The sequence below is a fragment of the Giraffa tippelskirchi genome, chromosome 5, assembly GCF_054371585.1.
Source record: "Giraffa tippelskirchi isolate mGirTip1 chromosome 5, T2T-mGirTip1v1.2.pri, whole genome shotgun sequence".
Classification (NCBI taxonomy): Eukaryota; Metazoa; Chordata; class Mammalia; order Artiodactyla; family Giraffidae; genus Giraffa; species Giraffa tippelskirchi.
In genome coordinates, this window is record NC_137279.1 from 92,956,616 (window position 1) to 93,074,497 (window position 117,882).

The following is a 117,882-nucleotide window of genomic DNA, read 5'->3' on the forward strand; positions in this document are numbered from 1 at the left end:
GGAGGAGTGACGTGACCCTTGTTCTAGAGCAGTGCTGCTCCAACTAGGTGCTATAATCTGTACCTGGTCGGCTACTAGCACACATGCAGAAATCTACAGCAAGCATTCAGAAACACACAGCTTGCAGTTTGACCCATGATTCTAATGATAAAAAACAGATTATAGGTCTCTTCATTTCATTTTTCTAGTAACTAGGTTTTTTCATATTTCAAGAAAATATCAGTTGATAACAGATTGAAAATTTTAAGGAGTTGCCCTTTACTACAAACTGTTTGAGAAGCACTGTTCTACAGGGCATACTTCTAGTCAAGTGACATAGAATGCAATAGCACTGTTGAATTAAACCAGAGAGACTGAATGGAGTAGCTGAGATCACACTATATATGCAATGTTGGATTCTGCTATATTCATTGAGCCATGAAAAACATGCTCCATTTCTTTAAAATTTCTTCAAAACATTATGTAGGCCATATAATTCATGTATTTAACATTCCTACAATATCAGACAGTTTTCCATTATCAATAACATATAATCCTGCAGTGAATATTTTTGAGTTCAGTTCAGTTCAGTCCCTCAGTCGTGTCTGACTCTTTGCGACCCCATGAACCACAGCATGCCAAACCTCGCTGTCCATCAACAACTGCCAGACTCTACCCAAACCCATGTCCACTGAGTCAGTGATGCCATCCAACCATCTCATCCTCTGTCGTCCCCTTCTCCTCCTGCCCTCAATCTTTCCCAGCATCAGGGTCTTTTCAAATGAGTCAGCTCTTTGCATCAGGTGGCCAAAGTATTAGAGTTTCAGCTTCAATATCAGGCCTTCCAATGAGCACCCAGGACTGATCTCCTTTAGGATGGACTGGTTGGATCTCCTTGCAGTCCAAGGGACTCTCAAGAGTCTTCTCCAACACCACAGTTCAAAAGCATCAATTCTTCAGTGCTCAGCTTTCTGTATAGTCTAACTCTCATATCCGTACATAACTACCGGAAAAACCATAGCCTTGACTAGACAGACGTTTGTGGACAAAGTAATGTCTCTGTTTTTAATATGCTGTCTAGGTTGGTCATAACTTTCCTTCCAAGGAGTAAGCGTCTTTTAAATTCATGGCTGCAGTCACCATCTGCAGTGATTTTGGAGCCCAAAAAAACAAAGCTAGCCACTGTTTCCACTGTTTCCCCATCTATCTGCCATGAAATGATGGGACCGGATGCCATGATCTTAGTTTTCTGAATGTTGAGCTTTAAGCCAACTTTTTCACTCACCTCTTTCACTTTCATTAAGAGGCTCTTCAGTTTCTCCTCACTTTCTGCCATAAGGGTGGTGTCATCTGCATATATAAGGTTATTGATATTTCTCCTGGAAATCTTGATTCCAGTTTGTGCTTCTTCCAGTGCAGCATTTCTCATGATGTACTCTGCATATCAGTTAAATAAGCAAGGTGACAATATACAGCTTTGACGTACTCCTTTTCCTATTTGGAACCAGTCTGTTGTTCCATGTCCAGTTCTAACTGTTGCTTCCTGACCTGCATACAGGTTTCTCAGGTGGCAGGTCAGGTGGTCTGGTATTCCCATCTTCAGAATTTTCCACAGTTTATTGTGATCCACACAGTCAAAGGCTTTGGCATAGTCAATAAAGCACAAATAGATGTTTTTCTGGAACTCTCTTGCTTTTTTGATGATCCATCAGATATTGGCAATTTGATTTCTGGTTCCTCTGCCTTTTCTAAAACCAGCTTGAAAATCTGGAAGTTCACGGTTCACGTATTGCTGAAGCCTGGCTTGGAGAATTTTGAGCATTACTTTACTAGCATGTGAGATGAGTGCAATTGTGTGTTAGTCTGAGCATTCTTTGACATTGCCTTTCTTTTGGATTGGAATGAAAACTGACCTTTTCCAGTTCTGTGGCCACTGCTGAGTTTCCCAAATTTGCTGACATATTGAGTGCAGCACTTTCACAGCATCATCTTTTAGGATTTGAAATAGCTCAACTGAAATTCCATGACCTCCACTAGCTTAGTATGTAGTGATGCTTCCTAAGGCCCACTTGACTTCACATTCCAGGATGTTTTTGAGTATAAGATCTTTATTTATATTTCTAAATATCTCCCTAGAATACTAGGACAGAAATTGCTAGATCAAAGAGTATGAACATTTTTAAAAATTAGGTTTTTTTCCATATTATAATACATACTCATTGTAGAAAATTTCAGTTCAGTTCAGCTGCTCAGTCGTGTTCGACTCTTTGCTACCTCGTGGACTGCAGCATGCCAGGTTTCCCTGTCCATCACCAACTCCTGGAGCTTACTCAAACTCATGTCCATCGAGTCCGGGATGCCACCCAACCATCTCATCCTCTGTCGTCCCCTTCTCCTCCTGCCCTCAATCTTTCCCAGCATCAGGGTCTTTTCCAATGAGTCAGTTCGAATCAGGAGGCCAAAGTATTGGAGCTTCAGCTTCAGCATCAGTCCTTTCAATGAATATTCAGGATTGATTTCCTTTAGAATTGACCGGTTTGATCTCCTTGCACTCCAGGGACTCTCAAGAGTCGTCTCCAACACCACAGTTCAAAAGCATCAATTCTTCGGCACTCAGCTTTCTTTACAGTCCAACTCTCACATCCATACATGACTACTGGAAAAAACATACCTTTGGCTAGATGGACCTTTGTTGGCAAAGTAATGTCTTTGCTTTTTAATATGCTGTCTAGGTTGGTCATAGCTTTAGTTCCAAGGAGCAAGTGTCTTTTAATTTCATGGCTGCACTCACCATCTGCAGTATTTTGGAGCCCAAGAAAATAGTCTCTCACTATTTCCACTGTTTCCCCATCTATTTCCCATGAAGTGATGGGACCAGATGACATGACCTTAGTTTTTTGAATGCTGAGTTTTAAGCCAGCTTTTTCACTCTCCTCTTACACTTTCATCGAGAGGTTCTTTAGTTCTTCTTTGATTTCTGCCATAAGGGTGGTGTCATCTGCGTATCTGAGGTTATTGATGTTTCTCCCAGCAAACTTGATTCCAGCTTGTGCTTCATCCAGCCCGGCATTTCGCATGATGTACTCTGCGTAGAAGTTAAATAAGCAGAGTGATAATATACAGCCTTGACGTACTCCGTTCTCAGTTTGGATCTAGTCTTTTGTTCCATGTCCGGTTCTAACTGTTGCTTCTTGACCTGCATACAGGTTTCTCAGGTGGCAGGTCAGGTGGTCTGGTATTCCCATCTCTTGAAGAATTTTTCAGTTTGTTGTAATCCACACAGTCAAAGGCTTTGGCATAGTCAATAAAGCAGAAGTAGATGTTTTTCTGGAACTCTCTTGCTTTTTCGATGATCCAGTGGGTGTTGGCAATTTGATCTCTGGTTCCTTTGCCTTTTCTTAAATCAGCTTGAACATCTGGAAGTTCATGGTTCACATACTGTTGAAGCCTGGCTTGGAGAACTTTGAGCATTATTTTGCTAGCGTGTGAGATGAGTGCAGTTGTGCAGTAGTTTGAACATTCTTTGGCACTGCCTTTCTTTGGGATTGGAATGAAAATTGACCTTTTCTAGTCCTGTGGCCACTGCTGAGTTTTCCAAATGTGTTGGTATGTTGAGTGCAGCACTTTCACAGCATCATGATTTGAAATAGCTCAACTGGAATTCCATCACCTCCACTAGCTTTGTTCGTAGTGATGCTTCCTAAGGCCCACTTGACTTCGCATTCCAGGCTGTCTGGCTCTAGGTGAGTGATCACACCATCGTGATTATCTGGGTTATGAAGATCTTTTTTTTAGATTTCTTCTGGAAAATTTAGAAAATATTTAAAAGGCAAAAAACAAAGGGAGGATTCCTTGGTGGTCCAGTGGTTAAGAGTCCTCCTTGCAAAGTAGAGGACACTAGTTCAATCCTTGGTCTGCGAGGATCCCACATGCCACAGAGAAACTGAGCCCATGCACTTCAACTACTGAACCCACTAAGCCCACGTGCCATGACTACTGAAGCCCGCCCCTAGAGCCTGTGCTCCCCAACAAGAGAAGCCATCACAGTAAGAAGCTGGCTCATTGCAACTGGAGAGTAGCCCCTGCTGGCTGCAACTATAGAAAGAGCAACAACAAAGACCCACCACAGACAAAAAATAAAATAAATAAATCTTTTTTAAAAAGAAAAAAAGGTTAAAATAATTCATGATACCATCACTAAATGATAGCTACTTATAACATTTTGATGCATTCTCTTCCAATCATATTTGTAATTAGAATCACACTATCCATCTTATTTCATTAACTGCTTGTTCCATTTAACACTGTAAACATATCACCATATTAAATGGGATATATACCCTAATTTACTTAATCCACCCACTATTAAATAACCATTTAGAGGGTTAAGTTTTGATATATAAAAGAATGCTATGTTGCAAATTCCTTGTAGGGGGCTCTGTTGACATTGTTTTCTCTAGGTCTTTTTTTTCCTTTTTTGAGTATCTTAGTTCCCTCACCAAGGATCAAACCTGTGTCCCCTGCAGTGGAAGCACAGAGTCTTAACTACTGGACTACCACGGAAGTCCTGGAACTTTTCCTTTAGTGAACTGAACCTCTCTTCCTCCAAATGACTGGTGGGGTTAATGATTTGCAGAATCTGCCTCCCACTGACCAGGACACTGGACTCAAGGTTCTAGAATAGACACAGACTCTCTTCCCCTCTGCCACGAGAATTTGAATTCTGAGGGCGGCACCCAGGAAGGGAAGCCAGTGGTAGCTGAGTCACCAGCTGGCAGCACTGTGGAGAGACAGCCACCAGTTTCTGGCACTGAGATCCGCAGAAGGGTCAGCGTGTCACCTTTCCCAGCGCAAGTCATCTAACCCCTTAAACCCTGAGTGCCCCTCGGCATCTCCCAGCCAATCCCTGCTTGCTCAAGTTCTTCAGTGCCATGTTTTATTATTTACAAAGATTCTTTCCCGATTCATCTTAGTACCTAATCTTTATGCCTGGATTTATTTTCTCAGACTATATTCCTAGAAAAAAAGATGCTGTGTTGAAGGGTAGGCACTTTTTGTATGTGACCTAACGTCCTCCAGAAAATCAGTATCAATTAACAAAGAAAGAGGGCACAGAAAGTGAGAGAAAACTGGTACACCTTACTGGGGCCAAGAGTCCTGGATCTAGAATGAAGCCCAGCATAACTCTTGCCAATCAACCTAAACCTGCCCTCATGGGATTGTGAAACCTTTCAGTTGCCTTTCTACCACCATCAGTGCAGCATAAGTGGCCCCTTCCTCTGCAAGGAACACACATTTAAAAGACACAGGTTGCCAAGATTTCTTGGTGGTCCAGGGGTTAAGAATCTGCCTTGCAATGCAGGAGATGCAGCTTCAAATCCTGGTGGGGGAACTAAGATCCCACATGCCTCCCAGCAACTAAGCCTGTGTGCCTCAACCTGAGGGAAACAAATAAATAAAAGACCTTAAAAAAAAAGTAAATGAAAATAAAAAATACAGATTTCCAAATGCAGTGTGGTACCCTGGACTGGATCCGGGAATAGAAAATAGGACATTAATGGGAAAACTTGTGAAACTGAATAAAGTCTAGAGTTCCGTTAATAATAATATGTTAATATTGGTTTCTTAGTTTTAACAAATGTACCATAGCAATGTAAACTGTTAACCGTAGGGATAGACAGAAACTCTCTGTACTGTTTCTGCAACTTTTCTGTACATTTAAACCTATTCCAAAATTAAAAGTTTATTTAAAACTGTATCACACCAATTTAGAGTCCCACTAAGAGGGCATAGAAATGTTAGTCTTACCACAATCTTGCCAACAGCAAGTATTTTTAAAAATTCAGTCTTTCAGCAAATATTTATTAAGTACTGTTTATGTGCCAGGCACTATCCTAGGTTCTCAGGATCCATCTTTAAACAAAGCAGACATAGACTGATGCCCTCATGGTGTTGACATTGTAGCAAAAAAGACAGATATTTTAGTCTGTTAGGAGCAAAAAGTGCTTTGAACAAGGCTTTACTGTATAGCACAGGGAACTATACTCAGTTGCTTGTGATAAACTATAATGGAAAATAATTGAAAAAAGAATATATATATATATATATATACACATATATATGTATATATATATGTATAACTGAGTAATTTGCTGTACATCTGAAACTAAAAAAATATGTAAATCAGCTATACTTCAGTTTAAAACAAAGAAGTAAGGACTTCCCTGGTGGTCCAGTGGCTAGAACTCCAAGTTCCCAATGTAGGGGGCCCAGGTTTGATGCCTGGTCAGGGAACTAGATCTCACATGTCATAACTAAGAGTTCGCAAGCTGCAACAAAGATTGAAGATCCCACACGCTGCAAGCAAGACCCAGCACACTTCAAATAAATAAATTAAATTAAATTAATATTTTTTAGAAAAGAGAGAAAAAGAACTAATTCTACTTTGGAAAAAGTAGAATAAGGAACAACACAGGTGAAGAGAGAATAAGGGGTGGGCTATGATTTTCAATAGGGTGATCTAGAGAGGCTTCATGAGGAGGCGACATCGCAGCAATGACCTGAAGGAGGTGAAGAGGTAAGCCATGTGGATGTCTGGAGGAAAGGTCTGAGAGATACAGTGGAAGGACGGATCGCATATGGTCTTGTTGGGGGCCGTACAAGATGTGACAGGGACCAAGCTCACCCCAAACCTCAATTCCTCTGCTACATTCCCCAGCCTCTTGCAGCTAGACAGGACTGTAAGAACAGTATGGACCAATGAAATGTGAGTGGAGGTGTAATGTGTGTCACTTCCAGGTTCAGGCAATAAAAATCCCACATGTGATTCTCTAGTCTTTCTTTCCCTCGTTGGTGTCTGCAGTCCAGATAGTGCAGCGACAACATGATAGAACCTTCATCAGTTTGGGTCACTCCTGAGTGACTGCATAGAGAAGAACCTCCCCCTACTAACTAGTTTGACAAGTGTCATGAGCTGAGTCACCAGTTGGTGGCACCCTGGAGAGACAGCCAGGCACAGGCACAGAGACTTATGATAAGCTGCTGAGATTTGGGGAGTAGTCATCACTGCACCACATCTTAGCCCATCTGGCCTGATATGGAAGGACTTGGCTTTGGGTTAACTGACTGCATTGTTTCTTTAAAAATTCAAGCACTATTGTTCAGTTTTCATTTCCTTGATAAGTACTGAATATGGCTTTTGAACTATGATGTTGGAGAAGACTCTTGAGAGTCCCTGGAGTGCAAGGAGATCCAACTAGTCAATTTTAAAGGAAATCAATCTCGAATATTCATTGAAAGGACTGATGCTGAAGCTGAAGCTCCAATCCTTTGGCCGCCTGATGTGAAGAACTGACACACTGGAAAAGACCCTGATGCTGGGGAAGATTGAAGGCAGGAGAAGAAGGGGACGACAAGGATGAGATGGTTGGATGGCATCACAAACTCGAGAGACATGAGTTTGAGCAAACTTCGGGAGATGGTGAAGGACAGGGAAGCCTGGCGTGCTGCAGTCCACGGGGTCACAAAGAGTCAGACACGACTGAGCAACTAAACTGAACTGAACTGATGGCAGATTGTCTCTTCTAACATGGGCATAACAAATTCTCCCATTCCCCATGCTCTTCTTACCATTGCATTGACACTCCACCCATTGAGAGGTGGCTTCTGTGTTCCCTTCCCTTGAATCTGGGCAGGCCTAGAACTACACTGAAGGCGAAGCTATGTGACTTCTAAATCTGGGTCATAACAAATGCTATGGCTTCCATCCTGTCTGGATGGAACATTTGCTCATGGAAGCCCACTGCCATGTTGTGAGGAAGCCGGGGTGACACAGAGGAGTCAGGTGAGGGTGTTCCAGTTCACATTTCCAGATGAGATCCTAGCTGATAACTACACACATGAGGAGGCCTTTGGGAGGACTCCTGCCCTCGTCTGTCTGCAACCGCATGAGAGACCCTGAGACAGAACTGCTGGGCTGAGCTCAGTCAAGCCCAGAACCATAATGATGGTAATAAGGAGGAGGAGAAGGAGGAAGTTTTAAGCCACTAAGGTTTGTTTTTGTTTTTCAGATTATTGAATGAACTTAATCCATGTAAAATACTTGAAAGAATGCCTGACACATAATATGCCTCCAATAAATGTTACAAAAATTACCTGAAATTTCACCTCTCAGAGAAAGTTACAATTAAGATTCTGGTAAGTGTCCTTTTCAGAAAACATAGCAGTTTACTTCTTCAATTGTATACAAATGAGACCAAACTCTACATGATGTTCTGAAACAAATGAAACTCAGTCTCTGTATATACACATCCCATCAGTTCTGCTTCTCTGGAGAATCCTGACTAATAGAGTTTAGATTGCTCAGCTCAAATGTTTATTGACTTTCTGTATTTATTTTCTTTTTATCTTTTCTCTCTTCTTTTTTTAAACAAAATTTATTGGAATATAGTTGCTTTACAATGTTGTATTAGTTTCCACTGTACAGCAAATTGAATCAGCTACACATATACACGTATTCCCTCTTTTTTGGATTTTCTTCTCATTTAAGTCACCACAGAGCATTGAATAGAGTTCCTTGTGCTAAACAGTAGGTTCTCATTAGTTACCTATTTTATACTTAGTAGTGGTGTATATTGGAGAAGGCAATGGCACCCCACTCCAGTACTCTTGCCTGGGAAACACTATGGACGGAGGAGCCTGGTGGGCTGCAGCCCATGGGATCGAGAAGAGTCGGACACGACTGAGCGACTTCACTTTCACTTTTCACTTTCATGCACTGGATGAGGAAATGGCAACCCACTCCAGTATTCTTGCCTGGAGAATCCCAGGGACGGAGGAGGCTGGTGGGCTGCCGTCTATGGGGTCGCACAGAGTCGGACACGACTGAAGTGACTTAGCAGCAGCAGCAGCAGCAGTGGTGTATATGTCAGTCTCAATCTCCCAATTCATCCCATCCCCCTTTCTCCCTTGGTGTCCATAATTTGTCCTACAGGCCACTAAGTTGTTTTGAAAATGTTTATTTATTTGGCTCTGCTGGGTCTTATTGTGGCATGTGAGATCTTCGATCCTTGTTGCAGCATGGAAGCAGCTGCAGCATGTGGGATCTAGTTCCCCAACTAGGGATTGAACTTGGGCCCTCTGCATTTGACACGCAGTCTCTTAGCCACTGGACCACCAGGGAAGTCCCTCAAAGCCACTAAGTTTTAAGGTGGTTTGTTATATAGCAATAGATAACTACAAGAGTGAGGCTGAACATTTTTATTATTCTTACCCAATATATTGAAGTCTTTTTACATGAAGATACCAAGCCTGCCTTTTCCCTTTCCAGATAACCATGTGAAAAAGGATGAGGCAACGGATGAAACTACCAGAACTGTCCCACAGAACGGACTCAGAACAAAAATGTTCTCAGAATAGCTGTTCAATTAACACACATAGGTGTTCAATAAATATTTGTTAAATTAATAAATAATCTTATCCATAGAAGGTGGGGAGATGGGGAGATATTGGTCAAAGGGTACAGACCTAGTAATAAGAGGAATAAATCTGGGATCTAATGTATAGCATGGTGACTATATTTAACAACACTGTATTCTTATACCTGAGAGTTGCTAGGAGACTTTTCTCCTAGCAAAGAAGGAGAAAAGTGTGTGTTTGTTCTCACAAAACACACACACACAAATGACAACTATATGAGGTTGTTGGTGGTGTTAACTAACCTTATTGGATAATCATTTTGCAATACATAATTATCAAATCATCGCATTGTATATCTTAAACATATACAATGTTATATGTCATTATAGCTCAATAAAGAGAATAATAATAATGCCCATGTTTCTGTACCTTGTTTAAATGTATTATAATCAATCTAATTCAATGTTTTCATGAAGTTCAGATGCATTATACAACATTCCCTAGAAATACCAATCTGTTAAATAATTTTATTTTAAAAGGCTTACAGCAAAGTTTTACGTTTTCCTTCTCTTTAGTTTCCTTTTCATTAAATGAATAAAATAATGTATATTGCGTGGATGCTCAGTCACTCAGTTTTGTCTGACTCTTTTTGACCCTATGGATTGTAGCCTACCAGACTCCTCTGTCCATGAGATTCTCCAGGCAAGAAGGCTGGAGTGGGCAGGAGACGCCAGAGCCTCAGGTTTGATCCTGGGTCGGGAAGATCCCCTGGAGAAGAAAATGGCAACCCACTTCAGTATTCTTGCCTGGGAAATCCCATGGACAGAGGAGCCTGGTCTACAGTCCATGGGGTCGCAGAGAGTTGGACAAGACTTAGCAACAAAACAACAAGCACAATACATGTGAAGGTAAGCTAAAATACGTTTGCATCCCATTTTCCCTAGAGATAAGGTTTACTGATAGTTTGGTATGGATTCTCCCAGATCTTCTTTCTATATATTTGCATTCATGGATATGAACTTTTTGTGGCAGAATGTATTTTCCAAAAATGGCCGTGACAACATTTCCCATCCCACGTGCTCTTTCAAAACCTTGTCACACCCCGTCAGGTGGTGGTTCTGTCCTCTGTCCTATAGCCTGAGCATGCCTCTCCGCCTGCCTCACTAAGGTGTGACCAAAGTGATGCAAGGTGACACCCGAGGCTTGTCATAAGAAACAATATTGATTCCCCTTGGCTGTCTGTGTTAGGACACATACTTCTAGAGCTGTAAGCCACACTGTAAGAAGTCTGGCTACCCTGAAGCCTCCATGCCAGAGAGATCACAAAGGTAGACTAGAGAAAGAAAAGATCATAGCTTTCCTGAACCCCACCTGCTTGAGTGTTCCCACTCCAGGTGCCAGACAGGTGAGGAAGCTTTCATCTTAACCCTTGTCAGAGTGGGACAGCATGAGACCCGAATGAAAAAGCCACTAACCATTAGGTAATTGATTAATATATATATACCTATACACGCTTATTTACATAAATGACCTGCTATTACATAGATGTCTCTGAGACTTGTTTTTTTTAATTTATTTATTTTTAATTGAAGGATAATTGCTTTACAGTATTGTGCTGGTTTCCGTCAATATCAACATGAATCCACCACAGGTACATGTATGACCCCTCCCTCTTGAACCTCTCTCCCACCTCCCTCCCCATCCCATCCCTCTAGGTTGTTACAGAGCCCGGGTTGAGTTTCCTAAGTCATACAGCAAATTCCCATTGGTTATCTATTTTACATATGGTAATGTATCTTTCTTTGTTACTCAGTACATCTCACCCTCTCCTTCCTCCCCTGCCACCGTGTCCATAAGTGAGACTTGTTTTTTGTGGGATCTTAGTTCTCCAACCAGGGATCCATTGAACCTATGCCCCCTGCAATGGAAGGGCAGAGTCTTAACCACTGGACCACCAGGGAAGTCCAAGGTTTGCTTTTTTCACTGAGCAATTTCTGAGACTGTTGTGTGTCAGTGGGCTCAGATCCACTCAATATTTTGTAAGGCTCTGCAGCATTCCATAGCATAGATGTTCCATAACAGAGCATAGAGAATTTTCAAACATCTTTAGCTGTGGCCTGCCTCTTCAAAGGAAAAGATTTCCTGGAAACTCATGGTTTAAAACAAGTCAAACAAGCTGCTGGTCCCAGCCAGTGCCTCTCCTCACTAACCTCCATACAGGGAGAGGCCCTGAAGAGACTCCAAGCTTTCGATGACATTTACAAATCAATCACCTTGCGGAGGGTCCAAGGATAGGTCAAGCAATGCTTCTCCATCTGTTTGTTTTGTTTTGCTTTAATTTATATTGGAGTATAGTTGATCCGGGCTTCCCTGGTAACTTAGCTGGTAAAGAATCTGCCTGCAATGCAGGAGAGCCCATTTTGACTCCTGGGTCGGGAAGATCCCCTGAAGAGAGAGGCTACTCACTCCAGTATTCTTGGGCTTCTCTGGTGGCTCAGATGGTAAAGAATCTGCTTGCAATGAGGGAGACCTGGGTTCGATCCCTGGGTTGGGAAGATCCCCTGGAGAAGGAAATGGCAACCCATTCCAGTATCCTTGCCTAGAGAATCCCATGCACAGAGGAGCTTGGCAGGCTACAGTCCATGGGGGCCCAAAGAGCTGGACATCACTAAGCACAGCATAGCATAGTTGATTTAAATGCTGTGTTAGTTTCAAGTGTACAACAAATGAATCAGTTACACACACACACATATCCACTTTTTTTTTTTAGATTCCTTTCCCATACAGGCATCTGTTGTTTTTTTGTTTGTTTTTTTAACTCTCTCTCTCTCTTTTTAAGGTACAATGGGCATATAACATTGTATTAGTTTCAGGTGTACAACATAATGTTGATTCAATATTTGTATATATTGTGAAATGACCAGCACAATAGTCAAGATCGCATGTAGTTTCAATTTTCTCTTGTGAAGAGAAGTTATTTTCAGTCTTGAATGTACATTCGAATCACCCCTGAAATCTTGTTAAAATGAACGTTGCGATGAGTAGTTCTGGAGTGGGCGGGCTTTCTCAGCAGTGCTGACTGTCTCCCAGGTGATGCCCATGCCCACTGAGTCAGGGGTTACCAAACCTTGGCTAGCTCCTGATGACCCTTGCTTTCCTTGCTCACCTTCCAAAATGGTGGGGGTGGGGGTGGGGTTCAGGTCTGGAGTTTTGAAAACTGATCTTTCCCTCCTCCTAAAGACTGGAAGCTCCTATTTTCACCTCCAGTCTTTGTTTCCCTTCTGTTCTCCAGGATTCCTCACAGACCGGGGGCAATGCTACCACAACCATCTGTGCAAGGTCCCTCGATCTTGAACTTCATGGGGTGGAGACTGGAAGTCATTGAATGAATGGGCTATAGATGTGATTCTCACTTTTCCAGAACTTCAGTGCTTTCATTTCCACTTTAAATATCTGCTTTAGGAGAGAAATGGGTAGAGAATGGGTGTTGGGAATTGTGTTCCCTCTGTCATCTGTCATCGTTATTTCGTCTGTTCCAGTAGAGGACTCTTTTTGGCCCTTTCTTGACACTTTTGCTCTAAACATGACCTTCTTCCACCCTGCCATGAGAGAGAGAGAGAAACCTCTAAGATGTTCCACAAACCTCTGCTATGCTTTGAGCATTCTGGTACTATACCAATAGATTTGCACCACTCTGGCATCTGGCCTCGGTTACACATGAGCCTCTCCTTCTGTAGGGGATGGAAGGAGAGGGGCTTTGTAGTAAGGCACATTTACATTATGTACTGTAATCTTTGCAGTAGTTTATGAGTATCACCCTCACGTTATCACTGAGGAAACTGAAGCTCAAAGAGGGTCAGTGACTCATCTAAGGTCACACTGCTAGAAATGACTAGCTGGGACTGGATCTCAGATCTGCCTGACTCAGCCTTCTCCCCAGAAATCTGAGCAATTCTGGGGTCCCTGTGTGACTGTGCTGGGTCTCTCAGTGCCCTTTTCTTCCTCATTAGCAGCTGCAGCACTGAATTCATGAGAGTATAGTTCTAATTACTCCCTGAGGTCTCCCCTCCATATGGAGTTCTGGGCCCCTCCAGTGTTCCTTCTTTTGGCAACAGTGAAACCATTTTCTCTCTGACCTGACTGGGCACAGACAGGCCTGGGTTGGAATCCCACAGCCACCTCTTGGATGAATATGCACAAATTCCTTAAACTCTCTGAGCTTCAGTTTCATCCTCTGTAAAATAAGGATGATAATTGTATGTCAGATGAGCTATTGTAGAATGATGAGAAGAGGGCATCTACTGCCTTTCAGAGTGCCTGGCATCAAGCAGGAATGAAAACAAAACAAAGAGTGTACTTTTTTATCCTTGATTTTTAAACTTTCTCATGGATCAGGACTAAGACAGCCTCTTATTGGCCCCTGAGTCTTCCCAGCAACACAGCCTTCCAGGGGCAAGTGGAGAGTGTGTGAGATGGAGCAATTTCCCAGCTCTTACTGAGAGCAGGGGTCGGGGGATGGGGGGAGTGGATGTTTGGAGGTGGGGGGTGTCTTCCCAGGGGGAGCAGTGGTAAAGAATCTGCCTGCCAGTGCAGGAGATGCAGGAGACGTGGGTTTGATCCCTAGGTTGGGAGGATCCCCTGGAGGAGCGCACGGCAACCCACTCCAGTATTCTTGCCTGGAGAATCCCATGGACAGAGGAGCCTGGCATGGGGTTGCAAAGAGTCAGACGCAGAATACGCACACAATAATAATAAATAATAACTGTGTGCAAGAGGGGACTGAAGCACACCCTGTTCCCTATGGAATTTGGGGACCATACCAGGGCAGACCTCAAGAAGTTATTAACCAGTGTGTGCAACATGTGTGAGTGGAGGGCAAGGGGGAGAATCAAGAGTTTGGCAAGACACCAGTGGGCAGGCTGACGTTCCAGAGCGGGTGCTGAGCGTGAACTGCCACGGTGCCCACCCCTCGTCACTTCCCCAGTGTCCTGTCACAGGTGCTCAATAAACAACTGTTAAAGGAAGGTGCTCTTTGGGGACAGGGGCTGGCTGAGCCAATGGAGGAAGGGACAGAAGAGTGGCGACGGCCCTGAGTCCACACTGCATGAAGGCCTGAGCTACTTCCTGACAGACTTGTTAGAGGTGCAGTTGAATGAGTGACTGGGCTCAAAGAAGAAAGAATATACTCCTTCCTATTGATGGCTGCTTCTGTCAAACTCCAGCCAACTTGAAAACAAATTTTAAGTAACAGAATGAAAATAATGAAATACAGAGGAGATCTTCAGTTTTGAGAACACAGATTTCCGGGACGAGTGAGTGACCCCACTACCACACTGCCTCTCCTTTATGGAGCCTCCATCAGACTTGGGAGGCCGACGCAGGTTCAACCAGACTCTCCGTTCCAACTCCCGCCAAGTTTCTACCCTCTGGCCTATGCATTTTCACAGAAACTCCTCTTATCGGATAGGGCAAGTATTTGACCCCCTCTGTCACCTGATAAAAAATGCTTAACCTGGTCTTTTGTCCCCTAGCTCGCATCCCCACTGCTGACTGCTCTCAAGAGATAGTCTGAGGAGTATATCACAGGCAAGTGCACACACAGTCACAGCACCCTGGAGAAGGATCACACACTCACACACTCATTAACACGTGGATTGACAAGTACCACTCTCTTCTGAAACTCATGAGGAGGATGGGAGAGGGAGCCTTGAGTTTTGTCCACCCTGTTCCCTTACTGTCTCCCTGCCTGCCTCCCTGCCTGCCCTGCCCCCTACAAACGGTGCCAGGGCCCCCTCCTATGCTGCCAGGTACACAGCCTTTGGTTGCTTAGCAACGGCGTGCCTCTTCTCCCTATCTCAGCAACCTCTCCACCTAGCTTTAGTATCAGCCACAGCAGGGAGAGCCAGGCTGGACCTGACAGGAGCTGCTGCTGCTGCTGCTAGGGAATGTGTGAAAACCAGCCTCCAAATAGGCCCAGGTTCTTTTCTAACATTCAGGTTCCACACTGACTCTCAGAAAGTCCTGCCACCACTCCGTTGTCCCCAACTTCTGCAAGGCTGCTGATTCCGCCTCCCAACTGGACATCTTGCTCCACTGCTGTGCTCTCTCTGCCCTGGGTCTCTGGATCTGCCCCATGTGATCTGTTCCTTTTTTGAGGTTCAAGGCCCCTTGTAATAGTGTAACTCCATGACCACGGGTGTCTATCTCTGGGGTCTCTGTGGTTGTCCCAGGCTCTCTTTCAGCCCCTCCTGCTTAGAATGAGTAACTGTCTGTCTCCCCTTCACTAACACTAATCGTCTCACTCCCCACCTCCAAAAACTGATCACTGTGATGACCCCATGTTGCCTTAGCAACCAAGACCACACCCCTTGTTTCCATCTTTCCAGGAAAAGTCTGTGGTGGGAGGCCTCACAGAAATGACCCCCAGGCTTTCTGCACTCAGTCAGCCCCCATTTCAGGTTCAATGGAAACTGACATTGGACTTCTGGCCAACCAGAAGAGGACTAGCTCCAGAAAAGCAAGTCCTCTCTGCTGCTCTCCCTCCGTCTCATCAGCTATAATGTCAGCATCCCAGAGAGAAGCTCCTGCAGAGGCTCAGCACCCGCAGTGGGCAGGAACCCGCCCACCCAGAACAGTGCTGCCTAGCACTGCCCCAGCTGACAGAATGCCTTTCCAGGGCATGGCGTCCATCCCCCTGTCTGTGTCACCTGGCCTGATCTCTTTACCTACCCCATCTCCCTCAGTCCCCGAGGCTAGGGTCTGACGATATCATCTGTGGGTTAAGAACCAGGACTAGGGAGCAGTCAGCGAAGAGATGGCTGAGGAAATACTACCAGAGTAAAGGAAGATGGGGTGGAGCCCAGCTCCTAGGCAGGGCTGGGTTGGAGGGATGCTGAAATGAGGGCATGAGAGAGATTTAGGGAGGGAGGCCTGGATTCTGCCTTCTAGCAGAGGAAGCCAGCAAACAGCAGATGGAACTTTCAGGCAGGAGGCCGGACCGAGTGACCTCACCCAAACCCTGTGGTCTGCTGCTATTGCAACCTGGCGAGTCTCCCAGCTCTCCTGGGTCCCCAAGTGGGAGAGCTTTTTATAGTTCACTCCCCAACTTGGGTTTGAATAATTAAACAAGATGGACAGAAATAGCAGCCGGACAGCTAAGGCGGGTTATTTTCGGGTTTTCTAGAACATAGAGTGCTTCTGGGCGGCACCCCACCCCTGTAGGGGGTGGAGCCAGCATAAAGGCCGATGGGAGATTCCTGTGGGGGAAACCCACCCGCATCCCCCAGGGTTCCTTGGGGTGACAGGTTTGCTCTCAGCCAGAGGAGGGTCTCACCGCTTCTTCCTGGTCTTCAAGGAAGGAGAGGGTTCTCTCAGCCTTCTGCTCATAGCTCCACCCCTGGCAGGAAGTCCCTTCTGTTGTCTGTCAGCCCTTCTACTTCAGAGATGGTGACAGATATTGAAAATCAGATCGATAAGCAGCTTCAAGACAGACTGAATCAGGAGGAGGTGGCTACAGCTCCTCTGGCCAAGGAGCTGGAATCAGGTGATAGGAGGTCTTGTGTCCCTCTCCACCCTCCACTCCCCATATAACTGTTGGGAAGCCGTGGGGGGGAATGAGGACTGGGTGGAGGATAGGAGGGAGAGAAGAATTGAGGGAGTAAGTTGGGGGAGGGGGTGGCGAACTAGGCTCCAGAGAAGAAAAGACCAAAGCTGGATAAGTGTCGGGGATGAGAAGCTCTGAAGCGGCAAGAAGCTCTCCTCTTCTAGCTCCCTGGTGTCCTGTGTTCCTGGCATATGCCCAGCCTGGGTTTGCTGGGACAGAGCTTTAGCAGCTGAGCTGGGGATGGGGAGCAGGGGGGAGGGCCCCCTCAGTTCTCCATTGCAGACCAATCATTTGTGGCTTGTTTGCATAATACTTTTGGTTCAACCGCAGAGATTAGGGCCTCACCCCAACTCTACCCTGAGGCTCTAAAAACCTAGGGCACAGAGGGGGCACTTATCATGTTTTCTCCCTTTAGATAACAATTTCAGGGGTGGGTTTGGAGGTCAGATTTCAGGAAATACTGAAATACTCATACTCATTCATTCGTGTTTGTTCATTCAACAAACATTTCAAAAGCACCAACTCTAAGTCTTGCCTTGTGTTGGTGCTGGGAATAAACTAGTATGGCAAGCTCCTTGCTCTCAAGAAGCCTGAAGTTTAGTAGGGAAGATGGCCATCTTAAAACCTACTCTCCACCATTTTTGAGCGCTTACTATGAATTAGATACCATATAGGAACTTCACAGAAATTGTCCCATTTAATCCTCATAACAAGTTTGTGGTCTAAGCAGCATTAGCCCCATTTGACAGTAGAACGAAGAAGAGATCTGTCCAAAGTCACTCAGCTTATAAATGGAATTGGAACCTGTCTGCACGTGATTCCAAGTTCTATGCTCTTAACCAGTGCCCTTGTGGTGGCTAATACATGGAAGAAAGATGTAAGTTCATTAAATGCCGTGGATATTCAAAAGAGAGCGAGATTGTCTTTAGCTTTGGGTATGTGCGCTATGCATGGGTGGGTGGGGCAATCAGGGAAAGATGTGTTTTTGCCCTGTATTTCATTCATTCTACAAATTCTTAAACGGAGTATCTAGATACTCTGTCCTTTGCTCTTGGTGCCGAGGATCCTGAAGTGACCGAAGTCCCTGCGCTGTGGACATGCTCTGCAGGGATAGAAGAAAGGCTGAAATTATAATTGGGTGAGTCGTAAAGCCAAGTTGCCTTTACCCTCAGAGTTGTTCTGTTCTCTCCCAGGGACAAATACCCAAACTTCTGAGTAATCTAGAGGAAAAGCCCGGCCGTCCTACTCTGGGAAGTCCTTCCTAACGTCTATCCTGCATTTCTTTCTGTTCCAATAGATTTCCCCACCTCGCATTTCATTTCTCTTTTTCAAGGCCAAACCTCACAGCAGTAACCCGGCAGGACGAAAGCGTCTGGCCCTTTAAGGCCACCTTCTTCCCCCACGTGCCGTCTGGTTGGGCTGGCGACGCTGACGCACGCGTGACGTCAATGGCAGCTGGCGGAGTCTGGGCAAGCGGAGCGAAGTTGGGATGGGGGTGGGGGGGCGAAAACCAGAGGGCGGTTTATTTGCATTTAAAGGGGCCATTCCAGGGTTAGCGCTCAAGGCTTTAAAGATTTGTGTATTTGGGAAACTTTCCGCCTTGCGCTAGGGGGCCAGAAAAAGGCGTGGTACAGCTAAAGTCTGTCGTGACTAGAGTTTGCGATGTCGATTATGTCCTTCCGCGGAAAGGGGGAAATAGTCCCTCGGTGCCGGGGCTGGAACCACGTGACCTGGAGGGGGCGGTGGGGGGGTGGGGAGAGGGAAAAAGGGAGGAGCTGGGGAGTCGACTGTCAGGCTTGGTTTCAGCTGCCCCCACCCCCACATCCTGCCCACCCTCCTGCAGCTGCCACCACATCCTGCCCAGCCGGGGGCAGGGAACTCGTGTTGGGGGGCACTGACCCAGGACCCGGCTTAGGCACCCCGTCCCTGCCCTCTTCAGTTCCAGGGTGGGGCGTCTGCCCTTTGCCCCGGGCCTGGCCGCAGGCACCCTGGCACTGAGCTTGGGGCACAGCTCTGCCAACAGTCTTGGACATCTCTCTGCCTGACTCCTCCCCGCGCCCTACCCCCAGCCCAGAATGGGACTTGTTCGGTCCCAGATCAGAGCCCCATCCCTGGCCTAGCACAGTTATCAATAGACAAATAGAGGTGTTCAATAAAGTCTTTTGTAATCTTAACTCAGTTACACAGCTACAAACACATACAGAGATTCATGCAACAGAATGCTGAGCGCATACCATGCCAGCCCCTGCAAAGCTCAAAGTTGAGTTAAACTGCGGCCCTCAAGGAGCTCAAAATTAGTAAAAGACAGTAAATTAGAAACCAAGAATGTCAGTACAATGCATTGTGTACTGATGAGGTAGATACAGAGAGTACACTATACAGACGTACAGGAAAACACAAGTTCACATGGAAAATGTGTACACAGAAGAATCACCAGTATATTACGTGTGCTGATGGCACAAGCAAGGTGGAAGATGTGGTGAGAGATTGGGGGCCTTTGCTGAGATTACTGGAAAACTGGGAGCAAGAATGATCGGCCCAATGGAAAGGATGACATGAAGGGAGGTGAGGATGGAGATTGTCCAGATGGCTGTGGAGAAGACAAGAGGGGTTAACCAAACAGCCAGACAGAGGCTGAAATGGTGGTAATGGTGTCCCAGAGTTCCATAGTCAGGACAACAGTCAGGACAGCAGCAGCCCTTGTGGATGAGGCAAACCTTTCCAAATTAAGTAGTACAGGGGTGTTTGGGGAAGCACGAATCAAGGGAGCTGCTGAGGTCCCTTTGCCATATAAGTAGATGAAGATGATACTGCACAGAGGAGTTTACACACTTTTTAGAAACTTGGTGGGCATCTGTCTACTCTTAAGGGAGTTTATGGCAACGTTAGGTGACTTTTCTCTAAGAAAGATGAGTTGGTAAAGGGAGAGAAAGATAAGGGAGACCTAGGCATCTGAGCCTGTCTAAGCATTTTTCACCTAGTGCATTCTGGGATGGGTAGTCCAGGGGCTAGAAGAAAAAGATATAGAGTCATTTTCCGGAAGTCTTTATTATAGTCTAACTTGCAGCAGTACTCCCTAGATCCTTTCTTAGTTCTCCATGGAAATCAAGACCTCATGTTTGTTACTTTTCCTTTCCTATGAAATTCTCTCTATAAATAGTGTATATGTAAATTATATTCCACTTGTAATGTCAGCCTGTCCTACTCTTTCCTACTCTGTTTTCTACTGGATTATTTCAGCATCTCAGGGTCCAGGATACTCCATCTCCTCTACTGAGCTTATCCCTCCCTTCCTCTCTCCTGCTCTTCCTGGCCCTTTATCACCCTCCCAGATGACTCACCTACCTTCCTTCCTCATTCCTTTGTTTAAGGACCCAACATTCCAAGGAGGGGAGGACCAGCTGGCCAATTACAGCCCTGACAAGCCTGCCTCAGGCTTGAGATTGGCTGAGCTGCGGCTGGTGGGGCTCAAAACGCAGGTATATAGGATATTGGGGGGGGGGGGTTCTGGGAATCAGCTCTGGGAAAGAATTTGTACCGGGACTGACAATGTTTTGGGAGAGAATCCTTCAACTAGAGCTGGGGCCAGAGGGGTCTTCAGCTGGGAGAGCTTCGAAACTGAAGGCAGGCTGATTGACCCAGCTCTCTTGGTGTCCTGGGACCTGGATGCCCCCTCCTCACTTTAATTTTTTCCTATGATCTGGGACCCAGTTGTCTGAAGGCTGAGTTCCCAAGCCTGTCCCTAAGAAGTCTTTTCCAGCAGCTCTAGATCTCTCCAGTCTCAACATTCTGCTTTCCCGACGTCGGAAACAGCCGGAAAATAAACACCCTGATGACTAAACGGTTTCTCCAGCTAGAGCCTGGGGAAGCACTAAAAATAGAGGCCACAAGTGAGGGGAGGTTCCCCAGTTGGGGGGGGCACTTTCCCATCGTGCTATTGCCACAGCCCCAGGCCTGGCACAAGGCTCTGTTCTTCTCAGAGAGAGTCCTTGGGGGCCAGGCAGATGGGCTCCCCCTGCCTACCCTGAGGTCCTTCAGGTAAGCCAGCTGTGCCTGGTAAGGAAGACAGACATCTTCTGGTGCTGGGGCCCCAACTCCTAAATCTAATGGGGAACTAAGAAGCTACTTTGGGAGACAAAGTGAGACAGTTTAAGTCAGGTTTCCAGAAGGAGTGGTCAGGTGGAAGAGATGGAAACTGAGGCCAAGGAAATAGCCTGCTGGCTTCCTGTCTTAAAATATAGAACACAAGCCTCCAGCCTATTTGCAAAGCAGTTCCACTGAACTTGCCTCCTCTGAGGGTCCTGTGGGATAAGGGGCCTAAAGGGGTCTTGACAGTCCAGCCCTTGAGTTTATTATAAAGCAGCATGGGCTACCGTTCAAAGCAATCTACTTGTATGAACTAATTTAATCTTCACACCAATTTATGAGTTAGGTACTATTATCATCATCTCTATTTTACCCATAGGGTACAGGGAAGTTAAGCAATGTGCCTGTGTTCCCAGTTAATAAATGGTGGAATAAGGATTTGAACCAAGGTAGCTTGACTCCCCCAAAGTTGATGCCTCTAATCACCATAACATGCGGCCCCTTTCAAGGATATATTTGTCTTTTTAACCCTTAACCTAGAATTGAGTCTTTGTCCAGTAAATCACACCCAGTAGAAATTAGAGTATGTGAAGAACTGAGTGCCCTTCTGTTCTGCAAGGTTCTTTGAGATCTAAGCCATATTCCATCATCTCGTCAAGCTCAAGGTAGGAAGCTGACGTTGGAGTAACGGGGAGTAAGTCTGACAGGGTCAGCTGTCCAGTAGACATGGCACCCACACTCCTGTTGCAAGGCAGGAGAGGATTCACCACACCCTGGAGCAAACAGGAATTACAAACTTTTTAAAACAGCTACTACTGCTTCTTTAATAAGATGTTTTTGGGCGTTTCCTGTGCTGGGGGAAATTAAGGTCACACCCCTTTAAATTGCCCCCCTCGGCTGTAAGTGCTCTGGGGCCGCAGGCACCCGGGATTAGGTCACCCAGGAACTATGAGCTGTCGCTTTAAATTGCTGGGCGTCAGCCGAGCCGGGTCCCGGGAAGGGAGGGGGCCTGTCACAGGTAGAGGGAGCAGACGAGCTCGCCAGGTAACCCCCTAGAAATGCACCTGTCTCTTTAAGTGGGGCTTCGGCACACCCTAGGTGAGAGAGATGGAATCTTCTCAACACCTAGCATCTACCCTTAATTTATCTACTAAGACTCCCACCTCCCAACTCTCTCGGGGCTTGGGGGTTGGGGGAGTTGTCGATACAGCATGAGTGCATGGGAGAGTTTGCGCGCAGTCCGCTGAACCTCCCCGGAAAGGACCTCCTCGAGCGTATGGTGGCAGCAGTGTAGGCGGCCGTCCCGCCGGCTAAAGCCGGCACCACGGACACGGGCTGATCCCTTTAGAGGCCTCTGGATCTTGCCTCTCCACTTTGCCTCGCTCTGTCGCTTCCTCCCTTCCTCCCTCCCTCCCGGCAGGCGGAGGGATCTGCCGCTGCCGGCGCCGCAGCCTAGCTTGGAAGGGCGGTGGGGTGGGGGCCGACCCTGCCCGGCCCGGCCGGCCCGAGGGAAGCGGGGGGCGGGGCCGTGTCTCCGGGACCGCCCCTGCTCCGGCCCCGCCCCTCCGCCCCCACTGGTTCCTCCCATTGGCCCCCCCGCCTGTCCATCACCCCCGTTCCCCCCACCCCTCAAGCTAGGCTGAGCTGTGCCTACGTCGGCCTCGACTCCCGGGGGCTGGAGGAGTTACCTTTGGAGCCCGAAAGGAGGAAGGAAGCAAAATATCAACAACAGCCGAGGCGGCTCGGGCGGTCGGCCCCGGTCCCCCGTCTGCCTGCCCGCCCGCGCGCCCACGACGGGGGCCCAGGCCCCCCGGCGCCGCCCAGGGCCCGCGCGGACGCCGGCCTCACTAATTATTCCCCCCGCCCGGAGCTGCGGCTTCCAGGTGCTGAAGAGCCCCCGGACTAGGGGCGAGAGCTACCCCCTCCCAGCCGTGACACCCTCCCTTCCCCCAGCGGGGCCGGTGAGTAAAGAAAAATAATGCGCCTGCCGCTTTAAGAGGCCCCCTCCCCCACCCCGGCCTGAGGTTGGGGTGGAGGGTGGTCTAGACCGTCCCCCTGAGGGGTGGGATGGGGTGGCCTCCTGGGCTGGGAGGAACTCGCGGAGCGAGCTCTTTTCGTGTGGCGTTGGTGGGAGATTACATGGGGGACTGTTTGGGTGAGGGAGTCGGCTGACGGGGACAAGTGGAGTGGGCTGTAATTCCCTTGGGTGTTGGGATCGGGGGTGGGGACGGACGGCTTGGGGGCGCGCCGGTCTGTTGGTGTCCCGGGGTTACGGCGGACCCCCCAGTGGTCTGGGAAGGGGCGCCATCCTCAGAAGGGGTCTCCGGTGACAGCCGGGAGCGATTGACATTTTAACAGCCGGCCCTCCCTCCCTCTCCCTCCTCGCACCGCCTGTTCCCTCCTCCTTGGCCCGAAATGCTGCAGAAGGGGGCCTGGGAGGGCGGCGGGAGGGTGGGGGCGGGGGGAGCCGCAGCTGTTTGGGAAGCGGGGGAGGGAAGGGGGATGTTGTTCAGATGACACCGGGGTGGTGGGTTGTGGTGTGTGTGTGTGTGTGTGTGTGTGTGTGTCCCCGTGTGTCCGGGGCCCGGGCTTGCCCTGTGCCTGTGGAGTTGGGACGCGTAGTCACCGCCGAAGTGGGCACGCCAGGGCCTTTAGTTGGGACCTCCTCGCCCTCTCCTCCCAAGACCCCTGATCTGGTTTGTCAGTAGACCCAACTGGAGAACCCCCGGCCAGAAGTTTGCAGCTGTTCAACATCTGGGCGAGAGTTCTCTAGTCGCTTTCTTCACCTATGGCAGGTTGAGCTGGGCTGGGAGTGGGGGTCTAGTGAGTGTTGGGGGGCTTTGGGGGACGGGGGGCCAAGGAGACTGTGATGCATCTAGTCTTTCACTCCAGTGCCAGCACCTTTCCTGTCTGGTTTGGTCTTATAGGCAGGGTCTCCTTTCCCCTAGTGATTGAAGCTAATCTCTCAAAGGCCTCCTGAAGTCTCTCCCTAATGAAGGAGGGCTCCTGAGTGTGGGCACCCTTGGAACCACTGACTAGGTTATCCCAGGTTTGTCCTTTGAGTGGGAGGCTTTCTCTGCCTCCTTTTAAGCAGCTCATTGTTGATGGGTTGGGGGAGGGTACAGTGGGTGGATCCTGTGTCCCCCTTTTCAGTGCCCAGCCCCCTTTTGAGGTCTCTGTAGCCCTGGTTTCTTTGGTTTGGGGGAGTGGTCCTCCCCACTCCTTCCCCCCCATTCCCTCTGTGGGTCTTCTAGGCAATTCAGGGCCCAGCCTGGACTATGGGAAGTTTAACGTCTGGGGCGGTGACCTTGGGCTGCTCTGGCCTCGAGATAGCAGGAGAGTCCAGGCCAGCAGGAGATTGGGTGTTTTGAAGTTAGGGAGCTGTCCACCTCCCACTCCCCTCCAAACCCCCAACAGGGAAGTCTTAGTAGTCAAGGAGAGTGTCGAAAAAAGCACATGTCAGTGTTCACAGATGTCCACCCGCCTGTGGCCGCTGGGTCACACCCGCCCCAGGACTTAGCCTGGCTGTCCCAGCTCCCACGGCATGCCTGGGAATGAATTTCCTTCCTGTGGTTTCCCAGTGTGTTGGGCAGAAGATGGGGGTGGGGTGGGATCAATGTGAAGGTGGCTGAGTACCCGTTTATATAGAGTGATTGGGGAATCACTGGAGTTCATGTGTACGTCTTACCCCACTTTCCCCAGCAGACATACGGACCCTTGGGTCTCAGTGGTCATATTCTCTCTTTTGTAACTTCCATGCCACCCCTCTCCCAACACTACCGGTATGTGTTTGTATATTTGTGCGTGTGTACATTTGTAAAGGGAAGGGTTTCTGGTTTCTCTGTGGAAAGGGGGAACTTTTACTTAACACTCTTTTAGAGACCAGAGAGGTTATTTTTTAAATCTGAGGTCACACAGCAAATCTGTGTCAGTGCTTTAGTCCAGCCACCACTCTTTCAGGCATGGCTTCATAGCAGGGAGAGACCGCAGGAAGGAGGACACAGTCCTTCCCCTTGGGGGCCCTGGTCCAAGGGAAGAAGCAGGACCCTTGTAATGGGGGATGGGCATGGGAGGTTCTGTCTGCTGTACCCAGTGCCTGGACCAGAGTAGTGGAGGACTTGGGAGTGTGACGGGGGCTGCCCGTTGTCCCCCCTACTCTGTACCTGCTGTCCCTGGACTGGAGGAGCCTGGGCTTCCCAACTCTGCCCCTCTTGGCTCCTGGCTCTTCTCATAGGCTGGGAGATATAATAGTCTTTCTGGCTGCTTGTTACATAATCTCTCTAGAAGTTTTTTTTTTTTTTTTAATCTTTTCCTGGGTTTTTCCTGGGAGGTGTGATGAGGGGAGAAGGCAGAGGGTAGACTCTTCAGGTTGGGGCTGGAGAACCAATAGTCAGGAGGCTGGAGGAGGCCTCCTGGCCTCCGAGAAGGACAGGAAAGAAGAGGCCTTGGGGTTAGGCCCTCGCTGATTGTGGCCTAGCCCCTCCTCCTTCCCGACTCTGCCCGGGAATATCTCTTTGCTGTGGATTTTCCTGGCCGTTGTGCCCCCAGAGAGGCCTGCCTCTCTACTCCTCCTGTCAACCATCTTCTGGCCTGCCAGGCCCCCTGCCCTCCCCATTTGGCTTTGGTCCAGAATCTCAGTGCTTACCCAGGCTTGGTGTGGATGGGACCTTGTATTGGACACTTTGCCACCCACCTGTGTACCTCTGTGGGGGCAAGAGGAGCCAGAAACAAATAGGTGGGTCCAGCATTTCTTCCCTAATTGTGTTGAGAGCCAGGCCTCCTGCTTCCTTGTCTCTCTAGTCCGGAGAACGGTGGCCTTACTGGAGAAGGGGAGTTGGGGAGGATGGGTAATAGAGACCTCAGCTCTCGGGAACAAGTCGTAGCTGGTGTTCACCCGTGTTCTGGAAGTGGGTCTGAGAATCAGACATGGCCCTAGAACCTCAGCTCAGGTTCTGGGTCTTGCAGCACTGTGCTGACAGGTGCTCCCCACTCCTTGGGATCAGGGCTGGGACTCTCTAGGCTCTCAAGCCAACTGGTTTGAGGCAATTATCTCCCTTGTAGAGGGAAGGAAGAGATGGTGGCGGGGCCAGTGTAGCCTTAGCATCACTGTAATTGCTAGTGGCTTTTATGAGCCAGTCATGGGGCCGGAGTCCGGCCAACCGTCTGTCCTTCTGTCCCAGTTTGGTGACTTACTCATGGGGTGAGGGGGAGGTGTCAGGTGCTAGTAGTTCTCTTCTGGGAGCTGTACCCCTTTCTGTGTAGTGGTTGATGTCCCCGTCTGTCTACAACTTCAGCAGGCAGAGTGGAGCTTAGACTTCAGGAAGGACTTAACAGTGGAGGTAGACGAGGGGGAAAGAGAGAGAGAGAGCTCCAACTTGGCCGGAGAAAGACGGATCTCGAAGTACTTTCTTCTCCAGTGGCTCTTGGTGGCTCTGCTGAAAGGCCTTGAACTTTGGCTTAGTGGATGGTGCTATTTGGCTCCTGGAATATTTATCTTCTCTTGTCCTGCGCTGCCTGGGACTGCAAGTATCCTAAGGAGAGTTTGTCCTGGACCTGTGGGATGGCTAGCCTTTGGGCCCCTTTCCCCTGGCAGGGGGGGTGAGTAGGGGTCCTATGGAAACCAGCATGCCCGGATACATCTGGCAGGTCCATAGCGTTCAGTGGCACACGTGCATGGAGGTGTGCAGCACATACGCATGGGTGTGTCCATACCCCTGGAGCCACTGTGTCCTGTAGCGGGTGGGGGTACTCAAAGGCAAAGATAATTAGTAGATCAGAGACTGGGAACAGGGTGAGGGGACTGGAGGCAAGAAGGCAGAGGCATGGAGAACCCTAAAGAGAAGAGTGTTGAAGGGAGCTCAAGGAATTGAGTTTAGATCTAGAGCATGGCGTGTGAGTTGGGGAGTCCTGGCTGACTTCCATCACTGCCCTTTGCCCACCACTCCATTCCCGCCACCATTTGTCCCTCTGTGGCCCTGGCTCAGCCTGCCTTGGCCCCTCATGCTACCCGCATGTCCTTGGGTGAGTCCAGTTTGCAGATGTACAGGAGTTTCACCTAGCTTTGTGGTGAGCAGAGCACCTGGGTGTTTTGGTGGTTTGTCACTGGTCTCTGTCGCACTCCCCACTCACCCAGATAAGCAAGGCAAGTCCAAGGTATCAAGGTTACATCTGAGCCCTCAGGCATTTCAGGGCTGACCCCTAGCCTGGGCGATCCCCAGGGCCCTTTGCATCTGATTTTCCCTTTTTTTGAGGCTGTGGCTACAACCTCCCCTTCCTGGGAGCCCAGCTGTACTTCTGGCTGATCCTCTCTAGTGTGGAGATGGGCAATGGGTTCACTGACTCTGCACGAGACCCTGGGAGCTTGGGATTGGGGGGGTGACAGTTGCACCTCCTGTCTAGTCTCTCTCTCCTCTGTTGTGGGCTGGAAGGAGAGGGAATTGTCTGGAGCTCTGGCCTGTTGCTGGCCTCACCCAGGCGGGACCGTATTTACTCACTTAAACTCACCCTCCCAGCCTCCCAGGAGGCTCCAGGCTCTAGGCCTGGTCACTGACCTTGGCATGGTGCTCTGGCCACTCCCCGAGGAGTTAGAAAGGCCTGGGAAGCATATAGAGAGGGAGCTTGTTTTGCTCCATGGTCATGAGCACTTTACCCTCAGGGAGTACCCCACTCACCCTGTTTTCCAATATGCTTTGAAGACCAAAACCTAAAACTTTTGAGATCCCTGGGGACTGGAGAAAGGAAACTTCCATTTGTTGTGTCCCTGTGTGCCAAGCTCTGTGCTGGGCATGGAAACATAGGAAGATTCATTTATTTCTCATACAATATTTCATTTGTTTTTTCCTTTGTAATTAGGGAGACTGAGTAAGAGTTTTAAGTGACTTGCTCGAATTTTCCCAGTTAGGAGGTGCTAAGGGCTTTTGTCTAAGATTAAGGGAAGGATTCTGCCCAGAGGAAGGGCAGTGGAAAGGAAGGCCCAGGGAGACCTGGGGGTAGGAGGAAGATACACTGAAGGGAAGGACCAATGCAGTAGGATTCCCTGACAGGAAGGCAGAGGATTAGGATCTGGTGGCAGATTGGGGGGCGGGGGGGACATGCTTTGGTTCCCTAAGAAGGTATTGTCTTCTGATTGACTGTCATGGGGTAAGCTTCCCAAAGCAGGGATATGTAAGCAGGAACAGGTGACAGACCCCTCAGACTCCTCCTGGGTACTTGTTAGTACCCTCTAAAGCTGCCGTATGAGATGACTGAGGAGAGAAACTAGATCAGGAAAGATTTGAGCCACAAGAGTCCTGGGCTTGTGCGAAAGGTGAGAGGCATGGCTGACTTGAGCCTGATGGTAGGGAATCTGCCCCGGAAGGAATGTGCTGTTGCTCCCGGGAAGGGAGACCCTGCCTGCTCTCAGTCCAAGCTGTGCAGGGAACCGCTGTGCTCAGCAGTCAGCCCACCTCTGCCACTTACTCCTGGTGACCTTGGGCAAGTCCCTGCCCACCTCTGAGTTGGTTTCCATTTCTATGAAACAGAGATGCCTCTCCTGGAAAAAAAAAAGTCAAAAGGTTCCATGGGAAAACGTGTGGTACTCAACACAGCCTGGGAAAGTGGCTGTATCCTTTCTTCCAGACATCAGCTCCAACCTGGCCCTGGACTTGCGTGCTAAGGCCGTGGTCCAGAAGGTGGGGCAGGGGCACACTGTGTCCCAGGCAGGAACTTGATGTGAGGAGGGCCCCGAGAAGACCCAGGGGTGGGCTTGGGAAGCTGAGCCCAGCTCTGCCCTCCCCATCCAGCCACCTTCTTGTCTCAGAACTGTCCCCTCCTCACTTCACCCCAGAGTCTTAGCAGATCCCTCTGGCTGCGTGCTTACTTCTCTCTCATGATTTCCCTGCCCCCACCCCTGCCAGCAAATACTTGGGATTGAGGGTTGGGAGAACGAGGAGGAGTAAGAGGGAGCTGATGCTCAGACCTCAAGGGAAGACCCACTGCAGGAGTGGGTGTGGGTGGGGAGAGGAGGGTTGTTGGTCTCTTTGTGGAGTCTCCCTGCTCCAGTTGGATCAAGTAACACGGAAGCAAGGGGATGGGGGCAGATGACCTCAAACCTTTAGAGCCTGTGTGTATTGATGGTTGGGGGTAGACCTGGAGGATGGGCTGGTTTTGAAAGTGTTGCTTCAGGCCTTTCCAGTCACATCTCTGGACCTCTGAGCCCCTTCCCTCCACCCCCCACAGCTGCCTGCCCCTCTCTGCTGACTCCCCTATGCATACCCCATGGCAGGCCCGTGGGGCCCAGGCTGACTGGGTGGGGACAGGTGTCCTGGCCCAGCTGTTCCCTCTTGTCTCCCCCACCTGTCAGCCCAGAGGGTGGGGAAGCTGACAGGGATCAGAGAGGAGGAACCTCTTGGCCTCCTCACCTGCTCGCTGGGGTGGGGCCCTGGTTGTAAAGTGTAGCAGAAGGATTGAGAGTAGACAATAGACTGGACTTCCTCCTTAGACAAAGGGTAGCTCTTGATGATAGAAATGGCAGAGAAAGCTGGGTACACAGGGATCCTCACTGTTAGTAATCAGAGGGGTCTTTGTACAGTATCTTCAAGAAAGGGTGAGAAACTGTGTATTGGTGAAGGGCGTGGATCAAATCTGGGGGCAAGTGTTTGCATAGATCTGTGCAGGTACTTTCCCCCCTCCCCCCGCCACTGTCTGCCCATGGGGTGGGGGGTGCTCCATCTGGCTGGGCATCTTAGCCTCACCTGGCACCTTTCCTGAAAGCAGCAAGCTAATCCTGTAAGAGCTGCCTGGCTGGCCGCCTCAGCAGGCCCACGCAGCCGCACTGCCTGCCCTCCCTTGCCAGGGGCTTAGAGGACTGTCCTTCGAGTCAGAAGGAGATCCAGCTGCCACCCCGAGCGGCCCCTTTAAATCCTCATGGCTTCCCGAGGTTATGATGTCTCTAGGAGGATTTGCTCTCCCTGATTGGATTGGCCTCTTTGGGGTGGGGGTGCTGGCGGTAATAGTAGGTGAACACTTTGCTTTCTCCTCCTCTACCTTCCCTTCCATTGGAATTGGTGCTGTCCAGTGTGAGGGCCCAGCCTCAGGCCCCTCCCTTCTCTCCTTGCTCTCATGTCCCAGCAGTCCGGACATGCAATCCCTTCATCTGCTTCAGCCTGAGCAGCCTTGCCCCTGTTCTGTGGATGGGAAAAAAGGATCCTGCTGCTCTAAACAAGGGAACAAACCACTGCCCTGGAGGCGAGTGCCCTTCTGAGACTGTACTGCCTGCTTTTCTCAACTTTTTCCTCTTCAGCTTGCTCTTCCTTTGGCCAGGGGCCCACACATCATAGTTCTCCCAAGCCCTCATTTCCATGGGCAGTCCCTCTCCTGATCTAACCATCAGCCCACCTGCTGCAATGGCAGGCAGCCCAGACCCAGCACTGGTGGCATTATGCTCACCCCAACGGCTCTCAAGCTGACCCGCCCCCAAGGCCCCAGCTGCCACTTTCACTTCTGTCTCCTGAGACCCCAGAGGGAAGTTGGGTGGGGAGGTGGAAGGTGACACACTAACCGTCCCAACCGCCCCACCTCTCCTCAGCCGAGGCTTCGATGGCCAGGGGCCCCTGTCCACCACTCTGATCGAGATGAGTGGAATGAGGTTAGGTTGCAAGGGAAGGGTTGGCTGCAGTGGGAGGGATGGTGGTTAGATAGCGGGAAGAACTTCCTGGGATAGGAGACCACTGCTTGACTTCATTGTTTCAGGGGGTATGGCTCGAAGCGTAGGTATTATAACTGGACAAACAGAGGTCAGTTTGACCTCTTCAAGGTAGACAAGGGATCAGTTGTCTTCGAGCTCCCATGGTTGGACTATAATGCTGTGGCCATCATCCCCTCCCAAGTGTTACCAGCTGCCTACGCTTGGTCGAGTAACGTCTAACAAAGCAAATTTTAGCCCCAGAGATGACTGTGAGTTCAAAGACAGCCCTGAAGAGTCCTCTCTGTAGTCTTAATATCTGTCTTGCACACTGTACTAGACTGTTTCCTCTCACTTTGCACCCTTGAGAGTGGAATTTAGACATGGAGACAGAAATAGAAGTAAAGGACAGTCCACCCCTATCCTACCGCTGCCCCAACCTTGTCACTAAAGAGGGGACTAGGGCTTTTCTCCGGAGGAACCCCAGGCTGTTGTGGAAAGATCACACTTTACCTCATGAATCTTATAAAATTCCTCTAGCTGCAGTGCTCAGTTGTTCCTCGTAATTACACTTTCTCCCCTCACATCCCTTCCTGGACAGGGGACCTAGACAAGAGTGGAGGACCCTGTTGGATTCAGAGCTCTAGACAGTACCACTGGAAAAAGTGAGGGATGTTTTCTGGAGAAGGATGAGATGGGAGATCTGAGGTGCCAAGAACTCCACTTGGGGTCCCTAAGTTCCAGGGATGCTGGGTGGGGGTGTCCCAAGTCCTGGAATGGGAAGTAGAAGTTGATGGAATAAGATCAGATACACTATGCAAATACCCATGCAGATGAGCAGTAGTGAGTCATTACTGACCAGCCTGCTAGCTAGAGCATGAAGTAAGCCTCCAGCTGGGCTTCCAGAGCTGGCCCCCCTAATGACCATGACAGTGACCTTGGGTCAGTCACTGCTCTAATCGGAAGCAGGTCCCCAAGCTCTGGGTCTGATAGGCATTCTATGTGTGTGAGGGGATTTGTTTGGCAGAACCTCTGCTGCCGGGGCCTGTGTGCCCCACCTGGCACCTGCCCTGACCTACCATGAGCTTCTGTCAAACCTTGGCCATCTGTTGTGGAGGTTATCGTTCCGAAAGCACCCCTTCTTCGTCAGGCCTGTGCCTTCTCTCTTCTGGCCTCCACGTTACCCTCCCCTCCTAAGCTGGAGGACAGGGCACATAAACGGGCCATCTCCTCTGTTAGCTCTCCATGGTGTCACAAGAGTCCTGACCTCCCTTCCTTTGGGGGCTCTATAAAGAGCATAGGAACAGAATGTCTAGGCTGGAAGGGCACTAGGGTACCTGGTCCATGCCACCTACCCATTGTACTGGCTGGGGGAGGAGGGGTGAACCCTGGAGGGGGCAGTGACTTATTCAGGTTCACACAGTGAGTTAGGGCCAGGGCAGGGACTTGAACCCAAGCACCCAGAATCCTTACCCACAGTGCCGGTATTTCCCTATGTTGTTCGTTGCCCTTCCTCACCTCTCTCTCCCTTTTCTACTAGGACTCAATCTCCTGTTACCCCCCCCTCCCCCAGTTATTTCTAAGGTCAGCAGCGTGGCTCCGGAACCTGTGGGGACTAGGGTGGGTCCTGGGAGCCAGCCCAGAGGCCACTAATGGAAGGCCAGAACTGGGTGGGAAGTGCTAGAGGTTGGGGGTGGGGGTCGGCAGCTGCCTCTGTAGGGAGCCATTGGGCCTCTGAGCTGCTACAGGAAGGATGAGAGCTAGACTACAGGAAGGACAAGCTGGGGTGGGGAAGCAGTGGAGGAGGCTCAGGAGACAGACCCTCACGAGAGAGGCATCTCCTGGGCAGAGAACAGGATGACCCATCCCAGGAGACTTGCCAAGAAGAAGAGGGCGGGAAGCCTAGGGTGGGGCTCGGGAGAGTTGTCCAGTGGAAGCTGGAGGGAGGGCCCCTAGCCCTGCTCCCCACACTGGGTGCTCCTCTTGGCAGGTCGATTCTTGTGCCTTCAACTGAGGCTGCAGTGCCTGCCTCCACTCAGGGCGCCTGGGACCTAAGACACCCCCCCCCCCATGTCCAGCTTTCTTGGACTGGTCCTTCTCTCCCTCCCCCCACCCCGACAGCCCGCCCCCAGGTCCCCTGTCGGTGAGTTAAAATTAGCTCAGTGCCCAGACTAAAAATAGCCCCTGCCCAGCCCTGAGGCTGCTGGGCTGGGGGAGGGGAGTCCCCGAGGGAGGGGACGATGGTGGGAACCAGGGGTTTGGGGAGTGATCCTGCCAAACAGTACTTTGAAGGGAGGAGGAGGAGGATGGGGATGGGTCCAGGTCCGGCCTGTGCCTTTGAGAGCAGACCCTAGAACTCCATGGTGAGGGCGTGGGAGTGGGAGCAGAGAAGGGGTAGAGAGAATGGAGAGCAGAGAGGAGCCAGGGAGCAGTGGGTGGGAAGCTGGGCGAGTGAGAATTGGACTGTGCAGGGTCAGGGAGAGGGGCCCTGCCTTGGCCCAGACTTTGAGGGGAGGGGAATGCCCCCAACTCCAGGACTAGTGCAGCGTTTGTGAAGAAAGGGCTCTGCATACCCCTGAGGCTGCAAACCCCAGGACTCCTGCCTAGACCCCACCTCTCAGTGGTCCCTGAGTTCACCTTCCCACTCATCTTCCAGATCCCCCACCCAGCCTGTGTCTGTGCTTAGAGAGAGTGGCTTGGAAGGTTGTGAGCCCTGGAGTGGGGCAGGAATGGAGGCAGCGCCCAGGGTGTTGAGAGGGCTCCTGGGCCTTATGCTTACCTCCATCCACCCACTCTCATGGCCTGCCTGCCCTCAAGTCTAGACCTAGCCAGAGCCCCAAGAGCTGAGATGCTCTGTCCCAGGCCAGGCCTGGGCCCAGTCCTGGCCCCTGAAGGTCTCCCTGGCTCTCCCTGCCCTCCCCTTGTCTGTCTCTTGGTGGGACTGCAGGTTTTCAGGGTGGGGATGGAGTCCTGTCGAGTTATGCCCCCATGCCCAGCCTAGCATCAGGGTGCTGCAAACAGTTGTTGAACCTGCCTCTTGTTCTCTACCCACCTCTCTCTGAATCTTTGTCTCTGGTCTCCTGCCTCTCCCTCTCTCCTCTGGCTTGCTCTCTCTCCCTGTCCACCTCTGCCACTCACTCTGCCTTCCTCTTGGACTCTACTTCTTTTTCTGTGTCTCTTTTCCTGCGTCTGTGCGTCTGTTCCCCCTTTGCCACCCCCCTCTGTGTCTGCCTCACCCACGCCTCCTCCCTTGTTAGTGAGCAGGCTGCTTGAGGCCGCCTGACTGTGGGGGTGACAGGTGGATTGGATTGTCACCCCCTCCCCCAGCGCCTGCTGCTTATTTCATGCCCTGCAGCCCAGCCACAGGGAAGGGGCGGGAGGAGGGATGACAGCTGTCTCCAGCGCCTCTTGCCTTCCCCTCCAGTCCACAGCCTGCAGCCCTGAGCAGCCTGGGAGGAAGGGATGAAGGGCCTGCTTAATGAGAGTTGCCTTTCTCACTAGGGAAGAGCAGGGGTTTGAAGCCCATTGCTCTGTGACGGGGGCTGCTCACTCAGCCTCTCTGGGCAGCTGCTCCATTTTGACTTGCGCTGGTGTGGCAGCTATGAAAGCAGATGCTCTGCAGTGCCTCCAAGCCTCTGGGCCACTGGGACGGAGGATGGATCTGGGTGGAAGGGGAGCGTGGAGGTAGGTGGTCCCCTGACAGCAACAGGAGAGAGGAGGTGGGGGTTACCTTTGGAAGGCGCCTGTCCTGCACCTCCCCCAGGAAGGGCAGCCCTGCTGCAATGGCAGCTCTGAGAGGCTGCCCTGACCGCTCCCCCCACTCCTCCAGCTGGCCCCAGGCCACCCTCACACAGGAACTGAGATAGCATCATTCTGAAACCCGAGAATGGTTTGAATATTGCTCAGGTACCAAGAGGTGTTACATTGGGGGAGGCAGGGGCCTGTTATTTCTCCCATGCCCCCTCCAAACCAAGACCCCCTTTAGGGTACACTTTATATATTATTTGCACCTCATTTGCCTGTCAGTACAACCTGCATGTTCCTGTTGGGTCTGTGGCCCAGCAGAGAAAACTGGTTGTCCATGGGGTCCTCCTGGAACCCCATTCATGTCTGGTCCCCTCACTCAGCCTCTCCTCCTTGTCAAGAGTGTTGTGAGAGAAGCCTCCTGCCCTCTTTGCACTCCACTAGCAAAGGTTTCTCTGCAGCCACCCTTCTCCACAGTGGGTCCTCGCCTGCCTCCCTGGGGCTCAGCTTGGCTGCCATCCCCCTCGTCCTTCGCTCCTTCTGTCTCTGTGGGGTGAGGCTCTCTCTCTGTCTGCTCCCACTTACTCCCCAGGAGGTCCACTCTGCCCAGTCCTGTCCTCCCAGCACTACCCAGAGTAGGTGAATCAGAGTCAGCTGGAGCCTTTGAGGGGGGACTTTCAGTGACAGCGATGCTGCCAGCCCGAGTCATAGCTGTGGCCTGAGGTCAGGACTGAGTGGGCCCTGGGGCCATCGGAACAGAAGGGCCATCCTGGACAACTCCCTGTCTCCATAGCAGCTCTCCACCCTCCCAAGCCTTTGGCCTCCAGGAGAAGCAGCCAAAAGCCAGGTCATCTGGGAGGGCTTCCTAGAGGAGGAGTGACTAGAGAGGGGAAGAGAAATGGGGCTGGGCTGGGCGAGGAAGAAAAGGCTCACATCTGGATAACAGATGCTCAGGCCTCTGGCTCCTGGCAGTTGGTTAGGTAATTAGGCAGAGGGCTAATTAAGGCGGTCCAGGTGTTCATTAAAATTTCCCTAATTGGCTAGGAGGGAAGCTTGGACAAGGTAGGCCTCCATACCTTGGATAGGGTCAGTTTAGGGTTCATCGTGCCCACCCAGGCCCCAGCCAGCCCTTTTACCAAAGTAAAGGCTGAGTTAATGTTTTTGCCCCCAAGCTTTCCAAGACTCTGCAGCAATGTGGAATGGATGGATAGCAGAAGGGGAAAGAGAAGAGTACAAACTGAGCCTGCATTATGGGAGGGCTCCTGGTTAGATAGGAAGAAGGACTGCCCGAGGTAGGGGCATCTTCTCCTTGGGCAGCGTTAGCACAGAGGTAGGAGTGGCAATGGGGAAGGGGCCACGGGCACCTGGAGTTATAACAAGTGCTTTGGGCTACCTTGGCAGGGACTGGGGGTAGATGAGGCCTGGCCTTTTTAACCCTGACTTTCCTCTGTCAGCGGAGGCTCAGTGGGTCTCTGTGCCTTCCCTGTCTTCTCAGTCCTGATCCCTCTTGTATCCCAGCTCCCCCAGCATGAGGCGGGGGTGGGGGGGGCGGTGTAGGAGATCAGCCAGGGAGCTGGTTGCCAGGCGACAGTTGCCTAAGCAACCCCATCCTCTCCATCTCCATGTGCTCAGGGCTGCTCCTTAGAAGACTTCAGAGTCTCACCCTCTGTACCAACCAACCTGAGAGTAGGGAGGGTTGAGGACTGAAGTGGCACGGGTGGTTGGGGGGTAGATGGTGTCCAAACAGGCAGGCTATAGGTGCAGGTGGGAGAGGAAGAGTTGTGTTTCCACAGAGCACAGAGTGAGGGGAGCTGGTCCTACAGCAGGACTAACGGAAATTAGGCCCCGGGAAGAACTTCTCACAGGGTCACAGCAATAAAACAGCGCTTCCTTCCTTTCAACAGACATTTCTCGAGCTCCTCGTCACAGGGGATAGAGTGGTGAAGAATACAGACGTGGTTCCTGCCCTCATAAAGCTTCAGTCCTATAGGGCAGCCAGGCATTAAACAGAAGCACAGAATTATGATTATTTACATTCATGATAGGGTTCCCTGGTGGCTCAGCTGATGAAGACTCCGCTCGCAATGCGGGAGACCCCAGTTTGATCCCTGGGTCGAGATCCGCTGGAGAAGGGATAGGCTACCCACTGCAGTATTCTTGGGCTTCCCTGGTGGCTCAGCTGGTAAAGAATCCACCTGCAATGGGGGAGACCTGGGTTCCATCCCTGGGTTGGGAAGATCCCCTGGAGAAGGGAACGGCTCCCCACTCCAGTATAATTCCATGGACTGTATAGTCCATGGGGTTGCAAAGAGTCGTACATGACTGAGCGACTTGCACACACACACACATTCATGATAAGTGCTAGAAAGAAGACATTAGAATACTATGAGAGTCGGTAATTTTGGGAGGACCTAAGGAAAGAAGTTAGATTGTAGGAATGACTTTTCTGAGGATCATGAGAGCAAAGAGAGCATGGACCATAAGCTGAGAGTGGTTATATCTCAGCAAAAATTTGCTGGTGAACAAAAGGTGGAAAGAATGAGGTAGTAAAAATAGGAGAGGGACAGAGGTGGATGCTATAAGCCAGAGGAGGGTTATGGTGACTGCATTTACCAGTCTAGATTGAGGCTTTCAAGGCTAGGCCAGAGAATCCTGTTTTAAAAGCCCTCTTCTCGAAAAATTAAATTTTTAAGAAAGCCCTCTTCTTAGCCCTCCCTTGCCCTCAGTATTTCCTCCCCACTTTCCCTGCCAAGCCCATACCACTGCAACTCGGGAAAATGCAGCCTTTGGGTTGCACTGGAAGGCAGAGGAGTCGAAATCCTTGGAGTAGAGCCTTTTCAGTGTTTGGCAGAGATTGGGGTCACAGGCAAGGGATGGGATGGCTGGAGCTGGTTCTGGGTCCAGATGTCGACTCACTCAGCTCAGGGTTGATTGGTGATGTCCTAGGGCATGCGTGAAGGTGGACAGTAGGAGGCCCAGGGCCCATGGAGCACCCTGAGGGTAGGAAAGAGGGGAAGAGTGTTTGGGGATTTCTCCCTGGGGAGAGAGAGGGAGGGGTGGAGGGTCCTTCCTGGAGTGGAGAGGGAGCTACATTGTTTTCCAGAGATACCTGGACTCAGTAGAAGTGCTCTTTCCAGCTAGCTGAGCTAGGGAAGGCCTGAGGGAAAGTCCTGGTAATGGGAGAGAGTGGGGAGGGATATTCCTGGCTCCTTCCAAGTCCACAGAGTCCCTGCTGGCCCTCTCTGCTCCCCTCTATGGCCGAGGCTGAACTTCGGCATCTGCTGTGGAACCCAGGGGGCCACAGTTGAGTGGATATGTAAAGGCTCCAGAGAAACTCAGCAACCACTGAAATGGGGGCTGGGGAGGGGGTTCCATTGACACCTCTGTCCGGGTTGGGTTGGGGAGGTGATAGCCCACCCCCCTGGACACTGGTGGGCTCTCCTGCAGGGACTCTGCAGAAGGGGAACTCTGGAGGAGGGCTGGCATGTGGCCGGGACTCCTCCCAGGACCCTTTCAGAGTGACCTTAGGGGGCATGGGCCCCCTGCCACCGTCCCCCACTATTCCATCTCTGGACTCACAGAGCCAGAAGGGCCCAGGGGTCATCTTGTGCCTCCATCCTGTGCCCTTCCTGTCCCCGCCCCCTCCCCCACCGGCCTGTTAGTGCTGCCCAGCCTTGATGTGTTCCTTTTCTGGCTCGAGCACGGCTGCCATCTCTGTGCCTCCTTTCATCCCGTTACCTCTTGTTGTTCCGTGTGGGGCTCCATTTCCCTTCCTGGCTCTGGAATTGGAGCTCTTCAAGCAGTGGGCCGTGATGGGTTTATAGGTGTACTGAGACGGGGATCCCTCTTCCTGGTGCCTGTGTCCCCCTGGCTGCCAGCAGCTTCTTTCCTATATGGCACTGATTTTACATTTTCTCTGCTGCTCCAAGTTGAGCAAGGTTGGGGGGCACTGCTCTTAGTCTGAACTTGGGTTCTAGACATGACCCATTCCTCTAGAGCAGGAGTGTGCAAACTATGACCCATGGGCCAAGTCTGGCCATGCCGCCTGTTCTTAAAAATCTAGTTTGATTGGGGGCACAGCCACACTCATTCCTTTAATTGTGTTGTCCGCAACTGCATTCACGCTGCAGTGGCAGAGTTGAGTAGTTACAATGGAGACTGTATGGCTTGCGAAGCCTGAAATACTTACGATTTAGCTTTTTAAAAGAAAAAACTCACAGACCTCTGGTCTAGAGGGTTCGTTTGTTTCTTTGTTTAAAGCAGCAGAATCCTTTCTTCAAGCCTGAAATTTAGGCCAAGGCCCACTGAGTAGAACAGATTGGTGTCCAGGAGCCCTGGTTGAGGGGAGATAGGGCTTCTCAGCCTGAGCCCTACTCTGGGAATCCAGGCTCCAGGGCTCCAAGTCAGGTGTGAGGATCACTGCTCTGGACCTGCACTGGTATGTTCTTGAGCCAGGGGCGCAGACACACTGGCATTCTGGTAGCAGGTACCCCGTGCGAGCTGTTCACACCTTTGGCTGTTCTCTGCACCAGGCTCCATATGGGAACCACCATCCTTGGCCAGTGGGGCAGCCGGGGAGCCCAGGTGTCTCTGCTCTGGGTGAGCTCCGGGAAGAAAGGAGGGCCTGAGGCATTCTCGAAGACCCAGACCCTTAGAAGTCAGGGAGCTTCCTGATGGTATTCTGTCTGACCTAAAACCTGAGGGCAGCAGTGATGGTGTGGGGAAAGCCTTTAGCAGAGTCCTGGGCCTGAGTGAATTCTAGCTTGTGCTTGGCTGTGGCATGCCATCGCCTCAGGTCGCCACCATTTCCTCAGTTTGTGGATGGGGCTCAGATGCTGCCAGCCTCTCACAGGGGTGCCATGAGCCTGGCTGGTGTGCCTGAGGAGCTGGGCTGTGAGCCTGGCCAGTGTGCCCAAGGAGCTGGGCTGTGGGTTGCCACGGCTGACAGTCCTCTTGTAACCCTCCCCACCCAGGAGGCTGTGCAGAAAGTGTCCTGCAGACCATGAACTGAGCGCTGGTCCAAGACCGTTCATGAGCACAGTGTAAGGTGTGCCGAGACCCGCCACCCAGCAATCCCCTCCCTTTCCTGGCACTGAGGATCCCCAGAAAAGATGGGGAGGAAAAAGATTCAGATCCAGCGAATCACCGATGAGCGGAACCGACAGGTGAGGGGATCCTGGAGCCCCACAGAGTGGTTGTGGGCAGGGAGCTGGCCTCTGCCTCCACTCCTTCTAGCCACTCCAAGAAGGCTTCCTGGAATAAGGGGGCTCTGGAGTCGATTATGGAAGGGCAAAGGCTGAGTTGGGAGAAGGGGAACCCCCATCTCCCTGCATCTCTTAGAGTCTTGTGTCCTAGAACTCACCTGCTGCTGCGGCCAGGCAGACCTGTGTCCCTCCCATATTCAACATGCAGGCCTCAGAACATGCCCAGGCACTTCTCCTTTCACAGGATGAATCCCTCCCCTCCTCCTATCCCAAGGGAAGAGCGTGGAAGCTCTTGTCGTCTGCTTCCCTAACCTCTTCATAGCCTCCAGCCCAGAGGTGTGGAGTTCTGTCCATCTGAATTCTCTGCCTTCAGTGAATTAGCTCCGGGCTGTGTCTTGGCCATGTGTTGGCAGAGAGGTGCTGACCTGTTCCTTCCCCAGACCGGGGCCCCTAAGAAAGGGCTGTGTTACCCTGAGGCAGGGGCTATGTCCAGCTGCCTGTGGGTAAGACTTCTGGGCAGCCCTTGACTGAGCCATACCTGGCCGCCCACCCATCCATCTACAGGTGACATTCACCAAGCGGAAGTTCGGGCTGATGAAGAAGGCGTACGAGCTAAGCGTGCTCTGTGACTGCGAGATCGCGCTCATCATCTTCAACCACTCCAACAAGCTGTTCCAGTACGCCAGCACGGACATGGACAAGGTGCTGCTCAAGTACACGGAGTACAATGAGCCCCATGAGAGCCGCACCAACGCCGACATCATCGAGGTGGGCCCACGCGCGCAGACCCCCCCTCCCCTGCCTGCAACTGCACACCCCACACCCATGCACACACATGTGTACACCTGCCCCTTGAAGCCCCCTCACCTGTGTGCACACACATATAAACCCACATCCTCTCACACAAACCCCGGGCCCGAGAAGGAAGGAGGGCAGCAAGGTAGCTGTCAGCTGGGGCTGCCCACTCAGCCCACGCCCACCCAGCACTCTCTGAGCCATTTTCTTCACATCTGTCAGGTATAACATGACATCTCTGCTCTGTCTTCTCTCAGATTCTCTCTCTTTTTTCTTCCTTCTCCATCTTTTGATATGCTGCTGCATCTGATTCTTCTTTCTCTGTCTCGTTCTTTGTTTCCATCTCTCCTGCTCTGTCTTTGTCCCTTTGTGGGTCCCTGTGGCTCTGTTTTCTGTTTCAGAGAGAGCCGACGTGATGAACCATTAAAGGACATGGGCTTTGGAATCCAGCTCTGGCCTTTACTGGTTGTGTGGCCTTGGGCAGGTGGTTTAGCTTCCCCAAGCCTTGGTGCCCACCCCCACGAAATGGGGCCAGTACTTGCTTTGAAGAGTGTTGTGAATTGATTGAGACAGCCCAGTTTCTGCTTCTCACACTGGGGGTTCAGGACCTGTGCCGATGAAGAGGGTGCCTGGGAAGCCACAGGCCTTCCTTCCTGGAGCAAGACTTTATTTCAACAGATATGGAGGAAATCCCTTTATTTTTATATTAGAGAAAACAGATTTACACTAGACTAGAAAGTAAAATTTACATTTATTTCCAAGACAAAACAAGTATCTGTGAAGATGTTTTGAGAATGGAGAGGGCAGCCTGGGGGTCTCCTCTAGACGTACCAGGTGTACATGCCCTGCTTTGTATGAATGCATGGGAGAAGCATGCGCCTTTGGTCAAGGACAGCGCACAAGGTGGGGCATGGTAGGAACTCAGTAAATGCAAAGAAAGATTTTGCCTTTCTCCCTCTTATTCTTCTCCCTCTCTGTCTCAGTCTCTACTTCTCTCTTCCTTTCTTTTTTTAGACAGAGCCCAGGAATTGAGTCAGGCCGTCAGCCCTGGAGCTGTCTTCTCCTGGGGAACCCTCTGTGCCTTCTGGCCGGGGCTCACCTAAGGGTGCACAGGCGCCGGCTGGCTCAGAGCACTGGTCCCTCAACCCATCCCCCAGAAATCCCCCGCTCCACCTGTCACCTGGGAAGCAAGTCTCCACCACCAACCACATAGTCACACAGTGCCCTAGGAGGGGTGGGTCACCTTGAGGGGAGGGGGCTGAGAACCCTGAGGTGGGGAGACAGTAGGGGAGTCTTAGGGAAGGGCTGGAAGGAGCGCCAGAGGGCAGGCAGGGGAGGACCCTCAGCCCTGCTGATGGTAGTGGTGCGGTTACAGACCCTGAGGAAGAAGGGCTTCAACGGCTGCGACAGCCCGGAGCCCGACGGGGAGGATTCGCTGGAACAGAGCCCCCTGCTGGAGGACAAGTACCGGCGCGCCAGCGAGGAGCTGGACGGGCTCTTCCGGCGCTATGGGGTGAGCCCCACTCACTCTCTCTCTGTCGGCCCCCCTCCCGGCCCGTTCCCCCCCCAGGCGCTGCACAAGAAGCACAGGGAATGTGAGAGCCCTGAGGTGGACGAGGTGTTTGCCCTGACCCCCCAGACGGAGGAGAAATATAAAAAGATAGACGAGGAATTTGATAAAATGATGCAGAGTTATAGACTGGCCGTGAGTAGTCGCATGGAGGAGAGCCTCCCTGTGGTGCATGGTGTGGCTTTGCGCCCCGCCCCGGCCCTCCGCTGCCTCTGGTGGATGTTCTGCTCTGAGCCGTGTGGGGCTGTTGGTGACCACTGAGGAACCTCTGACCTCGGTTGTGATAAACCCGTGACCCTTGTCATGGACCATAAGCTGGGAGAAGCCTGGAGTGTCCCCCTAAGCAGCAAGAAGTGTGTAGATGGCCTGAGATCCTTAGATGACTAGAAAGTAGAGAATGTGCTCTTTGTCCAGATCTGTTTTGGGGAGAGGCCCCTCTCGGCCTGCTCTGACACCCCAGCCCAAGATACTCAGTCACACTGTTGAGGGGAGGCAGAGATTGCTGAAGGGGAAGAAAGTGAGGTGGGTGAACACCCTCTATAGCAGGTGGACGGATGGGAGACGACTAGTGAGGTGACGTCCTGACCCACGCGCTCGTCCTTAACAGCTCTGTGTGTGAGTTGGGGTCTATACTCAGGGCCTCTAACCTGCTCTCTGTGTGTCCTGCCTGGCTGAGGACTAACCCACCTCCACTAGGAGGGTTCTAGGTGTCCCGGGTCCATCTGCAGTGAGCAGAGTCTTCTTCTCATTCTCTGGGCTGGAACTGGATCCCAAAGCACTCCAGCCTGCGTACTTCCTTGGTGGGAGGGGCAGGCATGATTCCAGGGGGGCCCAGGGCAGAGAGATCAAGCTGCTGCTGGCCGTAGGACACACAGCCCAGAGACTAGAGGAACCCCGGCCTGCCCTCCCAGGCTAAGGGGTCACCCTGGCCTGACCCTGCCTCTCCATCTTCTGTCTAGTCAGCTGTCCCGGCCCCCAACTTTGCCATGCCCGTCACGGTGCCCGTGTCCAATCAGAGCTCCCTGCAGTTCAGCAACCCCAGCGGCTCCCTGGTCACCCCTTCCCTGGTGACATCATCCCTCACGGACCCACGGCTCCTGTCCCCCCAGCAGCCAGCACTACAGAGGAACAGTGTGTCTCCCGGCCTGCCCCAGCGGCCAGCCAGTGCAGGTGAGTGATCTGATAGGCGGGTAGGTGAGGTGGCAGTGAGGTGTGGTGAGGACTTGGGGATTCCATTTTCCACCATGACTGTTTCACGTCCCCCACTGCAGCACTCTCCCATGTATGTGGCTCCTGAGGGAAGGGACTGCGATTCCTCTCCCTGCTCAATTCCCAGGACTCACCCTGGAAGGGGGCATCCTGTCAGCTCATGGTTCTTTTTCCTCCAGGGGCCATGCTGGGGGGAGACCTCAGCAGTGCTAACGGAGCCTGCCCCAGCCCTGTCGGTGAGTAAAGCTGCTCTTCTGTCTGGGAGTGGGCCAGAGTCTGCCTACTCAGTGGCTTCAGGTGTCCAGGGACCAGGAGGGACCTAGGTCAGAGAAGAGAAAGATCCCAGGACCTGAGCTGGTTGTATACAGAGTCTCAGGATTTTTAAGCCTCTGGATTTTTTTTGTCTGTAGCAGTGATTGGTGCGGATGATCAACAAAGATTTAGGCTTAGGGAATTCTGGGCAAACTGAGAACTCACCAACATTTCCAGTTGGAGGAAAGGTTAAAGGGTTTTCCATTTGAGTTAGGGGTGTCTGGTTGGGGTCTGGAAGATATGAATATCTGACATTGCCGACAATAGAGGCATGGACTCACATACACTCTCACACACAGACATTCTCACTCTTACGGGAATATCCAGACAATAGATGTGCACTTGTGAGAACACATCTATGTGCCACGGAAGAAAGGCTGCTCCCTCCATGTCCCCCCACCCCCAGCAGCTGACAGCCCCTCCTGCCCTGTGCCGTTGTCCGCTGGTGACTGTGACTTCGAATGTCACCATTGACGTCACCCTGACATTCCTGCCATTCCCGAAGTGATCCGGGAATTGGGATGGAGGCGGCCACACACTTCAGGGAAGCAGTGTGCTCTCAGGAGACAGAGCAAGGTGACACTTCTGATTGTGGTCCTCCCACATCTCTGGGATTTAGAATTCCCCACCTAGAATTCCCCAGGCACCATGTACTACCTCCTTGGCAGTAGTTGTGTATGGGGCAGGAAATGGGTGAATACCCCTCCCCCCGCAAAGAAAGGGCCAGAGAAACGTCTGCAGACCTTAAGGGGACAGTGATCCTTGTAGACCCTCAAGCACAGCAGTAGAAAATGGTTGTGTGGCTCTGGACACATCACACCTCTGCCAAGCGGGCTTTGTTTCTGCTTCTGTAAATATGGCTAATGATACATGTCCTGTCCGTCTTGCAGGGTTAGTGTGAGGATTAAATACACTGAGATGTATGTGAAGGCCCTGTGTTGGTTATGGAGTGTGGAACAAGTGTAAAAGATGGTTATTCTGCTTGTTATTACCAGTCTAATTATGCGGGCAGCTATGTCACCAGCCCACTAGTTCCAGTAACACCACCATGACAAGTTCATGGTGCATCTTTCCCAGCATTCCCAGCTCAAGGCAAGGGGAGCAGTCTGAGTATTGATTTGATCTTGTGACCAGGATCCTCACTGAGTCTTAGCTTTCAGGCTGCTACCCTTGTACAACCTGTGTCTTTATGGGCCCGGTTGGGGGCAAGTGCTGGACTTCCTGTCATCAGTGACCAGCTCCTACCACCCAGCCCCATCACATGTAGCTTGGAGGCATGGGGATGAACCTGATGATTGAGGAGTAAGGGGGTGTTCTCCCCCTATTGCCAAGACAAGGTGGTTTTAGGGGAAAATTAGAGGACTCAGCCCTTACTCAAAACCTGAGCATGATTCTGAGAAGTTCTGGGTAACAGGCCTTCTGGCACAGCTAATAAGGATAAGTGGTAGGTCCATGTTTTTCCTTTTACCCCTTTCTCTTCACCTCTCCAGGGAATGGCTATGTCAGTGCTCGGGCTTCCCCTGGCCTCCTCCCTGTGGCTAACGGCAACAGCCTAAACAAGGTCATCCCTGCCAAGTCTCCACCCCCACCCGCCCACAGCGCCCAGCTTGGAGCCCCCAGCCGCAAGCCTGACCTGAGGGTCATCACTTCCCAGGGAGGAAAGGGGTTAATGCATCACTTGGTGAGTGGGGTGTTTGGACCAAGGGGCAGGGGCTGAGGAATGAGAGAGTGGGGAGGGAGGACAAAGCTGATCTCCAGTGGAAGAGGTGAAAGTTAACTAGCAGCTAGGACTTCCCGAGAGAATGTGGAATCGTGGCTTTTTATGAGCTCTTCCTCCCAAAGGGCCTTACGAGAGGTTGGAACACAGAATTACTAGCCTCATGGGTGGTGAAATGGGACACAAGGTGGGAGAGAAGGTTCCCTGATGATAACAGGAGGATGAGAGGAGGACTTGCCGTCACAGCAGAGGGATGTGGGTTAGCCTGTAAGGATTTCCTCACTGATGGGCTCTGAGATATAGCATCTTCAGAGATCAGTCAGGATGGTGAAGAGCTCTGTCATTATGGGCCAGAGAGCTGCCCTGCTCTGATGCAGAGAGGTAGATGGGATAGCCATGGGGGCAGGGGTGTGAGGGAAGGGCAGAGGCCAGAGACTGAACCATCCCCTTGGTTTTATTTCTGCTCCCAGACTGAGGACCATTTAGATCTGGTAAGTGAGGCTGTGAGATGTTTGCTGTGGCTTTGAATCCTGGGCCAACCTATTGCTCTGTGGTCCCCCAGCATGGAATATGTGTGTGCCTTTGTCCTTTCGCCTGTGTGTGTGTGCGTGTTGTTTGGTTATCTGCCAGGAGTTGTGCTCAGTGCCAGATGGGATACAGAAGTGAGTGGGGAGGGGGCAAGGGGTTACACATGCATGTGTGTGTACCTGAGTGTCTGTGGACATCTTCATGTGATGTTGCGTTCGTGCAGACTCACCTCTCTGCGTGTGTGTGCACATGTGCACGAGAGTGGAGCGGGTCTGCCCCAGGCCTCAGAGGTCCCATCTCGTTGTGTCCCAGAATGCCTGCGTTAGGCCCCTGCCCTCTGACTCTCCTCAGGCCCACCCAGGACAGGGCCCTCCAGTGAGTGCCAGCCAGACAGGAAAATCGGCTTTCTAGGGGAAGCCGAGGCCAGGCAAGGCCAGAGTTGTCCTTGGTTGTGGGCTTCCCTGCCTCCCCCGTCTCCATGTGCTCCTTCCTGCATACAGGCACTCAGAGGCGCACACAGCCACTCTTTCTCTCTCACACGTGTACACACTTACATATTCACCCTCAGCCAGAGTGGGGCGGGGGCTCCTCCCTCCCCAACTCTCTGATGGGAGGCCAGAGAGGCTGGAAAAGGCAGGCAGGCTTTGGCGGCCAACACGGCGGCAGTTTCGGCCCCAGTGTGGAGTTGGAATAAACAAGTGACTCAGCGGCAGATGGAGCTGACAGCCCCACACACGTGTGTGCGTACACGCAGGCACACGCCACGCCAGGCCCCGCATTTCCTTCGCACATGCCAGCGTGTTTCTAGCAGGTTGTGTGCTGCAGTGTGACTGATGGAGGGACTTGCCAGGAGAAGAATGGAGATGGGGCCCTAGCTGGCGTTGGGGCCACAGGGCCAGCATGTGTACCTTCCCCTTTGCACATGTGTCGGTGGGAGTACATCTGTGTGTGCACTTTTCTCTCTGTGGATTTCAGCGTCTCTGTATGCACCCTTGTGTGTGTTTATCTCTCGGGCCTCCATGTTGAGGCATCCCACCTGGGCCTTGGAATGGAGCCTGGATAAAGCAGCCCACCCATCTTCCACCTCTGACAGTCTGTTTTCTCCTGCAGAACAATGCCCAGCGCCTTGGGGTCTCCCAGTCTACCCACTCGCTCACCACCCCAGTGGTTTCCGTGGCAACACCAAGTTTACTCAGCCAGGGCCTCCCCTTCTCCTCCATGCCCACTGCCTACAATACAGGTGAGTGTTCATGTTACATGTAGCCAGGTGCAGTTGGCCTCTGGGCAGGGGTGGGACCACAGAGGGAACACAACGTATTCTCTGGGGGCTGCCCCAGTTTGAGGAAGGCCGTTGATTTGGGGGAGCCCCCAAGAAGTCGCACCCCGTTCCAGTATTCGTGGCTGGAGAATCCCATGAACAGGGGAGCCTGGTGGGCTATATAGTCCATGGGGTTGCAGAGTCAGACATAAACGAACACACACACACACACACACACACACACACACACACATACATAAACAAACACACACACACACACACACACACACACCACCTAATTAAGGGTGCCAGATTTAGCAAATAGCAATATCAGATGCCATTCACGTGGTGATGGTGTTCCTGGAACTGTCTCTAAGACATACTTACGTAAAAATTATTATTTCGTCTGAAAAATCAAATTTAAGTGAGTGTGAGTGTCCCTTATTTTTAAATAGGACCTGATGGAGAAGGAGAGCCCTGTCCTTCAGCAGCTCCCATCTGAGGTGGGCTGACCAGTTGGGTGACTCAGGCTGACCAGGTCAGGGAGCAGGGAGGCAAGCACGGCCAGGTCCAGGAGGAGGAGGGTGAAGAAACGAGAGAGAGGGAGGGGGTGGAGGCCCGAGAGGAGGCATGGTTAGGAAGATACATCCAGCTTCCTGGGAAAGCCAAGTAGGGACTCCAGGGCAAGGTGGAGGAGGAAGAAGCGGGCTGTCACCCTGATGCTGGCTTGGTGGAATGATGACGGGGGAAGGGAGGAGGAAGTCTGATGAAGGTGGGGAAGGGGATCTGAAGGTGACGTGTCACTTGGTGACATGAGAGAGGTCTCTGGGTAGAAGAATTCAGAAAGGACGCCCAGTGCTTGGACTGTCTTGGGTCCCCAGGGCTGTCCTGGCCTCTGTCATCCACTCACACCCTCCCAGGAACAGTCTGTGACAGAACATCCTCGCCTGCATTCCAAGCTGCTGCGTCAGGAAGGACTTCCCAGTGCAGAAATGCCTTGTCACCTTGCTTCAGAGCATCTGTGTGGCTGGGACCCTGGTCTGTTTTTCTCACTGAGGCGAGCCTCTCATGTTCCCCAGCTTCTCTGAGCTGTGAGTGACTTGCATCAGGGCTGTTCTGCAGTGAAATCAGACTAGACCAAAGACAGCTAAACTTCTCCCCACTCTCCAAGCCTCCATTCCAGAGTTGAATCATGCTAGGTAGGTCCCAGATATCAGTACAGAGAGCCACAGAATCCCACCTCTTCCCTGTGTGTAAAACTCCAGAACCCAGCCCTGTGTGTAGGAAAGGCCCTTAGGGCAGGTGAAAAAGCTGGAGGGACTGTCTCATGTTGAGGGGCATGTGTGTTGGGGTCCAGAGTTTATCACCTAGGTGTCTGTGAAGTCTGTTGTCCCTTGCTTATGCTCCTGTGTGTGTACACACTCCTAAGTTATCATGTCCTTGGGCAGCTTTAGAGAGGACTGCTTCAGATGGCTGCACCCTTGGAGGCCAGTAGGAGTTCTCACCAGTGAGTTGTGGGTGGACAGGGGTCTCTGAGGCCCTTTTAGCCCTGGCAGCCAGGGTGGTTGGTAGAGGGCAGCGCTCAGGAACTGCTGTTTACTTGAGAATCCCATGGTGGTGGTTTCCTGCCATCTTCTCAGGTCCTTCACCAGTCTCTGTGGAGCAGGACGGAGGTTAGTCGGTGTCCGTGAACCTGAGACAGACACTTAGCAAAGCCAGACTTTAGACTCTATTTGTCAGTCTGGTAAGAAAGCAGATTCTGACCCTGGGCTGCCCTCGGAGCTCTGCTGGGAAGTATTTGGGCTTTCTCACATCCTCTAGAAAACCGGGGGCTCCAGTTCCTCCTGCTGCAGGAGCAGTTAAGTAGATTTCAGTTTAAACAGCAAGTGTTTTCAGATGACCCTCTGTATATAAACAGAACCCCAGTGAACACATTGCTATTTAGTTGTTCACTGTTTACAGTCCCTGGCCCCAGTCCAACTCAAACTGGGGGTGATCTGCCTCTGGTAATAATCACAGGTAAGGGACAGGCCTGGCCCCTTGTTGACACTGGTTGCAGAGGTCTGATTGTGGTCCTTCTAGGAGCAGACCAAGGGGCCGGGTGGGGAGTCAAGTCTATAGGTAGACAGGGCGGGAGTGTGGTGGGAAAGTGCAGGACTGGGGGTTGAGTCCCTACCATTCACTGGCTGGGGGCGTTGGGTAAGGCACCACGCTCCTCAGAGTTGGTTTCCTTATTTCTGAAATGAGTGTTGTAAAGAGTTGGTCCTCTGGGCTCCTGTCTGCCCTTGGTCTGCCTTTTAAATTTAAGTGTCTCAACACTCCTGGCTAACATTGTTGTAAGACCAGAGGCAAGCATGGATCATCTACCGAGTGAGAAATAAAGATAATAAAGAAGCCTGGGGTCTTGTCTGAGCTCCACCATTGGTTTTCACTGTGACCTGGGGAGAGTTCCTCAAACTTGAGGCTGCAGTTGCCTCATTGGTGAATTAATAATAACAGCAGGTAAATCTTGGGGATATTTACTATGTGCCAGACACTGTTCTCTAAGCTTCATGTGCATTAACTCGCTCAGTCCTCAAAGCAGCTGTGTGAGGCAGGCAGGTTTATTGCCTCCAGTTTACAGAGTGAGTTCACCAAAGTCACATGGCCTGTAAGTGGAGGTGGCCAGGAAGTTTGACCCCATGGCTCGCATCCTGCTCCTCGCTGTTCTGTTGCACAGATAATCCTGTCTTCCCTGCTCCAGAGGGCTGGAGCAGACAGCCCTTCAAGTGGTGTGGCAGGGGGCCGGCTGGCTGGTATGTCCTCCTCATCACACCACAGTGCTGTCGGCCCTGTTCCTCAGGGAAGACATTTTCTAAACAGTCCCAAGCAGGCTGTGGGATGAAATGCAACAGGGCTGTGTAAATTGTGAAACATTTCATGGTTCTGTTTGTTCTGTGACAGTGCAAACATCACAGTTTCTTCACTGAGACAGGCATTTTGGAAAACAAGAAGCGCCACCTCATGGGGAAATCCACCAGACCCCGGGCGGTTGTCCCGCAGGCCTGTTTCCCTCACCGGCCCTCCTGGGCAGCAGAGGTGTGTCCTCTTGAGTTTGTGGGTGCAGCAGCTGGAACCCTTGCTGCCACCTGTTCTGTGTGTTGGGAGTGAGGAATGGTGGTTCCAGTCGTCCGTTTCAGATGCGCCATTCACCTAGCCTTTCCCTCGACTCTCCTCTGTCTCAGAAAGGCACTTGGAACTTGGCAGTTGAAGAGATGACAGTTAGACATATATTAGACTTTCCCTACCTACTTTTTCCCCCTTTTTTTTTTTAAATTGGCATTCTAAAAGAGATACCTACACATGGCTGGGGAAAAAAAAGTTCAACACTTGTTTTAAAAAACCACCTCTCTTTTACATCCTGTTAAAAAGCAGCACCTCGTGGTTAAGATTTGGGCTTCTTTGAGTGCTGTCTTCACTGAGTTCATATGGGCTGATTTAATTATTCACAGCCATCATTAACAATTTCCCCTATCTTGACAGAACTGGAGGCGGCTCCCCAGGGCATGGGAGCCTCTCTCCTCTTTCGCACAGTGGGAAGCTTCCCCTCACTTTCCTCCCTTACCCTGTACAGATTACCAGTTGACCAGTGCAGAGCTCTCCTCCTTACCAGCCTTTAGTTCACCTGGGGGGCTGTCGCTCAGCAACGTCACTGCCTGGCAGCAGCCGCAGCAGCCACCCCAGCCACAGCCTCCGCAGCAGCCGCAGCCGCAGCCGCCCCAGCCACCCCAGCAGCCACAACAGCCACCTCAGCAGCAGCCCCACCTGGTCCCCGTGTCTCTCAGCAACCTAATGTGAGTCCTGGGGGCCGCCCTGCTGGAGTCTGTGGCGGGAGAGGGACCGGCGGGAAGAGGAGAGGCCTTCAGAGATCTGAGATCCCTTCAGGCTGTTGTCAGTGGACAGTATGGGAGCCACTAAGTGGCAGCCCTGGCATCCCTGGTGTAGGCCTGGGAGACCCACCTGAGCTTTTCCCCTAGCCAGCCCAGGGGTGGGGGGACCCCAGGCTGCAGAAGATGACATGTATTAGAAAGAAAACTAACATGATTTATCTTCCTTCTTTTCCCTTCTTGGCAACCCCCCCCCCTTTCTGGTCTCTGTCTCCATCCACCTGTCCCCAACCCATCCCCACCTCCCATCTTCTCATTCTCTGTCCTTTTTCTGTCTTGTGACCTCCCCTCACTTTTTCTGTCACTCATGTCCTCTATTCTATCCCCTGTACTCCATGCCCATTGCCTGTCTCCAGCCCGGGCAGCCCCTTGCCCCATGTGGGTGCCGCCCTCACAGTCACCACCCACCCCCACATCAGCATCAAGTCGGAACCAGTGTCCCCAAGCCGTGAGCGCAGCCCTGCGCCTCCCCCTCCAGCTGTGTTTCCGGCTACCCGCCCTGAGCCTGGCGACGGTCTCAGCAGCCCAGCTGGGGGCTCCTACGAGACGGGGGACCGGGATGATGGACGGGGGGACTTCGGGCCCACACTGGGCCTGCTGCGCCCAGCCCCAGAGCCTGAGGCTGAGGGCTCAGCTGTGAAGAGGATGCGACTCGACACCTGGGTACTGTAGCGTCACCCCTTCTGTCTGCCGTTGTCTGCTCCACCCAGGGACTGCCCCATAAGCACCCCCAGCCTGTCTCAACTCCCACCTACAAGGCCTTGTGGCCAGCTAGCCCTTCCGTCAGCCCTTACGGGGCAGGACCAGCACCCTTTTTCCCCACGCCAGAGGCCCATCTCCCCTCCCTCTGGCATCAGTCCTGCTTGATGACTTCCCCCTCAGAGCTGGCCCTGCCACCAGAGTCCTGGCCCTACTGGGAGAGGGGCGTGGGGGGCACAGAGCCCGTAGCCTGGGCCACGCCCTCACACCCCCTTCTCCATCTCCTCTCTTCACAGACATTAAAGTGACGATCCCCACTCCCCTCCTCTCCGCCTCCCTGATGAAGAGTTGACAATCTCACCGCCCACCCCTCCCTGTCCTGGGCTCCTCCTGCTCGTCCCCCCACTTCCTTTCTTGTGCTCCGTGTCCTGTTGACGGTTACATTTGTGTATAATTATTATATTATTATTATTATTATTATATTTTTTTTAATTTGGATTCTCGCTTTGGAGAGGGGGATGCGCCCATCCCCTCTTTCTGCACCCCCTGCCATTTTCACTGGCTGGGAGGGGCTCTTTTTTGCGGGAAGGGGGGGACACTTTGCACGTTGTACACATATGCTGCAGGAGGGGGTGGGGGGCCCGATAGGCCTTGGGAAAGGACAGGCACCAAGCCCTGCATGCGGAGCCCTCCCACCCCATCCCCCAGATAGAGGGAAATAACCAAAAAAACTACCAAACAACAGAAACCCCTTACAATAGACTGAGACCCCAAAGTCGGCTCAATGAGTGGTTTTGTGTTTTAGGGGGAAAGTGAGGCAGAGGTTCTGAAAAGGGTCTCTGCTTCCGAGCTGTTCTTGCGGCCACAGGCACATGGGGCAGAATACCCAGGCCTGGGCCCCAAGCACCCCTGTGCACGCGTACACACTCCCCCATTCTTGTGTGAGCTGCGCCTCCAAGGTGTGGAGGTGCTGGCCTAGCGAGCACTGGGGCTGGAAGGCTGCCTGGGAATTGGGGGCTGTCGGGGAGGGGTTTGAGGTGGGGCCCCCTGTGAAGCACAGTAGAAGAGAGACAGAGCCATGAGGAGAGGGCTGAGGAGGGGCCGAGGGGCTGGGGCAGGGGATGAGTTGGGCCCCCTCCCTTCCCCAGCGTTTTCTCTTAAGATATACAGTGCAATAGCTCCCCGTCCCTCAGCTGACACCAGCCCAGCAAAGCTGGCCACGAAGTGCAGGGAGAACCGGGAGAGTGAGGTGGCTCAGCAGGAGACACCCCAGGCACCCTGGGGTGTCTGAGGACCGAAACCCCTTGCATCCAGGGACTAGTGTGAGTGAGGGGACTTGCTCTTCCTTGCACGTACACATCCCCAGGGGAGTGGACATGGGGGTGGTGTGTGAGGGTGGAAGAGGGAACAGAGGAGGTCTGAAGAAGGCCTGCCTCCCTTCTTTCCTCCTTGCCCCCTCTCCTGCCCTCCTCCCAGCTCCTTCCGCTCCTGACCCCCCCTTCCCTGCTCTTGGCGCCCTCATTGTCTCGCTACCTCCTGACCCACCACCCCCAGGCCGCATCCCACCTTCCCTCTTGGCTACTGTAATTGTAAATAGCAACCTTTGGAAAACGTTAGCAGTGTAACAGTCCAGGAAACTGTTTTTTTGTTGTTGTTGTATTGATATGAAATGAGATTCTATTTTTGTCAAAGTATATTGTAATAATAATGACTCAAATGGCCCGTACTGTACAGACAAGATTCTTCTGCTGTTGTTCTTGCTCCCCTCCCCTCCCCCCAAGTTCACCCTCTCTGCTGCCTCCCCAGTGAGGGCAGCCAAAGTGTGGGGTCCAGGGACCTCAGGCTGGATCACAGATCAAACTGGAGGGGGCAGGCCCCCAGCCCGCAATCCACCACCACCCCCTGCCCTCCAGGGCCTGGCCTGGGGTGCCGCAGGCAGGCAGACTGGGGCCTGTCCCACTCCTTCACAGAAGCCCAGCTCCTCTGCCCAAGGGGTGCAGTGCTCCCTTGGGGTTTCATCCCGGTGAGAAAGTAGAGTTAGACAAGGCCTGGTTGGTTTTGTGGTAGGTGAGTCTCTGCCTGCCTCTGCGATCCAGCTGCTTGCAGTATTCCGACACTTGATGCAGGGAAGGAAACAGAAGCAGAGGGGTTCGTGTGACCTCACAGGTACCTGAGTGTGTTTATGAGGGCACCTGGTATTTATGTGTCTGAGTGTACCTTTGTATTTATGTGTGTGTGTATGATTGCATGGGTGTACCTTTGTGTCTCTGAGCCCGTCTGGGCATGTATGTGAATCTCCGTGTGAATTGAGCTCTGAGGGTGCACGTGTGTGCCTGAGTGTGTGTTTACAGAGGGACAGATGGTTCTTGCAGCCATACAGCCCTGGCTTCCTGCTCTTTGACCCTCCTTCCTGAGCCCCACTCTCTTTTCTCTGCTCCATCACCTGTTCCCACCTTCAGCCCTAATGTTTATACTTCAGTTCAGGGGGATCTGGCATTGGCCCTCTTCGCTTCTCCCTGTAGCCCTACCTCTCCTGCAGCTCCACGCACAATTGTCCACCCAGTGCCCACACCTTTATGCACAGGTCCCTCTCCTGGAGTCCCCGGTTCCCCCCACCCCCATCCTGCTTTTAGGATGACACTCAAGTTCTTCCTTTCTGAAGCTTTTTCCTTGCTGGGGCAGTCATTCTTCCTTATAGCTTACCTGCCCCCTCAACACCTGCCAATTGGGCACATACACAGCATGCCCAGTCTTCTGCAGGTTCCTAGAGGGAGTGTCAAGAATAGATGAGACTTGATCAGGACCTTGAAAGAAGCCAGGGTGTAGTTTTGCACATGCATGTGTGAGTCCCCAGAGCCTTGCCCAGCGCCTGGCACACAGCCAGCGCTCAGTAAATGCTGAGTGGGTGAAAGGTGAATGATAGGTGCTCAATAAACGTTGAATGACTGGCCTTCCCTTCTCAGGCTATTCCCGCCATCAGTCCACCCACCTCTCTAGGCTGGGCTTGGCTACCATTAAACCCGGGATGGGGGTGAGGGCCCCTGCAGTTCACGGTGCAATATTCACCAGTTTTGCCCTCTGCCTTGTAATGGCAAACCTGGCTTTTGATTACCATGTGTGGATGTGTATGTGTCCTTTTCTTTCCATCCCTGGGGGCGGGAGCTGATCTGTGACTGAATATGTGACATTTCTGCAAGTCAGTATCCCAAAGTTTCTCTTGGGGGTAGCGGGCGCCTGGCTGGCCCAATGAGCTGGTCCCTGAGAACCCAGATCTCAAGTAGAGACTTCATTTCTTCCTCTCACAAGCCAAATTTGCCTCCACCCACTCCTTTCTCCAAAGAACTGGGCATTTGCCAAAGTAATCACTGGAGTCATCCAATGCCCCTCCCCTCCCCAGGTTTCCCACAGCTTTCAGGGATAGTGGGCAAAAGGACCCGCCCCCACACACACACACCCCACAATGGAACACACCATTTCTCCTCCCCCCCAGCAGTGCACTCAATGCAGCGAGACTGACCCCTGACCTTTATCTAGCCCTTCCCACCTTGAACAGGAAGGAAGTAATGCACCTTCTCTTGCTGATTATTTATTTGTTTGGAGAGACAGAAATGATGTAAAAGTGTATCTAGAAATATCTATATCTATATATTTTTAACTGACTCTTTGGAATCCCCTGGGGTGGGGTGGGGGGTGCAATTAGGCTTTCATGGAGGAGAGGCGACATGGAGCCTGGGAACGCCTCATCTCCCCTCTTAACCACCTCTCTCCATCCCCTAAGCAGTTAGTAGAAGGATTTGTATGGGGGGAGGAGGGGCTGGAATGTTATATGGAGAATCTGGATTCTCTCTGTCTTCCCCAGCTCAAGTTCCAGAGGGAAGGCAGGGAGGCAGAGGGAGGGGGACACAGGCCATGGAGGTGCCCCACCCCCAAACCCGACAATCACCCACACTCCTGGGGCTCCTCCTGGGTCCTGGGCAGGGCGAGTCCAAGTGTGTGGCTGTTGATTTGTTTTCAATATTTCTTTTCGTGCTGTATGGTGATGCTTTCTTAGTATTCTACACAATAAGAAAAGACAAAGTCCTCGAGATTCTTATGAGTTTTGTTTGAAAACTCTCACTATATTTGTTGTAAAGAGGTTTACTATTAAAAGAAAAAGAATACACGTTTCTGATACTTCGGCCTGGGTTCTGGTTTCTTTGGTGCGGTCGGCTGAGGAGGGGAAGGAAAGGCTGAGTGGCCCTGTCATGGTGACAGAACATAGATTCACCTTGGCAGGAAAGAAGGGTGGTTAGCCTACCAGGTGCTCAGCATATCTGAGATGGGGGTTTCAGGTGAGAATTTCTTCCAGGCGCTCTGTCAGAAGCAGAGGCAGCCCAAGGACTAAGGAGGGTTGTCTGGTTAGAAGCAGGGAACCGAAGAACAAATACGGCTAAGGCCAAGCCAGGAATGATTGGAGTGTGTGTGGTGGAGGAGTAGTGCGGTAGAGGACCTTCACCTACTGAAAATTTTTCCACAGGAGCAACTTGCCCAGGCACTACGTTAGGCACAGATAGATTCCACGTTCACAGCACCCACAGAGTTCTCTCCAGCAGGGGCCGCTGCCCCCCGCCTTCCTTTTGAAGTGCTTTTAACAGTGCCGTGGAGCCTCTCTCTGCCCTCCTCACTACTCCAAAGGGCTTCCCCACCTGCCTTTCTGCAGAGGCTGGCAGAGGCTGGTGGCTCTTACTCTGGCAGCCCCATCCCCTGCACAGCCAAGCGGTGGGGCAGATGCAGGAGCTGTGGAGGACAGTGCATATGCAGGGCTTGTTGTTAAGTTACTAAGTCGTTTGCCACCCCATGGACTGTGGCCCACCAGACTCGTCTGTCCATAGCATTTCCCAGGCAAGAATACTGGAGTGGGTTGCCATTTCCTTCACTAGGGGATCTTTCCCACCCAGGGATCGAACCCACATCTACTGTGTCAGCAGGCAGATTCTTTACTATCGAGCCACCAGGAAAGCCATAGGGAGGGCTTGGCTCACTACTAACAGGGTTTGGCCACTCCTCTGTACCAGGCTCACACTAGGTGCTGCAGAGGCAAAGATGGAGTATGAAGGGCTCATATACTATGGTGGAGACAGGCCTGCAAATGCCTAAGATCCACAAACCGTGGTTTTCGTGCTTTGGTTGCTGCATATGCAGGCACTACAGAATGTTTTCATTCCTTGGGTTCCTCATCTGAAAACTACGGTCATCTGTACCAGTCCAACCTCCCTCTCAGGGTCATTACAGATTTTGCCTCTCTTCCTCAGCCGGGGCAGAGGTGAACAAGGCTGAGCAGGAAAGGGATAAGAAGGTACTGTCTTTCAGATGAGGCTCCCCTGCTGGCTGGCTTTGACAAGAACAGCCTTGAGCTAACACAAATCCTGAGCAAAACTTGGTATATCCCATGTCTGTTCCTCAGGCTGTTTGGCCTGCCCCATCTACAGTCACAGGCCCCTGATGTCCTGGGTGGGCATTACTGTTGCTCACGAATATCTCCTGTCCTCTTCCCTTCCTAGGCACTAGAAGACTGTTTCCCAGTCCCTGTGTAGTCAAGTGAGGTCATCAGACTAGTTCTGGCCAATGGATTACACTGGAAGTAATGTGTGTCACTTCCAAAATCAAGCTGGTAGGTGATTCTCTGAGTGCTCTTTGCCTATTGTGGGAACTGTGGAAACACATCAAAGCAGCCTGGATGGCTCAGCTGCCTTAAGGTATTGTCCAGCACCACAGTGGACTTTTGCGTTAATGAAGAATAAGTGTGTTGTATTAAGCCACAGAGATTTTATTGTGTCTGCCATATAACCTACCCTGTCCTGATTAATGGAGTATCCATTCACACTGGGACAACCTTGAAGCCCCATCTACTGCATACCTGCTATGGTGTGGTGGTACAAAGATCTCTGGATGTGGCACAGTCCAGAACTAGTTCAGCTCCTAGTTCTGCTGCTTACCAGCTGTGTGGCCTTGAGTAATCATCTTCTGCCCAAGTGACAGTGTCATAAACTGAAATATAGAGCTAACAACTGCCTGTCTTCTCTAACCCCAGCCTTCATCTTCTCCAACCCATCCTACCAACTTTGGCACAACACCAATCATCCAACATCTCACGGTTCTCCACTGCCCACCATATAAGTACAAACTCCTGGGCAGGGCTCCCAGGGCCTTCAAAGAACTGACACAACCTCTTTTCCAGGGTCAGTCATGCGTCTCCACTGCACATACATCCCTTGGACTCTAGCCAGCCAGGCAGCGCAGTCCATTCCTTGACAGACCCTTTTTGCGTCTTCCCTTTGCTATCCTTCGTCTGAAATGCAGCAAACATTTATTAAGCACCTGCTCGGTGTGAAACTCTTTGTTAGGTGCTCCTGCTTCTCAACTCACAGTTAAGTGGGGACAAGAGATAAGTGAACCAACAGTTAACGCTTGAGTCAGCAGGCTGCATTAAATGGCATATAGGAAGGATATAAGTGGGCTGTGGCATCAGAGGAGGCTTCCTACAGGAGGTGTTTGAACTGGATTTTGAAAACAGGTACAAATGAGGGCAGGGAAGGCATTCCCAGCTGCAGGAATAGCATGTAAGTTATGGAGGGAGAATGGTGCATTCAGGAAATCAGATACTGTGGTATGGGTCAAAGGTATAGCAGATAAAGCTGAAGAGGGAGGCGGAAACCTTATTTTGAAGGGCCTTGATTGCCATAATTTGGATTTTATTCTGGAGATATTTGGTCATCAAAGGATTTTAAGTAGAGGAGGGACTTAATCAGATTTGCATTTTAGAAAGCTTCCTGGCAGTACCAGCTCCCTCTGACAGTAATGAAGAGGGAAGCTATTCATAGTGTTGGTCACCCATGAAGCTGTCCTTGGGACATGGGAACTCCAAGGAGCATGGAATAAGACTGGAGGGCGGGGCAAGGAGAGATTCATACAAGGCCTCAAGCAGCATCAGGGTTTGCATTGTATAGATCAGATGAACCAGAAATGTATTGCCTATCTGTGATCTCCTAACTTCACTAAAGGCTTGCTTGACTCACTAATCTTTTTTTTGTTGTTGTTCATATCACATCAGGATCTTAGTTCCCTGACCAGGGATTGAACCCATGCCCCCTGCAGTGGAAGCAGTGGAAGTGTTGAGTCTTAACCACTGGACCATCAGGGAAGTCCCTTGACTCACTTCTGCTACCCTTGAACAAGGGAAAGCTCACTGGTGTATTCTTTGGGGCATCAAAGTTAGGTAGGAGTGTTTTACTGCCCAGGGGTAATTGCAGGGTCATGTGCAGCAGACCCAGTACAACCCTAGGGGTCATTGGTTTTCTTTTGATAAGGGAAGATGACACTTCTTTACTAGATATCTAGTGGATATTCAGAAGGAACTACCTGGATGGATGAAGCCAGGGCTCAGGACAAGGGCTAGCCCAGAGGCAAGAGAAGCCTTGTGAAACATGAGCCTAAAGAGTACCTTAACTTCTTCATGACTCAGTCACTTCATGTGAAAATGGATTGCTGTGCGATTTAAATAAATATTACATATTAATCACTTAAGACCCATTCCTGATCCATAATAAGTACTCTGTCAGTGTTGGTTATGTTTATTACGGCCACCTGTAAAGACATGAAAATAGATGAGCTTACTTGGGTAAGAAGAGTTTCTATGGAGGAAAAAGAAATCCTGCTCTACATCCTTATTTCTTTGAAAACTTTCCTATCATTCAAGCTTTTACTCCTACAATTTTCCCTCCATTAACCTTTTGCTGATTTCCCCCATCCTACTCAGCTGGCTAAGATATCCTTGTCTTATGAAGTGTCTTAGGAATCTGCCCCTTCTTTATGGCTTCTACCACATTCTACCTGAAACTGTAGGTAGTAGTTTCTATTTTCTCTCTACAACTGGACTGAAAGCTCCTCTTAAAAATGCACTGCCTCACCCATTTTTGTGTCTGGCTCAGTGCCTGGCACAGAGTATGTGTTCAGTCAGACTAAAATGAGATAATGCATGTGAAAGTGCACTTCATAAACTGTAGTGTAGTGCTACCAACTACAAAGGATTTTTTTTTTCCCTAAAGGGCGTGGTGACTTTCTGCAGCTTCTCTACTTTGCAGCACCAGACCCAATGGGGCCGAGGAATGTAGATTCGTTTCTTTTAGTTATCACTCCACATTAGAATGAGAACCCAGTGGGCTCCTACCCCCAGAGGTGACTCTTGGGAGGTGGGAAGCAAAGGGTGGTATCTGTTCCAGCCAAGTAAGCCAAGCAGTTCCCTGTAGCTCATGTTCTTGTGACTCACCCCGCAGTCCCATGGGCTGAGTAACTTTTCCAGCCTTGTGATTGTGGAAACTTGTTTCAGGAACAGCAAGCGGATGTGAAAGGGAGGTAAAGTGACCCCACCCCAGGCTCTGAAGCGGTTCCTACCGAGCTCATAGAGACTGCTTGTTTCTGATTCCAAATTTAAAATCATTCGGTGTCACTGCCCGTCTAAGGGGCACGTCCAGTCCCCTGCTCTATTTCACAGCTGGTAAACCCTAGGCCCAAAAGTAAAAAAAAAAAAAAAAAAAACCCACAAATAAAACCCGGCTCTCAAGTTCTTTCCACAGCGCCTCACGCAGTTCCCAGGTATAATTCGCTGGAGCCCAGGCTTTACACGGCTTCCAGTTGGATTGATTTGCACTTACCCCCGCCCCCTTTGCTTTGTGCTCGTTTCCACGTGTTTACAGCTCCTAGGCCTCACTCGGGCAGCTTGGCCTCTTGTAAAGTCAGGTCCCCGCCTTCGCAGCGTGGCTGCGCAGAGTCACTCCCATTTACTGGGCATCAGCCGCCACGTGCCCAATAAAAGCGGTGACGACGCCGAGGACCCAAAAGGGAAGAGGAAGGGGAAGGACTCCGCCTACAGGGAGGTCACGCGCCTGCCAAACCCCCGCCATCACGTGACCGCGGCGCCAGTCCTCACTGCTCTCAGCTGGGAGCGGAGGCTGGCCCCGGTGCCTAGGTGCCCAATCCCTGCGCTGCCAGCCATTGCTGGGTGGGACCATGAAGTGATTCAGGATTCGGGAAGAGGAGAATCTCCATCTAAGGCGAAGGTGAAGAAGGGAGGAGCGAAGTAATTAATGAAGGCACTTGTTTAACCTGTCCCACTGGGCTGTAAGTTCCCGTGGAGGCAGCGATCGCCGTTCCAAAGCGCCTCTGGCAGCGTCTGGCATACAGTGGGTGCTCAACAAATGAGTGACTAGCAACTACCCCTCGGATGCTGCCGGAAGCTGCGCTGTTCCTGTCTCCCTTTACACCGACTCCCTCATTCACCCACGCCAAGACAGTCGTTTGGCAGCGGGTGCCTCAAGCTTGCTGCCGGGCCCAGACACTCCTCAAACAGTTTGTACACACTGGCATGGGTGCGGACAAAGACCCAAATCCCCTTCTAGGCCCCGCCTCCACCGAAGGGCGGGAAGTGGGTTTTGAGGCTCACTCCACTGGCTCGTCCAATGACCGATGGGGCCGTTAGCCAACCGCAGCCTAGACAAGACGCATGCGTAGACAAAAGATTCAACCCCTGTAAGGAAAAAACCCGAGCGGAGCGAACCAATTTTGGCTGGGTCGCATTAGAGCCTCGAGGAAGAAATGCGCAGGCGTGAAGTTAACTGACTGTCGTCTTGCCCAGTTCGAGGGGAAGGGAGCGCCCTCTGGCCGTTTTCCCGGATGTTTAGCCTCCGTCTGCAGTTCGGCCAGATCTGGCAGTGCTTGGACGATTCTCGAAGAAAGGAAGAATCCTGGTCCCTACCCTCGGGGGTGACACGGCCTTCCCCAAACACAGCCAGAGAACCCTGTTTGCAGAGGCCCTTCTGAAAACTGGGGGCCAACAGTGACATCAATATTAACTTGACCAAGAGCGAAGTTTACCAAGAGCATTGTTTCCACTGTCTCAGGAGTTCCTCACAAAACAAACACAAACAAAACTCCCTCTACTTAGGTTAAAGAAAGAAGTGGAGGCTCAGGAAGGCGAAGGGATGAGGCCGAGGACACTGCCTTATGAGGGTGACACCGGGACTGAAACCCAGACCCACCCATACAGTACTCTCCTACCATGATAAGCCACCTCCCTGCTCTCCAAGGAATTTATGTCTAGTTGAGGTGATGCCACTTAAGATATAGGAAAAGTGATGGTACAATTTCAATCCATTTTAAAAACAGACAGTGACTACTAGAGACATTCAGAGTGGGAAAGATCAGGCTGCGTCAAGGAGATGAAACTTCAAAGTATGTATAATTAGAAGTATGTATAATTGGCTAAATCTTAAGAACCTACTATTGAATAATAAATCCCAGATTTATTATTATCAAATACTGCAAATATTTGAGACCATTTTCATAAATTTCAAAACCAAGGAAAATTAGGCAATATATTGTTTGGGTATACACCCATGTTTTAAAAAGCAGAGGTATGATCACAAAATTCATTAGTAGTTACCTTGGAAAGAGTTTATGGATGGGCTGGGGAAAAAAACGTAGCTGGTAATGTTCTTATTATTGAGTTAAATGGTAGATTTGTGGGTATTCATTATATTTTATGTTACAACACACTTGCAACAACTGTTCTTTTGTATGTATAAAGTATAATTTAATAGATAATAGATCACCACCACTACCCACCACCGTAAAATACAATGCACAATTGGAGACTGGGGAACAGGGTGCCTTACCTATATTACACTTGGTTTCCAGAGCATGTCTACACAGTTGATGTTCACAGAAACGCTCTGAGATAGGTCCATGTTAGAGGCGAAGAAACTCAGCTGAAAGTTCTTGAGGCCAGTGACCAAAGGAAGGAAAACAAACACAAGTGGGAATGCAGAAGTCCCATGGGGAGCCTTGTGCAGCTAAATATTCAATGTCAAAAGGAAACATTTTGAAGGACAAATTAATAGGACCCTTTGCCAGAAGAAGTGTGAGGTGTGTTGTAGTTGTTATTAAGTGTATTGTTGTATGTAGCTACAGATGTTGACCCATAGCAACTGGATAAATACTTGTTCTACTAAGAAAAGCAAGGAAGTAGACCTTCATTTAGAAATGCTTAGCAGACAGTTGATAATACAGCTCAGGAGAAATAAGGATTGAAAACACACTGAGATGTAAGAGAGAGAAAGAGCACTAGAGTTTGAGTTAAGAGACCTCAATTCTAAACCTGGCCTGCCTTTAATTACCAGAGTCACCTTGGACAAGTTACTTAATCCATCTGAGTTTATATTCTCAGATATTAAGGAACATATACACACATCAAGAACTAATAAGAAGAATGTGCCCTATCCCCTTCTCAAAGTTTAATCTATGCCTATAATTAAATATGGAGAAGGCAATGGCACCCTACTCCAGTGTTCTTGCCTGGAAACTCCCATGGACGGAGGAGCCTGGTGGGCTGCAGTCCATGGGGTCGCTAAGAGTCGGACATGACCGAGCGACTTCACTTTCCCTTTTCATTTTCATGCATCGGAGAAGGAAATGGCAACCCACTCCAGTGTTCTTGCCTGGAGAATCCCAGGGACGGCGGAGCCTGGTGGGCTGCCGTCTATGGAGTCGCACAGAGTCGGACACGACTGAGGTGACTTAGCAGCAGCAGCATAGTTAAATATACAGATAGCCATCATTGAAGCTTTGCTGTCCTCTGTTGCCCATTAATGTGTTCTTTCTCCATTATAGGACTTGCCACATTTTATTTCATATATGTGTGTGCTAGAAGTCGGTTCCCTGAGAGAAGGAACCCTATCTCATTCAAGTTTATGTTCCCCACTAGTGTCTTGCACAAAGTAGTAGATGTGTCTTGAACTGCACAGAATTATATGGTAAGTAGAAAGAGCAATGTTTAATCTCTGTGAGACCTCAATGTCCTAATTTGTAAATTAAGCTAATTCATCTCTTTTTTGGCTGAGTCGTGTCTTAGTTGCTGCATCCAGGACCTTCGTTGAGGTGCTTAGGCTTAGTAGTGGTCTTCCTTGAGGTTCAAGGGCTTAGTTGCTCTGTGGCTTGTGGGATCTTATTTCCCCAACCAGGGATCGTTCCTTGCATTGCACAGTGGATTCTTTAAAAAAAAAACTTTTTTTTTTTTTTTTGGGGGTCTGTCTGTTTTATTGACAGTTGGATGCTCAGGCCTTGACTGCCTACTTCTGGAGGGGGTACAGCCGCTCCTTCCGTTGCTGCTTCTTGGTCTTCAGGTTCTCCTCATGCTTGTTGAGCTGGTGGCGCATGACACATGTTTTCTTGGGCCGCAGATCCAGGGGCTTATACTTCTTGCCCTTATAGAATTTCCTGAGGTTCTCTTTCTGAGTCTGGTTAATGACGGTCAGTACACGGGCAATGGATTTACGAACCACTCAGATCTTGGAGAGTTTGGAAGCCGCGCTGCCTGTCACTTTAGCCACGCGCAGCTGGGACAGCTCCACCTTCAGGTCCTCCAGTTGTTTCAGCAGCTCCTCCTTCTTGCCATGAAGGTCTCGAGCCTTAATCTTGACCATGGCTGTATAGTCTGCCTCCGCTGCCTTCTCGGAGGGAAAGAGAAAAAAAAAAAAAAACTTGTAATTTGTATTGGGGTTTAGCCAATTAACAATGCTGTGATAGTTTCAGATGAACAGCAAAGGGACTCAACCGTACATACACATGTGTCTATTCTCCCCCCAACTCCTCTCCCATCCAGGCTGCAAGACACATTCTTAACCACTGGACCACCAAGGCAGTCCCTAAGCTAGTTAATCTTTAAAGTTCTTTTAAATTATAGAAGTCTGTTAACCAACTATGTTCTGTGGATTGAGAAGATTGAGCTACCCAATTTCTAAATTCCTTTCCAACTCCAAAATTCAAAGATTTTTTAATATTGATTTACAAGTAATCCACACAGAAGTGATAGTTAAACACGTTCTCAAAGGAAAAATGTGTGGAAGAAGAAGGTTGAGAACAGAAGCAACACCCAGTTATCCGATGCAAGAAAGAGAAACCATTGAAAGTGACATAGAAAGATCAGTCTCAGGGACTCCCCTGGTGGTCCAGTGGTTAAGACTTTGCCTTCCAATGCAGGGAGTGCCTGGTTCAATCCCTGGTCGGGGAGCTAAGATCCTGCATGCCTTGTGGCCAAAAAACCAAAAATATAAAACAGAAACAATATCATAACAAATTCAATAAAGATTTAAAAAAAAAAAAAGAAAGATCAGTCTCAGAAGTAGGAGAGATAATCATAGCAGGGATGACAAATTCAGATGCCTGGAGGAGCCCAGGCAGATACCATAAATAAGTGAAGTGGTCCCGTGGTAAGTCTAAGGAAGTGGTGGAGACTGGAGAGGCCACAGCCCATCTAAAGAAGTCAGCAGTCTCTGGTTACCAATGCTTGCATTGCCACATCTTCCAGTTTTTTAGATGAAGCTTTCAAATTTTTGTTTGAAATCTCTTGATTTAAAAAAAATATATTTAGTTTTATTTATTTAGCTGTGCTGGGTTGCTGCACACAGGAACTTTGATCTTCGTTGTGGCATGTGAGATCTTTAGTTGCAGCATGTGGGATCTAGTTCCCTGACCAGGGATGGAATGCAGCCCCCTACACTGGAAGTGTGGAGTCTTAGCCGCTGGACCACCAGGGAAGTCTCTGAAATTTCATGATTTTTAAATGTGGACAACCAATTCAGATTATTTTAAAGCTCTATGCAGGTACACACACACACAAGCATCTGTAGGCCAGATTTCTTGCGCCATCGGTCATTAGCCACTGTAGTATAATACCAAGGAAGGACTCTTTTCCCACCCTCAAATCATACATAGTTCAGTTCAGTCGCTCAGTCGTGTCCAACTCTTTGGGACCCCATGGACTGCAGCACGCCAGGCCTCCCTGTCCATCACCAACTCCCAGAGCCTACTCAAACTCATGTCCATCGAGTCTGTGATGCCATCTAACCATCTCATCCTCTGTTGTCCCCTTCTCCTCCCTCCTTCAATCTTTCCTACATCAGGGTCTTTTCCAATGAGTCCGTTCTTTGCATCAAGTGGCCAAAGTATTGGAGTTTCAGCTTCAGCATCGGTCCTGCCAATGAATATTCAGGACTGATTTCCTTTAGGATTGACTGGTTGGATCTTCTTGCTGTCCAAGGGACTCTCAAGAGTCTTCTCCAACACCTCAGTTCAAAAGCATCAATTCTTCAGTGCTCAGGTTTCTTTATAGTCCAACTCTCAAATCCATACATGACTACTGGAAAAACCATAGCTTTGACTACACGGACCTTTGTTGGCAAAGTAATGTCTCTGTTCTTTAATACACCATCTAGGTTTGTCATAACTTTTCTTCCAAGGAGCAAGCGTCTTTTAATTTCATTGGCTGCAATCACCATCTGCAGTGATTTTGGAGCCCAAGAAAATAAAGTCTCTCACTGTTTCCATTGCTTCCCCATATATTTGCCATGAAGTGATGGGACAGGATGCCATGATCTTTGTTTTCTGAATGCTGAATTTTAAGCCAACTTTTTCACTCTCCTCTTTCACTTTCATCTAGAGGCTCTTTAGTTCTTCACTTTCTGCCATAAGGGTGGTGTCATCTGCATATCTGAGGTTATTGTTATTTCTCCCGGCAATCTTGATTCCAACTTGTGCTTCATCCAGCCTTGTATTTCTCATGATGTACTCTGTATATACGTTAAATAAGCAGGGTGACAATATACAACCTTGACATACTTCTTTCCCAATTTGGAACCAGTCTGTTGTTCCATGTCTGGTTGTAACTATTTCTTCTTGATCTGCATACAGATTTCTCAAGAGACAGGTCAGGTGGTCTGGTATTCCCATCTCTTTCAGAATTTTTCACAGTTTGTTGTAATCCACCCAGTCAAAGGGTTTGCCATAGTCAATAAAGCAGAAGTAGATGTTTTTCTGGAACTCTCTTGCTTTTTCAGTGATCCAATGGATGTTGGCAGTTTGATCTCTGGTTCCTTTGCCTTTTCTAAATCCAGCTTGAACATATGGAAGTTCATGGTTCATGTACTGTTGAAGCCTGGCTTGGAGAATTTTGAGCATTACTTTGCTAGCATGTGAGATGAGTGCAATTGTGCAGTAGTTTGAACATTCTTTGGCATAGCTTTTCTTTGGGATTGGAATGAAAACTGACCATTTCCAGTCCTGTGGCCACTGCTGAGCTTTCCAAACTTGCTGGCATATTGAGTGCAGCACTTTCACAGCATCATCTTTTGGGATTTGAAATAGCTCAACTGGAATTCCATCACCTCCACTAGCTCTGTTCGTAGTGATGCTTCCTAAGGCCCACTTGACTTCACATTCCAGGATGTCTGGTTCTAGGTGAGTGATCACACCATCGTGGTTATCTGGGTCATGAAGATCTTTTTTGTATAGTTCTCCTGTGTATTGTTGCCACCTCTTCTTAATATCTTCTGCTTCTGTTAGGTCCATACAATTTCTGTCCTTTATTGTGCCCATCTTTGTGTTCCCTTGGTATCACTAATTTTCTTGAAGAGATCTCTAGTCTTTCCTATTCTATTATTTTCTTGTATTTCTTTGCATTGACCACTGAGGAAGGCTTTCTTATCTCTCCTTGCTATTCCTTGGAACTCTGCACTCAAATGGGTATATCTTTCCTTTTCTCCTTTGCCTTTTGCTTCTCTTCTTTTTACAGCTATTTGTAAGGCCTCCTCAGACAGACATTTTGCTTTTTTGCATTTCTTTTTCTTGGAGATGGTCTTGATCACTGCCTCTTGTGCAATGTCACGAACCTCCGTCCATAGTTCTTCAGGCACTCTGTCTATCAGATCTAATCCCTTGACTCTATTTGTCACTTCCACCGTATAATTATAAGGGATTTGATTTAGGTCATACCTGAATGGTCTAGTGGTTTTCCCTGCTTTCTTCCATTTAAGTCTGAATTTGGCAATAAGGAGTTCATGATCTGAGCCACAGTCAGCTCCCAGTCTTATTTTTGCTGACTGTATAGAGCTTCTCCATCTTTGGCTGCAAAGAATATAATCAATCTGATTATGGTGCTGACCATCTGGTGATGTCCATGTGTAGAGTCTTCTCTTGTGTTGTTGGAAGAGGGTGTTTGCTATATGACCAGTGTGTTCTATTGGCAAAACTCTATTAGCCTTTGCCCTGCTTCATTCTGTATTCCAAGGCCAAATTTGGTGTTACTCCAGGTATTTCTTGACTTCCTACTTTTGCATTCCAGTCCCCTATAATGAAAAGGACATCATTTTTGGATGTTAGTTCTAGAAGGTCTTGTAGGTCTTTGTAGAACCGTTCAACTTCAGCTTCTTCAGCATTACTGATCGGGGCATAGACGTGGGTTACTGCAATATTGAATGGTTTGCCTTGGAATCGAATAGAGATCATTCTGTCATTTTTGAGATTGCATCCAACTACTGCATTTTGGACTCTTTTGTTGACTATGATGGCTACTCCATTACATGCTTAAGTATAATTTTAGTGGAAGAGGCTCCTGTTCATACTAGTTCTATACCAATCCCAACTTTCTTGGTACTTCCAGGGTGTTGCCCCATCAGTTATTCCCTTGTCTTCTTCTGATTTCAACTTCTCCCTTTCTACCTGTATCTTTCCTTCAGTCTAAGAACATGCTTAAGTCTCTCCACTGCTCTGTTGTCCTACAATTCCATCTAGGTACTTTTTCCTTTTCCAACAAATGTCATAACAGAATTAATTGCATTTCTTATTTTTGTTCTCTCTTTCTCATTATAAGTTGGCTTCACTCTTCAATTTACTGTAGTCTGAGGTCAGCCTCCACACTCCACTGAAGCCTTTCTGACCAGGGCAAAAGTCTCTGTTGTGAAATTCATTGAAATGCTCCATCTGGGCTAAACTCCTCAGAGATCAGGTATTATCCCTAGCACTTAACTACCAGGTGTTCATCAATGCTTACTGAACCAAACTAGGAACTGTTTTCAACAAAGAACAATGGTCACTTTTCAGGAAGCTCCTGAAGGATGACCTTCTCTAAAGACAGAAGATTGTCCAAGAGAGAAGTAGGCAAGGTGTCCTGGAAACAAGGTTTATAACATAGGAGTAGAGTGAAGGCATTTCTGAGGGTGACCTAGAAGAAGTCTTAGGACAATTGATGTGTGGCAGACTTCTGAAGTCCAGAGCAGGACAGAGCACTCCAGCAGTGATGTTTGCAAGGAATAACAACAAGGACTTCCCTGGTGGTCCAGAGGTTAAGACTGCATGCTCCCAATGCAGGGAGCCTGGGTTCGATCCCTGGGCAGGGAACTAGACCTCACATGCCACAGCTAAGACTTGGTGCAGCCAAAGAAACAAATGTTTAAAAATAAATAAAACTATGGAAGTAGACGCCAGAATAAACAGTCAAAAAGAGAAAAAAGGACAAAGAAGGATGGTCAGCATCATCAAACTCACAAAAAGTTGAAAAACTATGTGGGCCAAATGAAACCCATTATATTTTAAGATAAGGAGATTATTGGTAACTTTTGAGAGGATAGTTTCAACAGAGGGAATTGGTAGATATATTGCTATGGTTTATGAATAAAAGGGCTTGTGAAGCAATGACAGCATAAATCTTACAGAGAAGTATGGCACTACAGGGAAGAAAAATCAAGCAGGAAATATTGGAGAAATAGTGCCAGTTGGAGTTCCTAAGAGTGAGAAAATTCTGTTGTGGCATATTTGTAAGTAAAGGGGACAAAACCAGCAACTTGGAAGATGTTGAAAATGCTTGAGAAACGGAACACTTGAGCGTGTATCATCGGAGGGGATGGGAGAGAGTTGAGAAATCAGCTAATTGAAGAGACTGATTGGCCTTTGCAAGGAAGTGGGAAGTCTCCTCCTCTGAAGTAGCCAGAGGGTTAAAGGGACAGGTCATAATTATATACAGACACTTGAGGTGGGAATGGTGATGTCGAAGCACTCCTGTGGATTTTATCAGTAGGATGGAAGCAAGGTTCCATGTCTTCACTAACGGGGTGGGGTAGCAGAGCTACAGATGGTTGGCGATCCTACAGACATTATTCTTTACTGGCTATACTCCTTTTGCTCACTGTGTATTGTTTCTTGGGGGTTGGGGGATTAGTCGTTGGCTGCTCCTTCTTTACTCCTTCACAGGAAAGTATCATCTACTCCTGAGGTTTAAGCCACCACCTAAATCTGATGACTTCCAATCTAGGTCAGTAGCTTAAATCTCTCTCTTGAGCTTCCGATCTATGCATCCAGCTACCTATATAACATATTGCTGAGGAATTTCACTGATTAAACTGAACAGGAACTCAGTATCTCCAGGACTGAAACTTAATTTCTCCTGAGTTGCTTATCATAGCTAATAATCACAGTACTTTCTCTGTTGCCCAAGCCAGATACATGTCTTCATCTCTCTCTTTCTCTCCCTTTCTCCCTCTCCTTCTCTGTCTTTCTCCAGACGTGTGTGTACGTAGATAAACATTTAAAAGACTAGGAATACACATATTTTGTGTATTGTTTTTTTTCACTTACTAATGTCATGATTATTTTATCATGTCAGTAAACGCTTTCTAAATTTTTAGGGTCTGCATAGTATTATCTCCTACACATGTACTGTATTCTACTACCCCATTGAAAATTCTGTTTGTTTCCTTTATTCTATTATTATTCTCCAGGCAAGAATACTGGAATGGGTTGCTATTCCCTTCTCCAGGGGGTCTTCTCCACTCAGGGACTGAACCCAGGTCTCCTGAATTGCACCATCTGAGCCACCAGAGACCACCCCCATTTGATTATAAATAGCGCTGGATACATATATGCATATTTTATTTCCTTAGATTTAATACTTAGAACTGAAGATGGAAGGCCAAAGAGTATGTGTGCTTGAAAAGCTTTTAATGCATATTGCCACATTGGCCTTCAGGAAAAGTTGTGCTAGAAGTATATGGTAACATTCATTTGCCTGTACCTCTGCTAACATTGGATGTTAACACTTTTAAGTTTTGCTGATTTAGTAGATTATATTTGGCCCTCCAATTCTCAGCCCTTGTCTTTCCCCCAGATCATTTATCTTTTCCTTCTCACAACTCCCCTGAGATACACAACTCACTTGAAAAACCATGGGGAAAGTTACACCAAATCTTGCATAGAGATAATTCTCAACTGTCCGCCCTTTCTTTGAGCCTCTAGTCTGACTTCTGCTGCTCTTGTGCACAGTGGTTTCTAGGCTATTCTATATGATTTCCCAAAATATGTTTTTGGTAACTCTTTAGTGTTTTCCTTTATCTCCTTCTTTTCCTAAATTGTTGTCTCTAAGAAGTTCTTTTTTGTCCTTCTTGAAGGCTGACCCTTCCAAAGCACTCCTGCCTTTCCCTCTTCCCCTGGAACTTTTGCTTTATTTTAGCAATATCGCCCATCAATAGAGTATTAATGTCTTTCCTCTGCCAGCAAGTATACTTAAATCTCTCCTACACAAGAAGTGAGTTAAAAAAAAAAAAAAAAGGAAAGAAAGAAAAGAGGTCCATTTACCTTTTTACTTTCTCAAACTTCTACTTCTTTTCTCCTCTTTTCATCATCAAAACTTTTCCAAAGAGAAATCAAGAAATGTCTTTTGACTCTTTTTTAAAAAATGTATTTATTTATTTTGGTTGCACTGGGTCTTAGTTGCTGCGCATAGGCTCTCTCTCGTTGTGGAGAGTGGGAGCTACTCTTCACTGTGGAGCTTGGGCTTCTCATTGTGGCGGCTTCTCTTGTTGCAGAGCATAGTCTCTAGGTACACAGGCTTCAGTAGTTATAGCATGCAAGTTCAGTAGTTGTGACTCGTGGGCCCTAGAACACAGGCTTAGTAGTTGTGGCACACAGGCTTATTGTTCTGCCACATGTGGAATCTTCCTGGACCAGGGATCGAACCCGTGTCCCCTGCATTGACAGGCAGATTTCTTATCCACTGTGCCACTAGGGAAGTCTGTCTTTTGACTCTTATTTACCTCTCACTCCTTGAATTATGTGTTCCAGCCCCTTTTTTCTCCTGAAATGGCAGCAGTCTTCGAGGTCCCAAACAATCTCAAGGCTATATTGAAAGTCTTGGTCTCTGTTCTCTTCCTTCACTTCTTGGTAGCTTGTGATGCAGAACCATGGCGTCCATCCTGAGGCCGTCTTCTGGCTGTGGTTCTGTCCTCTCCTAGTTCTCCTCTCCAAAAGAACATCTGTGATTCTTCATTCCCTTCAAATGTTTGTGTGCCTCAACTCTTTTCTATCTCTTCCCTCTCTCTTTGGGTTTTTTCACCTACTTCTGTGGCTCTGGTAATCTTTTTACATTGATGATTCAGTCTTTCTGTTGAATTCCAGACCCAAATGGCTGCTAGACAGCTCTACTTGGATGTGACTGCTCAGATTCCCACAAGTCCTGAAATAAATCTGTGAGACAACAGCCCTCTCCCCTCCCCACGTAGAAAAACCTGCTCTCCCACTATGTTTCTCATTTCAGTCAACGCTGTCACTGGACTTTTAGTCATCATGTTCAAAATCATAATCTAATAGCTACCATGTATTTAATACCTACTATATGCCAGATTCTTTACATACACAGTCAAGTCCAGTCCTCTTACAATATTTATGTATTACTGATGTACTATTCCCATTGTTACAGACGAGGAAACTACTAGAAAGAGGTGGTGCTCAGTGAGTCTAGTTAGTGCTAAAGCCTCTGTGTGATATTTCACCACATAATCTCTTCCTGCTCGTCCATTACATTCACCCAGTTTCCGAGTCGCCTGAATTTCTGCATGTTCACTGTGCATCTCTCCCTTCTTTGTCTCTGCACCAACTTCTTCAGTCAACCTTCATTGCTTTTGCCTGGAAATCAGCAAACCCTCTTCAACTATGGCTGACAGATTTCAATCTAAAGCATAGCTTTAAACATATCACTCCTGGACTTCCCTGGTGGTCCAGTGGTTAAGAATCTGCCTGCCAATGCAGGGGACACAGGTTTGATCCCTGGTCCAGGAAGATTCCACATACTGAGGGACAACTAAGCCCATGCACCACAACTACTGAGCCAGCATGCCTAGAACCCATGCTCTGCAACAAGAGAAGCCACTGCAATGAGAAGCCTGTGCACCACAACTAGAGAAAGCTAGCACATAGCAATAAAGACACAGCGCAGCCATAAATAAAATTTAAAAATGAACATATCACTCCTTGTAAGTAAAAATGGCTCTTGGTGCTGAATAAGGTTCTAACTCTTTAGTTTGGAATCCATGGCTCTCCACCCTCTAATGCCAGCCTTTTATCCCCCCAGTGCTCTTTGTGAACTTCTGTTCCATCTAACCAAGAACATGAGCTTTCAATGTGCCATGCACTACCCCCAGCCCAGTCTTTGTTCATGTTATTGCTTCCCTCTTCAATTCCTTTTCTTCCTTATCTAAACTCCCCTCTCATATGTGTCTGTTAAAATCCTACCACACTTAAAGCCCATTTCAGGTGCCATCTCCTACCTAAATTGTTGTAAAGTTGAAAGTGTTAGTTGCTCAGTTGTGCCTGACTCTGCAGCCCCACGGACTGTACCCTGCCAGGTTCCTCTGTCCATAGAATTCTCCAGCCAAGAATACTGGAGTGGGTAGCCATTCTCTTCTCCAGGGGATCTTCCTGACCCAGGAATTGAACCCAGGTCTCCCGCGTTGCAAGTGGATTCTTCACCACCTGAGTCACCAGGGAAGCCCATCTCCTACCTAAAACCCTTTCAGATCCCCTCAGGAGACATTTAACTCTACCTCTTACAATCCCCACTCAGTAATTTTTGCTTTTCTTCATCATATTTTTCCTTGTCTCAGAAACATCTTTGTAAATGTTTCTCTTCCCAACTAGTCTTTTACATTCTCAAAGGCTATGGACTATTTCTTAGCTGTATCTCCCACCTTTTCCTCTGCCCCTCACACTAGATAGTATCCTAAGTAGTCATGTGCTGTATGTAAATTTTAGTTTGGTCGATTTGAACCAATTGAATAAACATTTGATCCATTCTCTTTTTTAAAAGAACATTTATTTTCTATTTATTTATTTATTTGGCTGCTGCGGGTCTTAATCGTGACATGTGAGATTTAGTTCCCTGGCTAGGGATTCCTTATTGTCCAACATGGTGGAGTAGAATGATGTGCACTCATCTTTTCCTGTGAGAACTCCAAAATTACAACTTGCTGCTGAACAACCATCGACAGGAGTATGTTGGATCCCACCAAGAAAAGATACCCCACGTCCAAAGGCAAAGGAGAAGCCCCAGCAAGATGATAGGAGGGGCAAAAATCGCATTTAGAATCAAACCCCATACCCACCAGAGATGCTCAGAGGGCTCAAACAAAACCTTGTGCACACCAGGAGACCCCACAGAGACTGAGCCAGACCTGCCTTGGAGTGTTTGAGTGTCTCCTGCGGAGGTAAGGGTCAGCAGTGGCCTGCTGCAGGGGCAGGGGCTCTGGGTGCAGCAGTCCTGGGTGTGGCATAAGCCCTCTCGGAGGAGGTCACCATTAACCCCACCATAGAGCCACTGAACAGACGACCCACAAATCGCAGAACAATTATACCGAAGAAATTCTTGCACTGTTAAGAAAGATCTGGGACCCACAACAGATTTCCCAACCTGGGGATCCTGCAAACGGACTGAGAACCCCCAGGGAATTTGACTTGGGAGGCCGTGGGATTTGATTACAGAACTTATACAGGACTGGGGAAACAGGCTCTTGGAGGGCACAAACAAAACCTTGTGTGCACCGGGACCCAGGAGAAAGGAGCAGAGTGACCCCATAAGAGACTGACCCAGACTTGCCTGTGAATGTCCAGGAATCTCCGACCGAGACATGGGTTGGCGGTGGCCTGCTGCAGGGTTGGGGGCACTGAGTGCAGTAGTGAGTGCACGGGACCTTTTGAAGGAGGTCACCGTTATCTTCATTACCTCCACCATAGTTTGGTCTCAGGTCAAACAATAAGGAGGGAACATAGCCCTGCCCATCAACAGAAAATTGGATTAAAGATTTACTGAGCATGGCCCTGCCCATGAGAACAAGACCCAGTTTTCCCCACAGTCAGTCTCTCCCTTCAGGAAGCTTCCATAAGCCTCTTATCCTTATTCCTGAGAGGGCAGACAGAATGAAAACCACAATCACAGAAAACTAATCAAATTGATCACATGGACCACGGCCTTGTCTAACTCAGTGAAACTATAAGACATGCCATGTGGGGCCACCCAAGATGGGCAGGCCATGGTTGGAGAGTTCTCACAAAATATGGTCCACTGGCGAAGGCAATGGCAAACCACTTCAGTATTCTTGCCTTGAGAACCCCATGAACAGTATGAAAAGACAAAAAGATATGACACTGAAAGATGAACTCCCCAGGTCGGTAGGAACCCAGTATGCTACTGGAGAAGAGTGGAGAAATAACACCAGAAAGAATGAAGAGACGGAGCCAAAGCGTAAACAATGCCCAATGGTGGATGTGACTGGTGATAAAAGTAAAGTCCAATGCTGTAAAGAGCAATATTGTATAGGAACCTGAAATGTTAGGTCCATGAATCAAGGCAAGTTGGAAGTGGTCAAACAGGAGATGGCAAGAGTGAACATCAACAGTTTAGGAGTCAGTGAACTAAAATGGACTGGAATGGGTGAATTTAACTCAGATGATCATTATATCGACTACTGTGGGCAAGAATCCGTTAGAAGAAATGGAGTAGCCATCATAGTCAACAAAAGAGTCCAAAATGCAGTAGTTGGATGCAATCTCAAAAACAACAGAATGATCTCTCTTCGTTTCCAAGGCAAGCCATTCAATATCACAGTAATCCAATTCTATGCCCTGATCAGTAACGCTGAAGAAGCTGAAGTTGAATGGTTCTGTGAAGACCTACAAGACCTGCTTATTTAACTTATATGCAGAGTACATCATGTGAAATGCTGGGCTGGATGAAGCACAAGCTGAAATCAAGACTGCTGGAATAAATATCAATAACCTCAGATACGCAGATGACACCACCCTTGTGGCAGAAAGTGAAGAACTAAAGAGCCTATCTATGAAAGTGAAAGAGGAGAGTGAAAAAGTTGGCTTAAAACCCAACATTCAGAAAACTAAGATCATGGCATCTGGTCCCATCACTTCATAGGAAATAGATGGGGAAACAGTGGAAACAGTGTCAGACTTTATTTTGGGGGGCTCCAAAATCACTGCAGATGGTGATTGCAGCCATGAAATTAAAAGACGCTTACTCCTTGGAAGGAAGGTTATGACCAACCTAGACAGCATATTAAAAAGCAGAGACATTACTTTGCCAACAAAGGTCCGTGTAGTCAAAGCTATGGTTTTTCCAGTAGTCATGTATAGATGTGAGAGTTGGACTGTAAAGAAAGCTCAGTGCCAAAGAACTGATGCTTTTGAACTGAGGTGTTGGAGAAGACTCTTGAGAGTCCCTTGAACTGTAAGGAGATCAAACCAGTCAATTATAAATGAAATCAGTCCTGAATATTCATTGGAAGGACAGATGCTGAAGCTGAAACTCCAATATTTTGGCCACCTTATGTGAAGAACTGACTCATTGGAAAAGACCCTGATGCTGGGAAAGATTGAAGGCAGGAGGAGAAGGGGATGACAAAGGATGAGATGGTAGGATGGCATCACAGACTTGATGGACATGAGTTTGAGCAAGCTCTGGGAGATGGTGAAGGACAGGGAAGCCTGGCGTGCTGCAGTCCATGGGGTCACAGAGCCAGACACGACTGAGTGATTGAACTGAACTGAACTGAAATGACCAGGGATTGAACCCCAGGCCTCCTGCACTGGGAGCATGGAGTCTTAGCCACTGGACCACCAGAGAAGTCTGTGGTCCATTCTTGATAATCCTTCAACTTCCACAGTCCAGGCTCTGTCAGGTGAGCTGCTATGCTGAGTTTCTGGACTGAGTGGCCTTGCAAGAGGGAGTCATTCCTGGAAATTGGAATAGATCAGAAATACCCCTAATAAGGTTATTTTCTCCAATTGGATTCTGATATAAATAAACCTTGCCTACTATTACACAGTCAGTTTCTATTCCTAATATTGGGTAGAGGGAAGTGATGTTCCAGGCTTTAGAGTCAGCCCTGGTCCCACCACATATTAGTATGGCTCAGCACGCGTTGCTTAACCTCTTGGAGTCTCTGTAATTACTTCACAGAGTTGTGAGAAGCCAATATAATGCAACTAAAACACTTAGAACAGTGCCTAGCAAAGATTAAGAGCTTAATAAATGTTAGGCATTGTAGTTATAATTGTTATTGTTCAGTTACTCAGTTGTGTCTGATTCTTTGTGACCCCATGGACTGAAAAACACCAGGCTTCTCTGTCCTTCACTATCTCCCAGAGTTCACTCAAACTCATGTCTGTTGAGTCAGTGATGCCATCCAACCATCTCATCCCCTTCTCCTCCTGCCCTCAATCTTTCTCAGCATCTGGGTCTCTTCCAATGAGTTGGCTGTTTGCATCAGGTGACCAAAGTATTGGAGCTTCAGCATCAGTCCTTCCAAGGAATATTCAGGGTTTATTTCCTTTAGGATTGACTGATTTGATCTCCTTGCTGTCCAAGAGATTCTCAAAAGTCTTCTCTAGCACCACAGTTTGAAAGCATCAGTTCTTTGGTGTTCAGTCTTTTTTGTGGTCCAACTCTCACATCCGTACATGACGGCTAAAAGAATCATAGCTTTGACCATGCAGACCTTTGTTGGCAAAGGGATGTCTCTGCTTTTAAATATGCTGTCTAGGTTTGACATAGCTATTCTTCCAAGGAGCAAGCATCTTTTAATTTCATGGCTACAGTCACTGTGATAGTGATAGTAAGAATATATAAAATACACTTAAGATAGGTTTAATCTATTTATACTTTAGTATGAATGTGCCTGTCTTTCTGGAAATCCACATTAGTGTAGATTAAATGACACTACTTTCTAGCTTCTCTTCCCAGCCCAGGTCCGCCCCTCCAGCCCTGCTCTCCTTTCTCCCCTTACTCTTCTTTGTGGAGGAGGACAGTGCCATAGCTCAGCATGGCTAACAGGAGGAGTATTTGTGCCAAAGAAGAAGTTCCAACTCTCGCAGGAAAAAGTTGGCTTGAGTCTCCTGGCCACACACACTCCCTTCTAGAGCTTGTCGCTGGGTAGTGTGCTATTTTGCGATGCCACCACTGCCATCTCTCTCTTCCCACCTCCTCCAGGCATACATGGGGCTCTCTAGTGTTACATTTCCCTTCTCTTCTTTCAGACAGCCTGCTCTAAAAGAAGGAACCCTGGATGAGAGCCAGGAGACCTGCAACTTACCGAGCTTTGCCACTGACTGGCTAACCGCTTGACTTTCTTTAGCATCAGTTTTCTCACCTGTGATATGGGGATACTAACACCTGCCCTGTGAGCCTCACTAGGTTGTTATAAAAATTAAATATCCTGACATATGTTGCCACTATTTATTAACTATAACATGCCACAAAGTTTACATCTTTGTCTACTCTCATACTGTATCATTGCTCCCTTCCGCTGTCCTTGTGGTCTGTGTTCTTCACTCCCATCAATTCTGGCTGGAAACTCATGATCAGGAAGGGAATCCAGAGCACTGTTAATCTGCCTCTGCTAACAAAAAAAGAATGAGTTTCAACCATAGCAAGAGGGATTGGAAATGAAGTTATCTGGAGTGTTTAGAGAAAGGCTGGAGCCTCTTTTCAACGGGGAAAAAAGAGCAGAGAGGGTACTGTCTAGAGCAGCATGAAAGCAAGGGTATATAGAAACTAGTGAAGGGATAGGGTGACTAGCTCCAAATTGGCCAGAGAGAAGGCTTAGCATATTTTTGCTAAAAGGTTAGGGGAACCTGGGGCTGCCCTCATAACTCAGTCGGTAAAGAAACTGCCTGCAATGCAGGAGACCTGGGTTTGATTCCTGGGTCAGGGAGATCCCCTGGAGAAGAAAATGGCAACCCACTTCAGTATTCTTGCCTGGAAAGTCCATTGAAGAGAGGAGCCTGGCAGGCTACAGTCCATGGGGTCGCAAGAGTCAGGGAATCCATGAATAAAAGAATGACTATATCAGGAATTCCCTGGTGGGCCAGTGGTTAGGGCTCCATGATTCTACTGCTGGGGGCCCAGCAGGGCAGTTAATTTTCTTTAATGTATTAAAGAATCTGAATGAGTGAATGAATGAATGTGGTCCCTCCCTGGGGTAAGGTATTTAAAGTTTTAGGACACTAGGTGGCAGCACAAGGCAAGAAACCAAGAGATGAGCAGGGGCACCTCATTTGTATTCCCCTGACTTTAAGCCCCTTTTCCCTTTCCCTACCAAGATATTTCAAATGACACTTTCTAATGGTAAAGACACTAAAGCAGACAAGGAAGAAAAAAATTTGAGGGGAATAAAATACATATTTCCTAGGGGTGTTTCCAATAGCCCTAGGCTGGAGTTTTTCAGCTTTCAAAAGGTTATAAAAAAAGAAAATTCAGAACACTGCATGAAAAATCTGGATTAGGATAAGGAGGAATTCAGACAGGACTCCCAATCTAGACTGATTGGAGAAAGAACATGTCAGGGATCTTTTTTTTTAATCAAATAATAGTACCCTGAGGAAGTTAGTGCCTCATCCATTCCTGCCTAATGACACCTCAGACATCTCTCCTTCAATTTCTCCAAAGATAGAGAACCCATAGCATTTCTCTGTGCTGTGCTGTGCTTAGTCGCTCAGTCATGTCTGACTCTTTGCGACCCCATGGACTGTAGTCTGCCAGGCTGCTCTATCCATGGGGATTCTCCAGGCAAGAATACTGGAGTGAGTTGCAGAACTCATAGCATTTCTCAGCAAAGCAGAAATCAGGAATGTTAGTTGACTTTTCGTTTTATCCTCCCATTAAGAATCAGTTCTTTGCTGCAGGAAAGAAGGCTCTGCTAAAATTGGGGGGGGGGTGGCATTGGTTAAACCCCGATCTCAAAAGCTACTGTGGTACAAAGCAGGAACCTTTGCCACCATAATGCGAGTCTTCTGTATCATGAACATCATCCCGGTGGAAAGATGCTGCCTTCTCCTTACTTCACTCTTCTTGGTTTTGTAATTCTAAGACAAAATTCCCTTTTCTAATAATTTCTGTTCCTCCTATTGCTCTGTTCAGCCTCCTATTTTAGTAGCCATCCATGGATGTACAGCCCAGGGATGCCCCTCCAGATTTCCTTTAGCACAGTAGAACAAAGACCACCATCTTATCCTGTTTTCTCTGTCTATGGGCTGTGACTCCTTGACTCCTCCTCTTTCCTCCAGACCTCACTTCTTCCCATGCTTTTCCTTTGAACTGTAACACTTACTGTCTTTGTAATAATGCATACAAAGCATTTGAAACAGAGCACTCTTTTATTCATTCATTCAACAAATATTTATCAGATGCTTATTATATACTCTTCTGGGCACTTGATAGAGAAATGAATCAAATGGCCATGATTCCTGCCTTCATGGAACTTTCAAGGAAGCTTATAGTTTTCAATTTAAGCTGACACAGTGACTGCTTTTTGTTAGAATCCTGGCATTGGAAGGAATGTTTGAAACAGCCAGTTCAATCTCTTACTCAGATCAGAAATTCTTTCTTCTCTGTCTTTGCTGGGTAGCCATTTTCGACCAAAAATTCTCTGTGTTTGGTCTTTTCTGGCCCTTTATTCTTCTTCGTCCCAATCTTAATCTGTTTCCCTATTTCCATTCACCATGTCGTCTTCTCCACTATTAGTCTGCCCCTCTTCTACATGATGGCCCATTAAATAAAGGCATATCAAGTCTTATATTTTCCATGTGTCAGGAACATTAGTAGGTGTTTTCATATAATCTCATCTAACCCTCACTTTCTGTGCAGTAAATGTCATTCTCACCTTACTTAATAAGAAGGAAACTGAAGATGAGACGGGTGAAGGAAACTGCCCATAGTCACACCCCTTACATATTACAAAGCCCCCTCACTGTTTTTGGCTTATCCTCTTTTCAGTGCTATCTTATACGTGAGTATCTCGCTTCAGATGAAGCCAGTTCAAAGAATAGTAGCATTCTTCATCTTTCTTGATCTGGATGTGATTCTTCCCCTCATAAAGCCAAAGACCATAATGTGCTTATGATTACCTAAATGTTCAAATCTTACTGATACGTATTATCTATTGATATGCATTATCATCAAGCATGGTCTCTCCATTCTCTCCTTTTCCCTACATTCTGCATGTTCAGGTCCTATTAATCCTTCAAGGCCTGCCCAGCTCATGCCATCCCCTTAAGGAAACCTTCCTGACTCCACATTACTCCGACTGAATTTTCTCTCTCACTCTCCCCTTCAAATTGCTGTTTTGTTTTCTGAGTACATATCATGTCCTGCTATGATTGCCAGTAATATGTGTCCTTCTCACTCTTTAACCAAGGCATGTGCCTCATTCCCTTTTGTATCTCTTAGCGCTTTGTGTATAGAAATATCCAGCCACATTTGCCAAATGAGCAAGTCTTATAACTGATAAACTAGCATTGTGTCCCTAACTATGCAAATAATTTACACACTGCTGTTAAAATTCTTGAGCCAGCACTTCCTAACTTCTCTGTGGGGTGGGGCACAGTCCCTGCTCTGTCCTGCACAGTGTTTTGTACAGAGCGCCCACCAGGAGCTGTGTATTAGCCACTGATTTTCCACAGCAGTCCTGTGAGGTAGGCATTATCTCTGTTTTACAAATGAGGAAAACGGAGAGTCCGAGTTGAGGAGCCAGACCCAAGATCACCTGGCTGGGAAGCTGCAGAGCTGGAATGATTCAAGCTGAGATCGTCCTGACTCCAATGCCTGTGTTGTTCCTGTCACTATGCTGCCTTTCTAAAATAAAACGTGTGCCCCTTCTGGAGACCAAGTACCTTTGGGCAGTTGCCCCAGACAGGTGCTGAGTTATCTGGCAGAGTTGGGGAGACCTGCCTCTGCAGATTGTCCTGTGAATGACAAGACAGGCTGCTGGGAGGTCCTTTAGGTTCTTGAGCAGGTTAGAAAACAGCTAAAAATAATGATTGAGGGACAGAATGGGTTAGAAGTGGCCAAGACACAGAAAACTGTGGGAAGAGACCAGTGATTCTCTGCATGCAGGACTCTCCTGATTTCTTCTTGAACAGTTCTCTCACCACCTGTAAATCTTTATTCAAATACCACCTTCTCAGTGAAGCCCCACCCCCTCACTCCCTCACCATTTTATATTTCATTTATTTTCTATGGCAGTTATCACCTTTTAATATATAACTTGCCTGATCTAATTCCTAGAGCTGATTTGCACATACATATTCTTTCTGGTTCAGCCATAAACTTCCCATGTGGCTCCTCCGAAGCCTCTCCCTCTGCCATTTATGAAGCCTTTTGGCCACAGGGGAATAACAAATAAGAGAATAAATGTGAAAAGCCTATAGAAGAAATGACTTTTAGGTGGAATCAAATTAGTGTCTACGTGGATTTTCACGTCCACTTCCCCAGCCACAGTTCTGCCAAGGGCGGGAGCAAGTTCGATTCAATCATTATTTCCCAACAGTCACAGGTGGGAGAAACTTGAAGAGACTAGAGAGAAAGAGAGACCAAAAGTGGGCTGGGGGAAGGCGGCCTCAGAGCTGAGACAGCCGGCCAGTGGGGCACCGAACAGGCCGTCCCACACCTCTGCAGGGGGCTGATCCCCAGAGACCCCCAGAGCCCCGGGCCCGCCCCTCTCCCCGATTCCCATCGTCGCAGGCTCCCGAGAAGAATGCAGGTCAGGGGCATAAGTGACCTTTCACACCTCAGACAAGCTAAGTTTGTTTTCTCCCTTTCTGTCCGGCCCACAGCGGGAGGGAGGGGGAAATGGGATGGGCCTTGTCGAACTTTCTCCCGCTACAATACCCCAGAGGAGCTGAAGTGGAGAGAGTAAAGGGTCTATTTATTTTAGCTCAGGAGGGACAATGTAAGCAGATGGTCTTTGATGGGATTAGCGGCGTAATCTCTAAGACCCTGGTAAATTGGAAAATGATCCATTATATTCCAGGAACCTTTGGCGGCTTCAGCTCCTGGGGAGGGAGGGGCAGGGCCCGGGGGCACCTTGTTAGAAAGGACCCCCCTCTGGGAGCAGCCAAATCTCGCACAGAGAATTTGGGAAGAAGTTCGTTAGCTGAGCGATGGAAGCCCCTCTTCTCCTGAGAAAGCGCAGAAATACGAAGACTCCCAGTGCCCTCTCAGAGCCTCTTTTTTCCTTCTTTCCCCTCCTCCCTCTCCTGGGTGTGCTGGGGTGTCTTCACTAACGTCCTCTGCCTCCAACCCTTTCCATTCCCAAGAACTCTTCTTTGGGGAGAGACTGATAACGGGTGTCCAGCCTTGGGAGAAAATTCTTCTTAGAATCCAAATGCTATCCCTCCCAGCGTAATCTCAGTCCACTTCCCACTCCAACGCTAACAGCCTGGGAAGACTCCCTCCACTCTCCATAGACTTGAAAGCCAGGCAAAGGAAGAGCCAAGAGGAGGGGGAATGGGCAAACTGCAACTAGGGGCAGGGATTGGGGAGGAGGGAGAGATGTGAATGGGGAGGTAAGGTGATAATGAGCCACTCTGCCCAATGAACCATCCTTTTAACTCACCTCAATCCCCCTAGAGCCCAAGTGCCTCCAGGCTTAGGGTCCCCTCCATCTGGAGAATCTGGGTTGCTGAGTTGGAGGCATATGGGAGACCCATTCAGTACCAGGTGTGGTGCAGTAGGTCGGGTCATATACATTATTTGCAGTATGTGTGATATCTTGCATTCATATAACACTTTGCAGTTTATAATGAAACTTTGATGTACAGAATGTCAGTTGGATTTCATAACAACTAAGTGAGGGAACTTGAAATAGAAAAATTGGAAAGCAGGTTTAGAGGGGGTCAGTGACTAGTCTAAGGTCACCCACTTCAGTTACATGACAGAGCTAAGATTGATACTTGATTTCATCACACTATGACATCTACTCATGTTTATAAATATATGTAAATTTGTATTTTAACAGTACAACATGTTGTTTATTTATTTTAGCATTTTATCACTTCTCGGCCTTTCTGCTAAGATCAAGTGTAGTATTAATTTCAATGTTTAAGTAATTTCCAAAGCTTTATTGTTACAACCATTCTTGAACAGATATCTGCCTGAAATTGTAACAAAATTTATAGATTAAACTTGGGGGATTAAAGAACAAAATACAAATAGTCACATATGTATTTTTCCATACATAGAATCTCCACAATTCTTTGAAAATAAATATGTAAATAAGAAAACGGGGGGGGGCAGGGCATATAGAAAGGCAGCACAAATTATTCAGTCACAAAGAGAAATTCCAACACTTTTGAGTATATTAAACTGTAAGGGATGTAGCACTTAACTGGTGGAGGTTCCAGGATGAACTCCACTTGTACAGCATTTTATTTCAGGCTACTTCAGTGCATTGAGGTATGTTTTATTTTATTTTAGTATCATTTTTAAAAAAACTGACACTTTGTTATGTGTGTATTTGTTTGAGATAATTTGAGGCTGACACAAGGATTTGTAGACTGAGTAAAAACAAGAAGGCAGAGTAAGAAGCAGCAAGCTACAGCCTTTCCCCACTTTCCAAGACCCACCCTTCCCTCAGCAAATATGAAAGTCAAAAAATTGACATAACAATCCTGGATTGGAAAAAAGTTACTATTTCTTGAGTGTCTATGAAGGACCAAACAGATACACAATGCGTGCATTAATTCACTGAGTTCGCAACCCAAGGAAGTATGTTTCCTCTCCTCCATGTGACCTGTTCAGGACAGAGGCTCAGAGAGTTCAGGTAATTGGCTTAGAGTCACACAGCCAGTTAAGTGGCTGGGCTGCCATTGCAGACTGTGCTCTTCCCAACACCTTGCACCCTCCATCAAGCTGTCCTTCCTTTATGTCATCCTCTGCTCAGAGCACCCAGCCTTGTTATTCACCCTCCTGGGAGGTCCTCTTGCTCTCTGTTCTCCTGGGTTTCTTCCATATAAGTAGCCTACTCCTCACCTCCCACCCCCACAGCTGGAGGATTTCTCTCAAGTTGCCCCATGCACTACTGAAAATTAATACACAGTATGTCTACTGATGAAGTCCAAAATGTTCTGGGGTGAGATTGTTTGACCCCCAAACCTGGGTTGGTCAGATTCCTTCCTGGCTCTGATCATCTTTTCATCGGAAGGACTGGTGACTCCCAGCCCCAGACTTTCCTTTTATAAAGGAGGAAATGACTTGGTCAAGGCCACAGAGTTGGTCCTAGCAGCAGGTTCCCCACCAGTCTACAGATGTGGGGCCTGGGGGAGAGACTAGTGTACCTATGTATTCAGGTGTTCTAACAGTGAAATGGCCCCTGAGTCTGATGACACTGAAGTCAGCTGGCGCTTTTGGGTGAGCTGTGAACTCTGCCAGCCTCTTGGTGGCTGAAATTCCATAAATGGCTCTACACCTTGATCTGGAGGACTTCAGCTTGCCGGCTGCATCTCTCAGGCACTCTCTCTATCACCTTCCTCTGCTTCTGAGAGCCACAGACATCTCGAACATAGTCTACACGTTCCTAATTCTCTGGAGCCTGTTTCAGGCTACTATGTTATGGCCTCCCCATCAGCTACGCAAGCCCAGGGTCTAAGGGTAGAATTCGGCAGCTTTGAAAGATAAGAGAAACAGCCCCCAGCCATTGGGGAAAAGAGGCTATCAGAGTCTCCGGTCAAACTCCTTGAGCGGCTCGGCTGCCCTTCCACCACCGTTCTCCGTCTTCCTTTTTCTCTTTATCTCTGTGTTTCCTTCTCTCCTGCATTGCTTGTTTCCTTTTTTACCCGCCCAATTTTTGGCCCCCTTTTTTCTATCTTCCCTCTCCTTGCCTTGCCAGGCTCCCCTTACACCCTAGCTTCTCCTGGTTATTCATTACTCAGCCCCTCTCCCTGCACCACAGTCCAGGACTTCCCGCCTGGGACTGGGCCCCGAAGTTGCGGGCAGGGAGTGGGGGCGGGCAAGGATCCCCAAGCCCTCAAGCCCCCACGCTCTCAACAGACTTGTTTTCCCCAGGCTCCGCTTGGCGCCACGAACCCACAGGGACATCTACAAGGGCCTCGCGGCCAAGAATATGAACCTTAGGGAGAACTGACCCTGCCAGTTGGGGGATGGGGGGATCGGAGGATCTTTCTTGGTTTTATTTCTCGCGGGGGTGGGTTCAGTAGCGGAGATGGGGGGCAGAGGCGGTTCTCCGTGCCACCGCTGCTGGCGGCGGGCAGCGGTGACTAACAGACCTTCGAGCGGGGCTTTTCGCCGGACCCGGGTCCGGGGAGCGGGCAGGAGAGCCCAGGAAGCCCTGCAGGTTCGGCTCCGGCGGGCGCAGCCGTCTAGATCCCCGAAACTCTCAAACGCCGCGTCGCCCCGTCTAGGCCCCCATTCCCCTCGGGGGCCTTGGAGTCTCTTCTTTTCCATTTTATTTCCCTGCCGTTCTATTGTCTAGTTTAATATTTTAAATGCCTTGGGTATGTTTCCCTTTTAAAAAAAATCATTTAGTGTTATTTTATCTCTTTTAACGTTCTGTTTCTTTTCAGAGAGATTTTGTTTTTCCCTTCTCTCTGTTTCCGATGCTCTGTTTTCTCGTGCTCACTTCTGGCCTCGGCTCTTCCCGGGCTTTCGTCTCCTCTCCCGGGCGCCCGCGGCCGCCGTGCCGCTCTCGCGTCTAGAGGCGTCCGCGGTCCCGCCCGGGGGAAGAAGCGAGGGTCCCGCACGTCTCGCCCTTCCCACCCGGAGCCCCCTCCACACCGCCCGGCGAGTCCGCGTCCCGCGCCGCTGCGGAGCTCGGACTTTGTCGGAAGCGGGAGCCGGAACCGCAGCTGCCGGCGAAAGCGCGGAGGAGAGGCAGGGGCGCCGGTTGGGGCCGCACCCGCATGCTCCCGCCTGGCTTCTGCCCAGCCCAGGGACCCGCAACTCACAAACAGAAGCCACAGGTTCACACACACTGGGATTCAAGGGCTCGCGGACCATGATCCGCAAGCCACACACACGCCGAACCACAGCCAACTCAAAGGCGTGCGCTGCACACACCAACAAATCCCCAGATCAACAAATGTCACACATACAGCCCCGAACTACACACAGCACTCAGAACGTGGTCATATGGACGTATGTGTGATCCTAGTATACACACACCAACCAGTACCCTGCGAATAGACACACAAACCTACTTGTGCACACAAAGCGGCTCAGGAGGATTTCATTGCTGACTCAACCCATGCAGTGGTGACCCTGAGGAGAACACCAGGCAGTGGGAGGGAGCCTGCCTGGTCTCACCAGCGGGCACAGCCATAGCCATATACACAGCCACCCAGAGTTAGTAGCTCTGCCAGGACTAACGTTATTGGGGCTCCTAAGGTGGGGAATAGTGGCTGCTTGTTTGGTTGAGGGAAACCAACCAAACCCCAGAGCCTGAGCCCCAGAAATGAGCATCAGACCTAAAGAACCCTCTGTGAAGCAGACAGAAACGGGCACTGCACCAAGAGAATGGCACCGTCTTAGAGTATAAAGCAGGCATGCAATATGTGTGCCAGGATGTATTCCGTGCCACACATATCCCACACAGTGCGGGTGTTTGGCCAGGTGCCCACATGGAGACCATTATTTTTTGTGAAAATGAGCAGAGGAGATGTATACCATTCTAAGAATAAAAGTAACATATGTATACAGATATAGGTACCAATAGACAACTAGGGAGATATCAAGGAGAAAATCTCTCTCCAGTTCCTGGGTATTGTTATCAAGCTGCCATGCTAGACCAAGTCTCTGTGGCAAGGTCTGTCTCCTTTCCAGGGCAGCTGTGATTTTTTGGTGCCATGGGAGTACTGTGGTGAAAGACTGGTTTGTGAGACACCCAGATGTACCTGACATATTATCAGCCCATCAAAAGGGGAGATTTTGGCAGCTTTAGCGGGGATCTTTGGGGGTAGAAAACCATCTGATTTTTACCTCAGAAGTTCTGGGTTTGGAGGATGCCCTGGGCTGTAGCAGTGGTGGCCAGACACACATGGCCAATGGATGGTGGAGCCTTACGGCTGGCAGGTGATGGTACACATAGACTGTGCTGGATAAAAATATAAACCTTTTCGTGCCATACACAAATCCACTCCACACACAGCTCCTAACAACCACACTGGGTAATGTGCAATCATGGATGTCCAATCGGGTTGCCAGAGAGATAAATTTGTAAAAGAGAAGATAAGAGATATTTAGGTGCACACACAGAGCTCCATAGGTTTGGATCTGAGTTATTGTACAGGAGAACCACAGAAGCAGGAAAAGCGCCTCTCGTTCAAAAGAGAAACACTGGCAGGCGAGTCCCCATGGCAGGCAAGTCCCCATCCAAGTCCCCATCGTAGAATGCCAGGCTGCCGGGAGATGGGTGTCTAAGCGGGCAGCCCCGGGAAGGATTTGATCCGTTGTCCAAACGACTCCAGGAGCAAGCCGAAGGATGTGCCTGAAGAAGCTGCAAATCTACTCACCAGTTTTGGGCTGAGCCTGGGGAAGAAGCAGGCAGAACTGAGGACCACATCCCCAGTCTCTAACGGGGGATAGAGAATGGAAAGTGCAGCCCCTGGGGCTGGCCGACTGTCACCCTCTGGTCTTCCCTGTTCTTGGCTGGCTTTCTGGTGCCTCTTAGCACCTATCTCTTTCACTCGCAAAGGCTTCTGTCTCTGAGGCGGTCTCTGCCTCTCAGCGCTCTCTCAGTTCCTCTCTCTGCTCCATTTGTCTCTCTTTCTCTCACTGCCTCTTTAGTTCTTTTACTGTTCTGAATCATATGGCCACAGAGAAACACAGCCAGATCCAGGAGCAGATACAAAAATAAATGCATAGTGTAAATGCAGAGGTCACTGGAGATAAAGCCTATCCATCTTGCTGGTCTAGATATATCTCTGTGACAACACATTTTCATTTGGGGGTAAAAATCTAAGTACAACATTGAGATTTTGTTTCCTTGCAGTCTTTTGACAGCTGTCTCTTTGGGTGTCTGTCTCTGTTTCTCTCAGGAACCCTTCCTCTTCTTCGTTGTACCACCGGAGAGCAGGTGTTTTGGCTAGTGGACTCTGCCACAGGTTTGGTAATACCCCCTCCCCCACATTGCCTCCTTTGAAGTTTTCCTCACATGGGCAAAGGTTGTGTTTTTTTTATTTTTTAAACAAGGACAGCTAGATTGCCACATTACAAGTGGTACCTGGAGAAAGGCATTTAAAACACGATGGAGATACAGGAATATCTAGGGACATAAAAGGGCTTTGGGACCAAACAAAGATACTCCCTTAATGCACCTGGGGGCTGGAGGCTCCTTCTGAGTGGAGTGGAGGGAAGGATATAGGTGAGGCTCTGAAATCCCAGTCGCTGATCCATTGGCAGCCATGCGCTAGCAGAATCCCATTCAGCAAGGCAGAGGAAGAGGTACCCAGCTCAGCAGGGCAAGCCATGGGAACAATATGAAGGAAAAGCAATGACAACTGTGAAGGTCCCACTTTCCAAGTGTGTATCTGGTATAAATAGTGTCTTAGTAAAAGAGGTATAGAATGTGAAAAGGGAGGCAGTGGTGTGACTGACTCCCTAGAGACCTAGGCAGCCTGTGGAGATCTAGCAGGGAGGGGAGGCGGGGAGGGGGAAGCCAGAGACTGAATGGGCTGGAGATGGAGGGCTCCTGGCTCAGCCCTGGTGTGAGAAAGGAAGGTGGAGAAGGAAGGAAGAAGGATATAAGTGAGGCTCTGAAATCCCAGCCGCTGGTGCATGGCAGCCATGCGCCAGCAGAATCCCACCCAGCAAGGCAAAGGAAGAGGTACCCAACTCAGCAGGGCAAGCCATGGGAACAATATGAAGGAAAAGCAATGACCAAGTTAAGATTGTCATTGCTTTCTTCATGCCATTTATGCTTACCCTGTGGTGGTTGGTTCTGCTCAGGTCCTTTGACCATTTACTAAGTGATGGAAAGAGAGCAGAGGACTTGGTACTGTCCTTGGGTTGGGCTCTGGAGCCAGCAGACCACTGGGGAAGGCCTGAGCCCTCAGGCTGCCCCAAGCCCAAGCCTGAGTGAACCTAGAGAACGCATCCCTCTGGCTTCCAGATCCTTGTTTTCTCTGAGATCTAGATTCTTGGTGACTCTGTGTGAGTTCACCACTCTGTTCCTGGCTTCTTCACTCTCTTGAACTGTGGATCTGCCTCTCTCCATCTCTGTCATTGCTTCATAGCTTTTCTGACTTCATCTGTCTCTGTTCTCAGGTCTCTGTCTCTCTGCATCCCCTCCCTTTGTTAATTCAAAGTATTCTCACTGAGCCCCTCCCTAGGCTTCACAGAATAACATTGAGTAAAATGAGATAAAACCGGCCTGCAGGTTTGTTTTTTTTTTTCTTGTCCTATTCCCCTCAGCCCCCTCCTCTGGGGCTACAACCCCCTCTTATAATGTCAGATAATTGCTGGTGTGCAGCTCTGAGAAGCCAGAGCTGATACCAGAGAAGGAGAGAGGGGGAGAGAAATAAATAATAATCTGCTTCCATTCAGCGTATATAGGTTACCTGATTTGCATATATGCTAATATTGCTATAATTACCCTGCTGTTCTGGCCTATGATCAAGTTCTATAAATACATAGGATAGCAGAGCTAGGCCTAGCAACACCACCCTGAAAATTATCCAGTATACATACATATGCATCTGTGTGCCTTTCTGTGTACTTTAAATCTATGAGCCTCTCTTAGACACAACACAGTCCCTGACAGATCCTCCTAGCTCTTCCAGCTTTTCATTACCCCTCTCATGTTTAAAGGCCCCTCCAAGGAAGGAGGAAAGAGAAGCCTGAATGAGAAAATATTCTAGGTTATATTTAAATTCTTAGAATCAGTATAATTATGAAAAAGTTATAACTATTTTATTAGGAAAATCAAAGATTTCCCCAAATTATTGAATTAGTTATTATTACCTGAATGCCCCCACCTCCTACAGGCCCATGCTTTGGGGTACAGGTTGGGGGATAGGAAGAGGATATCTGCATATTCCTAGGCCTCTCACAATATCTGAGAAAGTGTTGTCTATGGGATAGGAAGTGGAGCCCCCTTCCCCAAATCTGCCCCCCAGCCTCACTCTCTTAGCGAACTCCCCACTCTCAGGAAACCAGAGGGAAGATGCTCACGAAATTGTGCAGATTTTTGGGTGCTAATGGCAGAAGTGGGGAGGAAGCTTGGAAGAACATAAAAGACGCAATCCACAGCTGTCTGCTTTTAATTATAATTATCCCCTTTCGCTTCCTTTCTGGCTAATGAGGGGGGGATTAAATTTTTTTTCTCCCTCTCTCCCCCTCCCTCTTTTCTCTGGAATTGAGGGGTGGAGTGAGTTCAGGGTCCTCCTCCCCTTCCTCCCCAATCCCCTGGTTACTGGGAGAAAGGCAGACTCCAGAGGGTGGTGACAGTATGAAGAGATTTGTAGGAACAAAGGAAGGACAGGTTTGGATTGCTGGACACGTCCCAGAGTTGGAGAGACCCCCCCCCATTCCACTAGCACCCCCTCCCTTCAACCCCCAGCTCCCTAGACAAGGAACTCAATGTCTTCCAGGCGGTGAGAAAGGAGCTAAAGGGAGCCCTGGTCTAGAGGGAAGGGGTGGGGAGCTGGGGGTGGGGGGTGCAAAATTAGTCTCAAAGGATCTTTATTTCTGAGCTAGTGAAGCAGATGTAATCAAGGGGAGAGCAAAATAATCATAATGGGAGGAATGAGGGGCGGGGGAAGCTGAGGCTGGAATGGGGGGACTGGGCCAGGACAGGGCTGAGAACCGGGGGCAGGGAGCCTTGAGTGGGGGCTGTCAGTTATCTGCTCCCACCTCCCCAAAGTCTCCCTACCTTGGGGTGGGGAAAGGAGGACCAGGTCTACAGACTCTGACCTTTGCCCTCAGAATCCCTCTTTCAGAGCTTAGGGATGGCCGGCCAGAAGGTGGCTGGGAAGGCACCAGGGAGAAGAGAGCCCCCCGCCCCAGCTGAGGGAGGTGGTGAGGAGAGGGGGGACTGAAAGCAGTAGGGGAGGGTGAGAGAGGGGAGCCAGCGGAGACTCAAGTGGCCTCCAGGTCTGTGGGACAAAAGTTGGAGGGAGATTTGTGTATGAGAGAAGAGGGGAGGGGGCCTTGGGGAAGGGGGGGCTTTGACAATGAACTTGAGACAAACTTCATTAGCATGCAGGCCTGCTGTCTGTCACGTCGAGCTCAGACTGAGTTCCCATGCAGGCCAGGAAGAGTGGGAGGGAGGAAAAGGGAGGGGCTGAAGGTGGGGGTGAGAGAGAGAAAAGAGACCCGACCATTGTACCATTCTGGGCCCCAGCTTCCACCAAGTATCAGGACCCCAGCCCTGGAAACCAACCCCCAAGTTGCTCTCCTCTTCTAAGAACAAGATAATTTATCTCCCACTTTGAATCTGTGGTCCCACCCCTCCTCTTCTCTTGTCTAGACTTCCAAGTGCTGGCTTTCACCACCCTGCCCCACCTTGTTCCCCCCTCAAGCTCTCAGCCTTCAGCTTCGGATTGCCACTTTCCCCTTCACAGCTAAGGTCTGGATTTGTGATTCGTTGAGCTGACAAGGACAGGGAGCTGGGGGAGGTTTGGGAAAGGGAGACTGGAATACTTTGACCCTCCAAATGACAAACTGTGTCCTCTTTCTATCACTTTTTATCAACTCCACTCCCCACCCTAGACACACATCATTTAATCAGGCTCTCAAGTTCGAAGGTGAATTAGAACTGGAAGGAGACTGGGAATAGGGTATCCCGTCACACCCTTTCTCTTGCTTCCTTTGGGAATGAGGGGTCCTGGAGGAACAATAGCTTTCCTTAGTCCCTTCTTCCTGCCTCAGGTTAGAAAAGACAGTAGGAGGAGAAGGGAAAGAGTGGAGATGACAAAGACCCCTTCCCTGACAGGCATGAGATGGGAGAAGGAGGGGCTTCATCAGAGTGGGCTGTTATCCTGGGCGGGGGGTGTCTCCAGACAGGGGCAGCACCCCCTGTTTGCTGCCTTTCCAGGGAGAGCAGCACGAGAAAGAAAGAGGGAGGCAAGCGAAATTCCTGAATGGATAGACAGATGCTACGTCATCGGAGCTGCATCCTCCACTCCACAAGAGGCTAGGAGCCGGGAGAAAGAGGCAGGCCAGCGGCAGGGGCCACCGAGCCAGCGCTTCTCCTCCCAGAAGCCGGTAAGTGGCCATTCATTCGGAAGGGTCCTAGCCCCTCAGACATCTAGGCTGGGGGTGGGAAGGGATCCTCTAAAATCAGTTTGGGCGTCCAACCCTCCTACTTTGCCCACTGGCTAATGGAGGCGGGTGCAGGAATCACAGAAAGGCTGAGAAAAGATTGAGAGGGTGACCAAAAGGGAAGAGGCGTGTGTGTGTGTGTGTGTGCGTGCGTGTGTGTGTGTAGGAGTAGCTAGCAGAGTGGGATTTCATCTCCCGTTTCCCCATCTATCTATCGAGGTGAGCTGAGGCAGGGCCCTGCCCAGCTGCCCCAGAGCGCCTCTTGGTCTCCCTCCTCCCCGCTAGCCCCGGCCAACCCGGAGACAGCTCACTAAGTTTGTCAATGGGATTCAGGGGGGCTTTAGGGTCACGGTGCTACTGATCCTATTAATCCGCCCCTCCCTTCTCTCCACCAGACAGGGCCAACATCTTAATGCTTGCACAAGAGGAGAGGCAGGAAGATTGTAGTGGAGATGTGAGGGAAGAGAAAAAACGGTTCTGTATTCAGACTCCTGACCTTCTTTCCTTGCTCTGGCTCTTACTCCTCTCTGCCCCAGAGACTTCAGATTTTAGGGGCGGACAAAGTCTGAGGGACTGGGGTCACTGGGGGTTGGGGAAGGAACCATATCTCTAAAAGGGAGGAGACCAGAATTAGGGGGGAAAAAAAAACACTTGTCGAATTTAGATTAATTTTATTTCCCCCTCTCCTTGCTTTTCGCATGAGCTGGGAGGTGGGAAAGGGGCTGAGGGGAGCTTAAGGCAAGTGAGGTGTTGGGGCAGATGCTTAGGTTCAAAAAGGGGAGAGAAGCCTACTCCAGCCCTCAGGAGACCCATCTGATGGTGGCTTTTTAATTTCTTGTTTTTTAAGGGTCAGAGGAGACAGAAAAGAGGCACTATTCTTATCTCTAGTCCCCACCCACAGGGTGCTTTCTGGGAGGCAAGCTGGGATCATTATTGGGTAGTAGAGGCTGGAGGCCAGCAGGTTATTTCTGGTTCCCCAGAGGCCAGATGTCTGGGAGAGGCTGAGGCTACCAGCCACAGAACAAGTACACACATATTCTATGCCTCCTGGGGTGTGGTCCTTGTTACCATGTCCCCCTGCACATTGTGTGTGTGAGGGGATAGAGTGGGGTGTGGGGCACAGGTCAGCAAGAAGAGATATGAGTGTTCCAGGGACCCCATGACTCTTTTTGAATAGGGTGGAAGGAGGAGCCAGGAGCTCCTCAACTGCCCTTGTACTTATTGTCTAGCAATAAGACAAAGTTGGGGTTGGCCCCCACTTTGGTTTGAAGATAATTTCAGCCTGAGATGTCCCTTTATAAAATGGATGGGCTGGCAGAGCTGAGGCTGGGCATTAAGTGGGTATTCATGTATGTTAAAAGAGGGGAGAGGTATATTCAAAACACCCCTCCTAGAAATCAAGATTGGATTTAAGTCTTATTCCTGCTCCCCAGCCTTCCTTTTTTTCTGATTTCCTCTGCATTTAGGTATGTTATCTTCCTGACTTAAAAAAAAGAAGAAAAAGAATTAGTTGTAAAATTGAGTTTGAGGCAGAAGGATTCACTAATTTATCACAACACACACACACAATACACTTCTCTTAGTATTTTAGGACCTGGGTATATGTGTCATTCTTCAAAATCATAATTTAGTCTGAAAGCAAAATACTGAGAAAGTAAGACTATAAAATATTGAGACGGGGTTTCTACCCAACATTAAATTAAAAAAAAAAAACTGCTTTGTGTTCACACCTTTTGTATATGCGAGAGAAGGAGAAGAAAGGGAGAAAATTGGTAGCTACAGGATATGTCTTTATGGATCCTTAGTGATATGCATGGATAGATGATAGATAGGTAATGATGAGAAGAGAGAAGAAAGCTGGAGACATAATGTGATTGACAGTGTCTTAAGTGCATAGAACCTTGGAGTTTCCAATGCAGTTACACCTAGATAGACAAAAATATATGTCTGACCCCAGAACCTTCCTTCCATCCTGAGCATGCTTTGTCATGGTGTACCATGAGCAGCAGGAATCTGGGAGAAGATGGTAGCCACTGGGCAGGGGATTACTCCTCTAGGTTCAATCAGAAGGGCCACAACATCTTCACAGGCTCAGTTCAAATCCCGGGGCCCATAGATTTCGGAGGGAGTTAGAGGGAGGTTGTGAGGATGGACCCGGCTTAGAGGTGTCCAGGCAAGATGGAGCCAGAGAGGCTCAGGCAGGGGTCCTGCCTTCCCTGCCTGTCTAGGCTTTTCTCTTTCAGCTACCTCCCTGTGCAGCCCAGAGCCATGTTGGTGAGAGTGTCAGGGAGACAGGGGTGTTAGGGAGAGGATTGGAGCCACAACAAAGACTTTAACCTTTGCATTCTCCTCCTCGACAGGAGCTGAGCATCGGAGAAGCAGCAGCCTCATCTGTTTCTGGTGTCATCGTAGGTGTCCACCTTTGGCTTTGGGGGTACTTATTTTCTTATTTGTTTCTGATGGTGGTGTTGGGGGTGGGGTGGAGAAAGAAGCTGGCTCTGCAGTCAGCTGGGTTTTCCCCTGTTTCTTATACCTCTCAACCCCCTGCCTGCTCTCTTCTAACTTTCAGGCCCTGATATTTTGGTCTATTCTAATTGTAGCAAGACCTGGATAGTCATTGATAATGGGAATGGAACATGGTGACTTAAGAATGAAGGCTACCCTGTGAGCCCAGTTCCGTGAGAGGAGAGGCCCTGAGGACTGTGGGGACTCTGCCCTTCTCTCAGAGGCTCCTGAGGGCAGAGATGGAGGCCCATTGACCCAGGGCGGGTGGGGGTAGGAGGCAGTCAGTTGTAGAGGAGCAGAGTTACGGATGGAACATGGATGATAGAGGTGAGAAAGGAGAGGGGTGTGGGTGGTGGTGAAGAGGGACCTGGAGAGCTTAAACAGCTGTGCGTGGGTGTGTGTGCAGGGTGTGTAAGCACTGGGAGGTGGTACTGCTGCAAATATCTGTAGATGTGTCACTGTATTTGTCTTAGTTGACAGGTTTGCATGTGTGCAAGTGCATGTGTGCATACACAGACCCTTACACATTCATGCTTTGCCCCTCAAGGAGACCATTTGCTTATGGCTGACCACCTCTGTCACCTTGTTCTCACCTTCCTGACTCCATAAGGCTCTCCAGCAAGTGAGCCGTGTGTCGAGTTGAAGGAGAGAACTGAGAGCCATCGGGGGAGGCAGTGCTTAGACAGACCTGAGGAATTCTCAGGCTGGCCTCTGAACAGGAGGAAACACACTTTGTGGGAAGAGAAGGGTGGTATCTCTGGGGAGAAATCTTCCAGATTGTATCTCCATTCCCTTTAAACTCATCTGCCTATATAGAGGTTGTTTTTTTTTTTTTTCCAGCTTCCCCATTTTTTTTTTTTTTACTGCCAATTCTTGCTTTTATCTGGTGCAATCCCATAGAAAAGGCAAATATTCTGTAGCAAAAGAATAATGTATGATAATGTTCACAATAATGAACCACTAAGACAGAAATAAATATCTGAACCCACCCTCTTCCAAATGCAGCTTTCATCTGTATCTTCAAGGCAACTTAACCTGACAATTGAAACAAAGAACAAATATGCTTTTTATTTAATTACCTGAATATTTTCAAGAGAGTGGCATGATGCCAAAATATATTTGGGGACCCAAATTAGAAAGATTCATCCAAAAGCTGCATCCAGAGGGCATAATTCAGGCCATATTTTTCTATACATGGGCCTCTTCAGGGACACAGACATCGGGACTGTAGAGGTGGGGGCGGGGACAGGCACTGGCAAAGCATGTATGCTCCTTGGCTAACTGAGACACTTAGAGACTCAGATCAGCACCAGGAGTTTGGTGTGCTCTCTCCTCAGTCCGCCAGAATGTCCCTGGAAGTACTTGGGTGGGGTCTGTAGACCATTGCTCTAAGAACACTGCAGCAGAATGTGCTGCGTGCTGGAAGCAGAGAGCTCTACTCCAACTGAGTCCTTCCTAGAGGGACTGAGGCTGGTGGGCCAAGAGCAAGGGGGACATAATGCACCCATTCTGCTCCAGCTGTTAGCTCCTCCCAGGTCTGCTGTATCCAATTCTTCGTAGTAGAAGAGTCTCCTCTGCTCAAAGGAGCTGCCAAATAGTCACTAACATACAACTCCCTCTACTTCCCTCTGAAACCTATACACAGATGCCATAGGACACACATTTTACCAATACCTTCTCTCTCCACCCAGGATGGGCTCAGTGTACAGGAAGGCAAACTCAGACTTGCAGCTGCACCCACAGGGACACACATTCTTCTATTAATTCATCAGTTATTCATCAGGCACCCACTATCTTTTAGGCATAGTGTTGGATACCATAGAGTTGAATATGTATGAAACCACCTCTGACCTTGACAGACTGTCTCTTTTGCCACCCTCAAAGTAGTGTCTTTTTTTGAAACTGGAGTAGCATGGCTTGGTATACAAACCAATCCCAGTAAACATGATGGTGGAGAGTTCTCTACTTCTTTCACAGCTTGTAGCTCTGTCTCCATTAGAATAAAGGCAGATGCCCCACTCATCATCATTTCTGTGCAGGCACTGTGGGAGATCAGGTTGTCAAGTCCACCCAGACAAAACTAAACAAAACATTACTTCATCAGAAATCTAGACAGAGAGGGGGATTCCAAGTAGATAGTACCAGGACAATGTAGAATAATCTCTGTTTTCTTCTGTGTCCACCTCCCCCCCCCCTTATATTTGGACACTGTTTAGACTGAGGTACTCTGGAGGAGCCAAAGCCACAGTAAGATGCAAGGGTAGTTAGCTCTTTATCTAGCTGTTTGGAGAAAATTAGATACGTACCCATTTCTTTCCTGAACTTGGTTTTTTAGGAAATCCAGTTGAGTTGAATTTGGGCAATAAGTTGGGGGGGGCGGTTTCTGTTGGGCAAAAAAAAACCCTTTCTGTCCTCCTCCCTGACAAAAATGTGGCTCCTAATGATCCCAACTATTTCTTGCTCGGCTGTCTGGATAGTCCAACCCTGGGTAAGGAATTGTGGAGCTAAGCTTGGGCCCCATAGAGGCAGGGGACTTGATTGGAAATTAGGGAGAGAGAAGAAAGGGGAGAGTGCTAGCTAGCAACACAGCCTCTTTCCTACTTGCTGGCCCAAGCCGACAGGCAGTAGGTGAGGGGAAGGTGGAGGGGCAGAAAGGGTTTATTTAAAGTGCTTTTAAGGGATCTTGTGGGAGGGGAAGTGGGGAAATACTTGTAGGGGAAGTTGGGGGTGTGTTTGAAGAAATGTAGTCACCATTTAGGATTGCTAGAATGTCTAGCAGATGTTAGGTATCCTATAAAGGGGTGTGAGGTAGTATACTGAGAAATACTTGAGGAGGCTTGTAGGTACAAAGAGGCCTATTGTTTCTCTGGGGCCTGGCATGGAGGATGCATTTAGGGAATACATTTAGCAGCACATCAGTAGGGTAGGTCTATCTCTGAGAATAGGGAGGGTTCACCTTTCTGCAACTGTACCCCACCATTGACTGGTGTGCTCTCAGTTCTAGAAGGGTGAAGAATTGATACTGTGGCCATTTCTGGAAAGCCTTTCCCTTGGGTAAGGCCCTTGAGACCCTATGGAGGCAGACAGAGGGGTGAAAGGTGTGCCAAGCACAGACCCATTAGTGTCCTGTAACCTGGGAAATCAGGCCAACAACTTCAGCTTCCCGCTGTCACTCTGATGGGGAAACACAAGTCCCTCAGCTTTGTCCTATTTCAAAGTCCCCCCCCCCCACCACCTCACAATCATGCAGCAGTTATTCAGACTTTCCAGTCTTTGAGGGGAGCACCAAATGAAACCCACTGGCATGGCTTGCATCTAACCAAGCCAAATAGCATTCAGGCTGGGCTTTGTCCTAAACTATGCAGAGGCAGGCCCCTGGGACGGGACGGATAAAACAACCTGGCTGGGTCTGATGGAGAAATCCTGGGTCCCCTGGAGTGCGCTTCGGTTGTTGTAGGATACCTGTAGAAAGGAGCCAGCCCAGCTTAGGCAGAGGGACTGGCTTCAGGTATCCAAGTCATAGGGTTTGTTTGTTTGTTTTTAGAAAAGGAGCCCAGAGGAGGGTGGTGGAGTGATAGGGTAACTCGCGACCTGTCAGGCACAGCGGCTCAAATGGGAGTCCGCAGCTCGATCACAGAGAGCTCCACCGATCTGAGAGAGTCCAGACCCCGCCTGCAGATGGATGTGTGCCGTTTTCTGATTCTCCCCGCCAGATGGGGATCCAGGTCGGAAAACCTTGTCGGGGAATGATTTTTTCTCCCTGTGACTCCGGCTCTCCAGACACCTGGAGATGGAACCCGGGGTGAGGGTGCCGGCTCGCGACTGGAGGCGCACAGGATGGGGGGAGGAAGAGAAAGCGCTAGGGAGGGCCTCCAGGGCTGAGTCAAATCTGTGTGTGTTGCCCAGATTAATTTCAGCTGTGATTCCCCAGCCTACCCTACCTGGAACTTTGGTGCTGAGAACAAGTTCCTGAGATATTCTCATTTCTGCACGACGAAAAAGGAGGTCGAGGCTCGCTCACACCCTGTATCTCCCAGTATGAGTCCCAAACTTCCAGGATCTTTTCCTCACTGTTTTGGGTTGAAAACCAATAAGGGAGGTTCCTGTCCATCCTAAAAGATTAAGATTACAGTCTGGGATGGGTCAGAATCTTAGAAGCACAAAGGATATCCTGATGCGAGAAGGCCGGTGGAGGCTGAGTCTCCAGTAATCTGGTTCTTTTTGAAGAGATATCACCCGATCTCTTCCCATCTTTGAACCCTGAACCTGGTGCAATATACCTTGGGTCAAAATGGAAAATGTAGAACCTACAAAGAGTGAGGTTGGAGATCAAAACCACAAATGGCAATGGATTGGAGACGGCAGGCAGGTCTCGCGAATGTGTGAGGCAGCAAAAGGCTGAGAATCAGCACACAGACATAGTAGTTCCACCCCCTTCACCGTTCTCCGGGGGGAAGGGCGCCCCAATTGCGCGCTCCGGCTCAACCCGGGAAGGGGGAGGGGCGGAGCCGGTGGGAGAACGAGGCGGTGACGTCAGACTCGGCGAAGCCAATCAGAGGCTGGTCTGGGGAGGGAGCACGAAAGGATGAATGAAAAGTCCGGAGCCGGAGCGCGCCCGGGCCAGAGCAGCGGCAGAGGCTGGGGAGGGAGCTAGGGAGGTTGAGCTCTGCTCTGCTCGCCTTCGCTCGGCGGAGGCTGAGATCCCGGCGGGCGCCTCCACCCCGATGCCCGCTGAGCCCTGGCACCTCGAACCCAGGCCCATGGCGTTCCGTGGGCGGGAACGTGCCGGGAGGACCGCGCGGGAGAGCACGGATGGGCACACTGGGCTCGATGTAAGTGGCCTGGCCGGCTTGGGACACGAGGTGGACTAGCGCCTTGGAATACGGCGCCTCCGTGCTGGGGCCTCCGCCAACAGAGGCTGGCTGAGCCCCACACCCTCCTCGGGGCTCCCGGAACCTCCTTGATTGCGATTCCTGATCGGAACTCCCACCAACCTACGGCACCTCCTCTGGCTTCGGACCCCCGGCCATTTTCACAGCCCTGGGTGATTTCTGGACCTCTTTGTACAAAGCCATTTCTCTGGGGGTCCTGTGGGCCTAGGGACTTGGCTCACCTTCCCGGCCTGCCCCCCGTTTTCTTCCTCCTTCCCCATCTCACGGGTGCGCTATCGGATCCCTTCCCGCGTGGTGTCTCTCCCTTTCCTTCTCTCCTAGAGACACTCGCTAAGGAGTCTCCGGCTTGCCTCCCCGCCCCCATTTCCCTCTCTCTTTGGGTTGCCGGGATTTCCCTGTTTCCTATTGGGACGCCTCCGGGGTTTTACCCCCAGGATTTCGCTGCCCGTTGCCCTTTTTAGTCGGTGGCTAGGATCCAGCTTTTTCTCCCTCTTCCCCCCCACCCCGCGGCGCGAGCTCCACTTCGCTTCCACCGCCCTCGGGAGTTGGGAGATGTGGTGGAGTCGGCTCCGCGGTTTCCCGCTACGACCCCACGCAGAGGCTTGGGCTTCGCTGAAAGCCAAGGCTCAGGCTATCGGATGCGGCTGGATCTTCCGGAGGAGGGGGCAGTGTAGACCCCGTGAGGTTTGGGAGGCCTCTGCCTCGGTCCCTGCAGTCTTCCCGGGTGGCACGAAAAGCCTGCGAGTCCCTCCTCCCAGGGAGCAGCGGCACTCTGGCTTCTGGCTCGAATGGGGAGCGGGAAACCAGGCATCGCAAGCTTCTGGGATCCGGGGGCGATTCCCGGACTTCGACGCCATCGGCCGTCGCATCTTTCCACCCCTGTTTCAGTCTCTGTCGTGTCTGTACCGCGGCGTCTCTGAGTCTTTTTCTGTCTTGGACTCTGCTTCTCTCTCTGTCCTCCCCCTCTCCTAGTGTACCCTTTCCCCAGCCTCCACCGGCGGGCGACCAGGAGGCTGCGGCGATACAGGCGTGGGCAGCAGCAGCCAGGCGGCTGCGTGGAAGAGGCGGCGACTGCAGCCAGGAGGCGGGGTTGGTTGTTATCTTTGGTTATCTAGCTGTATGAGTGGTGTGGAGTCTTCATAAAGCTAGATAACCGAAAGTAAAAATAACCCCATACACTGCGCAGAGGGGCCCCTGGAAAGCTGGCGGCACTGGCGGGCGGGAGGCCTAAGGGAGGGGTTAAAGCCATGAGGACCCACGGGCCGTGGCAGGCGAGAAGAGGACCCGGCGGCCCTCGGGCCTCAAGACCGCACCGATTGGGGCGTCTTTCCACCCTCCAACTTTGGTCCTCACAGGTAGGAGTCGCAGTCCCGTTTCACTTTCGCCAGGCGCGATGCAATGCTTTCCACCGCCGAGTTGCGGGGTAGCAAGAAAGGGCGTGATGGTTACCTCCCGAGACTGGGCCTTTTCCGGCAGTCAGCGGATTGGGTCACCGCCGGGAAACGCTGTTCCAAGGGAGAGATCTCTTGAAATCTCGTTTTGGGGTTATTCCTGGCAGTGCCTGGGGTTCCTGGCCCAGGCCTCTCCCGCGGGCGCTGGGAAACAGTTTCTCCAGGGTATTCACAGCTATTGCTGGGGCCGGAGAGTTTGGGGGAGGTAACCTGAGAATGCTAGTCTTGGCTTTGATCTGCTCCCTAAAGCCCAGTCGGTCTATCCGGCTTGGTCGGGTGCTGAGAGTAGCAAAGCGAGAGATAGGCAGATGGAGGCTGGAAGTACTAGGGGTCCAGGTTGGGTTGCTCAGAAAGAAGACAAGGTGGCTGGGGAGCCTTTTTGCCCAGGCTGGGTTGTGGGCAACGGAGTGCAAAGTATTTCTCAGCCCCCTTGTTTTCATATTCTTTCCTCCTTCCCACTCAGGACCTGAATTTGATGTTTTGCAAAGCTTCTCATGCCAGCTTTGTCTTCACTGACCAAAGGGGTTGTGATGGGGTCTTTCAGGACACCCTACCTTCCCACCCCATCCTCACTGTCTTGGAAATCATCTCCAAGAGCAAATGGCCTCAAGGAGCTCAAACACAAAGGAATTTGTAGCTTGGTATTTATGCTGCTGGGAGAAAGCAAAGAATTAGAGAGATTAATCAGGGCCTTTCCTAAAAGAATCCATTTATCTGGCCTGACCTAAATATTTTAAGCAAAAGAGTGTTTGGGTGCAATTGAGTGGAGGATGGTCTAGTCACTAGGGAGAATAAAAGTAACAGGCAGCAAAACTAGAAGTAGCTCCCTGTGCATTTATTACCTCTTCCCATCCCAACAAACCCCCACCATGCCCCCCTCCACCCCACCATGGCATTCCAGAACACAGGGCAGGGCAGTAAGGAGTCTAAAGAGAGCAGGAGAACTGGACAAACGACCTTGTACTGACTCCTGTTTCCCGTGTAAATTTAAAATTTCCTCCCAGGAGCTGATTTTATAGCTAGAAGATTATGATTCAATTATATATTATATGGCAGGAATATTGGGGAATCCAAACAAACAATTGGGCTTCAGAGAGTCCAGAGTACATATGTCTTCTTTCTTCCGAGGTTTGGAGGAAAGGGAGATTAGCAGACTTTTTGTCTATTTCAGCTCTTTGAAATCTATCTTTTTTGGGGGGGTGGGGGCAACTGGAGTCAGGATTAGGGAGAAAGGGAGTGGGACTGGGGCAGGCACTAATAATCCCTAACACCACACTGTATTTCTCTTAAGAGCACTCTGCCTACAAGCCTTTCTTTGATCCTCCAGCCCTGTGAGGTAGCTGTTATTAACCGCATTTTACAAACAGGAGCCACAGACTCAAATGAATCGCTAATGTCACTCAGTTGTTTCAAATCCAATACTTTTTTTTCTTCTCTACTTCTCTACGCTCACCTGAGGGAAGGACTGAGAGGGTGAGGTGGAGAGACTGAGATGGGGGTGAGAGGGGAGGGAATCCATGCACCAGGGGAGAAGGAAAGCTCACTGAGAGATGCAAGGCCCGGTTGTGAACACGATTGACCTTTTTTTTTTTTTAACTTTTCTTATAGCTGGCTGGAAATATGTATTCTGGATCTGCTAAGGCTCATCCACATGAGACTCAGAACCTATATTATTAGCCACACAATTTGGGTTTATATTGTCATATTCTATTAGCACATTTGACCACAGAATCTCCAAAGGAGAATAGAGGGCCTGCGGGAAGTGGTGGGTTGACGGTTTGCATCCTACAAAACAAGCTCCTCAATGGAAAGGGCAAATAGAAGCCAGGAGAGTTGTGGGGGGTGAGGGTTTGCATCTGCCTCATGTGTGGGTGTATAGATGGGGCTGTCAAGAGAATGATGGGTGACAATGTTTGTGAGCTGTATATGTCTGCTTAGGAGGGTGAGAAACTGAGTGATGTGTGAACTGGTATGAGATGGGATGTGTGTGATCCATGATGGGTAGGAAGTTCTGATGTGAGATTAGGAATTCCTGGCTACTTATAGCTATAAATCCAGTAGAGGAAGAGACACTCTGGAATATGGAGGGGTTTACCAAATGCTGCCATCACAGTGACACCACAGAGTCCTCCTTCTGCCTTCCCCAAACTTTATACCAAACAGCACCTTCTTCAGCTAAACCCAGCAGGAGAACTGATGGAATGGGGATGTGTGGAGGCAGGGTTGAAATTTCTCTTTTGTATCATTACATTTCTGTGTCCAAGAATTTTTAGGTCTGTTCAGATCTTGCTATATCCACCTATTCCTACTGGAAAACAAATTCTAAGCTGCTTTCTTTACCCATTTTTCTCCTCAGTCCTTTATCCCAATACCCTCTCCTATTGAATTCTGAGTCCAAGAGTTCAAAGCCAATTTTCTTCTAAATATTTGTCTCAAGTTTTGCATTTTCACTCACACCCTCACCCTGGGGAAAATTTTTCATAGGTCTAAGCATCAAAAGGGTTTTGTTGAAAGATCCTTGCAATAATAGAAATCATCACAGTCAGAAGTCTAGGGAGAGAAAGAGAATGAGCAAATGTGACTGAACAAGGTCTAGGTTTAGGTGCCATTTTTTACCAGCTTCTGATCAGATATTTGTTCAGTGGGGGTAAGAATTTGTATCCTCAGGGTTGTTACATGGAACAAATGAAGAATTCTCTATAAATAAAGATCTTATGTATTACGATACCCACAGGTAATGAGTAATTCTTTGACTGCAGAGGGGATAAAGGCTACAGTTTGGAACAACTGTTTGAAAGCATATGATTGATCTCAGAATGCAAAAAGGACAGCTTTTTGGCATATTCTATACTGAGGATCTCAAAAGATTTCAATTTAAGGAAGTTCCTCCTCCTCTTCTAGCTTTGAAATCAAGGAGGGACTCTTGGGACCTGAGGAAGCAGTGTCTGAAGCCTGGGGGAAGAGGAATAGACTCTGGGAAGTCTGTTAAGGAAAGAGGCTGGAGTCCATGTGGCAGAATGACCATTGTATTTTTTTCTCCTTAATAAATCTTACCATGTATTGGTAAGAGTACTTAGGATTGGTAAACTGACTTATGTAGATAGAGAGATATGGCTTGTATAAATGGCAATTCCAAATTTATTTGATTAAGCTTCTAGAGTTACTAAAAAGAGTTTATTAACTTAAAGGACCAGTTAGATAGTGGGTATAATTAATGAACTAAAGATCACACAGACTTTTCTTCATTGCTCAGTGACTCACAGAAGGAATATTTTCTGTCCTTTGGCCTCCCAGCCCCACCCCCCACCTTCTCAACCACCTACTCCTGATTCCCAAAGTTGATAACTCACCAGAGAGCACAGACCCCTCTGCATTCTTCCACATCTGGAAGTCCTTCTTGGGTTCTGGACTTCCCAAGGCTTGGGAGTGGGAATCCTGATATTTATTTTTTCACCTCCTTTCCACCTGGATATTCTGGGGATATTTGACCTTTCTTTCTCCCTTCCTTTGCTACTAAGACCTCAGAGATCTTGAGTAGTTCTAGCACTGTCTCATTCAGGGCAGGGTGTGCCAACTTCCCTAGTTGTTAAATGAGTTTCGGTTAATGCTTTAAAATCACTGGAAGGAAAGAATAGGCAAAACTATAAAAAACATTCTCGGAGCTCTGAGGAGAATGAGGAGTAGGGCTATGGGAGGTAAGGTTGGGCCGGAGCATATTTAGATAGGAGAGAGTTAGAGAAAAGGGGAACCCTTCTTTGCCACCCAGGCTCTCTCAGGGCTCAGAGTGACACCCCCCTCCTCCTGCCCTAATCCCCCCATTAAGGCTGCTCTGAGTTTGTTATGACAGCGGCTGAAGGCAGCTGAATTGCTGTTTGCTGTGTCTGCTAATTGGACTGAAGGGTTGGAATCTGGACACTGAAAGAGACCATTGTTGCTGTTTACCTTCCACAACTGCCTCCCTGGGGACCTTCTGGGTGAAGGGGAACAGCATGCCCTCGGGGTCATTGCACCCATTCCCTGTCTCTGTGCAAGGGACTAGGGTAGGGGGAAGTGTATCTCATTGCCTTGGGGTGATGTGAGCTCTCACAGCAGGGAAAAGACAGGCCCAACACCTGAGTCAGTCTCCAGGTCAGGCTTGGGGCCACTGAGAACTCCTAGGCAAGGGGAGGTTACATGGACTTGTCCTTCTCCTCCCTATTCATTCCCTTCTTCAGGGGCCCTAACCTTGCCCTCTTCCTCCAGCTGATCAGGCTTAACCCCTGAAAATTTTCACACTTGCTTTCTTCCAGACCAGTGATTCTCAACTTGGTTATGCACTAAAATCACCTAGGAAGCTTTTTAAAAGTTACTGATATTTGGGTCCAGCATATCCCAGAGTGCCTGAGAATGAGGCCTAGGCATCAATATCATTTAAAAGCTCTCTTGGTATTTCTAAATGTGCAGTTAGGGTTAAGAACCACTGATATAGTCTTATCACTCTGCCTGGGAAACACATGCTCACACACATACACACACATGTACACATACAAGCAGGCACACACATGTCCTTTCCTATCTTTCCTACCTTTCTACCCACCCCCTCAAGCTCCTAATAGCTATAATACTATCAGGCAGATTGTATATCTTCTTCATCTTTATTACTGAATTCCTTGTAGGAGCCCTAGAATTTAGGATGGAATTTAGAGGTCTGTAATCCATCAACTGCTTCAACCTGAACTATACCCTAAGGACAGGAACTATGACTCCATCTCCCTGTGGATTTCCGAGTAGGAGCCAGATGAGGACTGAGCTAATCCAGCTCATTGTTAAGGATGAAGGAGTGTGAGGTTCAGAGTTTCATTGACTCTTGATCTCTTCCTCCCCCAAAGTAGTATTGGCTATTTGGGGATCTTCAGAGAGGAGATACAGATGTATTTCTTCAGAAAGACATCTGCCCCTGTCCTTACTGTTTCCAAATGTTTCTGCTTCTTCTCTTTCCTTTAGTTTTCACCTGGGGTGAATGGGTGTTCCACCATTCTCTTGCCCTCTTTCTTCCACAAGAGCAACAGAATTGTATCCAGCACCATGGACAGCTCCCAGGCGATGACTGAGGTGGCTTTGCTGACCCCCTTTGCAAGGGTTAGGAGGGGATCCTGTCTGCATGGTTATATATCAAAGACTAGAATTTTAATCTTTGGGAGTTGTTTGCAGGCAGTTGTTAAGTCTCAGGGAGAGGAAGAGACTGAGGGCAGTTGTCATTCCATCTCCAGGAAATTGGGTTTGTCCACTTTGGAGAGTCTTAATGAGAGGGCTCCAGCAGCAGGAAGGTTGAGGGTTAAATTTCTGGAAGAATTGAAGCTAAGCTCATATAAGATTCAGGCTCCCCCGGTGGCTCAGAGGTAAAGAATCCACCTGCCAATAGAGGAAACATTGGAGACCCTGGTTGGATCCCTGGGTCAGGAAGATCCTCTGGAGGAGGAAATGGCAACCCACCCCAGTATTCTTGCCTGGGAAATCCCATGGACAGAGGAGCCTGGGGGACTATAGTCCATGGGGTTGCAAAAGAGTCAGATACAACTGAGCAATGAAACAATAGCAACATGTAAGGAACAGAGTGTATGGATCAGGTAGAGCCTTAGATGGCATCAACTCTATATCCCTCATTTTACAGATTCCCAAGAGAGTGGAAGAGATATGACCAAGGTCACTCAGCTGGAAAGGCCAAAATCCAGGCTCTGGTTTCCATCCTGGCCCTGTTTATTGTATCTGATACCTCTTTAAGGACTCTCCCTGCTTGAGTTGGGTAGAGTAGGCCTATTGCAGGTAGGTAGAGTTCACCAATTGTCCCCATACAAAAAAGGACAGGATGCATGTCCGGGCATGTGAGGTTCCACACAAGCCAGGAAGAGCTGGAATTGACCGTTCTTTCTGTCTGAATAGGCTTGAAAGGGAGGCCTCAGGGAGAAGCACAGGGGAAGGCATACCTAGCAGTAGCTGATAAGCCCATGGGAGAAAAGGCAAGGAAGCAACCATCCGCCAGGGCAAAGAGGGCAGTGGATGGCCACAAGGAGTCTCCAGAGGCCAGCAAGAGTCACACAAACTGGAACAGGGCCTGGGAAAGGCCCTTCTGTGTGCCCAGTCCTGCTCCCCCAACACCGAAAGCCTAGAAACAAAGGGGCCATTCTCTCTAGGATTTGATGCTGCCATCTCCGGCTGGCAGTGCCAGGTGGTGGGGGCATCAGGGGGTGTCAATCCATTATCCCCCCGAACTCTCTAGGTCCTCTGGGGCTGGATGTTGGGAAGGTGGGTGTTCCATGCTATGTTGCCATGGCAACCACCCCAACCCCCACCTTCCAAAGCACAAAGAGAGACAGCTTGCACCCTCCACCCCCAGGAAGAACCTGGGTCTAGTTGGGAATCTTCCCTTGGGAATCCTCCTTTCTGATGCACAAGCCATGGTGTGCATAAGCATCACCTTCTTTTCAGCTGAAGGTTCAGCCATCAGTGGACCATATAGGCAGGGAGGCTGGTATATACAGAGTCTCTGGGCACTGTTATATAAGAGAGTCCTTGTACTTGACCCTCTCTCCCTCCAAGCTCTCCTGTCCCTCACCTATAGCCAAGGCCATCCTAGGCCTTCTCAGCTGAAGCGACAGCTGAAGGGCCTTGACCTTCTTCTCTTTCCCAGAAGCAAAGGACACCTCACTATTCCCAGCAAGCCCCCGGGCTGTGGGAACGGAGAAGAGGGGGTCATTCCTGCCACCTTCCATCTGCACCCTCCGCCATTACTCATTAGGCATTCTGCCCCTCCTTCCGCTCGTTAAGCCTGATTTGCATATATTTGCATAATACAACTCATTTGCATTCCAGGAGGCTCTTGGTAGGAGCCAGGAGAAAAGGGGAGGGAGGCTGGAGAAGAGAGAAAAGGGGAGAGATTTTGTTTTCATCAAAGTATGTGTGTTGGGGAGGGGGAGGTGACAGGAAGAAGACCGAAATAAAAACTCACACTACTTTCTTTCTTCCTTTCTGCTCTCCCTCCCTGAGCTGGACTCAAATGCCAAAAAGAGATGCCAAGGGGCCAGCTTTTCTGTCCTTTTTTTGTCTTGCTTCCTCCGGCCTTGGCTCCCCAGCCTGGCCCCCCACCTTGTTGGGCTCAGGCTTCAGAAAGAAAGGGGCAGGGGTAGGAAGCAAGGCTGTGGGAACGGAAGAGGGAGGCCACCATCTTAGGTAGCTGGAACCTATAAAATGGCTGCCTCTGACAGGTGTGGGCTGAGAGCCAGCCCTGGCTGGTAGACATGGAGGGAGGTGAGACCACAAGAAGGACTTTCTGGATGACCAGGAACATTGTTGAGTCTTCCTACTCGTGGAATTGGAAAAAGAGGATGGGGAGAGAAGGAAGGAGGGAGAGATGAGGGACGGCAGCCCAAAAGAGACGTGAGCCTCACACAGGAGCAGGGGTGGTAGAGAGTTTAGTGCTGAGTTTAGTTCCAGACCAGTAATAAGTGTCAGTGGACTTGGAGGACTACAAATAGTTAAAAAAAAAAACAAAACTAGAGGAATCAGAACTGGAAGTATAAGCAGGAGGGGGAAGGGGTAAAGATGGGGGCAGGCAGGATAATCTGTCAGTTTGAGAGGTCTGTGAAGGGCTGCTATGTACTTGAGATGAAGTTCCAAGTCTTCTCTCCTCAGCCCATCAATCTGGCTTCCACCTTCATGACTGGTCATACCTGTACCTTCTCCAGCCACTCACATAGACTCTTCAACCAGACCCAATGGCCCTTGTTTAAGCCTGGTGACCTCTGGGGAACATTTCATACTGATGTCTTCTCCTTTTGCCCTTGGTTCTTCTGTTGTATCCCTGATATGTGTTCTGGGTTTTAGTCATTCAGTCCTCTGGGTAGATCAATTCTCCAGCCAGAAGTGTTTCCCAAGATTTTGCTCAGTTTATTTTTCCTTTCCACTCACATCCTTTTACTTTTTATCATTTCAACCATCATTTGGAATTATTAACACTCATTTCTTTAAACTCAAGATTTGTACCCTAACTACCACCTGTGGTCCTGCCACTAGGCTCCTAGATCAGACTGGAGTGGTGCATCTGGTTGGCTAATCCTGGATCACATGACCAGGCCCTGGTTGCAAGGAAACCTGGGAAAGTTGTTCAGTCGCTCAGTCATGTCTGATTCTTTGTGACCCCATGGACTGCAGCACACAAGGCTTCCCTATCCTTCACTAACTCCCGGAGTTTGCTCAAACTCATGTCCATTGAGTCAATGATGCCATACAACCATCTCATCCTTTGGTTTCTGCAGTGGCATATAAGTACAACCTCCCTCCAAAACTCCTGAGATGGCCATTCCTCAGACATAGGGAGGGCATTCAGATGTTTATTCACTCAGTATTGTGCTTCAAGACTTGCCCCACATTCCTGCTTCCCTACCTCTATTAAGAGCATCGTTAAATTTCTAGGTCCTCAGGTACAAATCCTGAGCATTATCCTGGGATTTGCCCTCTTCCTTCCCCCTCACCCAGATCATTCACTTCAGAACCCATTCCTTTGTCCTTTGTAGTGCTTCTCATATCCGTGCCTTCTTTTCCCTTACCTGTCAGCTTGTTCATTCAACAGGCATTTATTGGATGCCTACTGTGTGCCAAGTGCTATGTTGAAGAGGAAGGTGGAATACAAAGCTGCTTTGAGGGCCTAGACAACTAGTGGGGAGGCAGACACGAGTGATTACAAGATGGTATGAAGGCTGCGGTCTGGAAGACCTGTGCATGGGGGCAGCATGGGGGCTGAAGCCCTGGGATACCTTAGGGCAGTTGTGGAAGGCTTCCTGGAGGGCGCCAAAAGATAAGTAATCAAATAAAAGGGATAAACGTGATCAAAGGTAAGCAGGGGGCTAACAGTCTAAGGAGTTGGAGTAAGTGCCTAGTGGGGAGTGGATAGCACATGTAAAGGCAAGGAGGTAAGGAAGAGCAGGTCATATCAGGTGACCATAGTGTCCAACAGAGGGAGTCTAGACTGGGAGGAGATGGGAAATGGAGTCAGAAATCCAGTTATTAGGAGACTTATGTGCTTCACCAGGGCAATTGGATTTGATAGGGGTACTGGGAAGTTAGCTGACAGCTTCAGAGATGCTGGGTGTAGAGTATGGCTCAGGAGCAGCACATAACCACCCGCAGCATGCAGGGGGATACCCGAATCTAGCCGCCCACTGAGCCCAGCACCAACCAGATATTTAACTGCCTCTTGGCTGGTACTGAACAAATGGAGGATCATGAAAGGACAGTGTCACCTGAAGAAGGGTCTCTGCCTCTCCGCCATCTGGAATCACACTCACTCTTCTCAGCCACACACACCTGCAGGCTCAGGAAGCTCCCTGGGAGGAGATGTAGAGAAGCCAAGGTTGGTCCCCAGCACCGCGAGTCCCCTGAGGTCAGGGCAGGGGATGGGCCTCTGGGGACTGAAGTGTAGAACAGAGAGGTTCTGTCTTGGAAACTTCCTGGAGGTGAGAGTGATGGAAAGTGCAAGGGAGGATCCAGGGTGGGCCAAGGCTCTCAGGAGATTCTTTTCAGAGAAGGGGTGAGAGGCTAGAGAGACAACTGAGGAAAGGATGAGGCCACTGCAGGCCACTAGGGTGGAATGAGGATGGCGGGGGGGTGCTGCCTACCGCCCCTCCCCCAGGGCCAGCCTCTGCACAAAGACCTCTCTGTGAGTGGCTGTGGAAGTGGCCCTGTCAGGTGAGGGGGCTTAGCTCTCAGTGCCCATTGGGGGTGGGCTGGAATGGGGTTGGAGGAGCTGGAGGATAAGGGGTGGCTTCAAGCTTTGATCAAGTCCTAGAAGAAATAGAAGCCAAGACTTGGCCAGGGAGGCCATTCCCAGGACAGGCTCCTCTCCACACCAAGGCCCTGCCCCTGCTCCCTTTCCATGTCTTTCCAGGTGTGACTGCAAGGCCTGTCCAGCCTGCCTTTCCCAACTGTACATGCCTTCCCACAGTGCCTCTGAGGCTGGCCCCACACAGACCCTCTTTCTTCTTCTTGGCAGAGAGTCCCCTCCAGCTCTGTATGGAGCTACCCCTCTAGAGATGGCTGTGTTGGGAGGGTGGAAATTCAAGACTGACCAGAGCTCAAAAGGAGTCTAAGGTCCCTTCAGTCTCCAAACCCAGGGGGTTTTCTCTCCTTGCCTGGCCTCAGCATCACATAGACAAGTCAGCAGTGTGGGTCAGACCTCCCCTACCTCCAACCCCCATTGTGTACACTCTCCTAGCTAATAAAAGTTTGGACTGGGAGTACTGGAAGTGGTAGAATGATAGAAGACACACCTCAGTTTATAGATTGCTCACAGATTTGGTAGAGAGGCTCCATCCATAGGAAGAACAGCAAAAGAAGGAGCTTTTGGATTTTGACTCTGGAGACAGGCTGGTCAAGAGACAAACTCTGTCTTCCCTCCCTTACTAGCTGTGTGCGTGCGTGCTCAGTCACCCAGTGGTGTCTGACTCTTTGTAATCCTACGGACTGTAGCCTGCTAGGTTCCTCTGTCCATGGACTTCTCCAGGCAAGAATACTGAAGGAAGTTGCCATTCCCTTCTCCAGGGACCTTCCTGACCCAGGGATTGAACTTGCCTCTCCTGCTTCTCCCGTATTGGCAGGCAGGTTCTTTACCACTGAGCCACCTGGGAAGCCCTACTAGCTGCGTGGCCTTAGACAAGCAACTTAATGTCTTGGATCCTAGCTTCCTTCCACAGTTATCCTGAGGATCAAATGGATCAGTGTGGATGAAGGTGTTTTACAAGACTGTGTGCAGATGTTCAGTGTCCCTTCTAAATGACACAGAGGGACTGAGGGACACAGAGTTAAAGGGGCCACTATGGACAGGTGGGGACAATCAAGGAAGTCCTCCAAAGTTTGGAAATGAGGGAGTGGGTTGCTGGGGAGATGAGCAAAGGGACTCTGGCCTATCTGGGAGACCTGGCCAGGCTCTTTGGGCTGGCTGGTCCTCTCTGGTCTCAAGCCGGCCAGCATCTTGCTGAGACTGGTTTGGGAGGCATTTGTTTTTAACAACTAAGTGGCAAAATGGACTCCATGGACACAGCTTCTTTCATCCTTCTCAGGAAGAATTTCCTACTGGCCCTGTGTGGACACTGTCCAGCACTTCTGGGAAGAGAGGGAGGGCGGAGTGAAGCCCAATTTCCCCATGTTGCCCTGACCTGCTCTGCTCCCTCATCTCAGAGTTCACCAGAGGGAATATTAGCCAGACACTGTGACCCCCCCCCCCCGCCTCTCCCCCCCTCGAATGTGTACAAAATGGAACCTCCAAGCCCTACCACTTTGGACCCTCCCGAGTCTCTGATTTTATGGTTCCTTATCAATGTCAGGAATGAGCTAAATTCAGACCTATTTAGATCTCTTGGCCTGTGGGCCAGGGAGACTTTGAACAGGAGGGTCTTTTGTCTCTGAGCAGTCATCCCTTGTTGTACACAAGCGAGAGTCAGGAGAGGGAATGATTTTGGCATCATCTCCCACAGATAGCATTGCAGTCTTTCAGCCTGGAGGGAAGGGCCAGGCTGAGGCTGGCATATGGAGGGAGAGCCCTGGGCACAGGGGGCATGAGCGTCACCCAGCTGGGGCTACCTTCTGCCGGGTTTGTCCATCCGGCACCAGCTGGCTTCCCGGCACTGCCCCCGCAACCAACCAGACTCCTTCTTCTGCTGTTACCATGGCAATTGGCTGCCATCTTGTACTCGGGGCACGATCTCATATCCGGATTTCCCCATGGGGTTCCTGGAGGATGGGAGATAGTTCTCAGGGGATTTATCCTTCCTCCTGATATCCACCCAATAGAAATTCATATTAATGTATGATTTTTTTAAATAAAAAAAAACAACAGAGGCTTACTGTATGTCTGCTGCTGCTACTGCTGCTGCTAAGTCGCGTCAGTCGTGTCCGACTCTGTGCGACCCCATAGACGGCAGCCCACCAGGCTCCCCCGTCCCTGGGATTCTCCAGGCAAGAGTACTGGAGTGGGTTGCCATTTCCTCCTCCAGTGCATGAAAGGGAAAAGTGAAAGTGAAGTCGCTCAGTCGTGTCCGACTCTTCGCAACCCCATGGGCTGCAGCCTACCAGGCTCCTCCGTCCATGGGGTTTCCCAGGCAAGAGTACTGGAGTGGGGTGCCATTGCCTTCCCCGTACTATATGTCAGGCTCTGCTAAATACTCCCTATGTGTTACTTAATATGTGAGGTAAATGAGGTTAATGAGGTAAAATTTAAGAGAGTACCACTCAGGTTCCTGTTTCTGTGACAGACTTCTCCTCTCTCCAACCAGGAAATTCCATGATCTTGCTTATTCCTGTCTTGGAAAGTCCTTTCCAATGTCTAACCAAGATCTGTACTGCTGAAGTACCAGTTCTTTGACCTTTGGCTTGACATGGCTAATATGAGAGGTAAGGAAGGAACCACCCCCTAGTTTCAGCCACGTATTGAGCTTCCTGAGCTCCAGCTGTTGGGATAGGAGAATTGAGACTTGGGTAGATTGGTGAGAGGCTCAAGTGCCCCTTGAAGACTTGGAGGTCCCAAGTCTAAAACTTTTGTTTAGAAAAGTAGAGTCAGTGTCACAAAATGCTTTGTAATTTCCCTTCCTTGTCCCCCTCCCCACCCAAGAAAGAGGCAGGAGCAGGAGACCACTGGAAAGTAATAATCTCCTAGGCTCCTCCATCCAGTCATAGGGGAGGTTCCATCCAACAGGGTCCCCAAGAGATCCTGAATGGTGAGACTTCTCTCCCTCTGAGCTCAAGCAGAGACTGAGAATGGCCACCTTGAGTTAGAGGGGCATCTCTAAGGGGAATCGAACAGGGGCCAGCTTTGCAGGGGAATCGTGAATGAGGAGCAGGTGGAGAGAGAAAGGAGGCCATTCTCAACTGAAGAAGGGTGGGCTGATGGGGAGGGCCTAGGGATAATTTATGATATCATTGTTCCCCGCCCCACTTTCCCAGCCCCCACCCTCTTCCCAGCCCCATGCTACTGTACGGTTGCTAGGAGATGCTCCCTCTGTCTGGAGCTGGGAGGGTGTAACAGGCGGAGACTGTTCAGTCGGGACCCGTCCCCTGCCACCCAGGGGAGGGCCCCACACTGAGCTTCATCTACCACCCCTTCCCAGGCCACAACAGACACCAGTCTCCTCTGTTGTTCCCCCAAATCCAGCCAGCCTGGGGCTAGCAGTGTTCCCAGACAGGCTGAGGATCTGGAGCAAAGAAGGTCAAAGGGAGCTGAGGAGGGACTTAGTGGGGACTCTGAGGAGCAGCTGGCTTACCTCAGGGCCTCTGGGAGCCAGCCCAGGCTGGGCAGAGGACCAAGAGGGGTCAGGGACACAGGCCTCAAGGAGCCCAGGTTTGAGGGAGACTGAGTCTTTACCTTTAGGGAGCTTCCAGTATGATGGGTGAGGCAGTCCTCCCATCCCCACCCCTCTGACTCATCAAGGTTGGGGACCTGGCAAAGGTGGATTGGGGGCAGGGCAGGGGAAGGGGGAGGTGGGGTAGGGAGGCAAGAATTGCAAGTCTAGGTGGAAGGAAGGTGACACTGATCTGAGCAGAGCTGGGCAATGCAGGGGTGTGGCCCAGATACCCTCCTCTTTCTGAAACTCTCTTCTCAGACTTTAAAGCCCTTTAAAGTCACGCGAGGTGAATTTTTGGGGGCTCCCAATTCCAGGTGGGGCAGGAAAGGAATGCTGTGCCCACAACTGTGCTTCTGATGTCTGATTTCTGTGTGCAGTTTAGTCGCTTAGTCGTGTCTGATACTTTGCCACCTCATGGACTGTAGCACGCCAAGCTTCCCTGTCCTTCACCAGCTACCAGAACTTGCTCAAACTCATCTCCATCGAGTCAGTGATGCCATCCAACCGTCTCGTCCTCTGTCGTCCCTTTCTCCTCCTGCCCTCAATCCTTCCCAGCACCAGATTTCTGTGTAACCCCTCTTGATTTTATTCTTTCCTAGGTAGAGCTTCGCACTACCCAGGAAGGAAGGAACTGGCCTTGATTTTGGCAACCTTTTGCTTGTGTAAGCCCTTTCTTAGCCATTGTCTCCGTTGATCATCCAATGGTCCTGAAAAATGGGTGATACTGTCCCCACTTTACAAAGGCATAATCGGAGCCCCAAGTCAGAGGACTAGGAAGTTGGGCTGGGCATCAGATGGGGCTTGGTGGATTCCAGAGCATATGCTGTCTCCCTCCCCTGTGCCAACTTCCTGCAGAACATGTTCCAAACACAAGCAGAGGGACTGAAAGGAGAAGAGGACCAAATGGGCAGGGGGACTTCTCTGCATGTTCTCAGGGGAGGAAGGCCACTCCTTCTCAGGTGCAGGAGTGAAGTCTGAGGAATGCTAAAACAGTCCTTGCAGGTTGAAGATGTGGCTGGGGAAGAAGCCACAGGAGCTGTAGAAGTCAACAAAATCTTTCCAGGTTAGTCCCTGACCAAGGAAATTCGCTTCCTGTCTTCCTGAAGCAAGTCCCCTGGGCTATCACCTAGCCTCTCCCTGCTGGGGATCGAATTCCTGCCCTGGGCATTCCCCTCCCACTCCCCCACCATGGCCCTGGAAAGAGCACCTAGAAAAGATGCCTAGACTCAGACACTGTCATGGTGGCTCCCTTTTTCACGGAGCACTCCCTGGTCTATCACCTTTCCTGGCCACTGGACACTTGCCCTCTCTCTCCTGTTAAAGTTTCCATCCAAAAAGAACCTTTTTCAATCTTGGCTTTTTTTTTTTTTTCTTTTCAGATCAAAAAGAAGAACCTACTTCATCCAGTTGGCTTGGGTGCCCTGTGAGAAGCCTTCCTGATTGAATGAAAGATGAGGATAAATTCTAGCCAGTTGAGTGGCTCCTTCAAGAAGCCTGTGTGCAGGATAGAAGTGGAGAGGCCATAGCCTCCAGCCTGTGCAGCCCATTGGCACCTGGAGCCACCTCAACTTTGCCTCCCCATTGCTCCTGTGTCTACAAGCTGTCCATCCCAGCCCATCCTGGTTTCTCCTGTGTCTTCTGAGCTGAGATTTCTCTGAGATGGAAGTCCCACCTCATGTCTAATAAAGACTCTTGAATACTGAACAACATTATGGGTGTTAGTGGATGTACCTGGGCAGGGGAGGGGCCGAATGAGAGGAGAGTAGTACCAGGCTCCCTCTGAGACACGGGTCCCCTACCTCTGGGATCTAAGGCCTGATGGATGGTCTGAGGTGGAGCTGATATAATCATAATAGAAATCAAGTACACAAAAATAAATGTAATGCTCTTGAATCATCTCAAAACCATCCACCCACTCAGGTCCATGGAAAAATGGTCTTTCATAAAACCGGTCCCTGGTGTTAAAAAGGTTGGGGATCACTGCCCTGAGATACCAGTGCTGTAGAAGCCACCATGGCAAAAATGGGGAAGCCTCACTAAGACAGAACTTCCACCTGTGCAGGGTGGGCTGGGTGCAGGTGGTCTCCTTCCACCTCTCTGAGCCACCCCAGGCTTCTGAGAGCACCATCCACGATCTGGTTAGTTCCAGCTCAGAGCAGTGGGCTGATGCTCCCAGCCAAGGAGGCCCCTAGGTGCCATCCCAAGAACCAAGAGCATGAGAGAGGATGGGGATGCTCCCCTGGAGTGCCTGTGTGGGAGGTCACTGGGTGGCCCTCTGTCTTGGCCATGATGTGACACATCCTTAGAAATGTTCTCCAGGGTTTGAACAGACCAGAGAGAAAGAGCACCCCTGCTTCACAGGGTCACCCACTCCTGCTTCGTCTCTGTCCACCCTGAGTAGAGACAGAATGGGATGAATACGCCTAAGAAGAAGGATTCAGGTTAGACAGCCGGTAGGACTTCCAGCAATACCTGGGAGGGAACCTGAGGGAGTAGGGGAAACATGGCAAGAAGGACCTGTGCTCTTGGTCTCATTTCCCCCATGACACACCTGTATGAAACATGCTCCCCCAAAGATAGGCCCCCTGGAAAGTGTTAGCAGAGTCCAGAGTGCCAGCTCCTGGCACTCCCTAAAAAGTCCTTCCTCCCATCTAACAATTCCCTCATGGAACTATAGCTTGAATCCTGGAATTTTTCTAAATAAAAAG

The 117,882-nt window shown here is 49.6% G+C and overlaps 2 protein-coding genes, 2 long non-coding RNA genes and 1 pseudogene across 36 annotated transcripts; 2 read left to right on the top strand and 3 right to left on the bottom strand.

Moving 5' to 3' along the window:
• Positions 1–10,957: 10,957 nt before the first annotated feature.
• LOC145507605 (uncharacterized) lies at positions 10,958–18,411 on the bottom strand. The gene is made up of 3 exons (XR_014054967.1): positions 18,307–18,411; positions 16,730–18,101; positions 10,958–12,995 (listed from the first exon to the last, which is right to left on the bottom strand). It is a non-coding gene; the product is annotated as an uncharacterized LOC145507605 (long non-coding RNA).
• A 2,307-nt stretch (positions 18,412–20,718) lies between these two features.
• Positions 20,719–57,752, top strand: MEF2D (myocyte enhancer factor 2D). Of its 13 annotated transcripts, none has more exons than XM_081494332.1 (12): positions 20,968–21,037; positions 39,464–39,655; positions 40,259–40,462; positions 42,060–42,194; positions 43,019–43,229; positions 43,448–43,504; positions 45,071–45,261; positions 45,768–45,788; positions 46,936–47,065; positions 50,697–50,916; positions 51,366–51,672; positions 52,005–52,184. In XM_081494332.1, exons 2-12 carry the CDS (start codon positions 39,602–39,604, stop codon positions 52,014–52,016), a joined length of 1,542 nt encoding a protein of 513 aa, XP_081350458.1. In that variant the 5' UTR covers positions 20,968–21,037; positions 39,464–39,601; the 3' UTR covers positions 52,017–52,184. The 13 variants fall into 13 exon arrangements, with proteins under 13 accessions (XP_081350463.1, XP_081350458.1, XP_081350461.1 ...); XM_081494340.1 differs by lacking the exons at positions 20,968–21,037; positions 42,060–42,194; positions 52,005–52,184 and adding exons at positions 22,710–23,046; positions 41,865–42,002; positions 52,857–55,881 and having other exon boundaries at positions 51,366–51,489; XM_081494330.1 differs by lacking the exons at positions 20,968–21,037; positions 42,060–42,194 and adding exons at positions 22,710–23,046; positions 41,865–42,002.
• LOC145507594 (uncharacterized) lies at positions 57,249–116,883 on the top strand. 20 transcript variants are annotated; one of them, XR_014054953.1, is made up of 10 exons: positions 60,653–61,974; positions 63,412–63,554; positions 88,735–88,800; positions 92,733–92,902; positions 93,355–93,433; positions 95,320–95,393; positions 114,110–114,227; positions 115,774–115,836; positions 116,110–116,237; positions 116,554–116,883. XR_014054953.1 is itself a non-coding variant. In XM_081494475.1 (9 exons), the coding sequence occupies exons 2-5, from the start codon at positions 63,526–63,528 to the stop codon at positions 93,370–93,372; spliced, it is 288 nt and encodes a 95-aa protein (XP_081350601.1). In that variant the 5' UTR covers positions 60,653–61,974; positions 63,412–63,525; the 3' UTR covers positions 93,373–93,433; positions 95,320–95,393; positions 114,110–114,227; positions 115,774–116,237; positions 116,554–116,883. The 20 variants fall into 20 exon arrangements, 12 of the variants coding, with proteins under 12 accessions (XP_081350593.1, XP_081350601.1, XP_081350589.1 ...); XR_014054954.1 differs by lacking the exon at positions 63,412–63,554 and having other exon boundaries at positions 88,735–88,805; XM_081494475.1 differs by having other exon boundaries at positions 88,735–88,805; positions 115,774–116,237.
• LOC145507599 (large ribosomal subunit protein uL29 pseudogene) lies at positions 63,809–64,223 on the bottom strand (annotated as a pseudogene). Its single transcript, XR_014054962.1, has one exon. The product of XR_014054962.1 is annotated as a large ribosomal subunit protein uL29 pseudogene (transcript).
• LOC145507606 (uncharacterized) lies at positions 106,425–113,493 on the bottom strand. Its single transcript, XR_014054968.1, has 3 exons — positions 113,418–113,493; positions 111,083–111,166; positions 106,425–107,198 (listed from the first exon to the last, which is right to left on the bottom strand). It is a non-coding gene; the product is annotated as an uncharacterized LOC145507606 (long non-coding RNA).
• Positions 116,884–117,882: the final 999 nt, after the last annotated feature.

Bases quoted from the DNA above. Each gene is read 5' to 3' on its own strand.
- MEF2D (XM_081494328.1), top strand. From the start codon at position 39,602: ATGGGGAGGAAAAAGATTCAGATCCAGCGAATCACCGATGAGCGGAAC. The intron at 40,463-42,059 runs GTGGGCCCACGC...TTCCCCCCCCAG, and splicing joins CCAACGCCGACATCATCGAG to GCGCTGCACAAGAAGCACAG. The intron at 45,262-45,767 runs GTGAGTGGGGTG...TTCTGCTCCCAG, and splicing joins AGGGGTTAATGCATCACTTG to ACTGAGGACCATTTAGATCT.
- LOC145507594 (XM_081494463.1), top strand. From the start codon at position 63,526: ATGTGTCTTGAACTGCACAGAATTATATG. The intron at 63,555-88,734 runs GTAAGTAGAAAG...TGTTTCTCTCAG, and splicing joins GAACTGCACAGAATTATATG to GAACCCTTCCTCTTCTTCGT. The intron at 88,806-92,732 runs GTAATACCCCCT...CTGCCTTTCCAG, and splicing joins TGGACTCTGCCACAGGTTTG to GGAGAGCAGCACGAGAAAGA.